At 38.6% G+C, this 120,857-nt stretch overlaps 6 protein-coding genes across 16 annotated transcripts in view; 2 read left to right on the top strand and 4 right to left on the bottom strand.

Annotated features, from left to right (window-relative positions):
- Positions 1–9,351, top strand: part of drd2a (dopamine receptor D2a) — a 17,053-nt gene extending 7,702 nt beyond the window's left edge. Inside the window, exons 4-8 of the mRNA XM_083548758.1 lie at positions 2,815–2,951; positions 3,063–3,259; positions 4,485–4,565; positions 6,226–6,565; positions 8,280–9,351. Of these exons, the coding sequence (XP_083404884.1) occupies positions 2,815–2,951; positions 3,063–3,259; positions 4,485–4,565; positions 6,226–6,565; positions 8,280–8,467 (943 nt within the window). The 3' untranslated portion in view covers positions 8,468–9,351. The remainder of the gene's footprint in view (positions 1–2,814; positions 2,952–3,062; positions 3,260–4,484; positions 4,566–6,225; positions 6,566–8,279) is intronic.
- A 9,644-nt stretch (positions 9,352–18,995) lies between these two features.
- Positions 18,996–25,365, bottom strand: ankk1 (ankyrin repeat and kinase domain containing 1). Its single transcript, XM_083548553.1, has 8 exons — positions 25,070–25,365; positions 24,535–24,814; positions 23,221–23,357; positions 23,064–23,113; positions 22,812–22,967; positions 21,943–22,064; positions 21,701–21,734; positions 18,996–21,605 (listed from the first exon to the last, which is right to left on the bottom strand). The coding sequence occupies exons 1-8, from the start codon at positions 25,267–25,269 to the stop codon at positions 20,341–20,343; spliced, it is 2,244 nt and encodes a 747-aa protein (XP_083404679.1). The 5' UTR covers positions 25,270–25,365; the 3' UTR covers positions 18,996–20,340.
- Positions 25,366–52,352: 26,987 nt separating this feature from the next.
- On the bottom strand, positions 52,353–73,188 carry ttc12 (tetratricopeptide repeat domain 12). Of its 2 annotated transcripts, XM_083547697.1 has the most exons (21): positions 73,039–73,188; positions 71,529–71,691; positions 71,332–71,363; positions 71,082–71,159; positions 70,787–70,908; positions 70,583–70,642; positions 68,935–69,006; positions 68,788–68,848; positions 66,711–66,899; positions 65,706–65,775; positions 65,235–65,323; positions 64,493–64,661; positions 63,433–63,525; positions 62,359–62,422; positions 62,140–62,274; positions 61,862–61,954; positions 61,638–61,706; positions 60,220–60,321; positions 59,150–59,249; positions 58,714–58,939; positions 52,353–53,223 (listed from the first exon to the last, which is right to left on the bottom strand). In XM_083547697.1, exons 1-21 carry the CDS (start codon positions 73,094–73,096, stop codon positions 53,148–53,150), a joined length of 2,121 nt encoding a protein of 706 aa, XP_083403823.1. In that variant the 5' UTR covers positions 73,097–73,188; the 3' UTR covers positions 52,353–53,147. The 2 variants fall into 2 exon arrangements, with proteins under 2 accessions (XP_083403823.1, XP_083403824.1); XM_083547698.1 differs by lacking the exon at positions 71,082–71,159.
- Positions 73,189–80,165: 6,977 nt separating this feature from the next.
- Positions 80,166–114,527, bottom strand: LOC310730398 (uncharacterized protein). Of its 9 annotated transcripts, none has more exons than XM_083549355.1 (30): positions 114,395–114,527; positions 109,344–109,567; positions 106,069–106,230; positions 103,211–103,396; positions 102,462–102,579; positions 102,271–102,384; positions 102,029–102,194; positions 101,790–101,952; positions 101,521–101,709; positions 101,248–101,422; positions 99,555–99,694; positions 99,035–99,342; positions 94,644–94,801; positions 92,325–92,552; positions 91,857–92,192; positions 90,921–91,295; positions 90,106–90,276; positions 87,857–88,014; positions 87,629–87,769; positions 87,389–87,536; positions 87,044–87,162; positions 84,614–84,739; positions 84,235–84,424; positions 84,078–84,152; positions 83,797–83,958; positions 82,251–82,396; positions 81,972–82,073; positions 81,030–81,176; positions 80,776–80,928; positions 80,166–80,632 (listed from the first exon to the last, which is right to left on the bottom strand). In XM_083549355.1, the coding sequence occupies exons 1-30, from the start codon at positions 114,414–114,416 to the stop codon at positions 80,480–80,482; spliced, it is 5,055 nt and encodes a 1,684-aa protein (XP_083405481.1). In that variant the 5' UTR covers positions 114,417–114,527; the 3' UTR covers positions 80,166–80,479. The 9 variants fall into 9 exon arrangements, with proteins under 9 accessions (XP_083405481.1, XP_083405480.1, XP_083405477.1 ...); XM_083549354.1 differs by lacking the exon at positions 114,395–114,527 and adding an exon at positions 109,757–110,191 and having other exon boundaries at positions 103,211–103,378; XM_083549351.1 differs by lacking the exon at positions 114,395–114,527 and adding an exon at positions 109,757–110,190.
- Positions 114,528–114,647: 120 nt separating this feature from the next.
- On the top strand, positions 114,648–116,194 carry LOC310730436 (uncharacterized protein). The gene is made up of 3 exons (XM_083549464.1): positions 114,648–114,849; positions 114,947–115,052; positions 115,142–116,194. Exons 1-3 carry the CDS (start codon positions 114,804–114,806, stop codon positions 115,926–115,928), a joined length of 939 nt encoding a protein of 312 aa, XP_083405590.1. The 5' UTR covers positions 114,648–114,803; the 3' UTR covers positions 115,929–116,194.
- A 452-nt stretch (positions 116,195–116,646) lies between these two features.
- Positions 116,647–120,273, bottom strand: LOC310730299 (zona pellucida-like domain-containing protein 1). Of its 2 annotated transcripts, none has more exons than XM_083549173.1 (11): positions 120,171–120,273; positions 119,822–119,941; positions 119,512–119,738; positions 119,234–119,424; positions 119,013–119,085; positions 118,835–118,932; positions 118,646–118,729; positions 118,392–118,563; positions 118,208–118,304; positions 118,091–118,117; positions 116,647–116,990 (listed from the first exon to the last, which is right to left on the bottom strand). In XM_083549173.1, the coding sequence occupies exons 1-11, from the start codon at positions 120,196–120,198 to the stop codon at positions 116,863–116,865; spliced, it is 1,245 nt and encodes a 414-aa protein (XP_083405299.1). In that variant the 5' UTR covers positions 120,199–120,273; the 3' UTR covers positions 116,647–116,862. The 2 variants fall into 2 exon arrangements, with proteins under 2 accessions (XP_083405299.1, XP_083405298.1); XM_083549172.1 differs by having other exon boundaries at positions 116,647–116,993; positions 120,171–120,265.
- Positions 120,274–120,857: the final 584 nt, after the last annotated feature.

The following is a 120,857-nucleotide window of genomic DNA, read 5'->3' as shown; positions in this document are numbered from 1 at the left end:
CAAGGACTAAAGGAGTTCAATATTTTATAGACACTGTTTGTCAAATGGTTTGTGGACACCGTTTTATCACACCAATATCTGCTTTCTGAACATCACATTTTAGATTTTGATCTGCATTTGCTGTTATTATAACCTTCTCTCTTCTGGGCTAAATTTTGGTGAGTGCTTATAGTGATTTGCTCAGTCAGCATCAAGAGCATTAATGAGGTCAGACACTGATGTCAGGTAAGGAGGCCCTGGGGTGCAGACAGCTATCCAATTCATTCAAAAGGTGTTCATTTGGGTTGAGTTCAGGGCTCTGTGCAGGACACTTATGTTCTTTCACTCCAACCTTGGCAGACCTTGACTTAATAGACCTCTTTTTTTGCACAGGGAAATTGTCAAGCTCGAAAAAAGTTCTGGTCTCTTAGTTCCAGTGAAGGGAAATTGTAATACTGAAGCATACCACAATTTTCTATAGACTTGTGTTCTCACTACTTCCAGCCACATACTTTTGGCCATATGGAGCATTTTGGTTCTAATAATGTTTAAGGGTTTACTGTGGTTTCTTTTTCGCCAAGTAGCTAGATAAGCAATTAAAATGTTTTGTTTTTAATTATAACTATCTGCATAATTTCTCTTCAATAGACAGCAAGGTTTTTTTTAAGGTTGTTTTTTTGTTGTTGTTTTATTTGTTTGGTTTGTTCAGTTAATTCCATTGCCAAAACATGAACACAACAAATCGCATTTAAATAAAGAATCCAAAAACTCTCTGGGATTTATTAAATTGTTGGTCCTAATTGGGATTTTAAATGATTATTAAACACGGTGCTGAGACGGTAAACCTTTTGAGATTAGTTTAAATTGCTTCAACGCAAAAATAATTTTTCAATTAATTTACCGTTAATTCCAAACAAATTCTTAATTAGCAATTTTATATTTTGGTTGTGTAAAATCTTCGGACTTGCAATGTGTCTAAGAAGACAGAATCAAATTAATGTTATTGATTGGCTGATCAACTGCTGCTTAATTATATGCATGATCTCGATGAATCCATCATTTAATTAAAACACTTAGTTAAATAAGATGCAGCATTGTCTCTACATAAGTTTTGCTTTGGTGCTGTGATCAAATCATTTGATTAGATTTCTATTTTTAAAAAAGCGGCATTTTATTTATTAACCCATTCCAAGGAAACAGCATGAACTGGCTCTAATTTGGCACACAGCTTGACTGTGCACACGAGAGAGCAAGAGATTGAGCAGAGACCCTTCCTATTAATGCTTAAATGTTAATTATTATATGAGATGGGTTGCTACCCACTGACTTTAAATTGTAATGAGCTGTTTTGCATAAGTAGTTAGCTTGTTCAAGATCACGATGACATCTGCCAGAGCTGCTAATATTAGCACACTTAAATTTCCTGCACACTTTGTGGCATTTTGCATATGACCATGACCAAGCATCATCAGCAAAGATGGTGTTCTGCTGGAATGCAGTCTTACCACTTATAAAATGTTACCACAGAGGGTAATTATGTGTTGAACATGATAGTTGCATAATATTTTTGACCACATGTCATGTCCTTGTTTAAATACTATACTTATATTTAAAAAAGAAAAACCTTTAATATGGTCACATTAAATGGCATAACAGGGCCAATAGATAAACTTGATAAAAAAAAATAATAATCTAATTAATTCCATGTTGCCAATAATACAGTTTGTGCCGCACTTTCAGTTGACTCTTTTAATAACTTGCCTTCCTCTGAACAGTTAATAAGTGTGCAGCTCATTCTTTATCAGAAGAAAAGAAAAAGCAGGTCGAAAAGTTGCTGTAAAGTTTTGTTCTTGTGAAAGAGCCATGATTTCATGCTTTAATATCTATGCAGTATCAAATAAGAGAAGCCCTATAAAATTCACAAACCACTTCAATTTCTGCCACCCATTCCATTTGTCTATTTTTGACTTTTTTATATGTAATTTGGGCGTACATTTTTTTAAAACATGGCAACCCCTTTAATAGGAAATAAGAAACTTCTTGTTAAGTGGTGCAATTGTTTCTAGTATGTTCTGCTGTATGTGTTGGGGTTTATTCTAAGGTCTCTAGTTCCACCTTTAAAAAGCATGCCATTCGGTGCATTAACTAATATAAATTGCTTTTATGTACAAATAAGTGTGATTGAGTGTGCATGGTGCTCCAAATGCATGGATTTCAGGATAGGATACACTGCAACCCTGACCAGGATAAAAATCTAACTAAAGAAGACTGAATAAATAAATGATGGAATGAGCCTCAGTGACAGAGTAAGAGTGTGATATGTTGCAGAAGCTGTTTACAGTTCAGCTGATGACAGGAAAGACTTTGACTGCAATCAAGACTGAAAGTTTTTTTTTTTTTACAATAATTTATTCTGTTGCTTATTGGCACTACAAACCCCAAACAGCAGAACCATGATAAACACTTTGGCTTTACTATCTCTTATTGCTGAATGATAATGTCAGGGATTTTATACACTATATATGTATTATCCTGCATTCTTTCACAACCTATAACACCAGTAGTTAGAAATAACACTGACTGCAATATTTATATTATTAAAACGGCATCCAAAGAGTTTCAGCTCAGTGGGAAACACATTGTGAGCTTTTGTAATGTGTACTTTTTAACTGGGTTAGTATTTTGTATTATAACTAGGTTGTGACTATGAAATCTCCAGTGAAGGAACATTTCAAGAGAATGATTCGCTCATATACAGTGATGCAAAATTTAATTTTGGGAAATGTAAAGCTTTGTGGGAGCGTTGCGTTTGACCAAACTATTCCTCCTTCCCAGGTATACAGCAGTTGCGATGCCAATGTTGTATAATACACGCTACAGCTCCAAGAGGAGAGTCACCGTCATGATCTCAGTGGTGTGGATCCTGTCCTTTGCCATTTCATGCCCCCTGCTGTTTGGACTCAATAACACAGGTAATTTTATGCTGCGAGAGCTGCTCTAGTTTTATGCCCTTTTAAAAGGAAGAAAAAAAAAGTTTTCTAACACATTTTTACTGAATTTCAATTCTGCTTAAAAATTTGCAGAGAGCCACGGTGATGCCCTGTGCGTAATCGCGAACCCTGCCTTTGTAGTCTACTCTTCTGTTGTGTCCTTCTACGTACCCTTCATCATCACCCTGCTTGTGTACGTGCAGATCTACGTAGTGCTGCGTAGACGGAGGAAACGCGTCTGCACAAAGCGAACATACCCAAGCAGCAACATGGACACGGGCACTTTAAAGGTAACGTCAGAGCAGAAATTAATTTACCATATTTTTCAGTGGCACTTCTGTATATACTGGAATCTGTGTACTATATATATGTGTATAAATCCATTGATCATCCATAACATTAAAGCCCCCTGTCTAATCTTGTATAGCCCCCTCTTGTTCCACTAAAAATCAGTTGAGGTATTGAGTCACTGATACAAAACACTGAAGGTATGCTGTGCTATTTTGCATCAAAATGTTACAGTAGCAGCTGATTCCATAAGCCCTGTAATAAGCCAGAACTTCTCACAGAGGCTTGATCGGATTGAGATTTTTCAAATCTGGAGGTCATAGCTTTAGCTCTTGGTCATGGCATTTTTCATGGTTTTATCCTGCTCAAAGAGGCCAGTGCCATTTAGAAATACCTTTTTCTTAAAGGAGTTTTTCCATTTTTAGGTAGGTGCTGTAACATCCATATAAATGTGAGGACCAAATGTTTCCCAGCAGATATTTTTGCCCATGTCACTCAGATCCATAAGCTTGCATAATTTTCCTGCTTTCAGGACCTCAACTTTGAAAACCGACTGCCTGATATATACTACCCTTGAAAAGGTGCCATTGTAATGAAATAATCAATGTTTTTTAATTTCACCTGTCAGTTGTTTTAATGTTATGGCTGGCCAGTGTATCTACCACTGAAAGCAGCTTAGCCATAACAATGCCTTTTAGACCATTTGCTCCACTTAGCCTATAGGGACATGAAAACAAGTCAATACAAGCAATACTGAAAATGAAAGCTGACCTGTACATTTCTATTAGCTGGACATACACTTAACCTGTAGTTTATCTTTAACGTAGCAGCTTTCACTGGAATGCTTTTATGGAGAATATTCCTCCCTTGAAATCATTTTTTTTTTTTTTGCTTTTACTTTCTCATGTTTAATTATAATTTTTTTATTTTAATTGATTCATGAATAAAGTTTTTCTATGATATCAAACCAGTTTTAATTTTAGTCTTATACTGTTAATGCCTCTGCCATCATATAAAAATATCTTTTGACATAATGCTTCAACAGAGTAATAGTTGTTTACTGGAGAGGTCAGCACTCTATTTTAAGGTTATTTTACTGTGTTTTTATTTTTTTATTTATCTCTGTTATGATTATCCTTTTCAGAGTAGAGCGTATGACATTGTCCACAATTTGAACCCATCAATCAGTGTCTTCTGACTGAATGCTCTTCTGTGCTCTTGTTTCAGAAATGCACTCACCCCGATGATGTGAAGCTGTGCACTGTCGCTCTGAAGTCCAATGGGAATTTCCCAGTTAATAACAAAAATGTGATGTATTAGATTTTACTTCTATAAAAGAAAAGCATGCCTTTAGGGTATTTTTTTTTTTATCACCAAATCATCAGTCCATTCAATCTTTGTCTTAGTGCTCTGACTAGCTTTTTGAAGATGATTCTCTCATGTTGTTTTGGGTGATCTATGCATATTTTGTGGTTTTGTATAAAAGTAGAAAGGGGTTGATTTATTCTTTTGAAAACTACATCTGAAATTATTTTATACAGCCGACTCCTGAATTACAGGAACTCACTGATCATGAAAATTATATATAATAAAAGGTCAAAATTCCCTCATTTTCCAGAATATTTGTGACTCAGAACTTTTGGCTTTTTTTTTTTTTTTTTTGGCATGTCTACATTAAGTAAATTGCAAGACCACCTGGTAGAGCTATAAAAACGTATATTGTTCTATGTCTATTGCTCTGTGTCCTCTTTGTGCTGAACGGTGTGCTAATGGTGAAAAAAGTCCTGGTATGCCAACCTTTTTTTTTTTGTGCATTTTTGTGTTTGTGTTGCTGATGTTGATGCTCTGCAGTAAATACTACTATAATAAAACTACTAACAATACACAAATTACAGTATCAAAACTTTAATACTGTCATTTGTGTCTTGTTAATAATAAATAAAAAAAAAATAATAATACTAGTTAAAGTCCATATATGTTTGCAGCTGACCTCTCCCTTTCGTCCGGTTTGTCTGTGTCTCATGTTTGTCTGCGGCATCTTTTGGTTTGATGCTTCCATTAAGAAAATATAATAATAATAATAAATAAATTGTACATGCAACCATGCATTACATTTAATTTGTATCTGTTTTATCTGTCACTTTGTTTACACAAATCATATGTAAACTCTAGGGAAAGCCATTAAAATCACACAATTACACAATTTGGCTACTCCCACAAGACTAGGGTTTGTGTTGGACAGTAGTGAGTTATGGCTCTCTTTAAAGACTGGTTTATGCTTTATTGTTAAACATGGTGATTGTATCTAGGCTCTATTCTCTTCATGATCACATCAGCTGTCATGCTTTAAAAATGACACTTGGCTACAGTATACTGTAACTAAACTCATTGATGTTTGCTCTTGCTTAATACAGTTGATTATAACAACACAAAATATATATTTTATAATTTTTCTTTCTTTTCTGTGATCTCTGATCACAACATTATTTACAGTGGCATTCTCTTCTTATGGTCTTTATAGTTAACTGCAATTTGGAAGCTGATGCTTTGAAGCTTGCGATCCTCAGAGAAGAGTCCATTAATAATAGATTTAAAGAGGCACCTCATTTAAAGAGACAGACAGCAAGCAGTTTGTAACAAGCTGGCTTCTTACCCACTTTTAAATAATATACTGTACATCTAGCTTTCTGCTACTGGGGATAATATGTAGCAGATTTACTTTATTCATGGACTCCCCACAGTGATTAAAGTACTACACCGCTAGATCGAGTGCTTCTGTGTTATTATTCGTTTCAGATCTAGAGTACCCTTCAGAATATCAATTGATCATGTATGATCTGACTATATACTATGGCAAATAATTTCATTTCATTACTGAGTTGAATTCTGCATTTTGCCTATAAATAAAGCGAAAGTCAACACTTTGTTAGAGCATGTCACCAACGCCAATCTTATTTTTCTACCACAGATTTTTCTAAAGGAGGTGGCCAACAATGAAAATGAAAGCCAAATGGGGATAATCACAAACCCTAATCCTCCAAACCAGAGAACACTTGAGCAGGCAGGTGAGAGTCAGCATGGGCTTCTGCTTGGTACAAACCACACTGAAATAGACACAGCACCCTCCGCTCCTGAGCTCAAGCCAGCAAGGAACGGAAAGTCCTATGATGCCTCCAAATTGGCTAAAGCATTCGAGACTCAGGTGTCTCCCAGTGGCAAAATGCAGACGTCTGTGAAGTCCATCAGCAAGCGCAAAATCTCTCAGCAGAAAGAGAAGAAAGCCACTCAGATGTTGGCTATTGTGCTCGGTAAGCAAATATTTTATCTGCATAGCTAATGTAAAGAATCGAACAACCTGCAGGAGAAAGTAGGAAATAATTTGCAGTCATGTTTTGAACGATGTTTTTGTTATTTTAGTTGTTTCTCATAGGATAATGGAGATAAAATTGAATTTAATGGTTTTATAAAAATGCACTTTTTTATGTCGTCTCCCTTTTTAACAAGTAAATAGTGATTGGACAAAGCCACCTCTACACTGTCCAGAAGAAGTTTCCAAATGAGATCGGTTCACACACACAAGATCAGAAGCGCACAGACCTCGTGTTTGGGAATGTGCCAATAATTATGAAAAAATTAAATTAAATCACATCAATCAGTTAAAATCGTCAATATCATAATCCTACATTACATTTTCATTTTTAATACTTGTGCGAAATTGTTTTCCACTCAATGGCAGGCTGAAATCTGGAATGCATAGACATCACCCAATGTTTATTACTTGGTGAAGCTTTTCCAGGCTTTTATAGCAGCAGTTTCTGTGTGTGTTCTTGGGGCATTTTTCTTTCGGTTTTGGTTTTATCAGGTGAAATGTATGTTCAGTTGTCTTTATGGTCCATGCCTTACATAGGCTCTTTCTTGGCAGTCTTTAATCTGGTCTTCCTGTTATAAGGCTTTTCATATTGTGGTAAAGAAGTATTTATTCTGGTAAACTCTTCTTTTGATTGTTGACTTTGGCACATATACACTACAGCAGCGGTCCCCAACCATTTTTGTGCCACGGACCGGTTTAATGTCAGACAATATTTTACGGACCGGCCTTTAAGGTGTGGCGGATAAATGCAACAAAATAAAATCATACGACCGGCATAAAAACCGGTACTAAATATAATAATAAACATGGATCCACTGTGTTGTTTTTTTGTTAATTTTGCTAGCTTGGGGGTTTAATTTTAGCGGTAATGTATTGTGTGTTACCAGCTGGAGCAGCCCCTTTAAGAAGGTAGCTTAAGACATGTGACCGAGGCAAGCATCTTGACATGCATCTAGAGTGAGTCATAGGCAAATGTGGCAGAGAGAATCCGGTAAATATCCAAAATAAAACATCAGTCAAAACGAAAATAATGTAAGTTATGTACTCTTTTTGTGCGGCCCGGTACCAATTAACCCACGGACCGGTGCCGGTCTGCGGCCCAGGGGTTGGGGACCACTGCACTAGAGGATGTTCTTGATCTGGCTAAACTGATGTCAAGGATTCTTCTTACTTTTCTTAGAGTAAGAATTCATTTTATCTACCACAGATGTTTTCTATGGTTTCTTTGAGCCTTTTGTTGTTTCTGAGATCAGGATGTAGCAATACTTGATTTTATAATGTTTGTTTGCTGAATTATTACTTGCTTCACTGACAGCTTATTGGACACACACAACAAAACTAAATGCTACAACTTGAGATTTTTTTTTTTTATCTGCTTAATTCAAAATAAAATCATGCAAGAAAAATCATGCAGCTTACCATAGAATAGTTTAGCAATCATTTTTCCCCAAATGAGATTTTGCAATTCAATATACTGTGACACACAGTTCAAAACACCTTAAATAACTTGGTCGGTGTCAGAATGTTTTCTGTGTATAGATGTTTCTGAAAGTTTTTACAGAAAAATGTAGAAATCGCATCACATTGAAGGCTTGTAATCTGATAAGTTCTAAATGAAGTGACTTCATTTGTTTCTCCTCCTGTTTTTTTAGGTGTATTTATTATATGCTGGCTGCCGTTTTTCATCACACACATAGTGAACACTTACTGTAACGTCCCAGCAGAACTCTACACAGCTTTCACCTGGCTTGGCTACGTCAACAGCGCCGTGAACCCCATCATTTACACCACCTTCAATATCGAATTCCGCAAGGCTTTCATTAAGATCCTGCACTGCTGAGACTCTGACTTGTCCCTAAGCAATGAAAAACACCTCTCGTCCACATATAGCTGATTCCTAAAGACTGTTTTCAGGTTGGAACTCGAAATTAAGGAGATTACCGGGAATGACGCGAATGTACATATGAAGCTAAGTATGTATTAATTAAAACAAAGAACTTTCCCAGTGTCATCTCATGCAACAAAAAGACATTCCTGGACAATTGTGACCGAAGTGTATAAGCTTTAATATAATGACAGTATTAGTTTTGTTTACTAATTAAAAAATATGAATTCAACATCATTTAGATTATAAAATTGCAGTCGCCATAGTGGTAGTAACAGCGGTGTAATATTTAAAACATTTTAATCATGCAAGTGTTGATGCTCAGCACACAACAAACAACATACATGTAACACGCACAAGAACAAATATTCATTATGATGTATACTGAGCTATCACTATCGAGATGCATTCAATCATAGCAACGCGATGATTGACGATGTGGACTTAAGGGTCAAACTGATCCCATGAGAAAATTTGACACAGTACAATTTGGTTGGAGTTCAGTTTCATATGAACGAAAAATTAGAAAAACTACACATTTTATTATAAAGGTACTACAAATTGTAGCTGTTTGTCTAAATTTGGTGCACCACTCGGAGCCAATGAAATGACTGTGCAATTATGATGCAAGCGATTGTTTTAATTAACTACTGTAATTGGCTGTTCACGCTTTTTTTAAAACTTCCATTCAGTGTGAGACGCCTGCTTCGAGCATGTTATGTTTACATGTTGTACTATGGCAAAAGCAGATACACTTATCGTTTTCAACAAATGACCAATTATTCAAATGTATAAATCTAATAAATGAATATGGTTAAAAAATAACCTTATAAGACCTATTTATTACACTTATTTATTTATAATTTAGTGATAAATTTGAAATAAAAGGATTTTAGTTTTACTGAGGACCTTAAGATTTAAGACTGTAAATGAAGTGGAAATGATATACTGCAAAATTCTATGCCACAAACAAAATAAAAAAAAAATAAAAAAATTTGAATTGAGTTGTATAATAACATCTGGTGATGATACCAACACTGTTTATCAGGTAATGTGTAACGTATCTTGTTGAATGTGATCTTTTTTTGTCCTTGTAGCTTTACATGAAACAATATTTTCTACTCTGTGAGACTGATGCCTGGGGCACTCTCTAAATAATATGCCATGAAGCAGCTTGATGTGCATGTGTGCACTTCGGATACCACAGTGTCATTAGCCTCATGGCAACCATCTGTGGAGTGAGACGGCAAGGGACCTGAGGCACTGCGCCCTGCTTACAACACTAGCACACACCAGCCGAGAGCTTTAAACTGTGTGAAGGATAAAAGGTCCAACATTCGCACTGCAGCTTAAACAGAGTTCCACACACATTATACACTCACAAGCCACTTTATTAGGTACACACTGTAGTCTTGGTCATTCAACCAAAATTGCCTCTGATTCAACCTGAATCAGAGGCAAACAATTGAATCAAAAGTCTTTGGAGGCTGTAGAATGTTGAAAAATTTACTTTCACTTAAACTAGGAGACCCAAACCTGTTCCAACATGACAGTTCCCCTGTTCACAAAGCCAGCACCAAGAAGATATGGTTTACATGGGTTGGAGTGGAAGATGTTGAGTGGTCTACTATAATGCTCTGACCTCATCCCTATTGAGCACCTTTGGGATGAATTGGATCACTGACTGCACCCCAGGCCTCCTCATCCTACATCATAGTTACTAACACCTTTGTGGTTAAATGAGCACAATTCTCCACAAAAACATTGCAAAATCTAGTGGAAAATCTTCCCAGAAGAGTGGTGGTATGTTATATTATAACAGCAACTGGGACCTAAATGTGGAATGGATTGTTAAAATGGCACATATTAAATATTTTGGTCAGGTGTCCACAAACATTTGTCCATATTGTGTAAGCCAGAGTAAGTTGATATTCACATTAACATTCAAATAACGAAAACATTAACATTTACGGCATTTAGCAGATGCTTTTATCCAGAGGGATGTACAAAAGTGCTTTCATTAATTAGTAAATCAACAGTCTAAAACTGTTGAGAGGAATAATAGCACTATTTTCTTTTTATAAACAAAACAAACATGGGAAAAAAGTGCTAGTCTCAGTGTTTTCTTGAAGAGTCTTTACCCATCATTTAAAGATAGTAAATAAAAGTGACTCAGCTGTTCGGACATCTAGGGGAAGTCCATTCCACCACTTCTGTGCCAGGTGGGACCAGTGCTAGATAATCAAGGCAGCGTGGTGCAGAGCGAGGAGTAATAAGAGATTTGAGGTAAAAGGGTGCTGGACTATTTTTGACTTTGTAGGCAATCATCAGTGATTTGAATCTGATGCATGCAGCTACTAGAAGCCAGTGGAGGGAGCACAGGAGTAGGGTGGTGTGAGAGAACTTAGGCAGGTTACGCAGCTGCATTTTGGATCATGTGCGGTGGACGAACAGTGATCCTACTGACTTTGTGGCAAGGTTGTACGAGACACCCTGGTAAATATTTCAGGAACTGGTTATCTAGTATTTTCTAAAATAAATGACAGTCTTTAAAGTAAAAAGATTGCCTGGTCTAGTTTTGGAAAGTGTATACCCATCGAAGATTCCTGGGACCCAATGCAGTCTTCTGCTGTTGTAGCCCATTTATACCAAGCATGATCATTACCCACAAACAAGAATTTTGCCACTTTTCCAGATATATGGACAAACGTATTGGAACAATATACAGTTCTTTCCAAAAACTGTTCCCAAAAAGCTGGAAGCAAACAATTGTATAGGATGTCTTTGAAGGTGGCAGCATTATATGTTTTCCTTAACTTGAACTAGGAGACCAAAACTTGTTCCAGGATGACAGTGTTGCTGTGCACAAATCCAAGAAGAATATGAATATGGTTTTCCTGTGTTTGAGTGGAAGATTTTAAGTGGCTTTCTGTGGAGCTCTGACCTCATCACTATTGAAGTAGGAAAGTAGGAAAGTGGACTGCACCCCAGGCCTCCTCACCTTACATCAGTACCTGACTTTACTAACATCCTTGCGGCTGAATTAGCACTCCACAACCACACTCCAAAATCTAGTGGAACATCCTCCCAGAACAGTGGAAAATATTATATATGATTACATGTCATGGCAGCAGAATTGCTGATTGAATTTTTCCTGCTTAACATTTAATTCTGTATTACAAAGTCTTAAGCACAGGCGAGTCTAACTTGATTTACTACAAAATCATTGGCAAGTGGTTTATTAAAATAGTGTTGAGGCCAAGTGTAACTGCTGGAAAAATGGGGAAAGAGTGAGCCATGATTGATAAAAAGGACAGGTTTGAATTTACTGCTTTGGCCTGCAGACACTGCAAAGCGCTCTCTTCACCGTGAAAGCAAATTAAAGTTTGGATGTAATGAAATATTTCACCTCTCCTTATACACCTTTTAAAAGCTTTAGACTTTCCTGAAGGAATCTGAAGGAGGCCAGCCAGGCAGAAAATTACACTGATCCAGGCACACACTGGGTAACAGAGGGGAAAGGATCAAATGCGTTCGTATGACAATATTGTTGGTGTTGTGCCAAAAGCAATGCTGAAAGTGATGCTGAATCCCTTTATAATATCAAAACACTGGTTGCTGCTGAGCCAGGAAATTTAGGCATGTATAGTGGCAAGTGCAGAGGCCTAAAGTCATGTCGAATTGTTGACAGATTAACAGTTATTTGTCCTTTCACATAATGTATTTAAAAAAAAATGATAATAAAAAGCAGTTGATGTTATATCACATGCACTTACTGTACTATCCACTTTAATATGGACACCTGTACATCTATGCATTATTACATTTATCTGTTCAGTGTGGCAGGCTACATCTACACTAATCCGGATACATTTTAAATACATTTTTAATGTTAAAGGCTCTGCATCCACACCTACATTTTAATCGTTTTTCAAAGGTTGTTTATACATAGATAAAAATCTAAAAACATCTCTGTACAAAACGTAGGACGCTTCCATCTTTGTAATTCATCTAAATTTCAATTTATTTACTTTTAGCCTCTTTGAAACATCGCAACAATGACTAAAAATGCATCGTTGCACTCGAATGCTTGCTTGAATTATGAAAATGGCCTTTTTAAATGTATTCACTTTGTTAAGATTTTTTAAAAAGCTATGTTTCCGTTGAATAAAAATGCTGTCTTAGTGTGGACAGAACGCCAAAACAAAGAGAAAAATATTAATTTTCTAACAAAAACTTATTAGTGTGGACATGGCCTGTGTGGCACAATGCATAGAATCATGCAAAACAGGTCAAGAGCCTCAGTAGATGGTGAGTTCTCCACACTCTCAGATGTAAATATTTGGTGTTCTGCAAGGACCTGTCTTAGGCCCACTTCTGTTCTCTTGATATATTTGCCTCTGTGTGAAAATTATACATAAACATGGTATTAGCTTTAATTGCTATGCTGCCGATACACAGTTGTATGTTTTAGCAAAACCAGATGAGAGAGAGCTTAACAATGTTGTAGAGTGTGTAAAGGACATTAGACAGTGGATGCTTGTTAATTTGCTTCTGCTTAACATGTAAACTTTCCGATTATGTAGCATCTCTGGATGGTCTTTCCGTCTCAGTGTATACAGCAGTAAAAGACCTTGGTTTGATTATTGGCTCTAGTCTTTCCTTTGAGGCTCATGTCTATACCATTACCAGGATCACCTTCTTTTACCTCAGAAATATTGCAAAAATTTGAACTATGATGTCATTATTGGATGCAGAAAAACTAGTTCATGCTTTTGTTACATCTAGATTAGACAACTGTAATGCTTTACTTTCTCACTGTTTTAGTAAGTGCATAAATAAGCTTCAGTTAGTCCAGAATGCAGCAGCAAGTCCTTACCAGATACAAAAAAATTACCACATCACCCTTGTTTAATTAGTCTACACTGGCTCCCTTTTAAATCTTGCATTTATAACAAACCACTACTAATGACGTATAAAGCACTTAACAGTCTCGCGCCGCAGTATCTGAGTGAAATTCTGTAAAATTATGATCCCCCACATTAACTTGGATCAAAAGGTGAAGGCTATTTTTTGGTACCTCAAATAATGAAGACTACAGCAGGGGGCAGAGCTTTCTTTTTTTTTTTTAAAAAGACCCACAGTTATAGAACAACTTTCCAATTAGTGTTTGGGGTTGAAAAAAAAATTATTTAGTCAAGCTTTTGATCAGTAGGTTTAGGTTAGTAAGGAGCAGATTCGGAGGGCTCATGGATATAGAGTGGTAGGTGAACTAGGATATTTGTATGCTGTCATCCCCTCACTCTCACATGTTTTTGGTTATGCTGCTATAGCGAGTCTTGCCGGAGTCCCCAACTGCACTGTGTCAATAACTTATAACTTATACAACAATAAAGATACTTAATAACCCATATCTCTCTCCTTGTCACCCCTACTCTCTTTCTCTTTCTCTCTTTCTCTCTTTCTCTCTCTCTCTCTCTCTCTCTCTCTCTCTCTTGCGGTCTATTAACAACCCCAAATCAGAAAAAGTTGGGACAGTATGGAAAACGCAAATAAAAAAAGAAAGTAGTGATTTGTAAATTTACTTTGACTTGTATTTCATTGCAGACAATATGAACACAAAATATTTCATGTTTTGTTTGGTCAACTTCTTGTCATTTGTAAATATACATCCTTTCCTGTCATTCAGACCTGCAACACATTCCTAAAAAAGTTGGGACAGTAAAAATTTTACCACTTTTAATGTTGCCATTCTTTTTCACAACACTTAAAAGATGTTTATGGACTGAAGCCACCAAGTGATTAAATGTTTTAGGTTTTATGTTTGTCCCATTCTTTCTGCAAACAAGTCTTAAGGTGGGCAATAGTACGCTTCAAAATGCGCCACACATTCTCTATTGGAGACAGGTCGGGACTGCAGGGAGACCAGTCAAGTACCTGTACCCTATTCCTCCGCAGCCAGGACTTTGTAATGTGTGCAGAATGTGGTTTTGCATTGTCTTGTAGAAATATGCATGGACGTCCCTGGAAAAGATGTCTTCTTGAAGGCAACATATTGTGCTCCAAAATCTTCATGTACTTTTCAGCATTGATGGTGCCATCACAGAAGTGCAAGTTACATTTGCCAAGGGCACTGACACAACCCCATACCATGACAGACCATGGGTTTTGGACTTGTTGCTGGTAACAGTCTGGATGATCCTTTTCTTCTTTGGTCTGGAGCACACAGCGTCCATTCCTCCCAAAAAATACCTGAAATACTGATTCATCTGACCATAGTACACGTTTCCACTGTGTGAAGGTCCATCCCATCACACAGATGCCTCCGAGCAAAGAGAAGTCGACGGCGCTTCTGGACACTGTTAACATAGGGCTTCCTTTTGGCACAGTACAGTTTTAACTGGCATTTGTGGTACTTGACAAAGGTTTGCTAAAGTGAAATGAAATCACAGAGCTACTGGATGCTTCTCTACCTTCCGCTTGAGGATGCCCCACAGGTGCTCAATTGGGTTCAGGTCTGAAAACACACTTGAACACTCCATCACCTTCACCTTCACCTTCCTCAGCAAGGCAGTAGTCATCTTGGCAATATGTTTGGGGTTGTTATTATGTTCGAAAACTGCCATTCGGCCTAGTTTTTAAAAGGAGGGCATTATGTTCTGCTTCAGAATGTCACAGTACATGTTGGAATCCATGTTTCCCTCAATGAACCACAGCCCCTTAGAACCAGCAGCACTCATGCAGACCCTGATCATGAGCCAAACAAGTTTATCTTGGTCTCATTAGACCACAGGACATGGTTTGACTTGTTGCAGTGTGTGCCGTATGGTCTGAGCACTGGCAAGCAGACATTCCGCTTCTGCAACCTCTAAAGCAATGCTGCAGCACTCATGCGTCTGTTTTTTAAAGTCAGCTTCTGCTCCTGATACACAGTACAAGGATGCAAGTTCTTTGTCCGACCCTTGCGAGACCTGTTCCGAGTGGCACCCGTCTTGGAAAACCTCTGTATTACCCTGGCCATTGTACTGTAGCTTAGTTTCAGGGTGGTACCGATCTTCTAATATCCAAGGCCATCTTTGTGAAGAGCAGTGATTAAAATTTTCTTTGCCATGAGGTGCCAAGTTAAATATTCAGTGGTCAGTATGATAGAATTTTACTAATTTTTAATGGCTCTAATACAAGATATACAAATTTGAATAGCCCTGTCAAGGAGACAAAAACATTCTGACTGAAACTCTATTGAATATCTTTGGGATCAATTGGAATGATAACTGCATGCCGGGTCACCTCACCCTACAGCCATACCTGACTTTACTAATACCCTGAAGATGTTTCCAAACTTTTGTTTATGCATATGCTGCAATGAATTACACATACACTTAATTAAATCAGTGCATCATCAGACACCAACTGGTAAAATGCCTATGTTGGTCCCATTATACACTTAGATTTCTGTTCTTGGCTTGACAGAAGAAGAACCCATCTACCTGTCAGGCATTCTGAAAATTTTTTTCTGGGATGTACAGAGTGGTTATTTGATTTACTAAAGCCTTCCTGTCAGCCTAAATCAGAACTTGTTCTCTTCTAAACCTCTTTTACCTATAAGGAATTTCTGCTCACAGTCCTGCTGCTAATAGGATGCTTTTTCTTTTGGTTACAAGTTTAACAGCCCTGTACAATTTCACTCAGTTTGGCCAATGGTCAACTTTAGATTCCTGTTTTGGATGACAGGTGTAGAATCTTTTTTTAGAACCTTAGTTCAGTTTTTTGCTGTTGTAGCCCATCCACCTTAAAGGTCAATGTTTTGTTCATGTTTAGATTCTTTTCTGCACATTACGGCTGTAAAGAGTGATTATCTGAGTTACTACAGACCCTCTGCACACAGGGTGAGACAAAACGGAGACTGCAAACCTAAAAACTGAGACTGCTGTGTGAAATAAATAATCCCAGAAGTTTCTAAAATGCTCAAAAAACAATTCCATGGTTGAAGTCAAAGAAGCTCTTGACCCGTATCTGCAAGATTCTATGCATTGTGCCGCTGCCACATAATTAGTTGTTTATATAACTGCAAATTACTGCATGAATGGACAAAGTATGTATCAACAATAGAATTCCTGATACAGGACAAGCATGCTGCTTCCTGTTAAGGAAAGATTGAGGAGTGGAAATAGAGGCTTGTAAAGGAAGCTCTCATTGTGCTGTCCTATAATCACATGCTCAGTGAGACGAGGCTCACCCAAGATATAGACAATTACACTGAACCAGCTGAGCCTGGGGCAGGTGCTGTGTTTGTTTTTCTAATGTGTTAATAAAGGCACTCCCGACAGACCGTGCCTGACACTTCACTCAGCCCAAGCGGCACATCACTTATTCATTTAGCAATGCCCGTACTGTCACAAATTACAACCAGAAGCAATACATTTAGTCGGCTGGAAAATCATCTGAGGTGATAGCTGTGATTCATGCCTGTCTATAATTCCTGAATAAGTATTGATTCATTGGGTGCTTTTGTATTATGATGGAAAAGATTTTTCCACTTAGTTGGATTGGAAAAAAAAAAACAGACACCTAAAGCTTATTCATGGCACATCCAGCATCATTTTACATTGCTCTCAGGTCTGGAATCATAAATAACTAGAATGTCTCGAAACACTGGAGTTCATTTGAACTTCTCTTGGAGCAAAAATGTGGCGTGCTGTTTGAAGAAGGGAAGATTTGTGAGGTTAATATCCTCTGGCGAGAGATCAATGGGAAGTGCAAGATGAAATGTTTTTTTTTTTTTTAAACCATTTCACTCTTTTCCTTCACCAATATGCAGAATCTCCATGTAAGTGATATTTTAGAATGTATTATCTTTCTTTTTTTTTTTTATAAAAAAAAAAAAATAAAGACCTTAAACGCCTATAACAGGTTTTCCAATTTCATAGAATAAAATAGGGGACTGATTGAAATAGGTATGCCTAAATATGAAAGCATTCAATTAACACGCACACACACACACACACACACACACACACACACACACACACACACACACACACACACACACACACAATTGGGTGTTCATCCTTCACATTCCTACAATAAACCATTAAATATAATTAATTTTCTAAAAAAAAAAAATCAGAAGCATCTCAATGTGCAGGCACATGGTTACTGCCTAAAAACCATTATATAAACTAACGTTTGTGGACACCAAACTATAAGATTTGTATGTTTTTGAACATCCAATTCCATATTTAGTCCCCATTTGTTGTTATAATAATTTCCACTACTCTGGGAAGATGTTCCTGAAAAGAGGAAGACCAAGGAGGAGGTTTATGGATGTGGTGAGGGAAGACATGCAGGTAGTTGGTTTGAAAGAGGCAGATGTAGAGGACAGGGGGGTATTGAGAGAGAAGCTGAAAGAAGTGGACGACTCTGGGAGAATATTCCACTAGATTTTAGAATGCGCTTGTAAAGATGTGTACTCACTCCAAGTGTGTTATATATATAACCTATAGTGTGCCACTCAACATTTTCCACAGAAATATGTAAATCACATCTTTATTGGGCTGGCTTTGAGCACAGGAGCATTGTCAATTGGGTCTCCTAGTTCAAATAAAATAAAGATTTTTACTCACATTTACAGCATTTGACAGACATCTTTATCCAAAGCAACTTACATTTATCTCGTTCATGAGATAAACTGAGCAGCTGTGGGGTTAAGAACCCTGCTAAAGGGCTCAGGAGTGGCATCTTGTTGGGACTGGAATTTAAACTCAAGACCTTCGTTTCCAAAGTATAAAAACTTAACCACTAAGTTACCACCTCCCCTAATACTAATGAATCCTATACAGTTAGGTGCCTTCAACTTTTTGGTAAGAGTTTGGGGGGGAACCACAAAAGCCTTAAAAAGTTAAGTGCCCCAATAGTTTTGTCCATATAGTGCATTAGTGATATTTTAGTATTAATGAAATGGTATAATTGACAGCCTAAACTAATTTTGTGGAACTATGAACAAAAAGTGCAAACCATTAGCTCTACACAAACAAAATAAAAAAATAAAAAAAAAATAAAGCACAAACGAGCACAAGGCACTGAAATGGAGTTTTAGATGGTGCTGTGATTTAATAGGGCATCTAGTTAGCATTTGACAAGCATAATAAAACAAGCCTCTTGCTAAAGCCAACAGTCTGGACCCAATCAATATCTCTGGTTCTCCTTTGGGGGAAAATTTGTCAGTGAGCATCAGGAAGCTAAGGATTTGTTGTTTATTATTATTAAAGATTGTAAAGCCAGTTTCAGTCTGAAAACTCAAGAAATTAAGGAAATACACCGTCACAATATAGTTATTCTAAATAATTGTAATATACTGTGTATCTGTATGTAGGAAAATATCAAGATGACACTTATTATATTATAATGTGTGTATTGTGTAATACAGCTGATTCATTAGCTCTTCTCTTTTGATACACCCAGAACGTGTAATAACGTGCAAATGTTTGCTGTAAAGGCTTGTTTTAATGACAAAATCTTACACTGTCTTTTCGTTACAGAGAAATAAATAAAACATCAAAAGTGAATTCATTTACACTCCTATTTAGATGTTTTTCTCGGCCATCATGTTATTATGTCACTTCCATTATGTTGCACTTATATAACAGCGGTCTTGTCACCTGACACTCGGTTGCCTTCGAGAACAGTAAAACCAGCTCCTTCATTCGTTTGACCTCAAACAGGTTTCTATGGAGTGCATAGCAACGTTTTGAAGTTTCTCAGAGACAGACGGCATTGTGTCAAGGTCATATAACTGTGTAACATTGCATTCTAAATGTTAGGGTTTTAAATTCCAAAGCAATGGCCTTCGGTTTATCTTCAGAATTAAGAAAAGTACATTTTAATGAAATGCCCTTTTTATTGTTTGTATCATTAGCGTGTGCTACTCCTAATCACTTAGTCTTTAAAATGTCACCGTGACTGATTGCATTGCTAGTTTTGCTAAAGTATTTTGAATGTGATGTGTTATACTTTAAACCTTCATCTTATAACCTTCCCCATGTTTCTTGCTTTGGTTCTCATATTGGCATCTCTTTTCTCTTTAAAGTAAAGTGCAGGCTGTATATCATGCATGATAGATGCTTGCTCTTTCATTAAATGATTATTATTGCTCACGGAGGCTTTTTGGCTTAAAAAAAACTAAACTTGTATGTAAAAATGATTCAGCAAGATTGCTGTGAAACTATGAGTCATTGTGGATCTGCTGCATGTTTCAACAAGTCCCTAGACTTGTTATTAGGCATGGTTTGCTTCATTTTTACTTGAATGGAATTTGAATGGATAGATTTGTCATTAGTTCAGGTTCGCATATTCAAGCAGTGCTTTCTTAAGATTATGAGAGAAAAAAAATACAATGCTGACATTTGAAGGCGTACTGTAGCCAGAGTAGAAGTAGAAGAGAGAAGAATGCAGTCGGAGCAGTTGTGAAATTTATGCTATGCACATACTTTTAAAGCAATGGAATGTTAAGAATGAACTTTATCCAAAGGTAGAGATAATCTAGGTGTTCGAAGTAAATGATTCCCTGACATAGTAGTTCATGCAATTGTGACAAAAAAGTGCTCTGAACTTATATTGAACTATTAACAATTACAGGTTAGAGGAAGGCCTTTTCATTGCATTAAAAAAATGCCCCTGAGTCCAATCAATAGGAATATTTTTAACAGGAAAATCATATGCAGAGCGACGCAATCAATAGTCAAGATCAATGCAGCCCTTCTTTCTCTTTGCTTGTTGATAGTTGTTGTTAGGCGTGGAGCTAAATGTCTGTCCTAGTCATAGATGTTGCCTCACCAAGTCTTTCTGTGCTTTAGTAACTGCACCATCTCCTCGTTGTTGCCTTTCTGAGCCAAATCTAATACCGTATACCCTTTGGAGTTGGCTATGTCCTTATGCGCATTATTCATTAGCAGGGCTTTAACAATCGGAACACTGCTTGACTGCACAGCCAGATGCAGCGGCGTGTCCTTGCTGCCGTTTTGCACGTTGACGTTGGCGTGCCCAGCAATGAGCAAGAGCACATTAGCAAAGCCGCTATTGTGGCACGCCAAGTGCAGAGGTGTCCAACCTCCATCCTCAGAGATGTTTGGGTTGGCGCCGGCATTGATCAGCACCGAGACAACTTCATCATGTCGGTGGTGGCATGCGAGGTGTAGCGGCGTCCAACCTCTTTCACCTTGTGCGTCCACAGAGCCACCATTCTCCTCCAGGACCAACAGAGTCTCTGAGTGTCCCTTGAGCGCAGCCAGGTGCATGGGTGTCCATTTCTGTGATGTCATGACATTCGCTTCCTCACCATGACTCAGCAGGAGCCTGCAGATGCCTGTGCAGCCTCGGAGGGCTGCAAAATGCAGAGCGGTGTAACTCTGTTTGTTTTTGCACTTTACATCTGCTTTGTTGGTTACTAGTAACCGTGCTACTCGAAACTGGCCATGGTCGGCTGCGAGGTGCAGAGCGGTGGCTTGAGTGTAATCCGTCTTGTTTGGATCGGCTCCTTTTACAAGTAAGATCTTAGTTATGTTCAGATGACCGTACTCGCAGGCCATGTGGAGCGCCGTCCTTCCGGATCGTTCTTCTTGTTCGTCTACATTGCTCAAGCGTGAGAGAAGATGGCGCACGACATTCTCATGACCATTTTGAGCTGCGAGGTGAAGAGGTGTCCATCCATCTTTGTCTTTCACGTAGGCACTCGCTTTGGCATCTAGTAAGAGACGCACTGCCCGGTCGTCTCCATTCTGGGACGCAAAATGTAGTGGCGTCCACAGGTCCTCTTCAGGGAGGTTGACGTCACCACCACATTCAACAAGCAGGCCACAGATCTCATGAAACTTTTTCAGCAATGCTACAACAAGCGGCGTGTATCCATTAGCATTTTGGCAGTTCACAGATGCCCCGTGATTTAACACCAGCCTCACAGATTCAGCATTGCCGCTGGCGACGGCATGGTGAAGGAGCGAGTTGTCATTTTTGAAGACTGTTGAGATGTGCTCCTTCTTTAGGACGTTCTTAAAGGTTTCAAAGTCTTTGCATTTCAAGTAAAACACAACGTCATTCTCTGTTTGCAAGGTGGATACAAAACATTGTTTTAATCTATGGAGAATATTCAAAATACAGAAAATGTTATATTTGGAAAAAAAAAAAAACAACAACCTGGATGTTGTCCATCGGGTGTATCGCTTGAGTCCTGGAAAAGCAAAGGTGCAAAGTAAATTTTTCTTCATGATACAAGGGGAAAAACAAGTTTGAAAAATACACCTATTAGGTAATTCTGTATTAGGTCTAGGCTGACAGCCACAAGGGAAGGAGCTTGTGTGAAGGTGGCAGTGATTTAAATTTAAGCTGAGATTTCATTTTTCTGCTGACAGAGTGCTTCATGGTCAAACATCACTTACTCCTCTATTCAAGGATGGCAGAGGCTTTTCAAATTTACATGACCTTTTCTTCATCTCCCCGCCTGGAATACTGTCTGGGAGTTTCAGGGCCTCGCTTAGAGCTTCAGTCATGCACACTGTCTCTGAAGGAAAAAAAACAGATATCATCCTTTTGGGTTGCACAGCGCAAACAGCTTAAAAGCACACTGCAAATCATATTGCTTTACTCCAAGTGTTTTATTTGGCTTAGGTGAATGTTCCTGAAGGTCAAGGCCAAAAAGTATTTTACTGGTGTCCTCGCTCATAGAGCATGGTTGCCTCCATGGAGAGCAATCAAATAGTCTAACACACACCTAGCCATGGATTGTCCAAGTAAGCTACTGTAATGTGCATGTTTGATTACGTTTATCTCATTATAATTTACATTTTAAGCCCATTCTTGGCCAAAAACTCTGACCGCAGGATCTAGAATGCTGACCCTGACATACATTCAGAGACTACACATTTGCTAAGGCCACAGCTTAAACCATCTTTGTAGCTCAGTTGTGAAGGCATTGTACTTCTGAATGGATGGTTGAGTTCAAATCCCTACCAAGCTGCCACTGCTGGACCCTTGAGCAAGACTCTAAATCATCAATTACTCAGTTGCATAAATGACACTATTGTAAGTTGCTCTGGATAATGGTGTATGCTGTAACTAGGAGGTGGTAGCTAAGTGGTTATGGCATTGGTCTTTGAACCTAAGGGCCCAGAGTTCAAATCCCAGACACACTTGTTGCTCTAGTAACAGTGTCCGCCAAATGTTATAAATGAAAATTGCATGTGTTATACATAGGCAATTTTTTTAATATATGTAAAAGGATGGGATTATATATGAAAAAAAAGTTTACCAGAAAAAGAAAGCCGTTCACTCAAATCCTGGCACCAACATTGTTGCATTATGCTGATCATCTCTTCACACTCAGGAGGCTTGTCATCTGGGACCTTCTCCGCATTGGGCCTTTTGCCAGATGTCACCCTGATCAATATTTCAGTCATATTCATTCCTGCATCACACAGCAAAAAAAAAAAAGTGGGATCTGTGGCACAAAAAAGATTAATACTCAAATGCTTTAAGATCTGAAAATAGGATTCAAATGTACCACAGTACGGCCTCTTCTGCGTCAGAATCTCCCACATCATGATGGCGAAGCTGTTTTTAAGGCATAGCAGATTGAGTGCTTAATCAGGCAAAGCAAAGGCACACACATTGTCTGAGTTAATGTGATTAGAAAATCTGCCTGGTTTTGGGATTCTTACCTGTAAACATCATATTTGGAAGTAGGAGCTTCAGGGTTCTGGCTGAAGGTCTCTGGTGGGACGTAGCTAATGTTTCCTCTTGCAACCAAATGCTCAACGAATGAGTCGTCGAATTGAATTATCCCAAAATCTGAAATCTACAAACAAATTAGAATTAACAAACATTAATTTCGGGAAAGTTTTTGCTGCTGAAGTCTGATCTAGTCTCACTCTTCTAGTGAATTGGATTTAATAGAATTCTGTGAAATTTATAAATATCAAATGAAATATATGCTAGGAAAAATAAATCAAACAGTTAACTCATCAATGACTGGGAGATGTTATGCCACCTTCAAGTGAATATTCCTTTCTAGAGATTGTAGACAATTGCATTTCATTTCATTAATAAACAACAATTCTCACTATAACAACCATGTGCATTCTAGCAGCTACTATAAGCAGAGTTTTCCCCTCATTAGTTTCTTTTTTTATATATTAAATTTAACTTGGTGTGCTACCACTGCAAGCTCCTTTGTCCTCAAGACAAACTGTAAGTTTATGCTTAACCTCTGACTGTTACAAGAAACTGGCACTGAAGATTCCTTACAAAGGTATAAATAAACTTGTTCAGACACACTTAATCACCATATCGATAATTACTCATTTTTAAGCTGTTCTTGCTTAGAAGTCCATGTGTACATTATTACTGGATGAAAGGCTAAATGACTGGTGCAAAACAGAGCATGGTTGTGTCCATTGAAAGCGTTACAATAATGGAACACACATAGCCATGGATTATTCTACTTATACCATGGTCATTTACAAGAATTGTTGAAATATGATAGTTTTAATAAATAAATATATATATTTATTAGAGTGAGTAAGAAAGAGAAAGATGCCATTTTTGTTTGGTACATTTCTCAATCTAACCATAACGTTTTTGATTTGTCTTATTAATCTTGTGTTTAGGTCTATTTATCACTATCGCCCAATTCACCATGTAGGTTAAATTAAACGCATTAAATTACAGTAATGATCTATTTGGATTAGTAAGTAAATTAGGAAATGTTCCCAATATCTGCTTCACTATGTACGTATGTGACTGGGATTGTATGTTAATATTGATATAGGCTGACCAGAACTAGCGGTTTGAACACACACCTCTGAACCAATCAGAATTGAGCTTCCAGACAATGTATAATATAGCATAGATCATTACAATGTTAATATAAACCTTGCAGGTGGCACTTCTATGTAAGCCGAACTGTTACAGAAAGCATATACAACATTTTGTAATTTAAGGTTTCACCAACACTACTGATTACGATTATGTACCTTAACATGAAGATGAGCATCTAGAAGAATGTTGGATAACTTTAAGTTCAGATGGAGTAGAGGTGGCTTCATGGTGTGCAGAAAGTTCATGCCAATGGCAATCTCATGGATCATCTGAAACTTCTTTGGCCATGTAAGTGTATGAGTTGTTAGAAGATTATCCAGGGATCCTCTACTCATGTACTCCATCACCACTGCGGAATAGTCCTTGTACAGCCCATAAATACTCATCAAGTATTTAAATTGGATGCTCCCTAATTTGAAGGCCTGCAAAACATTCCTAGGAGAAAAGGATCATATGATATTATGTGATCCATATACAAGCAGGAGTGGAGACTTGTAAATCTGGAAACAAAATTTCAAATCACGATGTGAAGACATAACGTAAAGATAAACAGACCTCCAGATATCTGTAAAGCAGTGTTGTGTCAATGACAGGCATTAAATCAGCCATAAACATTGAACTGAACTGAGTTTAACTTAATGCAAATCATTTGAAGTTTTCAGTGTAATTTTACCAACCAGATAGCCATACCTGTAATCGCTGGCAGTGATGAAAGTCTTAATGGCACATTTTTCCCGCCACAGCTTGAGCTTGACTTTGTACACATGACCGAACTTCCCTTCAGACACTTTCTCCCAATCTACTTCAAATTCCTCTTTCTTGAAATATGTAAACCTTTCCTGCGTGCTGCATTCGAGATGCCCATTTTTCCTTGAAGTAGGTTCTGCCATTTTCAAAAGTTTTCCAAAATCCAAAATCTGTTAACCCGAAACTATGTCTTCACTTCAGTAATAACAATGACACTAACTAGAAACTAGTCCGGGAATGAGGAGGAGTTTAGGGTGCTGTACATTTGCATAAGAATGTCACTTATCCTGTTTTCAAGTTGTACAGGAAAGTCTGCGTTGATTTCCGTCTTCTATCAACTTTGTGAAGACCCAAAAATGTGTTTTAAAAAGAATGACATTCTTTAAGTAAGCATCCAGAAAATAATATACATAGCTCTATGTCCATATCTCTAACCCACTATCACCCATATGCCCATAATTGTAAGTGAATCATACATGGAATGTACTGAAAGCCATTTTTTTGTTAATGCATAAGGTTTAGTTTTAGAAACTCACTTCCAAATTCCTGATTTCTGCTCAAAAAATACAGCATATAAACAAAAGTTAAGCATCCCATTGTATAAGATGTCTTTGGATGCAGTAGCATTTGATTTTTTACTTGCACTTCAAAACCCAAACCTGTGTTAAAGTAAAAGATCTTGAGTGGCCTGCAATAGAGCTCTGAACACTTTTGGGATTAATTGGAACACTGAACCCCAGGGCTCCTCACCCTACATCAGTACCTGACTTTACTAACATCCTTATGGCTGAATAAGCACAAATCCCCACAAGCACACTCCAAAATCTAGTGGAACATCATCCATCACTAGGAGAATGGAGGTTAAATAGAACAGCATATGGACATTACAGGGTGTTCAGTTCAATTGCTTTTTTTTTTTACTTTGTGTAGAACAATTCATGTTTTATTAATATTATTATTATTATTATTATTATTATTATTATTATTATTATTATTATTATTACTAGTAGTAGTAGTAGTAGTAGTAGTACAACCGGAATTCTGATAATGTTGAGACGTTTTTTAAATTTGAATAAAATAAAAACTAAAAGATTTTCCAAAATAACATGAGCCAATATTTTATTTACAATCTAACATAGAAAACATAAATGTTTAAACTGAGTCTGGGCATTGAGGTTATGAGTTTCTGGAGATTTGCTGTTGGAATTTGGCCCTATTCTTGCCTAATATAAGTTTCCAGCTGCTGAAGAGTTCTTTGGCATATTTCTCGTTAAATGATGCGCCAAATGTTCTCTATTGGTGAAAGATCTGGACTGCAGGCAGGCCAATTCAGCACACGGACTCTTCTACAATGAAGCCATGCTGTTGTAATAGCTGTAGTATGGGGTTTTGCATTGTCCTGCTGAAATACACAAGGCTTTCCCTGAAATAGAATAGAAGAATATTGGCTCATGTGATTAAAAAAAAGTCTTTTAGTTTTCATTTTATTCAAATTTTAAAAACGTCCCAACATTTCCGGAATTCGGGTTGTAGTAATATTATGATTATGTAAGATATTCTTACATAATCTGCGTCATCTGCATTAAATTTTTTGACCTGAATAATACTGAATCATTTTAGTTTATACAGTTTAAATGTTGGAAAATTTCTGTGGTATCAAAGCAATAAAGCCCTTCACTTTACTTCAATCCAGATCACACCAAGTCAAGTCAAGTCAAGTTTATTTGTATAGCGCTTTTCACAACAGACATTGTTTTAAAGCAGCTTTACAGAAAACAACAGTGAAGGTGAATGGTGTGCGTTTGTCCCTGATGAGCAGCCGTGGCGACAGTGGCAAGGAAAAACTCCCTTAAATGATATGAGGAAGAAACCTTGAGAGGAACCAGACTCAAAGGGGAACCCATCCTCATATGGGTGACACCACTCTATCAATTATAATTTTCTTATAGCAGAATGGCCTGTCACATTTCCCTCCTTGAATATAAAGGTTTATTGATTTATTTTGGATTATCTTATTATTATCACAAAGGAAATATAAATAACTTTTCCATTTGCACCTAATGATTTCATTTAAATGTGGCATGGATTTCTGTAGCACTCGTTCTTGTTATTCCTCAGCTGTAAATCTTGTTTTGTTTTGTTTTTTTCCAAGCGAATGACAAGCATCGGTCTTTCCTGCGTTCCTGCCGTTCTGGATCTGTCTCTGTGCTGTTCGCATTTCCAGACGGCTAAACTTTTTACACTTTCAATTACAGGAATCTATTAAATGGTTTATAAATAATCATCTCTGCCACAATTCTCCCCTTTTTGTCATTTGAATCTGCCTTGCCTCCGGCTTGCAACCATTACACTGCTGATTTATACACAGAGGTTTCCTAAAGGCACTGCTTACTTGTTACAGTTTAATTGGTGTACCTCATGTTTTGATCCAGAACAATGTAACTGGAGAAATGAATAATGAGAAACCTTGTGTATCAAATTAAATACAGCCAAACCAAATGATGTATACATGTGTGTAAGTGTGTGTGTGTGTGTGTGTGTGTGTGTGTGTGTGTGTGTGTGTGTGTGTGTGTGTGTGTGTGTGTGTGTGCATGTGCATGTGTGCGTGTGTGTATGCCTGGTAGGAAATAAGAGGTATTACCGAGAAACATCTGACATCTCAATTCACATTCCACACATGCTGCACTAATAAAATGCCAGTGTGATGGTTGCAAATCAACTACAGTCTATATTGTAAGAGAATCTAACCTTTTCATATCTCAATTAAAATTATTATAGAAACAAAGGAGCTAATATTAAATTAACATTTTAATGCCTGCCAATTAAAAGTACATGCATTTTGCAACAATCCTGCCAAAGTTTACTCAGATCTAAAACGTGCCTCAATTCTCACATTGCTGTAGTTTAACTGAAGTTTACCATCGATCTGGTAAATCTGTTAAAACAATGAGATAGAAAAGGTTTCTCTGGCCTAAACATTTTCCCAATTTTTTTTCCTGTGAGTTAAGCAGGCTAGTCATGAACAGGCTCGTGAACCGGTTAAAGAAGTCTACTGACAGATGTCTTGCCAATTTTGTGTTTTTACTATTGTTGTTTGTTTGCTGATTGGATTGTCGCCTGAGCTAATCTATTTAAAACCTGCCAGAATGACCAGCCACAGTGTGATCAATGCACATCTAGGAATAAATGCTTTTGGCAGGGCTTTGGATGCCTTTCAGCTCACAGCAAATTTGGCGTCCCTGTCAATGCCGAGAGTCACATGCGGCCAGTGTTGTGACCTTTATACGTGACTGCTGATAATCATCCAAAAAGCACACAGAGAAAAGAATAACCTGATGCTACACCCAAATTCATGACTCACTGCCATCTCATCTGTTACATTTCTTTCTAGGAAGAAAGCAAGCCACATAATTACTATTATTGTATTAAAAAAGCTGACTTGCTGTGTCTACAAAAGATCCATCTGCTTCTTTCATAAGAGAGCCACAAGAAATGCGAGGTTTGCCACATTTGCAGCATGGGTTGCTGATAATAGAAAGAAAAAAAAGAAATAAAATAATAATAAAAAAGAGAAAAAAGAGACTACATAGTCAGATTATTTGTATTATAAAAAAACAGTAAAGAAAAATACAGTCCTAAGATGACTTTTTTTTTTTATTTATTCCTAAATTTTCTCACCATCAGAAAAAATTCCAAGGGGAAACAATTTTATGTCTGTCAGTTGTTGACCACATTAGTGACCAACATCCCACCATTATCAAATTCAATTTAATTAAATTCTATTTTACTTGTATAGCACTTTTTTAACAATTGAGATTTTACTAAAGCAGCTTTACAGAAATAAATAGATTTCAAATATACATTTTAGCTTCATCAATTAGTCTCTATAAAAGTTGACTGTGGCAAAAAAAGATCGTATGAGGAAGAACCAGTGAGCGGAACCAGCAAGAGGGTGACATCAACTATGAACAATGTAAACGCTTTGGGAAAGGCGCCCGGAAAATGCTCTGAAATAATGTGTGTAATCAGTCAAAAATTGGACGCTGGCTGTCACCGGCGGGGTGACGTCACGACAAGGAAGTATAAAACACACATGGAGTGAGGCGAGCCCCAGCTTCTGTTTGTTCACAGAGCGCTCTGTGTGTATGTGTTGAATTGTCTGTCAATTGTTCATCAGAAAAAAAATTAAATAAACAAATTTAAAATATTCCCGGAAGAGGAGCACGATGTCGGGTCTCGAGAGAGCCGGCTGCATGTCAATGCCATTGCTCCGCTCCTGTGCAGCACTCCCCGAGGAGAGCGCTCGCGCTCCTTGTGTTTATGGTTCCGCTCTCACTAAAGCGGAGCGGCACGACAGTTCCTGGGGCATTTTCGGGGGTTGTGACCTGCGCCGTTGCCAAGCTACATAATTTAGCCGGCTCATGAGCAGAAAGATCCTTCGTCCAGTAAGCTGGACAAATGCTCTCTGACACCGATATGCAACGTCCATGTCGGGTCTCCTGTTCTTTCTTGACCTGCACATTGAGGTGTCATTGTTATGGGCGAAGCCCCTTAAGCCGCTTTTTGGAAGCTGCATTCACACGTCATGGGGCAGAAAGTACACAGGTATGGGAAATGCAACGGGTTGAAGAGACGCTTGTGAGCTATCTCTCTCCCGGGATCGTCTCATCCATCAAGACCCCAACATTACCTACGAAAAACCTGCGTAATACATTGGCGCTTGTAGGTAAGGCAAACGACCTCGGCAGGTCAAGTTGCTGCATCCCTGCACACCATGGCTGTCATGCAGGTGTATCTGGACGGTGGACCTGGCCCTCGGAGCCACTAAAGAGACTGCTAGGGCCATTGGCCAGTCCATGTCTACCCTTGTCTCGGCAAAGAGGCACCTCTGTTATCTTCAATAGGAGGGCTATGTCGAAAAAGTCAAGACATAGGACTTTCTGGGGAGCCGGCAGTGAAGGGGTGTGTTGCACCGCAGTATCCGGTGCCCACCATGCCCCGGCCCCTTAAGGGACCTGGTCTGTTAACCGTGCCACTGAATGTGCTTCAGGGTACGGCCGGCTCCAGCAGGCACTTTTCTTAGTCTCATAGTGGTTCAGGAGAACTCGCCGCCTGGAAAGCTCTGCCAGACGTGTCTCAGTGGGTCCGCGCACTGTAGAGCGAGGCTACCCAATTCATTTTGAGTCTCATCCGCCCTGTTTTGACAGGGTTTATCCCACTCTGGTGGGAACCGAGCAGGCTTTGGTCATGGAATAAGAAGTAAACACTCTCGTGAAGAAGGAGGCCATTGAGGTGGTCCTTCCTTCAGAGTGACAGTCCGGATTCCACAGCCGGTACTTCATATTTCCCAGAAAGGACGTAGGGTTGCCTCCTATTTTGGATCTACGTCAGCTGAACCGCTCACTCGTAAGACTTAGGTTCAGGATGCTGACCCTCAAACAGTCATGTCTCAAATCAGATCTAAGACTTTCATGTGTCCATCCCTCCTTCTCACAGGAAGTTCAGGTTCTTCCATTTGGCCTTGCCTCTAACCCTTGTGAAGGTCAAGTCAAGAGTCTTGATTAACTTTTGACTTGACCTTCAGAAAATGTGTCTATGCGGCTCTGGTCTCCCTGAGACTCGAATATTAGCTCGATCAGAGCAGTTAGCTGTCCGGCATTGAGATGTCGTTTTCACTCACATGAAGGTTTTGGGGTTTCAGCTGAATGGCGATGCCTTAGATGTTTGGAGAGATCCCGGGTTTCTGTCTCACGGCCCTGTTTTGGAAGTTCATAGTTGTTACATAACGCTTACGACAGATGCATCCCTCATGGGGTGGGAAGCAGTCATGAGTGGTCGCTCCGCCCAACGTCTATGGGAAGGGCCCCATCTACTCATCAATTGCCTGGAAATGCTGGCCGTGCTTCTAGCGTTGAAGCATTTTCTCACGGACATCAGAGATCACTACGTGCTGATCCGAATGGACAACACCTCAGTGGTTTCTTACATCAACCATCAAGGAGGTCTGTGCTTGCACCCCCTGTACAGGCTGGCGCACCAGATCCTCCTGTGGGCCCAGGGGAAGCTACTCTTAGTGAGAGCAGCTTACATCCCCGGTCGGTTGATTGAAGCAGCAGACACCCTGTTGAGGGAGGGGTTGAGACCCGGGGAATGGCGGCTCCATCCTCTCATGGTGGAGCAGTTTCTTGAGAGATTTGATTTCGTGTCTCAAGAGACGTCGCACTGTCCCCTCTGGTTCTCCCTTACTCTTCCAGCCCCATTGGGGGTGGACGCCATGGCTCATGGCTCAAGCAACTTCAACCCATCTAAAGCAAATTTTCATAGTGCTGGCTTTGTGCACAGGGGCATTTTCAAACTGAAACAGTTTTAGGTCTCCTAGTTCCACTAAAAGGAAAATGTAATGCTACTGTACCAATGACATTTTATTCAGTTGTGTGCCTCCAACTTTATGATAAAAGCTTGTTAATCAACCACAAATGTCTGGAAAAAAAAGTCAGGTGTCCCAATACTATTGTATCTCAATCACAAGTAAAGTAGCATTTTAATTCTGGTCATTATACAGAGACAGTTCATTGTGACATTTTTATTAGATGGTATCTAATTACAAACTGACCAATTTCGTTTCATTGAGGCACATAGCTATCAACAGTATAGCATAAAAATTTAAGTGGTATTTACTTTGTAAAAAAATCCAACATAGCTGGCCATCATTAGGTAGACTGACTGGTTATAGTCAAAAAGTTATAGGCACAAAAATGCGATTCTGATGAGTTCTCCAGGACCGATACATTATTATAGTAATAGCGTATAGTCAGTGATGGGAGTTCTTATTTTAAACACATTGAGTCTAAAAGCCTTTTAAAATCCCTTTTAATTGCTATATGGCTCAGAGAAATGGATCACTCACACACATTATTTTTCACATTAGATGGAGCAGAAAAAGGTCAACCTGATGAAAACTGTGAAGAGAAAAAGCTGACATTGAACATGGCGGAGTAATGATGGGTAGAAATTGTTGGCCAAGAATTATTGAGAGCGTGCTTAGGAGTGCTGAATGATCTCCAGGCTCTCTCTGGAAAAGCGAGGTAGCTAAGACTCACCCTCGCACACTCCAGAGCAGTTCCCCACACACACTCGGATCAAGGTGTAAGCAGGCAGTGGCATCGTTAATCATCTGGAAGAGAGTGATGGTAAAGCGGGCTCTTTTTGACAGCGCCACGGGAAGTAGGAGGATGGAGGCCTTATGGATCTACAGGTAACCTGGCAAATAGAATTGAGGATACGCAGTGGGAGAGAAAGCAAAAAACTTCAGATATACAGTGGAGTCAGAAAGTTTTCAGATAGTTTCCTTTTTTCCCTAATTTATTAACACATAATTAACACCTCAAGGGTATAGGACACGTTTGTCATTACAGTTATGAATCTAATTCACGGACTTGCTCCCTATCCAATCTGACATAGCTTGAGAGAATCTCCAGAGAAGATCCTCAAACTCAGTGTGCCATGATCATAGCATCATAATTTTCAGAAGCAGACAGATGGATCCTAGTGCAGGATTTCATATATTGTTAACATAGTTACAAAAGGCAAACAATAAGACTAGGCAATTGTCCGAAAAATGAGGCAGACAACAAGCCAGACATACAGCAATTAGTCACAAACTAGTTATAGAGACTCTTTATAGACCCGGTGATGGGGCGAGACTGCAAAATATAGTGCATTCAGAAAGTCACAATACAATCGTTCAAATTGATTTTTATCTCAGTAATCTACACTCAGCACCCCATAATGAAAGCGAAGACAGAATTCCAGAATTGTAACCATTTTTTAACTATTGAAAAAACAGAAATATCACATGTACATAAGTATTCTGATGCTTTACTCAATACTTAGTTGAAGCACTTTTGGCAGCAATTACAGCTTTGAGTCTTTTTGGGTATGACGCAACAAGCTTGCACCCCTGGATTGGGGATTTTTGCCATTCTTCATAGGCTATCTCCTCAAGCTTGGTTAGGTTGGATGGCGACCATCGGTGAAGCCACTTTCAGGTCTCTCTAGAAATGTTCAGTAGGGTTCTGACTGGGCCACTCTAAGTCATTCACAGAGTTGTACCTAAGACACTCCTGTATTGTCTTGGCTGTAGGCTTAGGGTTGTTGTCAAGTAATCAGGTGAACCTTCCACCCAGACTGAGCTCCTGAGTGCTGTGCAACAGGTTTTCATTAAGGATATCTCTGTACTTTACTTCATTCAGCTTTCCCTCAACCCTTAGGAGTGCTGAATGATCTCCAGGCTCTCTCTGGAAAAGCGAGGTAGCTAAGACTCACCCTCGCACACTCCAGAGCAGTTCCCCACACACACTCGGATCAAGGTGTAAGCAGGCAGTGGCATCGTTAATCATCTGGAAGAGAGTGATGGTAAAGCGGGCTCTTTTTGACAGCGCCACGGGAAGTAGGAGGATGGAGGCCTTATGGATCTACAGGTAACCTGGCAAATAGAATTGAGGATACGCAGTGGGAGAGAAAGCAAAAAACTTCAGATATACAGTGGAGTCAGAAAGTTTTCAGATAGTTTCCTTTTTTCCCTAATTTATTAACACATAATTAACACCTCAAGGGTATAGGACACGTTTGTCATTACAGTTATGAATCTAATTCACGGACTTGCTCCCTATCCAATCTGACATAGCTTGCGAGAATCTCCAGAGAAGATCCTCAAACTCAGTGTGCCATGATCATAGCATCATAATTTTCAGAAGCAGACAGATGGATCCTAGTGCAGGATTTCATATATTGTTAACATAGTTACAAAAGGCAAACAATAAGACTAGGCAATTGTCCGAAAAATGAGGCAGACAACAAGCCAGACATACAGCAATTAGTCACAAACTAGTTATAGAGACTCTTTATAGACCCGGTGATGGGGCGAGACTGCAAAATATAGTGCATTCAGAAAGTCACAATACAATCGTTCAAATTGATTTTTATCTCAGTAATCTACACTCAGCACCCCATAATGAAAGCGAAGACAGAATTCCAGAATTGTAACCATTTTTTAACTATTGAAAAAACAGAAATATCACATGTACATAAGTATTCTGATGCTTTACTCAATACTTAGTTGAAGCACTTTTGGCAGCAATTACAGCTTTGAGTCTTTTTGGGTATGACGCAACAAGCTTGCACCCCTGGATTGGGGATTTTTGCCATTCTTCATAGGCTATCTCCTCAAGCTTGGTTAGGTTGGATGGCGACCATCGGTGAAGCCACTTTCAGGTCTCTCTAGAAATGTTCAGTAGGGTTCTGACTGGGCCACTCTAAGTCATTCACAGAGTTGTACCTAAGACACTCCTGTATTGTCTTGGCTGTAGGCTTAGGGTTGTTGTCAAGTTATCAGGTGAACCTTCCACCCAGACTGAGCTCCTGAGTGCTGTGCAACAGGTTTTCATTAAGGATATCTCTGTACTTTACTTCATTCAGCTTTCCCTCAACCCTGACCAGTTGCCAAGTCCCCTCACAACATTATGCTATCACGACGGGTGGGAAGTAACGAAGTACAAATACTTACTGTACTTAAGTAGATTTTTCTGGTATCAGTACTTTACTCCACTATTTATTTTTCAGACAACTTTTTACTTTTACTCATTACATTTTTACCCAAATATCTGTCATTTTTACTGCTTACATTATTAAAACGGACTTGTTACTTTAGTTTTGATCCATTGATTTGGTGAAATATTATTTTTTTATTTTCACTGCGTGCCGATTTCAGCCGAACAACCAATTTCCTGTCATTGCGCGTTCAATCCACTGGTGTATAAAGTACGGACTCTCACTCACCACAGAAGGCAGTAAGAAGTTTGTGGTTAATGTGAATAAGACAGAGGGAGTCAGTGATGTAAACATGACTGAGAACAGACACACTCATGATCATCATCATCTTTTCTCTGCTTGTGTTCTATATGTGGATCTTCAGCCTGGACACATTCATTGGGTAACAACATTTTTTATTAGTTTTGTATTAATATATATATATATATATATATATATATATATATATATATATATATATATATATATATATATATATATATATATATATATATATATATATATATATATATATATATATAGCCAATGTAGGGACGATAAGATTGGGGTTATATGATCGTATTTTCTTGACCTAGTAAGAACTCTTGCTGCCGCATTCTGAACTAACTGAAGCTTGTTTATTAATGATGCAGGACATCCACCTAGTAATGCATTACAGTAGTCTATTCTAGAGGTCATAAAGGCATGGACGAGCTTCTCTGCATCAGATATAGATAACATATTTCTTAGCTTAGAAATATTTCTAAGGTGAAAGAAGGCTGTTTTTGTAACTTGATTGATGTGATTTTTGAAAGATAAGTTGCTGTCTAAAATAACTCCCAGGTCTTTTACCGTTGAACTAGTAGTTACAGAACAACCGTCTAAATGCAGGCTGAGATGCTGGAGCTTCTGTGTACTATTTTTTGGGCCGATGAGCAAAATCTTAGTTTTATCAGAATTTAATAGCAAAAAGTTATGGGTCATCCAATCTCTTATTTCTTCAACACACTCAGTTATGCAAGCTAATTGAGCTGTATCGCCTGGTTTGGATGAAATATATAGCTGTGTATCATCAGCATAACAATGGAAGCTAATTCCATGCCTTCTAATAATATTTCCTAACGGAAGCATGTATATTGTGAAAAGCAGGGGTCCTAGAACTGACCCTTGTGGCACGCCATAATTTACTAGCATTATCCTGGATAGCTCTCCATTTAAATCTACGAAATGGTAACGATTGGACAGGTAGGATTTAAACCAGCTTAATGCCTGTCCCTGAATACCGATGTAATTCTGTAAGCGATCGAGGAGAAGATCATGATCTATAGTGTTGAACGCAGCACTAAGATCTAGTAAAACTAATAGGGAGATGTAGCCTTGGTCTGAAGCTAAAAACAGGTCATTAGTGATTTTAACTAGAGCAGTTTCTGTGCTATGATGGGGCCTAAAACCTGACTGAAACTCTTCAAAGATATTGTTCTCCTGCAAGTGGTTACATAACTGGGCAGCGACAATCTTTTCTAAAATCTTAGACATAAATGGGAGATTTGAAATTGGTCTTTAATTCGATAGCGTGTTTGGATCCAGATTAGGTTTTTTAATGAGGGGCTTAATAACTGCTAACTTGAGGGATTTAGGGACATGACCTAACGATAGTGAGGAGTTAATAATATTGAGAAGAGGTTTACCAGCTGTATATAACACTTTCTTCAGTAGTTTAGTGGGAATTGGATCTAACTGACATGTTGTTGATTTAGCTTTCATAATAGCATCATACAGCTCTTCCTGTCCTATACATGTAAAACAGTGTAGTTGTGGGGTTGTAGGTACGATTGTGTCGGGAAATGCTGTCAGAGGTTGAACTGCCACAATTGTTTTTCTAATGTTATCTATTTTTTCAGTGAAGAAATTCATAAAGTCTTCACTACTAAACTGTGATAGAACACATTTTTCAGATCCCTGATTTGTTGTTAATTTAGCGACTGTACTGAAAAGGAACCTGGGATTGTTTTTGTTATTTTCTATGAGTTTGCTCAGGTGTTCAGCTCTAGCAGCTTTTAGCGCTTGTTTTTTTCTCTCCAGATTAAGTGCTGTTCTCTTTAGGGCATGCGTATGACTATTATACCAAGGTGCAGGTGCTTGTTCTCGAACCTTTTTTAACCGGATGGGGGCAACAGTGTCTAAAGTGCTAGTGAGGATAAGGTCTATGTTGTTCGCCATCTCATCAAGATGATCAGCAGTTATGGGTTTAATGTGAAACTGAGATAAATCAGGCAGGTTATTTATGAATCTGTCCTTAGTGGTTGGAACAAAAGTCCTACCAAGTCGATACCGTGGTGAAACACGGTTAATCTGCTCTACCGGTAGTGTGTACAGTATGAGATAATGGTCTGTGATGTCATCACTCTGGGGTAAAATATCTGGGGGTCTGTACACGGTGACCAGAGCGAGTTTTCTATGTATGTCTGAAAGTGCAATTTTAAGAACGAGCACTTCAAATGATTAAAACTGAATCCTAATCTCTGACTAACATTAAGAGAGGCACTATAAATGGTTCCTACACCCCCCCCATGACCAGTCTGACGGGGCTCATGCTTATAAACATATCCTGACGGTGTAGACTCGTTTAGACCCATATAATCACCTGGTTTAATCCAGGTCTCAGTGAGACAGAGTTCATCGAGATTATTATCTGTGATCATCTCATTTACAATCAGTGCTTTGGGTGCAAGTGATCTAATGTTTAAAAGACCGAACTTTAGAACTTTGTTGTGTTTGTTTATCTGGCATTTTTCAGTTTTAACTGCAATAGGATTATTTCTGGATCTTGTGTATGTAATTCTTGGTTTTACTACACGAGGAATAGATACGGTTTCTATAAACTGGGCTGTGTGTGAACTTGTAACTATTTGGTCTGTTGTATGCGTGTTCTGATAGTTGAAGATTTCTTGATGTCTTACCAGTCAGATGGTGTGAAGCATCCTAGAGATGTTATCTGATAGCACTGCTGCTCCAACTCTGCTGGGGTGCAGGCCATCAGGGCGGAAGACCCTAGGACGCTCCCAGAAACAGTTCCAGTTATTGACAAAGAGAAGTTTATGTTCTCGACACCATGACTGTAACCATTCATTTAGAGCTAAAAGTCTACTAAACTTCTCAGCCCCTCGCTGGTAAGTGGGAAGAGGTCCTGACACAATGATCCTCGTTGTGGGTGATGTGCTGCGTACCGTCTCCACCAGGATCCTGAAGTCCCTCTTTAAGATCTCTGTTTGCCGCAGCCTGGTGTCGTTTGCTCCGGCATGGAGAACAACCGCTCCGAAGTTCTCGTTCAGGATCGCGGGTACCTGCGCAGCGACATCCAGAACACGAGCACCAGGAAAACAGCGAGTGTGCACCTTACCTTTAGCTCGGGTAGCGCGGACATGCCGGACGATGGAATCTCCGAGAATAACAGTGTCGCGTTCCGTCTCGCGGAGGGGGACGAAGCGGTTCTCAAGCGAGGCCGGTGGTGGAGGTGGAGACGTCCTCGATCGGGGCTTGGCTTGTCTCTTGGACCGCATCCAGGGTCCATGTTGCACCGGTGCCGGAGTTGTAGGTGCGCTGGGCCTGGGCAGAGAAGCACACGGAGTTGATGTGCTGGGAGCGTTAGGTTCAACCAGGGAGTTTACCTGGGATGAGTGCGCGTCCGCCCGGGATGTTTCCAGCGCCGCTTTCCACTCTCGCAGCCGGTCATGCTTTGCATGAAGCTCGCAAATCTGTTTCTCCAATGCCTCCATCTCCAATGCCACCGTTTGCAACTCGAACGAGTCCTCACCTGTGCTCGAATGCAGACAAACAACCGGCATAGTGCTTATAATCACGAACAGATTTATTATACAGAGATGTGAGTGAGAGAAAATAAATATAAACAACACTAGTGATAGTCGAGTTAACTAACTACAGGCACAAGTCAGGAAGACAAAAACAATTAAGGATTATTAAAAGAGGAAAAACGGATAGATAGATAGATAGATAGATAGATAGATAGATAGATAGATAGATAGATAGATAGATAGATAGATAGATAGATAGATAGATAGATAGATAGATAGATAGATAGATAGATAGATAGATAGCAAAGTTTGTTTGAAAAACGCAGAGAGAGATACAAACACGTAACTCGTGCCAAACAAGTCAAACACAGGAAGCTACGTCACAGGACCTGTGTCTGTGTCTCTTTGTCTTTGTCTCTGTCTTTCCTGCTTATTTACATGTCTAACAAAGTTTTGAGTATTGAAGTAATGCCATTAGTGATCTATGATGAAAGACTTCCCTGGTTTGATTCTTACCTCTACTTTCATATTGAACATTATAAGAAAATTTTTAAAAACAGAACAATGGAAGATCATTAAAATTGGTTGCTGGCAAATCATGGTATATCAGTGGTGCAAGTGTTGGAGATGTGGTTCTTGTACCTGAGTCACTTCTCATAGACTTCGAGTTGCTGAGAGAATGTACAGGAAAGAGAAGTTTTGACCCTCTACCATCATGATCTAAGAGAAAACACTGGTCTCCTAACTATAGAAAAGCCAAGAGTCCAATAAGCAAAGGCTTGTTTGCCTCTCCTGTGTTGGTGTAATGGTCAGTGAAGTGGTTGCTGCTATCTGAGTCACCCAGTTTAATTCCTACCCCTTAGATTTCCTTTAAATTGTTTACGTTTTTAAAAAGAACCAAAAAAAGGTCCTAAAAATCAGGTTATTGCAGAGAATCCTGTGGCTCAATTGGAAGAGCTTTACCTCTGGGTTGAGAGGTTGCCGGTTCAAACCCTGGCCAGGGCTCAAAGTTAAGAGTGCGGAAGGTTCCGGTGGCTGTAGTAAGGAAGGTGTCAGAAATAGCTGCGTGGAAGGTTGGATGTGGTTTCGGAGGGTGTATCCAGAAGCAGGGGGGCAATATCCAGGCATCTGCCCCCCCTGGTGTCTGCGTAGCTAAAAACAGGCGTTTATGAAGCAAAAACGTTCAAAAAAGTATCGACTTAGGTTTTTGGCAGAATATTTCCCTATATATGCAAAACTATCACCCTCACTTTTTCTGAGGCTGTGAAGCAGCCAGTATTCACAGCCTTTGTTTAGGGTCAACTACCTCATTGCTCACCAGACACTACTTTCCACACAGCTTACCCAGTGTGGGGACAAGCCAGATTCGAACCAGCAACCTCTGAGTTCAGAGGCAAGGGTTTTATCACAAAGCCATCAAGTCCCACAACCCACCTTTTTTTTTGGGGGGGTTTATCGTTTGTTTCAGGCTTCAAAGCAAGAAATTCAGACCAGCCAGAAACACAGAAAGCAGGACTCGAACCCTGAACCCCACCAACAGCGAAATACCAGTCTCAACCCACTGAACCATCGGGAAGGACCGGCTGCGGAGATTGTTTAGAGCAGGTCTATATTTTCTTTCAAACCATCAACACAAGAATATAATGCTAAAGACAGACATAGGAAGCAAACCCATGACGTGACTAGCAGGATTCGAACCCTGATTTACACCATTAGCAAGGCACCAGGATTAACCCACTGAACTATCAGGAAGGACAAGCTGGGATGCTTGTTTAGAGCAGGTCTATCTTTCTTTTTAATCCATCAAAACAAGAATATGAAGATGTAGGAATCAGGAATTTAACCTACCTCATGACTAGCAGACAGGAAGCCAGGTTTGAACCCTGACCACCAACATTAGCAAAGTACCAGCGTTAACTCACTGAGCCATCAGAAAAAAACAGGATGGGAAGCTTGATTAGAGCAGGTCTATCATTCTTTTTAAATCATCAGCACAAGAATTTAACGGTAAAGAAAGATGTAGGAAGCGAATACAGATGTAAGTAGCACAAGTTGAACTCATTGTAAATAACAGGAAGAAAGCAGGATTCGAACCATGAGCCCCACCACCAGCCAGATACCAACCTTAACCCATTGAACCATTGGTAAGGACAGGCTGGAAAGCTTATTTAGAGCAGGTCTATCTTTCTTTTCAACTTATTAAAAACAAAAATATATCGCTAAAGAAAGATGTAGGAAGTGAATCCTGATTGTGACTGGCAGACAGAAAGCAGGATTCGAACCATGAACCCCACCAAAAGCAAGAAACCTGATTTAACCCACTGAACCATCAGGGAAGACAGGCCAGGAAGGTTGTTTAGAGCAGGTCTATCTACCTTTAAACCATCAACACAAGAATATAAAGCTAAAGAAAGATTTAGGAAGCAGGAACATAACCTACATTGCAACTAGCAGGCAGAAAGCAGGATTCAAACCCTGATCCTCACCATCAGCGAGGCACCAGCCTTAACCCACTGAACCATGGAAGAGATCAAACTGGGAAGCATGTTTAGCTGAGGCACAAGCCTTAAACCACTAAGGGGCCGCTGCTGAAAAGCGTGTGCTTTTTGGAGGGTTCATACTTTGTTTCATGCCAGCGCAGTAAGAAAGAAAGCATGTAGGACTGGCTTTGAAACCTTATCACCAGCGTGGACTATATTAAGGACCATGTTCAGGCACAAGCCTTAACCCACTGAGCTACCACAGAAGTGGCTTTTTTTTTGGTGGAGTTATCTTTCATTAAAGACCAGGAAATCAATCCAACACAGAAAGGACAGAATTGAAATGTTTTCAGAGTGGACAAGGTCCAGAAGTTTTATTTACCAACACAGCAACCAGGAATCAAACTCTCAAACTCATACTTGTGGGGACACTGACATTAACCCACTAGGCTATCACATCCATCCATCCATCCATCCATCTATCTATCTATCTATCTATCTATCTATCTATCTATCTATCTATCTATCTATCTATCTATCTATCTATCTATCTATCTATCTATCTATTTATCTATCTATCTATCTATCTATCTATCTATCTATCTATCTATCTATCTATCTATCTATCTATCTATCTATCTAATGATGTGAGGTCCAGTTAACAGCTAAAACAGGTAGAAGTAATAACTACTTTTTACTTAAGTACATGTCAGAGCCAAAACTTCTTTACTTTCACTTAAGTAAAAAAAGTTTAATTAGTACTTTAACTTTTACCCGAGTATTTTAAAACATGAGTATCTGTACTTCTACTTAAGTAAAGGATGTGTGTACTTTTGCCACCTCTGTATCACGATCATGCTTCACTTTTGGGATGGTTTTGGACAAGTGATGAGCAGTGTTATGTTCCTCCAGACATAACATTTCGATTTGAGGTCAAACAGTTCAATCTTGGTTTCATCACAGGTTTTTTTAAAAGAAAAAAAAATTACAGACATTACTAGAACTCTCACATTAGAAATAGTTTTCACATTGTCATTATGGGGTAATGAGTGTAGATTTATGAGTAAAAAAAAAATGATAAATTTAAATAATTGTAGTATCAGGCTGCAACATAACAAAATTAAAAAAAATAAATAAAAAAAAACCTTAAGAGGGTCAGAATACTTCTGAATGCACTGTATGTCTGCCAGTCTGGGTTTGTGTGTCGATGTAAGTTAATATGCACAGGGATAGGACATTGACAAAGAGGTCCTGGGCTCAAAAGTATGGTTCTTGTCTGTAACTACAGGATTTATAGACACAGATGTATAAGAAGTATCAAAGAAGTCTTTGATCATCATCACTGCACCCCGCAACATTGTATACCCGCCACAAATGGACATTCGGTGTAACCCAGATGAGGATGGGTTCCCTCTTGAGTCTGGTTCCTCTCAAGGTTTCTTCCTTATGCCATCTCGGGGAGTTTTTCCTTGCCACAGTCGCCAGTCGCCACCGGCTTGCTCATCAGGGACAAACTTACTCATAAAGAACATATTCATTTTTAATCACTGCATTATCTGTGTAAAGCTGCTTTGAGACAATGTTCATTGTTAAAAGCGCTATACAAATAAAAATGAATTGAATTGAATTGAAGTATAAGATGTATAAGAAGTATATCTCTAATAACCAGAAATTTAGTGCAAAAGGAAGACATGTGGTACTGGGCAAGACAACAAGGCACAGACATGAGCAGTTTACTTGTGTGGTTTGCAGAAGAAATAATAGAATAAAGAAATGCGTACATAAATAAAATGAAATGCAGTATATCAGATAAGATGTCTGACTGTAAAACTTTACAGCTTCCAACAGTCCAATTCCTTGATAGGTAAACATTACTGTGTGAATGCTGTTCTCTTGTCATAAGTCTCCATCAGATTGGACTCTTTCCCCATAAGCAGGAGTCTGATTTACACTTTGTATTACAAAAACAATGAGATATGAACACCATATTCTAGGACTATTAAATAAATTAGGATACATTTGATAACAAGGGGATAAAACCTTTCTCAAAGTCATGGTTTACAAAACAGACAGCAGCTGGTTTAATCTGCTAGTTGGTGAGAAATATACAGGGCTTAATCTCCAGGCTCACTTGGGTGTTATGTGTTATCTGAGGACAACACGCAGGTCAACAAGGACAGGGACGAGATCTGCTGGCTTGATATGTCTCTCTGGGCCATGTGCATTTCCACAGTGTTTGTTTCTAAGCTGCTGAGGACACTAGTACAGGAAAAACTCCTTCACACAGGCTCCTTTATATTTTCCAGTTTGTCTATATGGACTTCGCTCTTCATTTCACCAATTTTGTTTGTGCAGTGATTTTTGTGTTGATTCGAATGCAGGATGAAGTCATTATCTTCATAGATAGATAGCACCTGGATGATAGTCGGAGCAAATCAAAGTGATAAAAAAATAAAAAACACTCTAAACCCACAATAATTCAAATGTTCCATTGTATATTTGTTTGAAGAATAAAAAATTCTTATTAAAAATACTGTGCTAAAATCACTAACATGCTCTATGGAATTTTTTAAACAGAGCCAAACAAATATTATTTCTTGCTCTCAGTCCCCAAAAACAACTTATACAAAGCATGCTCACATAAAACATAAGAGATAAATTTTTGGAACAGATAGAAATTTGTCTTTGACAGTACACTGTCATGCATAGACCAGGCGTCCAAAACCGGGAGTAAACTTGAAAGTCTTTATTTATTCCAAACATACAAACACAGACTTAACTTGAGTTCTTCACGTGAAGCGAAGCCAGGAGCATGGAAGCACAGGGAAAGAGGAGTGCTAGGATGTCCGGGTGATCTATGGTAGTAACTAGTAGATCTGACCGTGGGAGAGGGGGAATTGGGACCTTATGAAGGGGATAGGTAAATAGGGAAAAGGAGTAAGTGATTAGAGCAGGGAGAGGCTGAGTGAGAGTGTGAGCCATGGAGGGAGGCGTTGCTGGTGGTTCTCTGACATATACATGTACATTAGTGGTGTAATGGTACACAACATTCACAGTTTGGTGACTGGACATAAGTGGATAACAACAAGTTGCTCTGCTTTTGAGAATCAGATTTCCTGCTATTCTGCTATTTAATAATAATTCATTTAAGTAAAATAAATAATTATAATCTTATTAATACTTGTAATTATTTAATAATGAATCTAATATAAACAATCACAAATTATAATAACAAATTATAATAACAATTACTTTACGAATGCAGTAGCATTTAATTTATTCTTTAATCAAAGTAGGAGACCTAAACTTATTAATGTGCAGTACTTAATGTGCCTGTGGACAGAGTGAGTTCTATTGCAAAAAGCTTTGCAAGGTTTGGAGTGAAAGTTCTTTTGTGACCTACTATAGAGTTCTGAACTTAACCGTACTGAACCCCTTTGGGATAAATTTGCACCCAGGACTCCTCACCGTACATCAGTACCTGAACTTTACTAACACCTCTGTTGAAGGTAGAATGAGATCAAAAAGCACAGACTTTTATGGTCAACTGTCAACAAATGTCTGTCCATATTGTGCATTTTCTTGTCTTCTTATTTCAACTTACTTACCTTTACTTACCTCTAATAACAACAGTGGTGGACCATGCATTTGGTACCTGGGCCTTTAGTAGGGACTTTCCCCAAATGAATCCACCTCTTAATACCACCATCACGTCGCAATTATAAAAAAATCAATACAATACAAACACGCAATATAACAACGCATGGCAATGAAGAGAGAGGGGTTTCACATATGGAGGGTGAATACCATTTTAATAAAACAAGAAACCCAGTAAAGACTCCAAACCTCTACACTACCACCGCAAATGTGCCACTGACATCATCTGGAGCAGTTCCAAAACAATATTTGTGTAATAACATGACAAAAACATTAAAATGTAAATAAAATACAATCTACTCACCCTCACCAGAGATGCAGATTAATAATTTGCACCACTCCTCAGAGGCTGTAAGCCAATGGTACTGTTCATATTGACTGGTCTGGTAGTGGTGAACAAACCCTTTCCTGGGCTGAGACAAGCTAGCTAGCTTCAGGGTTGGCCGACCTCTCCTCACAATGTCTAGCTTTTCTTTAAATGGATTTTTAAATATATCCGCCACTAAAATAAATTTCTCTTCCTCCGTAGGCATAAAAATGTCTAACTCAGATATATTTATGTGTGCAGCGTGCTACACATGTGTTTGCCAGTCGAACTTGGCTGTAACTGTTTCCCTGACCAACCAATCAGAGGATGGAAAAATGCTGACACAATTCTGGGCCAGCTAGCTGGACCTGTGAGGCAAATATGAAATCTGATTGGTTAAAGTAACAGAGCTTTTTCTTAAGGAGACAATGTTAAAAAGGGCCAACAGAACAGACTTTGAAGGCCCTGGGCAGATTAGATTGACATGGCAGCACATAGAGGCTGAAATCTGATTGGACAAGAAAAATCTAACATCTTTACATGTACTGGAAGCAGTGCAGCCAAGAGAAACGCTACAAAATGAAGAGAATAAACTGTTGGGAATAAATTAATAAAATTTTATGAAACAAATATTATAATTTAGGTTGTAAATGTAGGTCAGCGCTTTTGATAGTGTTTAGGCCAGCAGAGAAGGCTTTGCTGGCCCTGACTGCCTGCCACTGAATAACAATAATGTATAATGTGGGAAGTGATACTGTAGCTTAGTGGTTAAGGCTCTGGGTTGTGTCTCAAAAGGTCATGGGCTCAAGCTCCAGTATTACCAAGCTGCCAATTTGGGCCCTTGAGTAAGGCCCTTAATTCTCTTTACTCCAGGGTTGGTGTATAATGGCTGACCCCAGCTTTTCAACATTACTAGGGCATTTAAAGTAAGAATTTCATTTGTAGCAGCAGTTTATAAAAACACAACAGACAATAACTACTGAACATCAAAAGTGATCATTTAAGTTTAATATAGAGCTTTAATACAGAGCATTATGTTTCCTTTGAAACATTTAAAAACTGGATACCTGAAAAATTGGCATGAAATACTCTTTCTTCACCGTCTCTGATCCTCAGTGCTGCTGCTAAGGTTTTCTGGTGTCTGAAGTATAGATTTTCATCAGTGTAATCGTATGATGACTTAATTTTGAATTGCTGAAAATCCTTTGCACTTTGTATTGACTTTTAATTGGCTGAAAGTTCTCCATCTGATTATTTTAAAAAAAGAACTACAATTAAAGTTTAGTATTATTTTAGTTTCCACCGCTGAGAATAATGAAGTTTTATAAGTGAAAGCAAAATGTCATATTTCTGAAGAAAGAAAAGCTGGTCTTAATTGTCCTATAGATCAATTCCAGGTTAGATTCTAACTCAATGGACAAGGACAAGGACGACAATTGTAGCACAAAAAAAAAAATTATGAAATGGTTTAATGGAAACTGTGGCTGGTGCTCTTATCTCTGAACCTGCTGTCCCAGTTTAGATCTATGTGGACAAGGATGTTGTGATTCTTCATATTATTTTGTTTGCTAAATCTGTTGCAGTTACTGGATTTTGTGTTGTGTAATATGGTGATAGTGGGCTGTTTGAAGCAGCAGCTATGATGGATGACAACATAGCATTGAGTTAACTTATCTAATTAATTGTCTGTCTGACTGCAGCAGTAGAAGGAGGGGCTAATTTAAAAACCATTAATATAAGCTGACGAAACAGATGTGTTAGTTTGGCCTTCAGTAGTTTGTAGGAGTCCAACTTTCAGAGGACACTTATAGAACTGTCTGATCCTGCTGCTCTCCTGGTAAACCTGAGGAGTAGGTGGATTCTGAGCTTATTCCTGTAGCTGGACAGGTTTCTGTGATTCTGATTAGCTGCTCTGTGTGATGAAAGGCACAATCGTCTCTATTTTTATCCATAGGATGAAAACCTGTTAAGCCTTGCACTTTTTTTCTTCCAACAAAGACACAGTTCTAGGAGTAGGTGTCATCAGTCCTAAGGCCAAAATCAATGAGTGTTCTTTAAAAGTCACAGGCAGATGAAAATGGTGCATGGCCAATTGAGCTTGATAGGAAAGATTCAGGATGCAGTCAGGCTTCCTGGAAGAACTGTGAGTGACAGCTTGACCTTCAAACACCTTCAAGTTTTACATTATGTCAGAATGGGATGGATGGAGGGCTTGTGTACTATATTCAGTGGAATAAGGGATATCTGACAAAACTATGTGAGATTTTGCAAGGTGTAATCAGCAAACCAGGGGTCAATCTCATTAAATCCTTCCACCATGCATGGTTGCATCACTTCTTCCAAGCAGACAGAGACATAACTCTCCTAGCACTGTTATCTGTTGGGCATAATCTGTCAAGGGTCTCCTTCCTACAATGATATGATGTTCTATCTTCACTGAAAGCTTAAGAGCAGTGATCAAGCCTACGGAAAGAATTGCTGTCAGTTGATAAAATGTTTTCAGGGCATAAAAGGAGACTGTTTTCAGACTGAGTGGAATTTCTGACTTTGATTATAACTGAGAGTGTCTCAGTCAAGTAATATACTAGGTGTCTTTGAAACTGAAATCCTTCTCCATCTTTTGCTAGTGAGGAATTCCTGATGAGTGAGGCGACTGAGAAAGCAAGTGGACAGCTGCTCCGACTTGTCTATCACCACTTGATGGGTTAAGAATAATCAGTTCACTTATACTTTCATCTCTTGCAGATTCATCACGACAGGTCCAAATTCCATAGTGCATTTGCAAATAATCTGTTAGGTGCCTCTAGCCTGTATTTGCTCCCCTGTGCCAAAGAAATTATATTAGGCTTATGTGGGCAGTCTTTGGGGAGGGAAATGTGAAGAAAACAGAACTTTTTATTCATAGAATTATACACACGTTTGTTAGAATTGTGTGATCTTAGGGCATTTTTTGTTTTGTTTAGTTTTTTTTATCGTTTGATAAACTGCTTCTTGGTTGGATGATCCACAACCTTAATAGGGTGTTAACCTTACTGATAGTACAACCTCGATGTCAAAAACGTTGGGACACTGTGTAAAACTAAATGCAATGGTTTGCAAATCTCATAAATCCATATTTTATTCCCAGTAGAACATAGAAAATAAAGCAACTGTTTAAACTATGATTGTACTTAAAATTGTACTTTAAATGTAAAATTTTAAGGAAGAAATAAGGTAATTTTGACGTTTTAAAAAAGTAAAAAAAAAAATGGGTCAAGAAATGTCTGGAAAAAATTAATTGTTATAAAAATTAAACGAAATATTTTTTAAACTAATAAGTAAGTTGATTGGGTATAAATAGTGTATCTTAGAGAGGCAGAGTCTTTCAGATGGCTAAAGCTTTACCTATCTGGGAAAGATTTTCCCCTTCAGGAACTCGAGCTGCGTCAACAAAGCTTTGGGAACGCCACTGTGTGACCACGCGATAAACCATGTGTGTATTCTGTCCAATGGAACGGCGCAACGTCACTGGCGGGGTGATATCATGACCAGGAAGCTATAAATGCATATGCAGTAGAGATAGCTTATGTTGTTCAGGAAGTATGTGTGTCTGTGTTTTCCTTCAAACAGGTAAGTCTGGTAAGAAGATAAAACCAAAAAAATTTAAAGAAAACAATCATTTAGACTGTGTGTCTCCCCTTGCCCCCACTTTATCACGGGGGATACGTACAGTTTGTGTGTATCTTGTTTGGGAGCGGACCATGCTCGATCTCAGTCAGGTGAGGTCCAGAGACAGAGCACTCCCCCCGCTAGGGTCTCTAGAAGGTGCTCCAAGTCAAAGACCAGGGAAGTGATGAATCTGACCAATCAAGACCTATGTGGGGTCCTGCAGTGGGGTGGGGTGGGGGGTACGCCTCGTTACATGGTGCCCACCTCTCTTCAGTGCCCTCTGGAGACCATCTTGTTAATTCTGACACTCTTTGTGTTTTAGAGTACAGTGGCCTACCAGGGAGCCTCTAGAACCGCTCCGCTTCAGGGCTATCTCTTCTAGACACGCCGGAGGCTAGAGGATACAAGATTCAGTTTGGGTCTCTGCCACCTCGGATCAATCGGGTGTTTCCCACTCTGGTGGGCCCCGAGCAGGCTCTGGTGATGTAACAAGAAGAAAACACTCTCTTAAGGAAGGAGGCCATCAAGGTGGTCCCTCTCTTTGACAGAGAGTATGGGTTCTACAGCCGGTATTTTATATTTCCAAAGAAGGATGGGGGGCTGTGTCCTATTTTAGATCTGCAACAGCTGAACACATGAAGCTCACATTCAAGGTCCAAGGACTGGTTCGTCATGATAGATCTGAGGGATGTGTGCGTCCACATACCCATTCTTCCTCCACACAGGAAGTTACTGAGGTTTGCTTTCAGGGGTGAAGCTTACCAATACCGGGTTCTTCCATTTGGCCTTGCACTCTCACCCCACTCACAAAGTGCGTAGATGCTGCTCTGGCCCATTTGAGACTCCAGGGCATCCGCATACTAAATTATATTGACAATTGGTTGATATTAGCACAATCGGAGCACTTAGCGATCAGGCATCAAGATGGCGTTCTCACCCACTAAAGGAGTTGAGGTTAAGACTAAATGCCAAAAAAGTGTGCTTTTTCCAGTACAGAGAATCACTTTTTCGAGGTGTAGTGTGGGATTCAACCACAATGCGTAAGAGAAGGCTGGTCACTCACTGTAAAAAAGTTTCAAAGACTGCTGGTTTGATGGCATCTGCATCCAATCCAATGTGGTGCTGCTTGAATTGCTGTCACAGGGCCCCTTGTTGAGAGATCCTTGTTGTCACGTAATGCTAAAAACGGATGCCTCCTTCACGGGCTGGGGGGCAGACATGAGTGGCCGCTCCATGCTAGGTCGCTGAAAAGAGCCCCATCTCTTGTAGCACATCAACTGCCTGGAGATGCTGGCTGTGCTTCTAGCATTAAAGCATTTCCTTTCAGACCTGAGCGGCCATAATATGCTGGTCCATACAGATAACACATCAGTGGTCTCTTACATCAACCCCCGGTTGAATCTGGTCCTCCTTTACAAGCTGGCACAAAAGATACTCGTGTGGTCCCAAAGGAAGCTGCTCTCACTGAGGGCAGCATACATCCTGCTCTCACTGAGGGCAGCATACATACCAGGGCACCTAAATTCAGGGAGCAGAAGCCCTTTAGAGGCAAGGGCCAAGGCTTGGGGAATAGAGGTTCGACCCAGGAGCGGTAGAGAGGATATGGAGAAAGGTTTACAGAGCACAAGTGGACCTGTTTGTGACTAGAGAAACTTTACACTGTCCCCTCTGGTTTTCCCCTACTCACCCAGCTCCTCTCGAACTGGACGCCATGGTGCAGGCATGACCGAGGCTGCGCCTGTACGCTTCCCCCCATTGCACTGCTTACGGGAGTTCTGGAGAGCGCTTCCTTCAATCTTCGAAGCTTGCAGCCATCTCCACCACATGTGCATTTATAGCTTTCTGGTCATGACAATTTCTATTGGAAAGGCTCCATTAATGCTGAACGGTATATACAGGTTTTAGAACAAATGTTTTTATCCAGAAAATGTCTTTTTCACGGAAGGCCTCTCATATTTGAGCAAGACCTGCGGTTGCAGTCTAGATGTAAGAGGACAAAGGACACCCAGAACTGTTGAGCAGATAGAATCCAGTATCAGACACATATGGGACAACATTCCTCTCCCAAAACTAAAGCAACTGGCCTCCTCAGTTCCCTGATGCATACGGACAGAAGACATGATGCTACACAGTGGTAAACATGGCCGTGTCCCAACTTTTTGGAGTCCCAACTTTTTTGACATTTGATATGGTTTTATTGTAAATAGAATATAGATTTATAAGATTCACAAATCATTGCATTCTGTTTTTCTTTATGTTATACACAGTTGCACATTTCTGCTCAAGCTGACTAATTTCTAATTCTTTTCAAGGCTCTCTAGCAACCAGTTCAAGTTTAGAAGCATAACCCTTGATGCGTAGCTTAGCTCGGTTTGAAAAAATTTTTCGAAAACATTTTCATTGAATCACCCTTTTGTTCAAAGGTCTTTCACATCATTGAAAATAGGCTCGGTGGCTTTCAGAGGATAAGAAGTTCCTAGCAACTTCGAAGTTCCATTTTGTTTGTACTGTTTTGTCTTGCTATTCTTCTAACCTCTTTAATGTTATGAAATATTGTTGAACAATAGCCTGAGACCACATGAAACAGCAATCTTTATTGGTTAGATGGGCAGCAGCTGCAATGATACCATTAATAACATGTGCTGATTCAGTATGCAATGGGAATCCCAAGCAAACTGCAGAGCTGATGTGTTATGCTTACTCCGAGAAAATCAACTGAAGCCAGGAGCCCATCTTCTCTTGTGCTAATTACAGCTTTAGCAATACCGTTCATTGAGTTTATAGTGGTTGCGTAGGGCTATTCGTGTGGCTTATGGAACAAATCTGTCCCTGAGGAAGCGATTATAGCCACATCCAGATGAGGAAGGTTCTCAGAGGAGTCTTTTGAACTGTTGTGATCAGGTTGTTTTGGTCTTGTGGCAGCAGAGCAGCTTGCTGGGACAGTTGCAAATCTTTACCTTTAGTTTATTTAAAAGCAAAAATCACAAATACAGCATGAAAATGTAGAAACATGCAATTTTAATGTAATTTATTTCTGAGAAAGTGTACCTGATAAATAAACTAATATTTATTTGTGTTAAAAATATTTTTTTAAAATAAACATTTATTTAGTTAAATTTATGTTTATTAATTTATGTTACAGTTGCATTTCTGTTCTCTATATTACTTCATCTATTTTGTAAAAGACGGTTCATCGTGTTAAAATTTCTCCAAGCAGAAAAATTACCACTGAGCATTTAGTATAAAACTTTACAATTACCTTAGCTCTTCAGCTCCCAATTTCACAGAGGTTTTTTTTTTTAGTTTTACTGCAGGCTTTACTACAAACAATCATGCATCTTATTTTCATAAATCAGCTTTAATTTAGTGTAGAATGCAGGAAACAGGACCACACACGAATTTGGATTAAAACCTGTATAGTTAAATGTTCAAATGAAAAATACTAATGTTCGATTTGTAAACAAAGTTCTGACTTGATTTATCATTTAATTTTTATTTGAAAAAGTAATGATTAAAGGAGCCTGCGTTACATCAGACGATTTTTTTTGTTTTGTTGTTAGGATAAATATGGAATCAAAAGTACGGTGCAGGAATTATTTATATTCTTAAAAATTTTTTAGATATATCTTAATAAAATCCATTATTTTAGCTCTTGTTTCTTAATTTTGGCAACAAAGAGGAAACAATGCAATGAAACTGAACTGTAAGTAAAAAAAAAAGGTGAAAACGAAAAATCTTAATAAAGAAGAAGTTTATTACAGCATGGATGTGACAAAATACATTAAGCACTTTGGGATTATCGGTGTTGAGAAGAACACAGGACAATTCCTGGTCAGACATTTTATACTTTTTCTCCTGCCTGTAATGTAAATTGGATTTTGCTTTAAATGCAAATTAAACATAAGGATTTTGTGATGTCTTTGCGTTATCGCCCAACAGCCGGGTGATAGTGTTGTTTAAATGGTTTGATGGTTAATTAAAGTTATTCACCCGATTTTTTACAGATATTAAATAAATAACCCTTATGATATTTGAGCCATTTTTGGGAATGAGGTCATTCGGACATACACTGATCAAGCATTGCATTATGGTCACCAACCAGGCATAACATTGTAGCCACTGATCAGTCATAACATTATAACCACCTGCCTAATATTGTGTTTGTTCACCACTGTTCCTTCCTTGGACCACTTTTGATAGATATTGACTACTATAGAACAAAAACACGACACAAGAGCTGCAGTTTTGGAGATGCTCTGACCCAGTCATCTAGCCCTTACAATTTGGCCCTTGGCTCTAATCTTTATTCTTGCCCATTTTTCCCGCTTCATACACATCAACTTTTTTGTATATCTCACCCATTAACAGGTGCCATGATGAAGAGATAATCAGTGTTATTCACTCACCTGTCAGTGGTCATAAAGTTATGCCTGAACAGACATTTAAAGTGATTTGGGATGGAAAATAAAACCTGGATTGTTTTTTTATGGTGTTAAATCAGGAGTATTGTTGTGTCCACGGTACTAATTCTACGTCCATGTGAATGTCTGCATAGAAGAGTAAAGGATCTCCAAACCATTCAACTCCCTGAGCTTTAGCAGGTGCCTAAAGAAAAAGACCACAGAGTCAGATTATGTGAATGTGGTTGCACATCATTTTAGCTTCCAAAGACAGCCAACTCTGCAAATATCATTTTTATATGGTGATTGTTTGTCGAACAAATTGTTAACCCAGCCATTAGGGGGGCACAAGCCAGTGCACTCTTAGTGCCGGTCCCAAGCCCGGGTAAATGGGGAGGGTTGCGTTAGGAAGGGCATCCAGCGTAAAACATGTGCCAAATCAAATATGCGGATCACAAATGAGAATTTCATACCGGATCGGTCGAGGCCCGGGTTAACAACGACCGCCACAGGTATCGTTAGCCGACAGGGTACCGGTGGAAATTGGGCTACTGTTGGCCGAAGGAGGAGAAGGAGAGGAGGAAGACGTCTACAGAGACGGCAGGAAAAGGAGCAGTGTAGGAGAGTAGAGGTTCGGGTTGGTACTTTAAATGTTGGTACTATGACTGGTAAAGGGAGAGAGGTAGCTGATATGATGGAGAGGAGAAAGGTAGATATGCTGTGTGTTCAGGAGACCAAGTGGAAAGGGAGTAAGGCCAGGAATATTGGAGGTGGGTTTAAACTGTTTTATCATGGTGTGGATGGAAAGAGAAATGGTGTAGGGGTGATTCTGAAGGAAGAGTACAGTAAGAGTGTAGTGGAGGTGAAGAGAGTTTCTGATAGGGTGATGATCGTGAAGGTGGAGGTTGAAGGGATGATGATAAATGTCATCAGTGCCTATGCTCCACAAGTTGGCTGTGAGATGGAGGAGAAGGAAAGATTCTGGAGTGAATTAGATAAAGTGGTAGATGGTGTACCTAGGAAAGAACGATTGGTGATTGGGGCAGACTTTAATGGGCATGTAGGTGAAGGGAACAGAGGTGATGAGGAGGTGATGGGTAGGTATGGTTTTAAGGAGAGGAATGTGGAAGGGCAGATGGTGGTAGATTTTGCTAAAAGGATGGAAATGGCAGTGGTGAACACGTATTTTAAGAAGAAGGAGGATCATAGGGTGACGTATAAGAGTGGAGGAAGGTGCACACAGGTGGATTATGTTCTGTGTAGGAGATGCAACCTGAAGGAGATTGGAGACTGTAAGGTGTTGGCGGGGGACAGTGTAGCTAGACAGCATGGGATGGTGATCTGTAGGATGGTTTTGGAGGCGAAGAAGAAGAGGAGGAAAGTAAGGATTGAAAGAAGAATAAGATGGTGGAAACTGAAGGAGGAAGAGTGTAGTGTGAGGTTCAGGAAAGAGGTCAGATAGGGGCTTGGTGGTGGTGAAGAGGTGCCGGATGATTGGGCAACTACTGCAGGAGTGATGAGAGAGGCAGCTAGAAAAGTACTTGGTGTGACATCTGGAAAATAGAAAGCAAGACAAGGAGACGTGGTGGTGGAATGAGGAAGTGCAGGAGAGCATTAGGGGAAAGAGGTTGGCAAAACAGAAGTGGGATCGACAGAGTGATGAGAAAAGTAGGCAGGAGTACAAGGAGATGCGGCAGCAGGTAAAAAGGGATGTGGCGAAAGCCAAGGAAAGGGCATATGAGGAGCTGTATAAGAGGTTGGACACTAAGGAAGGAGAAAAGGATTTATACCGATTGGCCAGGCAGAGGGACCGAGCTGGGAAGGATGTACTGCAAGTTAGAGCAATAAAGGATGGAGAGGGAAATGTGTTGACTAATGAGGAGAGTGTGTTGAGAAGATGGAGGGAGTATTTTGAGCAGCTGATGAATGAGGAAAATCAGAGAGAGAGAAGGTTGGAGGATGTGGAGTTGGAGTTGGTGAAGCAGGATGTAGATAGGATTAGTAAGGAGGAAGTGAGAGCAGCGATTAGGAGGATGAAGAATGGAAAGTCGGTTGGACCAGATGACATACCGGTAGAAGCGTGGAGATGTTTAGGAGAGATGGCAGTGGAGTTTTTAACCAGATTGTTTAACAGGATTCTGGAAGGGGAGAGGATGCCTGAGGAATGGAGAAGGAGTGTGCTGGTACCGATCTTTAAACATAAGGGAGATGTGCAGGCCTGCAGTAACTACAGGGGAATTAAGTTGATCAGTCACACCATGAAATTATGGGAAAGAGTAGTGGAAGCCAGGCTGAGAGAAGAGGTGACCATCTGTGAGCAACAGTATGGTTTCATGCCGAGAAAGAGCACCACAGATGCCTTATTTGCTTTGAGGATGTTGATGGAGAAGTATAGAGAAGGACAGAAGGAGCTGCATTGTGTATTTGTGGATTTAGAGAAAGCGTACGACAGGGTGCCGAGAGAGGAGTTGTGGTATTGTATGAGGAAGTCAGGTGTGTCAGAGAAGTATGTGAGGGTGGTGCAGGACATGTATGAGGACAGTGTGACGGCAGTGAAGTGTGCAGTAGGTACGACAGACTGGTTCAGGGTGAAGGTTGGACTGCATCAAGGATCGGCCCTGAGCCCTTTCCTGTTTGCAGTGGTGATGGACAGGTTGACGGACGAGGTCAGACAGGAGTCTCCCTGGACTATGATGTTTGCAGATGATATTGTGATTTGTGGTGAAAGTAGAGAGCAGGTTGAGAAGAGCCTGGAGAGGTGGAGATATGCGCTTGAGAGAAGGGGAATGAAAGTCAGTAGGAGTAAGACAGAGTACATGTGTGTGAATGAGAGGGAGGGCAGTGGAGTGATGCGGTTGCAGGGAGAAGAGGTGGAGAAGGTGGAGGAGTTCAGGTACCTGGGGTCAACAGTGCAAAGTAATGGAGAGTGTGTTAGAGAAGTAAAGAAAAGAGTGCAGGCAGGGTGGAGTGGGTGGAGAAGAGTGACAGGAGTGATTTGTGATAGTAGGGTATCTCCAAGAATGAAAGGGAAAGTTTATAGGACTGTGGTGAGACCTGCGATGTTGTATGGATTAGAGACAGTGGCATTGGGTAAAAGACAGGAGGTGGAGCTGGAGGTAGCAGAGCTGAAGATGTTAAGGTTTTCGTTGGAAGTGACGAGGATGGACAAGATTAGAAATGAGTTTATTAGAGGGACAGCACATGTAGGATGTTTTGGTGACAAGGTGAGGGAGGCGAGATTGAGATGGTTTGGACATGCGCAGAGAAGGGACATGAATTATATTGGTAGAAAAATGCTGAAGATGGAGCCACCAGGTAGGAGGAAAAGAGGAAGGCCAAGGAGGAGGTTCATGGATGTGGTGAGGGAAGACATGCAGGTAGTTGGTGTGAAAGAGGCAGATGTAGAGGACAGGGTGGTATGGAGACGGATGATCCGCTGTGGCGACCCCTAATGGGAGCAGCCGAAAGAAGAAGAAGAAGTTTGTCGAACAAATTGTTCTTGCCCATTATCCTAAACAGACTCTTCTCTTAGCCAGACACTTTTCATCCACTGAGAGCCTGAACCCATATTACATTATAGTCTAGGAGACCAAGATTATACTCATAACATGACCTACATGGAGCTATGCCTTCTGCCCTGATGCTTTCTTTGTGTGAAAGAAGCAGCATTAATTAGAACCAGTTGCAGCACGGTCTTGAAAAGTCTGAAAACTGAAAACTTTAAATATTTAAACAGATCCCACTCCCGCCGAGCCACCCCATTAACTGTTATAAATGCAACGGCTGCAACAGAAATTTTACAGTGAATTAGAGCATGAAGCAGATAAGTGCACTTCCAAATGCCTCCTCACGAACAACTAATCTTGATCCCACGTCAGATTCAATAAATGTAAAATCTTTACTAAATATAGCCCTCGCATTTCAGACCCCATTTCACAGTTAATCATATGTTTTTACTCATGATTATGTGGGTACTATGTAAAAACCTGGGAAGCTGCATGAACCATGTCAGGTACAGCAGTTTTTGAAATACTCAAATCAGCCTGTTTGGAACAAACAACCATGCTATGGTCAGCATTACTAAGTTTTTCTGGGGATTATTATAAATATTAATGGTGACTTTTGCCCTTTATCTGCATAATACAGACATTTGTCTGGCTATTTGTATAAATAAGAAGTGTTGGCATCATGAGATACCCATGTTCCTATTTAAGTGAGTGTACACTGATCAGCCACGTCTGAATCACATGTGCAATCAGTCCAATGGAAAGCACAGTGGAACTGGCATTAGCTTCTGAAAAGGAAAAAAGTGCTGCAGGGATGCAGGCAGTGTGGCATGGAGACACATCATCTCATTCCCTCTGGGAACCCTGGTTACATATGTAACCTGGAGACGTTTCCCTTCAGGAACTCAGACTTTTGAGTATGTTTGTCCTCTCTTGGCACCCTGTTGTATGCTTTCTCTAAAACCACAAACACACAATGCGACTCCTTCTGATCTTCTCTATTCTTCTCTATCAACATCCTCAAAGCAAATTTTGCATCCTCGGCATGAAACCATACTGTTGCTCACAGATGGTCACCTCTTCTCTCAGTTTGGCTTCCACTACTTTTTCCCATAACTTCATGGTTTGACTGATCAACTTTATTCCCCTGTAGTTACTGCAGGTCTGCACATCTCCCTTATGTTTAAATACCGGTACCAGCACACTCCTTCTCCATTCCTCAGGCATCCTCTCACCTTCCATAATCTTGTTAAACAATCTGGTTAAAAATTCCACTGCCATCTCTACTAAACATTTTCATGCTTTTTCTACACTTTATCCTCTTAATCGCTGCTCTCACTTCCTCCTTACTAATCCTATCCTCACCATAACCACACTATCCAATTTGTTTTCTTTGTTAATTTGTTTTCTGATTTGTTAATGTGTTTTGCACTTCTCGGCCACCGTATTTTCTCCTTCCTATCTAGTCTATAATTGACTGCAAAGGCCCTGATAGAATGAGACTTCTAGGAGTCAACTGAAGTCTATTTAGAGCTTTTCTAATAACATTTTGAAAAAACTTGTGAGGCTTGAACTTATTCCACTTATATGAAATGCACACTTCACTGTCTTTCCCCACAACACTGCTGGGGACTTAATATAAGACAACAAAGTATAACTTATAATGAACTAATCTCATTTTATTATTAAAGTTTGTAATAATTTGACTTGCTGTAACAGAGTTCAGAGACACTAAGGAAATGCTACCTAATTTGGAGATAATGCTAATGGTCTCTGGGATTCCAAACTCTAAATCCTACCAAATGGTAATCATTGTTTTGCATATATATTCCCTGGAAAAGAAATAATTCTTTGGGCGTCAGATCTTCCAAAAAAAAAAAAAAAAAAAAAAGCTCATTTTGAAATGTAAATTAGGAAAATAGCTGAGGGAGGCTAAAGTTATGAGAAAAGAAGGGAATCCAAATAGTTTTACCACTTGAGTCCTTCTTGTGCATTATTAATAACTGTGAACTCTACAGATAATGAGGGCAAAAGTTGCAATTACTTACTAGAATTGTATTCCCTTTGCATTTTATTGATCAACCACAATAACGTAGGACTGCTAAGCAACAGCCAGGTGGGCAATAGGTGGGGCACAAACACAGCATTAGAATAATGATCAGGGTGATGGAAAGGGCACTTTTGTATACCTGGGCTCAGCTCTGCACAGTTTCCCCAAAGTGATGGCGGCGTTCTGCTGCACGTCAGCTCTTTTAGATTTGCCAGCCACTTGGCGCAGTAGAAGCATCACGCAATCTGTGCCCAAGAGACTGGCTGCGGCTCCCTGTACCGTCAAACAGTGTCCCAGACACAGTGCTGTATTCCCTACCACCAACTCATCACTCCTGCCCAGGAGCTTCCTCATGGTCACAAGTCCTGAATAAACAATTGTGTATAATGCACATAAAGTTACACATAGTTCACTGAACTTACTTTCCTATACTTTGCGAACATACTGTTCTTTCTTAAATCCCGGCCTAACCATTATTTTACAATTTATATACCTTTATATCTTTCTTCTTTTATTTAAGCTCATTTTCGTTTGATAGTACCCCAACTCAATAACCACTGACTCTTAATACTTACTCTTGTCAAGCTTCACCAGCTCTTCACGGGCCTGCTGGCTAGAGGCTGTGCACACTGCCATAGCTTTAACTGAGTATCTTGAGCTTGTTTGCCCTTCACCCTGTGAGAATGAAAACAAAAGCACTTTAATCTTTTCAGCAAATTTCACCATATTACACATTCATGGTGGTATTCCATCGTGACACGAAACATGAATTGTTTAATGCTGCACATAAAAATCGACTGCTGAACAAAGTTTACAGTTTTTGTTGATAGTAAAGCTGTTTGCTAGATTGTCATTATTTTGTAACAATGTTACTATTGATTGTCATTATTTGATGAAATTACAGCTGTAAATATTTAATTTTAAACACATATTATGCAAAATGACAACCACAATTATAAAAAAAAAAGTGTTAAAACACCAATAGTCACAAAGTAGACAAGTACATGGGGGAAGTACCCCGTCAGTCCCGTTGTTGGTCATAAATGTCTTGTGATTAAAATGCATCTTGTGCCTTAAGAATAGGATGCCACTACAGTCTTCATCATAAAATTCCATTCCACTATTGCATTTAGATTACGATGGCAACATTGTTGTCAGTTTTGCCTAAGGATTAAACTTTAAACAGATTAAACAGTGCCTTGAGATTAGACTGAGATTTATGACTTTAGCCCAGTAAATTATGCAGGTCAGCCTAAGTGCCCTAGTGCTGCACTATACACAGCTCTGGTCTTACTGTACATGCATGTGACAAAAACCATCCTGAAATGTGGAAGTGACTAACAATAGATGTTATTTGCCATTTTCATACATAAAGGATGGAAAACAAATCATATGACTCAAGTAGATGAGTCAAGGGAGCTTTAAAACCAAAATGTTAGCTATAATACAGTGTGTAATTAGCAGGAATTAAATGAGTTTTTGTCTTTTAGACATATAACACAATACAGTGTACAATGTCAAGATTTTATGTAAGATTAGTTATACGATAGTCAAAATGTGCAAAAGTATGTACACAGTGATTTAAGCTGATTATTCAATCTTTGACAGATTCTTTGGTAATAGTAACATTCCAAATTGGCGATACCTTAAGAATCTTCAGCAGTTTCTTTACTACTCCTTGCTGCACGACCTCCTGAATGGCATCCTCTGATTTTGGGAGAACTACGCTTAGCAATCCTACTGCTCTCTAAAACCAGTGAAAAGAAAGGCAAACGTCATTTCTGAGTAACAGCCCCATTACTCTCAGTTACACAGTGGTGGACAGTAACGAAGAAAATTTACTTAAGTAGCTTTATTGTGTGTCTTTATTGAAGTATTTCCATTTGGAGAAACTTTAACTTTACTACATTTCAAAGTCAAATCTTACTTTTTACTCAACTACATTTGCGAAATCCGTCGTTCCTTTTTATTTATGAGTAGATAAATGTTTTACTTGTCACGCAGTAAGCCACCAAACAGGGTTCAAGCACATGCTCTGTTTTAAACTTGTTTCGAGTGCCGCTTGATCTCAAATCCTGTTATATTATTTGTTTCTAAAATAAATTATTAAACATTAAGGTTTTGGGCCCATTATAATTTTATTAGATATCAATAAGTTTGACTAATTTATAAAAATTCTAGTAATAGATTGGTGTGCTAAGAATATCATTAGAGTCTTTTTACATAAACCTAGCATAAAATAGTAAAAGAAACATTATAGCCATAATAAATCATAGTGCTTTGGATACTTAGTAAGTACATTTAAGGCAAATACTTTTGTACTTTTACTCAAGTAAAAAGTTAAAGGGAGCATTTTTACTTTTAATGGAGTAATATTTTACCTAATGTATCTCTACTTTTACTCAAGTACATGCTTTATGTACTTTGTCCACCACTGCAGTTGCAGTATTAGTCAGTTAGGGAGTTTCACACAAGCCTAGCTTCAGGGCAAGGGGACAACAAGAAGCTCATCACACACTGAAAGTTTGCTACTGCAGGTAAACAATCCACTGCATTATTAAACATATGGGCAAGCCTGGGCTGCTGTTTCACCTTAATTGTACATTGTGGAACAGTTCACGGGATACGATCTTCCAAGAAAGCAAAGCCAGGGAGAATGTATGTGAAGATTTATTTACATACATATCCATCATATGCAGAGAAACTTGTCCCTGAGTTTATGCCTAGAGTGGCTACAGGGATCATTATGAATGCTTCATTGCATGCTGAATAATTTGCCTTGAGGTTATCATCATAACCAAAAACTTCAGTATATTAAGAAAAGATATTAATGATCATATGTAGCCGCTGCCCAATGAGGATTGTATATGAAATAATGAGAGTAATGAAGTGCAGAAATGCACAGTGGGAGGTAATATAGAAGATTAATGGCAAAGAAAAAGAAAACCCTGAAAACAAGGCAGACATGATGCCACTGTGACACAAATTCATATTAAAGACTGAGCAGTTGATTGAGAGCTAGAGAGGCTGCTAAGCCTGAGGGAGACAAATACATATCCTCACCGTGATGATTCCTCCATCAGGATCACTAAGCAGAGCTAAACATCTTGTACAGCCCACAATGGCATCCTCCTGCATGTGAAACAAATACCAACTTTTAATGCACTTTTTTTTTTACTCGATTACAGCAAAGTGAAAAAAGAGAGAGATGCAAAACAGTTCATTCTGGGCTCCTTATATCCTTTAAATATATACGATTGCATTGATGCAAAGATTTAGCCACTTACTTGAATAGCTGGAGTTTGATTAGAAGCCATGTTGATCATCAAGCCCAGTAAGGGATAGAGAATATTTCTGTATTCACAGCTGGCACACCGGCCCTGAAGGAAAAAAACATAATTTCATCTTGACATTGCTAAAAAATTAACTGTGTGTCCTGTGAAGATGTGCTAACTTCAAAACGCAACCACAACTCAAAATCCAAATTCAAGCTGAGAAAACAATGCATTATTCAGTTATGTTCAAGGATAAACTTAACATCATCGTATAAGGTGATTGGCTTTACCATGGCTGAGAAGGAGCTCTTCCAAAATTCTTCACGGCATACCAGCTTGTTAATAACGACTTCATCAGAAGACATGGCCCCAATCATAGAAATAAAACGAGGAAGCAGGATGTGGCTGGGTCCTGTAATATTTGCCTATAGATGGAATCAAACTTTATTAGACAATTAAAGCAAAGACTGATGACTAAGCAAATCAGAACGACCTCTGAGTTTCATTACCAGCAAATGCTCAAAAGCAGGAGCGAAAACCGTTGTAAAGATCTCTCTAGACTGGATGCGAAACCTGCAAACAAAAATGCACAAAAAATATTTACGCTGTAGTTCTGATAACTCAACGGCATCTACAGTAGGCGTCATGCAAATTGAGTCTTGGGTTTGGAGTGTATTTTCTCACTGAGTTCACTCATCCAAACAGAGCCTGTAAATCTTGAATCACTGATGAGGGTGGCTTGCTAGTGCAGGTCCTGTTGCTGATATAAGAGCGAATCTTTTTAGTCTTTGCGGCAATTACTATATCAAGGATATTTACTCGCTTTTGCTTGTAAAGTGACTCACAAATTATTTTAATTAACTGATGTATTGGGTGTGTGCCACATGTAATGAAGAATGCAGTAATTTCTGGTGGTCACTGCCATTTATCATGCTCTCAACCAACAATCTAGTGGTTAAATGTGTATGTTGGGCTATGTTCAGGCCAGTCTGGATTGCAGCACTGAAAGGAAATTTATTGCACCATGTCATGTACCGAATCCAATGCTTAAAATTTCTAGAGGCGGGGGGGGTCCTTATCTAAGGGCTCACAGAGACACTCAATCATTTGCCCTTGACAGCTTTGCACCACATGACCTAAAGCTCTGGATTCAGCCATGAGTATGGAATTTGCCTGTGACAACTAATCATGGCAAAAGAAGGCGAAAACCGCAAGTGTGATCAATCCTTTATGCTTATTAGAGGTCAAATGGATTGTATGGAACAAGTTTTGAGGAGAGATGAGGGGTGAATTACTAAGCTGGGTTGGATTGCCATTGTTTAATGGTTCATGGTTCATACATGTTTCATTTGGGATTTCTACAACGCAGAGGTTAATAATTTGAATGTATTTGAATAGGCCTTGGTTGAACATGATTCTCTATGATGCATTGCTATGTAATGGATTCCCATGTGGGTCGTGTGAAGGATTGCATGAAGAAGCTGCTTCTCTCTTTATGACGTTGATAGATTCTAGTCAGGTGCACAGAGGGCAAATAGCCTAACGGTAGGTGCAAATATATATTTATATATATAATGCCTTACTTATTTTCTCCAGCCAAGTTCTCCAGAATAGCAAGGGCAGTGGATCCTGATTTGTCCTCTTTGCATATGCAGTCAATCAAGATCTCTACCATTCTACAGGTAAAAGCCAAAAAAGAAAACAGACTTAATAAGTGACTCAATCAATCAAGTTTATTTAAGTATAAAAATTTATATAGTGAGAAGCATAGTGCATATTTTTTAGTCAAGAAAACTGCAATAGATTTTTTATATTATAGTATTATATTATTATATATAAAATATTTATATATATTTCCCACACCACCCCCACTGTAAAAAAAAAAAAAAAAAAGTACATTTTACTCTAAGCAAATTTTAAATGATCAACTTTTTCTTTTACTCAATACATTTTTTGACCGGTAATTTTACTAGTACTTAAGTAAAGTTTCACTGAAGTAACAATACTTTTACTTGAGTAGAATCATTTAGTACTCTTTCCACATCTCTCATAATCTTATAATAAAAAAAGTCAATATGACTATACTGAAGATATTATGTAATAATTAGGTATTATGTAAAAATGTGCAGTTATTTAATAAATATTACATTCCACAACATTTTACATGAAAAAAAATGATTAAATGGATGATATTCATTAACAAATGAAAAATGAGTATTGACAAATTGCTGTGGTATAAAAGGAATACGAAATTTTCTTTCTTAGTTTCAAACCACTAATGTGAATAGACGAGTTTTGGGATGTTTGTATTTGCCACATGAATGTATACTTTTCCAGCTGTAGGTTCTACCATAGTGTTATGGTACAGTAGTACCTTTTAGGAATTATAACAGCCGTGATGATATTTATCATAAATGCACAACTGCAAATGGTATATTGATTTCATACAAACAATAACGTAATATCCAGTATTTGACTTTACCAACACAATATGGCCAAATGCTTTTTTTATTTTTGCTCCAAATAGCAGGAAAAAATGACCAAAGAAAACACACTTACTTTTAAGTAACAGTGAATGAACCAATTTTCTCATAAGATTATGGTTTAACTACTGCAATAATGAAACTTAAATTACTTTTTTACCTGAGCAGATTAAGGTTTTCAATTACCAAGTGTCTCCCATGCTGGGTCTGACAGTACATGCAGACTAGCATTAAACATTCCTGCTGGACTGTTAATGAAGTGGAGGTTAACAACTGGACAATCTGTTTTCTTGTGCTGAGACATTGCAGTAACAGCTGCTGGTTTTCCTCTGTAAGTGACAGCATGGCAAGACAAGAGTCAGTATTCTGAGAATATTTATTTATCACCAGAACGGATATGTTGTAGCACAACAATTCTGACATGACAAGTAGTCTTTTAAAACTAGGTTCTTTTCACTGGCATCATATATGAACCCGCCTCTGCAGTCTCCTTGAAATTAAAGAGCCAAGGCTGCTAATCAATCACCATATGACTGAGCGTGTGTATGGTTACACAGCTGTAACTCAGCATCTCTGTATGGCCCAAACACCACACTTATCGAAAAAATAGCTATATGTATGCTTTACAGTCAAGAGCATACTCATGGTGCTGCAATGCTGGCGTTTTACAAACTTGGACTATAGTGTCTGCCAAATGAACAAACACGAGTGTAAATAATAAATAATAATAAATTTAATAAATTAAAAAATTCAAATACATACATATACACACACACACACACACACACACACACACACACACACACACACACATATACAGTATATATATATATATATATATATATATATATATATATATATATATATATATATATATATATATATATATACACACTATTTACCATTTCCACTGCAAACCATTTTCCATAATCTGAGGACAGAAACACATAACTCCTCTCTGTGAGGCTCTTTAGAAGTCTGTGCAAGACAGCTGGAAAAAAACAGAGATTTATAAAAAGGGGGGATTATAATGCACTTATCCATGCTTAACATTTGCTGCAAATCTTGTCGCATCACAAACAAATCCTAAGCACACTTTAATAAAAAAAAAAACCAGATTGCAGAGTTTTATGCATATTCAAAGTAGTTCATTCCTAGTCAGTCATTTCTAAATAAGTCTACAACAAACCAGTTGATGAAGGGAGCTGTTTAAAACGTATGGCTGTAATTAATTAAAGACCGATTTGCACAGTTTGCAGTGAAAACATATGCTGCATCAAAAGAGCGAAGGCCTTGAGGAATTAGAACGGAAACTTTTCTTAATGAACAGGCTGTCGGAAGCCTTTACTCAAAAAAACAAAAAACAATCTTACGTCTTTATATTGTTGTTGTCAGCGATAACTCTGAAGCCATTGTTTAATCGGAATAACGTCTGACCAATACCTATGAGGAAACAAAAAAAAAATGCTGTAGTTATAATCAAAACAAATGCAGTGAAAGCCACGTATCGATGTAGAACTACACTGGCCAACCTCAGAAACAAAATCCCTTTCTTAGTCAAGGGCAAAGGATACAAAGACAGAGAGAGAAATAAACAAAAACTCATTAGAAGTCAGGGACAGTTCTCTTATCTGGCCAAAAGCAGTATACACTTCTGCGGAAAGGAATTAGCTCACAAAGGCCCTGTTCAGGTATCTTCCCTGTCCAGAGAGCTGGCTGGGATCTGTTCATTTTAGAAAGCTTTCACGGCTGCGTGGTTTGTAGGAATGACTTCAGGACATGGCCTTCATTCTGCTTTTAGTGACAAGCAACCAAGAAAATAGTTTTGAAACACCTTTCTAGCTGTAAAGACTTACGCACTTTATTTCATTTAGGCGCTTTTTTTTTTTACTAATATATTAAAACTCTTTGTTATGTGAACAAAGCAACTTTCTAGTTTGTAATATGGAATTACTTCTTTAGAAGTCTCAATACTGAGATCAAATCAGAGCTGCCGAGCAGCGTAAAGTAATTCGTGCTGCTCAGATGCAGACATACTGATGGGTGAAGAACAGAAAGAAAATACCTGGCCATGTTCTTAAAGGGAAAAGAGGCTGCCATTGTCAACAACGACATGGATAAATCTTTTTACAAAGTGTTAATAAAGCGCATTGGAAATCAATAAAACATGCACAAACCAGTGACTTTCTCCTTATTGACCACAAAGCCAAAAAAATATATCATCTTGGATGCTTAGGGAAATGCCTAATCAGGCACAAGTACACAACTAAACACAACTGACGATGGACCAGCAAAACCGGAAGCAAATACTTTGTGAGTTGGGGAAACTAAAGAGGAATAAACTAAAGAGGAGAAAATTCAGAATTATTTGCACTCACTGTCACTAACAGCTTGTGTGAGAAGCTCCAGTCCACCACAGTAATAAAGGTTGTGCATATTGGGTCTTTCCAGCTTTGTCAGCAAGTCAGGAATTGCCACAGCCTCTTCTTTTCCATCGTTGAACTCCCTGAGTGCTGTTTCTTCCTGAAGGACCTTCTTCTCTTCCAAATCCACTTGTGTCAGATAATCTATAATGGCAGTAGAGATAAGAAGGTACTGTCATTTATATTGCGAGCTTGTATTTAAGATACATCATTAGCTGTCTAAATAGATCTGATTTCTTTATACAGGAATTTCTACTGAAATTCTTTTCATTCGAAAAATGTTCAATCTATTAGAACAGTTGTTGAATAAATTGTTACAGTCAGCAAACAATTACACTTCAACAAAAAGGCTCTGTGGATCAGACTGTTGTACAGACAGAATGTAGGAACAATTACAATAATTACTTTTCGTGTGTTTGCTATTTGTTTTGGTGGTTTTTGAATCTAAATGACAAAAGAAAGGCTGGGGTACAGTGGAAGGCTGAAATTATACTAGTCAAAAATGCAGACAAATAGTGAGACCAAGCAGTCAACACAAATTACTTGTTTGAGTATTAATCATAAAAAGTATCTATGCTAAGCTTCCAGTGTTTTCCTAGTGGGTTTTTTGTACCAAATAACAGTAAAAGATCATGTTTCTGCATTGCTACATCTCTGTCCTTTAGTTTAAGTTTAGCATTTTATATCTAATCCAAAAAAGAAAAAAGAAAATGCTGCACATAGCCCAAAAATACATGGCATGTTTAGTTTTTTTCTTGCAGTTAGGTCAACTCAGGGTCGAAAATTCGATCATTACTGCATTGTGTGCTATGATGACCAAGAACACATCACTAAGACAGCCATGGGGTGGTTAATTAGCTGGAAATCATGTTGATTAACTGCTGCATATGTGAAAGCAACTTAGGTGTTCATACTGGAGTTTTCAGCTAAAAAGAAATACACTATATGGATCAAAGTTTGTGGACACCTGACTGTAAATTTGTATGTCTAATTTTAACACCCCATTCCACATTTAGTCCCCATTTGCTGTTAGAATAACCTCCAATTTATGAAATGATATTTCACAAGTTATTGGAGTGTGCTTGTGGAGATTTGTGCTCATTCAGTGAGGTGAGGTAAAGTGAGGTGAGGTGAGGTGAATAGGCCTGCCGTGCAGCAAGCGTTCCAAATCATCCCAAAGGTGTTCAGTTTACATTCATACATACATTCATACTATATTCATATTATATATATATATATATAATTTTATTTGAGCATGTTATCTTCACGTTTTTATCTATGCACAATCTTTGCACAGTATATTGTTTATTACTATCTATCATATATTATTACATACTGCACCTTCTGCACATTATTCACCCTCACCCCTGTGTGTGTGTGTGTGTGTGTCTGTGTGTGTGTGTGTGTGTGTGTGTGTGTGTGTGTGTGTGTGTATATATGTCCATATAATGTATATAAAATTCTTGCACTACACAAAGTGATTAGCTCTGCAGTATTTATAAATATTACAAAATTGTCGATATGAAATTTCTTTCAATTTTAGTACAAAATTGGGTTTATACAATTCATATGCAAAAACATCTGACTCTGCAATACCATAAGGCTAGAACCATGCTATTTTTTTTTTTGGCAAATATGTGGCTCCATATTAAACTGTCAACAATTGATGCGCTCGAATTATATTAAACATCTTTTAAGTTGAATATTTTTTTATTTATTTTTTTAATATTCTAACAAGAATGCGTAAATACAATATGCGAAGCACATGAGCATTAGTGAAGCTGTTACAGATGCATTTCCATGCAATTAGTTCCTAGCAAAGCAAAAGAAATTAAATAGCAGGGGCACAAGCAGGTAGAGGAAGAATGACAGGAGAGAGAGAGAGAGAGAGAGAGAGAGAGAGAGAGAGAGAGAGAGAGAGAGAGAGAGAGCCCCTCACTGGCTAAAGTAAAAAAAAAAAAAGGAGACAGAAGTAACTTAAATGTCACCATATATTACATATACACCTCTTGATATTATGTCTAAGTCTTACCTTTCACAAGGGGTTCATGCTCTGGTGCGGTATCCAATATCTTCTCATAACAGAGCCTGGACTAATGAAATATGGACATAATATAGAGGAAGATTGTCAGTGCCAGTGCCATTAGAGTGGGAATTCAAAGTAGACAGCTGATTGTACCTCAGCAAAATGTCTTAGTCCTAGATGTGCTCTTCCCATGTGGACAAATGCCTTAATACACTTCTCATTGCACTGTTTGAAATCAGAAGAAACATCAATTAGATTTCACTTGACACCTGTTTATCATGAAAATTCGATTGACACTTGGTAAAATTTGCCAAAATACCTTTCAAAAGATGTCATAATAAGAGTTATGAACTGACAGAAAGTCTTAAGAGAGCCTTAAAACATATCATAATATATAAAACAATTATAATATGTGCAAAAGTTTGCATGTCCCATTTGTTTAGAATATTTTTTTATCTAAAAACACATTTGAGAATCATCTTTAACATTATACATCAGTATTATTTACATCTGGTGTAGTAGAAATCAAGCTCAGCCATGATCCTATCAGACTTCAGCAGAGTTAGTGTATATCAGTATATGTTTAGAAGATAAATAGGTTAGTCTGTAGCCTATCCCCAGTATACCTTGGTTGGGAAAAAACAGAAAACCTACAGGAAATGTAAAAAAATTCTATGCATGCACTTCTATACATCCACTTGAATCCTGGAGCTGTGACGTTCTAACCACTGAACTATGTACCATCGAATATCAAACCTGTACTAACGTATGGTATTCTCTATACCCCTATTGTAACCTATAGTTATAAACTGTTATAAAATCTTGAATGAGTCACAGTAGCCATATTGTTCTCCATTAGCTGTATTATCCTGGACTAGGCTGAAGCCTAGCCTGGGTAAAGAGGCTTTTTTACTTGTCACATGTACATTGCAGCACAATGAAATTCTTTCTCTGCATATCCCAGTGATGTTAGGAAACCGGGGTCAGAGCGCAGACCCAGTAATGATACAGTGCCCCTGGAACACAGAGGTTTAAGGGCCTTGCTCAAGGGCCCAGGAGTGACAGCTTAGCGGTACTGGGGCTTAAAATCCAACCAACCTTCTGATCAGTAACCCAGAGCGTTAACCAATGAGCTATCACTTCCTATGGTAAGTGGAAATCTCAGGATTTAACTGACTTTGAAAAAAGACACTGTTCTAGGTGGATCTTAAATTGTGCAGAGAGACTCTTTCTATACAGAAGTCCTAAAAGGACATGCATTATAATATATTTTTCTTTCTTGTTTTCTCGTGATCATGACTTCACGAGAAAATTAAGTCGGATCACGAGAAAACAACTTGTCGAGATCACAAGAAAATTAATTAGAGATCACAAGAAAACAAGACAACAAGACAACAGCCCGTGTTAAACCCAAACAACAAAGTTCAATATACTGCCAAGAGTCCCCAAGGGGCCACCAAGTTCTCTGTAGAACCCTGCAACAGAGCTTTTCCTCAGAAAGGCTTCTGGTTTATTTCAAATTCACTCATTATTGTGAATATTAAAAGCTTTTTTCAAATAATAAACATGTACCTTCATTTAAGAGTTGGTACGTTCAGAAAGATGTTAGCTCACGAGAACAAAAGCGGAGCTTCAACCCAGTTTTCTTCATCTGTGCAACTCTTTGGTTTATTAAACACTGCTTTTGAGTGGCCTGTCGCAGTCCCCAGCCAGGACAGGATAAAAACAAGGAGTAGCTTAGCTGACACTATAATGAATGAGAGGGCACGTCTGGCACACCTTTACTTACAGTTTCACTTACCTTTAGGGCCCACTCACAGTCACTTATAGCCTCCTTATACTTCTTCAGCTTGATAAAGGCCTGCAGAATATGGATTCAGGAGAAGACTAACCTTAGTAACAATACCATCATTGGGCATTTAATTGTTTATATATATATATATATATATATATATATATCTGTTCAAATGAAATGATGCTTAATGAATAGAAAGGCACTGAGGACCTGGGCTCTGTTTGTGTAAAGTGCTGGCATGTCACGAAGCTTCTCTAGACCTTCTGTGTACATCTTGACAGCCAGTTTATAGTCTCCCAGGGCAAACGCTTGGTTTCCTTTCTCCTTTAGGGCTGTGGATTAAATGGAGTGAAAAAAGGTGGTGACAGTGTATAGAAATGCAGATGTATTGCATTGGAACTATTTTAGAAAAAGCTGTCTGTCTCTCTCTCTCTCTCTCTCTCTCTCTCTCTCTCTCTCTCACACACACACACACACACACACACACACACACACACACACACACCGTTTGCTTCCTTCTCTTTTACTTGTCTCCTCTTTCTTCTCTCCTCTGCATCCTTTTCTAAAGCTTTCCTGAAATTTTCTGAAAGAAGGCAGATACTGTATTACAAAATTACCAATCAAGTCAAAGAATATTTTTGAACAGTATGTTGTACATTTCAAGTTCTAGTTTTATAGCAAAAAAATATTTGTTTATGCACAATACCAGGAAAGCATTTAAAACAGATTTAAAATCCATTGTGCAGTAAACCTACCTGGACTCTCACTGGCTACACAAGTTGCATTCTGCGAAGTAAAAGGACCAAAGATAACAACTTTAAGACTCTTTATTAATAAATAAAAAATTATCTGACATCTTGGACGAACATAGCTGCAAGCATTATACAGCAGTGTATGAAGCTTGCAGACATCAGTGGGTACAAATAAAGAATAAATCTGTTGTTGGTTACTAACTGGTCTGCTCCCACATGAGGGACTGGTATTAATCACAGTCCTGTTGATGTGACTTTTACTCGTTTTCTGTTCCTCCAGTGACTCAACCAGGCAGTCTGCTTTTTCCACAGCTTTCTTCTGAGTGGCCACATCAGCAGAGTTCATCTCTTTCACCAGCTCACCTGTACCCAGACAAAGCGCCCACAAATCAGCACTTAGAACTATTTAAGAACACCCCTTTTAACAGAAAGAAGTGATATGAGTGACTTTAGCGCCTATGTGCCGAGCATAAAGGTTAGAATAGACAGAGGCGTACCTCTGAATACCTGAAAATCTAATCAAAACTTAAGTAAATGTATAGATAAATTACTGCAAACGTACTGCAATACAAGTTGAAACATTGCAATATGACTTCCAGTTTTTGATTTGAACAGTACTTGAGAATTTTACTCTTATTAAACATAGACTCAAAGATGCACTAGTCCTTAACACCAAGACACGTTAGTGAAAAGCCAAAAACTTTGATATGTGAGGTTTAAATTTTCCTACAATGCAAATCAAATTGTATACCTAAACACTGCATTAACCAAAGATCAACACAAAAGCCTTTTCAACATACCATAATGAAAAAGATCTAACACAAAAAAAATTGTAAAATACAAAGTAGTAAAGCAATCTTTCAAATAAGTAACTTTAATTACCAAATAAAACGTCAGTATCATGTTACAAAGTAGAGAAACCATTAGTATTCAATGGACAAATAAAATTAAAGTAAATTATTTAAAATGAAGTAATACCAAATATTCAGCACTGTTTGTGATTTGATGCCCCTCTCAGATTCAAAAAGGGGCCATTAATCCATTTTAACCAAAACTGGTTTTCAAAGTTTATCTATTTTTGGACTAAGAAAAAAAAAATAATTGTTTCTAACCGATAGTGGATTTTACCAATACTGATAGCTAGGTTGGATTAGGCTGGACGTAACCGATTAATCAAACGATGTAAAATAGTACTGAAATTCATTAGAAACAAACAAACAAATTAATTAATTAATAAATGTGACGTCAGACATTCGCCTCTAGAGGGCGCTCTCGCAATGACAGCAGATCGGAAGCTGGAAAAACTATCGGTATGGATTTTTTTGCCGATAGACGATAGTTCAAACAATCAACTATAGGTCCTGCTTAATGGCGTCTTCAGCAAAGGTGTAAAATGTTATTGGTAACAGTCAATGTCAATTAAAATATAGTGAAGTAAAAAATACACATTGAATCATAAATATAGTTGAGTAGAGAGTAACGGTTGCTTATATCTTTGATACGCAGTAAAACTAGAAGTAGCCAAAAAACTTACTTAAGTATAGTAACGAATTACATTTACTCAAATACTTTACACCACTTATGCCAGCTTCCTTGCATAGGAAAATATTTAGACACTCCTGTGGATCTGAGTCTCTCATATGATTTAAACTCGGCGGAAATGAATGCATTCATGCAAAATAAACAACCAAACAAACAAATAGCACGCACTTATCTGCTCCACGTTCGTCAAGAACCTTTCCAAATCCTCACTTTCACACGACGCCATATTTCTCTTCAACTTTCAGCCGACAACCATCAAACTGCGCGTCTTCGCCGCAGAATCGTAACCATGACAACTTCGGAAAACACGTGGTATGTGTCGTCATTGTTATGCGACAGAAACATGCACGCCTCCAGTGCAGGAGTACAGAAATTGTGTAACAGAATCGATGCAGCTTGCTGTCTTATTGTTCTGTACAGTAGTGTGCAATTCTACATTATTTTTTTTTATGGAAAATAAAGGGAATGATTTTTTGCTATTTGTTTTATTGAAAGTATGTGTACGATGAATAACTGCTTAAAGGATTATTGGTGCTCCCCTGCCCACTTTTCAAGAACTGTACACAACCATGGTGAGAAGAGGGCTCAGAAAATCACCCTGGATCTTTCACATCCAAGCCACCCAATTTTACTTTTTCTTTTGGCCTCTGTCTTTTGCTACACAGCACCAAACACCAGCACAGCCAAATACAAAAAAGGTTGCCTGTCTCAGGCAATCTACTTCATGAAGTTAAATGCTCTACCATTTGTGCAATGAAAAATATACTACTTTTCTTCTTCTTCTTCTTTCGGCTGCTCCTATTCACACACTTTCACACCAACTACCTGCATGCCTTCCCTCACCACATCCATGAACCTCCTCCTTGGCCTTCCGCTTTTCCTCCTACCTGGTGGCTCCATCCTCAGCATTCTTCTACCAATATAATTCATGTCTCTCCTCTGCACATGTCCAAACCATCTCAATCTCGCCTCCCTCACCTTGTCTCCAAAACATCCTACATGCGCTGTCCCTCTAATAAACTAATTTCTTATCTTGTCCATCCTCGTCACTCCCAACAAAAACCTCAACATCTTCAGTTCTGCTACCTCCAGCTCCACCTCCTGTCTTTTACACCTCCACCTCCTGTCTTTACTACTTATTTGAAACTACCCTAAATCTTATTATATTCTATTCTTTTCTGTTTTATTATGTTAGTTCTTACTCTCTGGTGATTTCTAATATGCATTATTGGGTAGTCTGTGCATAATCTTGACAAGTATATACAGTCCAAGCATACAAAATTATTTTATTAACTAAAGAAATAAGCTATATTAAAGTAATTATACACTGGCTTTTAGCGAATAGTAGATTTAGCAAAATATGCAAGTTAATGAGAACAAGTCTATCACATGCATTAACAGAAAGCATATGACAGCCAAAACAATTTATTTTTTTATGTCAGTCTTGAAGACCATCACTTTACACTGCAAACCGAAGCTGTGGATGACTGCAGACGTGCGTGCTTTGCTAAGGACCCAAGACTTAACCTAAAGAGAAGGTGACAAGGTGACCCTAAGAACAGCAATGGCCAAATTGTCTCAGCCAATCAGAGAGTCAAAGCTCACACATGGCCAGAGAATGTACAGCTACAGTTACTCCAGGACAGCATAGACACATAGGCTTTTTAGCATGGTATACAAGCCATTCTCAATTACAGGACATCACCTGGCTGTGACACTGATGCCTCTCCACCAGATTCATTAAACAGCTTCTATGCTTGCTTTAAAGAGTGTAATACATACTACATTTAAAAAGGTCTTAATATGTACAATTCCACAATAGTACCTAGGCAGATCTAAATTTTATTACGAAAAAAATTTTATGAACCAATTTCACCAATGAATTACAGTAAATTAAATTCAATAAATGACAAAAATCTAAAACGTTAAACTAAAATCTAACTTAAATAAAAAATTAGACATTGTTCTGATTATATGATAATTAGTATATATTGTGGCATAACATTTTCTATTACAATGAAAACCTTTCTTAACATATGAATGTAGCCTATTAATAATGCTGGCATTGATAAACACAGCGTAATTTGTTTTTCGAGGCTAAATAAAGTCTGCCTCATACAACAGCAGCTTGCTGTGCAAATAAATTGTGGTTTATACTTAATTTAACTAATAATTAATAATCAAATCATTTAATTTAATTTAATCATTTGCAGTGTTGTGTTGGACACATAGCTGGACACACCCGTTTATAATCATGGACCTAAAGATTAGGAGTTAAATGATTTCAGAAGGATTACAAGAGAAAAAGATGAGTAAAATTGAAAATGAAACGACTGAACATGTGCTGACTGACAAAATAGACAAATAAAAATGGTCAGTAAATTTAAAAAAGTGGTAGAACTAATCTGAGACATTTTCCTCTTTTTTAAATCTCACTCTATAATAATTTTCTACTTAGTTATTTACTTGGTGTGCATAAGAATGTAGGATTAGATTCTTATTCTCATCAGAATTTGCTCCGGGGAATACAATGGATTCGGTAACATTAGCGGGAGGAATGGATTACAGCACTATGTGGTAAGATAAACAGATGTATTACAAGGTGATTAAAGTCATGCAACTGATAATGCTCTGTCACCCTTTGTTTTTAATCATAGGTGTTGAAGGTGTAGATAAATATGGAAATAAATTTACTTTAACAATCACCTATTAGAATTAACAATATACAAAAAGTTAATGGACCAAGCCCAAACTGGCAAATGATTCAGCTTTTAATGGTTTTAACAACAAAATAGAGGTGAGGAAATGAGCATAAAACAAATGCACTATGAAAAGTTCCCATTTGCTTTTGCATGTCTGGGGTATGAAACTGTGAGTTTACCTTTCATAGTCTTCCTGTATACAAAGGTTAAATCATTAAATAGATTTAAATGTTTTATGTAAAAATAATCTTCTCTAAAATAATCTTCTCTATAACATCCAAAGGATTCGACCATTTCTGTCCACACAGGCTGCCCAGGTGCTAGTTCAGTCTCTTGTCATTTCAAGACTTGTCTACTGCAACTCTCTGCTGGCAGGTCTTCCCCTGAACGCTATTTGTCCACTGCAAATGATCCAAAATGCAACTGCACGACTTGTGTTCAATCTGCCCAAGTTCTCCCACACCACCCCACTGCTGCGCTCCCTTCACTGGCTTCCAGTAGCTGCACGTTTCAAATTCAAAACACTGATGCTTGCCTACAAGGCCAAAAATTTACCAGCACCATTTTACCTCAGTGACCTCATCACATCTCACACTGCACCACGCTGTCTGAGAACCTCCAGCACTGCTCGACTGGTACCTCCTTCTCTCAGAATGAGAGGTAAGTACACTTCAAGGCTCTTCTCTGTTCTGGCACCGAGGTGATGGAATGAACTTCACCTAGATGTCCGTACAGCAGAGTCCCTGACTATGTTCAATCGACGATTAAAGACCTACCTCTTCCTGAAATACTTAAATTAGCACTTTCCAAGTTTGTAGAATTCAAAGGTTATATTTATATTAAGTTTGTAATCTTGCGTACCAGTGTAGATTTATTCATTACTAGAGACTCAAAGCACTTTTGTACGTCGCTCTGGATAAGGGCGTCTGCTAAATGCCGCAAATGTAAATGTAAATGTAAAAATTCAAGATATGTCTCAGGCTATAAAGTTTGTTAACCGCTCAAAAACAAATAAATGATTGAACACATAACACTGAATGAAACAACATTGATCCGTCTTTCTGGAAAAAGCTGTCTGCAAGTCTCAAACCGACAAGAAATCAAAATAATCAAAAAAGTTTCATTTTCTGGCACTTTTATTGCCCAAAAGCATAGATTAATTCATATATCCTCACCAGCACCTCTGATTAATAAAGGAATCTGGGTGAGTTGATGTTAATAATTTTGAGTTCCAGTGTTTTAAAATACATCTTAAACAGAATGCACTATTTGTGCATTACAATATTCGCTAATTAGTCAGGGGTCTGAATACATTTGAAAAGTACTGTACTTCGCAGTTAATGTGTAAATCTGAATCATAATGCATGTGTGTATATAAAGAGGCTTTTTTTTTGCCAAATGTACATAACAGCACAATTAATTTATTTCTTTGCACATGCCAACAAGGTAAGGATGCTGGGGTCAGAGCACAGGTATGATACAGCACAGAGGATTAAGGGCCTTGTGCAAAGACCTAAGAGTGGCAGCTTGGCAATGCTGGAACTTAAACCCCAACTTTCCCTAAAAGTGGACTCGTCCGGGATTTGAACCCGGGACCTCTCGCACCCGAAGCGAGAATCATACCCCTAGACCAACGAGCCACACAAAAGTATTTTTTCTTGAAAATGGAGTTGTTAGCTTACTGTGAATAAATTCCATAGAATGTAGTGAAAGCAAACTTGACAATTTCTTTAAAATATCACAGCTCATCACCTGGCCAATACCATCCCCACAGTAAAGCATGGTGGTGGCAGAATCATGTTTTGGGGATGTTTCTCAGCAGCAGGAACTGGGAGACTATTCAGGATTGAGGGAAAGATAAATGCAGCAATGTACAGAGACATACTTAATAAAAAAGAAACCTGCTCAAGAGCGCTCTGGACCTCAGACTGGGGAAATGGTTCATCTTAGAAACAGGACAACGACACTAAACACACAGCCAAGATAACAAAGGAGTGGCTATGGGACGACTCTGTGAATGTCCTTGAGTGGCCCAGCCAGAGCCCAGAATTGAATCTGATTAAACATCTCTAGAGAGATTTAAAAATGGCTGTGCACTGACGCTTCCTACACAACCTGATGGAGCTTGAGAGGTTCTGCAAAGTATGGGATAAACTGCCCAAAAATAGGTGTGCCAAGCTTGTAGCATCAAACTCAAAAAGACTTGAGGCTGTTATTGGTGCCAAAGGTGCTTCAACAAAGTATTGAGCAAATACTTCGAATGAGTGAATACTTAATAAATTTTCATTTGCAATTTGCATAAAGATTTCAATCAATCTTCTTTCATAATTTCATTAAGCAGTACTGTTTATATCATTTTTTAAATAAAGAGTTCCATCCATTTTGGATTAAGGCTGTAACATAAACTGTGGAAAAGATGAAGCATTGTGAATACCTTCCAGATGCACTGTAAATTGAGTAGAGTATGATGTAAAATAAGTAAAAAAAAAAAAGTTACGTAAAAAAAGACTATCATTTACAAATAACATTTAGTAAGTTTGTATATTAATTAAAATCTACAAAAAAACATATATAGAAGTTATCCCAATATCCCAGTAAAGTGCATAATGAGGTAATTTATCACAGAAGGTTTTATAGCAATGCAGAACAAAATGTTACTATAAATCATAAACATACAAAACATGTTGTGAGGACTAGACCTCACAAAAGTTTGCAACTTTTTTGGGTATTTTAGGGGGAAAATATTTTTTGAGAAAAGGCATGTCTGGGAATGTTTGTAAATCATCGGATCTTTGTTTTCTGTAGCTCTGATTACAGAGACCTAGTTGAATGCAGTACAGTGATGAATGATGAAGAGATTTAGTAAAAATACATTATGCTGTAATCATAATACCTTTGGGGAAAACTGACTGACTTGTACAAACTTTTCTTACTGCCAGATAATGACCACCAAAACACAATGCAAAAATCATTAAGACTTCCTTGGACTGGCAGTCCGATGGGATTTACAGTATTAAATCAGCCACCCCAGACCTCTGACATCAACCAATCAGGAAAAAAGTAAAATTTTCTGCAGCTTTATAAGTACCTCAGAAAGTTTGTAAGGAATTTTGTACAGCACATCACATCAATGGTCTATTTGAAATTTAGTTTGAAATTATTAACAATACATGAGTATCATTATATAAAAAAATTCTCGAACGATTATAATAAGTGCAAATATGTAGAGTTTGTATATTAGGAGTAGCTTAATAATAGACCTGTGTTTCATTTCCCAGTTATAATCACTGCAAGGTCTGATTCATGCTCCTCTGCATCAGGGGGTCCCAACGACCGGGCCACGGACCGATATCTGTTCGCGGATCATTTAATACCGTGCCAAACAGAAAGTATAAAACCTTTTTAATGTTTATTTTATTTAGATTTTATGGACTTTTGCAGTCTACAGAGTGTTTAATTTGAAAAAAAAGACCACTTCTGCCTGTTCCTATTTCGATGCACCGTTTTGTTTTAGTTGCAGTTGCATTTATATAATGACATTATATAAAAATATGCAACTTTTTACGTGCAACAACATACAGACTACCAGAGACCACAACAAATTTTCCAGGGGGGGGGTCCATGGAAATTTTTTGTGGGCCTTTGTTGTCCGTATATTGTTGCACACAATTACTGTGCATGTGTATTATTACATGTATTATACGATTTAATAATTAATTTAATTACATTTATTTATAAAATATTGAAAATGTAAAAATAATAATACAATTTAATAGAAAAAAAAATACTTTTCTTCTGTGAAATTGGTTTGTAATGCAAAAAAGTTGGGGATTACTGCTCTACATTATTTACATTTACATTTTGTGGCATTTAGCAGACACCCATGTCCAGAGTGACATACAAAAGTGCTTTGAGTCTCTAGCAATGAATAAATCTGGTACTCTTTATTACAAACTTGAAATAAATCAGCCTACAACTTTTTTCTAAACAAAGCAAACTTGGAAAGTGTTAGTTTCAGTGTTTCAGAAAGAGGTAGGTCTTCAACCATCGCTTGAAGATAGCCAGGGATTCTGCTGTTTGGACATCTAGGGGAAGTTTATTTACCACAGATGGACTTCAATCAAGTTGTAGAAACATCTCAAGGATGATCAGTGGAAACAGGATGCACATGAGCTCAGTTTCGAATGCCATGGCAAAGGCTGTGAATACTTATGTGTATGTGATTTTTTTTATTTTTTTTATTTGTAATACATTTGCAATACCAACTTCTTTCACGTTATCACTATAGGGTATTGTTTGTAAAATTTCCAGAAAAATAATCAATTGAATCTATTTTTAAATAAGGCTGTGACATAAAATGTGAAGCGCTGTGAACACTTTAAATGTGGATGCACTGTACTTTAAAACCAAACACAGTGTCAGTTACAACCAGATGTATGTAGGAAGGTTTCTAAAAAACATAATAAATCAAGAATACTAAGTCTGCCCTCAGAAAACGTTGTGTCACCAACAAGTCTTCTCAAAGCTGCTAATGTAATGACCTCAAGGCAAATGGGCCTTGCTTTATGAAATATTGAAAGCATACATAACAAATTTTTTATACCCAAGATTTTTTTAATGCTCACCATATTTGTTATTTACATTAATAATACAGTGCTGACTACATGACCTTGTCATTAATTCGTTCTTCATCCACCACACACACATTTTTTTTTTCTTTTTTGTGTGTTTGTTTCAAGTTTTTTCCTCTGCTTTTTTCTGCAGTTACACAAATATTCTCTATGCGAGGCAAAGACAGCATCTATGTCGCCATCTATCTTTGCAGCACACAGTAGTTTGGATTAAATAGTTGATCTTGTCACATTCAGGGCTCGTACTTAAAAAAAAAAAAAAATGATTTCGACACTTCACTCTGGCACAATGTCCTGGCCTTCTGCTCCATGTTTAATTGGCAGCTCACTGTCACTTGGGCTGACCTCCAGCTTCATATCTCTCAGCAGGCTTTCTACATTCCTGAGCACTGAACTTTCTCTGTGCTTCTCCAGCAACCTGGCCACCTCCTGTCAAAATATACACTATATTAATAATTCTGTAAAATTTAGCGACCCGCTTCCAGACTCCCAGTCTCAAGTGAATGCCCCAGCTTTCAGCATGGTGCCGTGCGTTTAGACAATGAAGCGCTGGTTATAATGAGTTGGCTTACATTCAGGTTCTCTGACACAGTTCCTGGGTCAGGTTGATGTACACTCTTGAGCAGAAGGCTATTAAGCGCTGAGTTAGTGCCTTGGTTTTTTTCTTCATCCAAATCAGGCTCCAATCTGGCATGGAACAACTCACTTAGACACACTTGTAGGACCTGGAGCAGCATAAAAAAAAGAAAAAGCAGATGGGAAAAAAAACGCAATTGACATCCTGAAATGCTATAAAATGCCATGAGAGCATGATCCTGGCTAGTACCTTAAAGAAGGCTCTTTGGAAAGAAACATTTGTATCAACACTCAGTTGACCAGTGGCTATGTGAGCAGCACAGTGTAGAAGCAGCAGAGAGAATCCTCCTACGGATTGTAGTCTTTGCTGGCGCACATACAGAGTGTTCTCAGTCTCCTACAAACACAGTACCAATCAGACATCTTGGAATGCCTAGACATTTTCCTGACTGACCATTTTACCTAATCTTTCGACATATATCAACACAGTTAGAAACAGCAGTGGTGCTGCAGATTCAGCACATTCCTATTGATCTCAGAATGAACACCAGTTTCCTTGAGCAGACAAAACTCATGTCCTTTGTATGGCCATATTCGTTGACTTTTAGGAAAAAAGGAGACACAGCCACAGACACATTAAAGATTAATCTATTTGCATAGACCATTAAAGGTTTTGCTAGACCTCAAATTTTTATTATTTCAAGCTTCTGTTTGACAATGATTATATATACATAACAAATAGGAAAATGTTTCAAATTTTTCTCTCTCTCTCTCTCTCTCTCTCTCTCTCTCTCTCTCTCTCTCTATATATATATATATATATATATATATATATATATATATATATATATATATATATATATATATATATATATATATTATTATTATTATTATTTATTTTTTTATTTATTTATTTTTTTTTAAGTTGATATTTTCCTGGTAAATTTAGGACTTAAATATTTTATAAACTATTCCGTTATCAATGTAGATAATATTGTAAAGCTAAAACTTTTGCACTATGAATAAATATATCGAAAGTATTCATCCTTGAACTGTCAATCTGAGACTAAATGATGCCAAGCTACTGCTATTTAAAATTGTTTTAAAATTGCAAAGCATCAAATATACACAAAACAGGCAGTTTTCATCTTGTCTTCTTCAAGACATATGTAAAATATTACCACATACTTACTTTGGCTACAAATACCTGGTAATAAAAAGAATTACGGAAGGCATTGCAGCAGTAATTGTTCGCAGGAAGGCTTGAGGCGAGTTGTAATTCCACTGCTGGTGCCTGAAAAGTACAACCCCAAGCATAACTAATCGGAGTTACTTTCCAATACATCAAGCATTTCATTATGTCCTTGTTCAGTGGGTATAAAATATTACTCACAATAAATCAAAATGAAGAAGTGTGTAAATGTATGTGTGTGTAAGAGAAAAAAAAAAGAAGAAATAGAGAGATTCGAACCACTTTGTGTGTATAAAGCAGTTGGAGAAGGAGCTGGCCGTGTTGGTAGATCAGAAACTCCCGGGGATTAAGAGTGTCAGCTGCGACTTTGACAAGCTCTCCCTCACAATCCCACTGCGTATCCAAGAAATCGATGAAGGGGCACCCTGAGAACACAGCACAAAGAGGCCATGGTCCAAGGTTTCTTTCTCACTTAAAAAAAAACCTACATTTGACATCAAATGACAGCAAATATGATCTATTATGTAATGTTTCTGTAACACTTAACTACATTAACAGTACATAAATAAGCAGGTACTAATTTGTAAACTTTATTATTAACTTATGGTGAGTTAAAAGCATGCACTAATCAAGAACTAACCTTTCCTACACCAAGAGCCACATTAATTCATTTGGGCACAACGGCTACCTTAATTGCATGTTAGTACATATTTGTTTAATAATATATTAATTAACACTTTAGGTTAAGCTAAGTGATAATTGCTTTAGTTTACATTTACATATTAGTACATGCTTATTTATGTACTGGTTTTGTAAAGTGTTGCCAATGTTTCTTTTAGCAAGTGGCCTAAATGGGTCAGCGAGTGACCTAGGTGCCTGCCCCTGAGCAGGCCTGCCATCTTTGCTTGGTCTCTGAGCCTTTGTTCAACATCTTGAATAGGTTGAAAGAATGGAGTGAGTTCCAGAAAATTAGCCCAGTCCTCACTTGGATGATATAGTAAAGCACATGGCAAAAATAATAATTACAAAAGGCTTTAACATAGACCAGCTGTTCAGTCATCTTGAGCCCTAATTATTATCCGAGGTTGGGTCCTACTACCCCCTAGTGCTGCATATATGCAATGACCTTTTATAGGTTCGGGTTATGATGTTTGTAAACCTACGCCATATTGCCAAATGTTTGCGGACACCTGGTCATAACTATGGTATGTGCTTTTTGAGCATCACATTCCACATTTAGTCCCGATTTGCTTTAATAATTCACTTCACTTTTTTGGGAAGATGTTTCACTACACTACTTCGGAGCGTGCTTGTGGAGATTTGAGGACATCCAGACACGAGGGTATTAGTAAAGTCATGTTGGGTGAGGAGGACTGGGGTGCAGTCAGTGTTTCAATTCATCTCAAAGATGTTCAGTAAGGTTAAGGTCAGATCTCTATAGCAGGAGATCTTTCACTCTAACCCATGCAAAATATATCTTCATGGGGTTTACATTGTGCACAGGTGCATTGTCATTCTGGAAGAGGTTTGGATCTCCTAGTTCAAGTAACTGGAAAATTTCATGCAACTGCATCCAAAGACACCATAAACTGTGTGCTTTCAGCTTTGCGATAACAGTTTGGGAAAGAACCACATGTCGCTGGGAATGTCAGGTGTCCTAATACTTTTGTCCTTATAGTGTATCTTTCGTTTCCAAGCTGTCATGTGCATTGGAAATGTTGTCTTTTTAAGATTTTGGGCATCTGATTGGGCAAAATTTAAGAAGGTTAGTGAACTACTGTCACTCATGATGGCAAAAGAGGTGCTGGTCAGAATATTACCTTACCCTGGATTTGAGCAGAGCTGACATCCTGTTCTGTGTGTGTAGGGGATGAACTGGAGAATACAGGCTTTGAGGCATTCAGCTCGCTCGCAGACAATGCCTTTTCTTGAACTTTCAGGGACTGAGCCGAAACTGCTGCACAGCAAGACTGATTGGCATCTGTGCCTCAGAAATTACATTAAATATCACAATGAGCAGTCGGAATACAACTCCATACAGCGTGACCGTCAGTAAAAAGTGTTCTGACCAGTTGAATTGACTCAGTCATGCTTTTTAATTAATACCTTTAGCTACAGGGACCGACACAGTCCAGGCTCTGGAGCTTGTATCCCTGTCCAATGCCTGCTTCATTGGCAGGTCTGCAAAAGAAAGTGTGTAGACAACTAAAGGAAGCAGGACATGCTAATTTCAACAAAATGAATGAGGGTATTGTTGTTGTACCAGTGCTCTGTTGGCTCTGGGCACCAAAAACGAGACTAGAAAGTTTGCCCTCCTCCAGCAGCTGAATGAGGCGCTCCAACCGAGGGAGGATTTTGTGCTGAGTCAGAACCATTGCTTTCAGAGGGTTTTTCCTGCCTCTGGGCTGCACCATACCATAATCCTTATACGAGAACGAGCCTGACAATATGGCCTATTGAGATGGGAGTAAAACAGGCTTATAGGATTTTAGTGTGTAACACAGCGCTATTCGTCAGCTCCAGTTTATCCATATAATATGTGGATGTGTGAAATCCTTTTAAAGTGCATTTTTCCTCGCCCGAGCTCTATATAAGTCCATACGCATGCTGTGTTTAACATGCTGGCTTTAGGTGTGCATTACCTCAGCAGTATCAGCACGGAGCTGGCTGAGATCGCAGGCCAAGCGTGCTGAAGAAAGAGCAACGTCCAGCTCGGTGTGTCTCTGCTTTAATTGCTCCCACAGCTCCTTCTGCCTTGTCTTCTCCTCCTATAACAGCAGAACATCATTCCACCAAGTTGTGTTGTGTTTGGTATTTTAGGGGGATTCCTTCAGAACTATTGTAGTATTCCCAGTAACCTCACTATTGGCCCAATAGTTTTCACATGAGATGAGCACATTTCTAATGACGTTAACAACAAATCATTGGTCAGGAAATGAGTAAGAAATAAATCAATACATTAACATTATCCTAACATATGATAGATGTTCACCTCAAGAATTTAAGTCTTGTGGGTAAACCTATGGACAGCATTTTATAGAAAAAAAAGTCGCTGTTGTTTCATTCAATGTTAATGAGCTCCAACCCAAACTTGATGAGGAGTTGAAAAGTTTTGAGAACACAAACATGTTAAATTTTATATCAAGCATTTTGACAAGCATCTTGATTTGCTTACAAGACTATACACATGGATTTCTATAAATCACACATGAACTTATATTATGTTTATATAAAAGAGACCCCAGAAACCCCCCAAAATCAGGAACCCCCAAAAAAACAGTTGCTGTAGCAGAAGTAAACAAGCACATGGGAGCACAGAAACTCTCAGGGGTGCATTTGTTTATTGCTCATTTTATGAACAATTTTGTTGTTAAGACCATTAAAATCTTAATACTTGGCTATTTTGGGCCATTTTAATTTGACCAGGAATATAGGTCACAATCACCTCATTTCCACCACTACTTATTTTTGCATTCATATTTTTCATATTCATATAGTTCATTCTGAAACATCAGAGAAGTAAACACTGATGCATGACTTAGCTGAAGGTTATCTGACCTCCTATATTCATATGCTCACACTAGTTCACAGTATCTACAGAGCCGGCATGTGGCCTATTTATATGTGTCTGCATTTAGCAGTGGTGGGTCCTAAGATGCAGCATTACTAATTTAATTCATTCATGAACTCATGAATCCATAATTTGCTCTGAATTGCTGAATTGCTTTCCCAACATTTTAGGAAAGTACAAGATGGCAAGTTCGTATAAACAGACCGTGATAGAGTTGGATGATGGATCAGAGCTCAAATTGCCTAAAAATGGAAACTCTTTCACGTGCACTTATGGAGCCTTGACCTAGACATGCACAACTACTGTAGATGCAGATCGTTCAATGCTTGAACCTTGCATGTGGACATCAGACACTGCTGCATATCCCTTTAGAAAAAGCTGTCATTTTCTGCATTGTTGCAGCAGGAATGAAAAGCTCACTAGGTTTGCCAAGAACTCATTTATGATGGCATAAAGAGGAATCATCAGCAGACATGGGACAAACAAATAAGCTGTTACCACAAGGCAGTGAAATGAAGTGTAGAATTCAGAGCAGCTTTGTACAGCTGCCTCACATACACACAGACCCTGACATACTCTCAGAAGCTGCTTTTCATTCTCTAGAAGTGAACGATGAGCCTGCTGACAATCTGCCATCTGAGCATCCTGATGATCAGGAGTGCAGATCAGCAGAAGCAAATGCTCTGCAGGCAGATATTAATGCTGCACTACTGAATCTAAAGCTGGATCTTCCACAGATGATTAAATGCCTAACCCATATCTTGGTATACTCGCTCAGGCGAGTGACTGGGCTATCTCATAAAGTATCGACTTTATTAAAGCGCCCTAATGCACATTCAAAAGTGCATTGATGCTGCAACAAGAGATAACACCAAGCATAAGAGCTGCAGTAGCAGATACACTACTAGAAACTCTAAGGTTGAGTACACAGACACTAAAGGTATGTCAGATATAAAAGAGCTGACACTGTTAGCGCTTGACAGTGCGGTGGATGTGCTGTTGAATTCTTGATTCTGTTTATATTATTGCTCATTCTAATCTCTTACTGTTACTATTGTAAGTGATTTAACAGAAGACTTTTCCAAAGCCACTTTCCAGGTTCTTGTTAACCTGAAAAGTATACTAAAATCAAAAGACAAGAAAAATGAGGCAACCATTATTTATACAGTAGTTGTTATTAGTGAGAACAGTAAATAAATGGAGCAGCTTCCTCACATATGCCTTATCTATGTACCAAGTTGATAGTATTACTACTATAATATGTAACAATGGGAATAAACTTTTTATTTTGTACTCTTTTGAGACACCCACAGACATTATCAATGTGAGAACAGATTACTGCCTTGAAAAAAAATGCCAAAATCTCTCTCAGATGCAGAATGTCTCTGAATTGCATATAAAATAATCATCCTGGCCCTATTGTTTAGGAGTTAGTGCATAGTGCATAGTGTATTAATATTTATGTACATAAAAGCACAAGAGATTGAACATTGAAACTGACCAGAGGCATGGACCGATCTTGCTCCAACTGCTGCCTTGCCATAAACACACTCACTCTATTCAACACTGCAGTCACTTCAGCGTTCCAATGGCTATGCTGTTTCCACTCTTCATCGTCACCTATGTAAACACACACACACACACACATACACACACACACACACACACACACACACACACACACACACACACACACACATACGCACACACACACACACACACACACACACACACACACACACACACACACACACACACACACACACACACACACACCTAATCTGTGGGATCCATTCATGTTTGTACACCCCCTATTAACCAAGCCTTCAACAAGTGTACATGTCACCTCCAGTAAAAGTGAGTAGGATGTGTCTAGGCAGCAGGAGTGAAAGCTCCGAGTTTACAGCATTCCTTCTCTGAGCCTCTTTATAGACTGCCTCCTGAAGCTCCGCTGCTGCCTCCTTTAATTGCTTCTCTGTGTCCGTCCACACAAGCTAACACACACCAACATGCACACGCACGATTAAGGCCTTTCCACTCACATTTGGAGCCATCTCTTGTCTATCAAGCCCGCTGTGAACCTCACATGATATGACTCTTCCTGTAGGGCCGTGTAAAGGCAGTCCCACAGAGCGCTGTCGAAATCCGCTACTAGCTGCTCCTCTTTAACTCTCTGCTGTCTCCAGAACTGGGCCCTCATGCTGCACTCCTTCTGCACGACCTCTGCCTGCACCAAACACACATATACTGTATGCACACTTTCAACACCCACAGGCTTTTAGAGATATTCAGATGTTTAACCATATTTGCTCACCAGTACATTATCCGGATTATCTCTTATGGTCAGACACTGGGACACAGTCACTGGGACTACAGTCCTCTTCCACACGTCTAGCCGAGCGCCTACCACCGGAGCCACAACCCCAGTCACAGGGTCTACAGTCTGTACACCAAAGCAGATAGGAACCAGGCCTGGACGCATTTGTGTTCATGATGAGAATGCAGGTCACATCATTCTATCTATAGACCTGAATGAGACACAGCACTCTGACATAAGCAGGCTTCATGGATGAAAAAACTTCAAAGGTGAATTCTAAGCCATTTGTCAACAATTTTCTCTCGTATTTAGTCCAATGTCCAATTCCCACCCATCAGGCATCACATGAAGCCAGCTGACCACATCATTTTGAACTGCTAATGCAATATAGGAAAGAATATCTGCCAACTTCTGCATGCATGAACTTGCTGTTGAATGTCAGATTTGGAAACATGTTCATGTGCAAATTCACTTTTACTGCAAACCATTGAAACAAAAGAATGATACAGGCAATTACTCTAGAAAAGATATTTTGTCTTTGCAACATTTCATCTGAGATAAATGGCTAACTGTTATTAGTGATGCTATTTAGCTAATTACATATTTAAAAAGCTTATCTTGCTTCATAGATTAGATTAGATTTTACTTTATTGTCATTGTGCAGAGTACAGGGCTAATGAAATGCAGTTAGCATCTAACCAAAAGTGCAAAGAGCAAATATAAATAAATAAATCTAATATATATATATATATATATATATATATATATATATATATATATATATATATATATATATATATATATATATATGTACATACGGTATATATATATGGCCTTAAGAAGAGAAATGTAGAAGGGCGGATGGTGAACACTTATTTTAAGAAGAAGGAGGATCAAAGGGTGACGTATAAGAGTGGAGGAAGGTGCACACAGGTGGACTATGTTCTATGCAGGAGATGCAACCAGAAGGAAATTGGAGACTGTAAGGTGTTGGCAGGGGACAGTGTAGCTAGACAGCATCGGATGGTGATCTGTAGGGTGATTTTGGAGGTGAAGAAAAAGAGGGGGAGATTGAGGACTAAAAGAAGAATAAGATGGTGGAAACTGAAGGAGGAAGACTGTAGTGTGAGATTCAGAGAAGAGGTTAGACAGGGGCTCAGTGGTGGTGAAGAGGTGCTGGATCATTGGGCAACTACTGCAGAAGTGATAAAGGAAACAGCTACAAAGGTACTTGGTGTGACATCTGGAAATAGAAAGAAAGACAAAGAGATGTGGTGGTGGAATGAGGAAGTGCAGGAGAGCATAAGGAGAAAGAGGTTGGCAAAACAGAAGTGGGATCGACAGAGTGATGAGAAACGTAGGCAGGAGTACAAGGAGATGCAGCAGCAGGTATAGATGGATGTGGCGAAAGCCAAGGAAAAGGCATATGAGAAGCTGTATTAGAAGTTGGACAGTAAGGAAGGGATTTATACCAATTGGCCAGGCAGAGGGACCGAGCTGGGAAGGATGTGCTGCAAGTTAGAGCAATAAAGGACGGAGATGGAAATGTGTTGACTAATGAGGAGAGTGTGTTGAGAAGATGGAAGGAGTATTTTGATCAGCTGATGAACAAGGAAAATGAGAGAAAGAGGAGGTTGGATCGTGTGGAGATGGCGAAGCAGGAAGTGGATAGGATTAGTAAGGAGGAAGTGAGAGCAGCTATTAAGAGAATAATGAGTGGAAAGTCGGTTGGACCAGATGATATAAGAGATGTTTAGTAAAGGTGGCAGTGGAGATTTTAACCAGGTTGTTTAATAAGATGGAAGATTGGAAGGTGAGAGGATGCCTGAGGAATGGAGAAGGAGTGTGCTGGTACCGATCTTTAAGGACAAGGGAGATGTGCTGAAGTGCCGTAACTGCAGGGGAATAAAGTTGATCAGTCACATCATGAGGTTATGGGAAAGAGTAGTGGAAGCCAGGCTGAGAGAAGAGGTGACCATCTGTGAGCAACAGTATGGTTTCATGCCGAGAAAGAGCACCACAGATGCCTTATTTGCTTTGAGAATGTTGATGGAGAAGTATAGAAAAGGTCAGAAGGAGTTGCATTGTGTGTTTGTGGATTTAGAGAAAGCATACGACCGGGTGCTGAGAGAGGAGTTGTGGTTTTGTATGAGGACGTCAGGTGTGTCAGAGAAGTATGTGAGAGTGGTGCAAGAAGAAGAAAACGACAGGGTTGTACTATGAGAAATGTGTAAACTATGGCTGACCCTTGCCATCTGCATCTTCCATTGTTCCAGCAAGAGGCACCATACACCCTGACATCCAATCCAGCTCTTCTCCGAGAACAGGAACTGATAAGCCTGAACCACCAGGGTCTGGATATTCCATTCCTGGTAGAGCCGGCAGGGATAAGTCACCGGTGGGGGGACTGATCTTACCTACGAGAGTCATTGATAACGCTGGTTAGAGGAAAACAAATTAAGTCAGTAACAGAATGTAAATCTTACCTGCTAGGAAAAAAATTTAAATTAGCAAAAATGCAACCAACATTAGCATGTTATATATAAAATCGCAAGCTTTACCAGTTGCTGCTTGCTGATTAGCAATTCAATTAATTTTATTTTGTATAGAGCTTTCAGCAATGATCATTGTCCCAAAGCAGCTTTACAGAGATAAAGCAGTAATACACAAATATATATGTTTGTTCCTTATAATTGTACGTTTATATTATTGATTTATAATGTTAAATAGCATGAAAAAACTCTGGAAATGGATAAGACCTAACTAGTGAGTGTCAGGCTTGTGAAATGCCTAGATCTAGAGCTCATAAGGGAACACAGTGGCTAGCTAGATCAAATTTCTGTCTATTTGAATAAACGTTAGGTGATTATTTTTATAACTGTCAGAATAGCAAAATAAAGATTAATACTGAAGTTTTAAATAACTAAGCTAAACATTAACTTTGTCTTGCAGTATATTTAGAGTAAGTAATTGTCCTTTGCTACCATTAGGCTTAAAATTGAATTAATGTGCATATTTTAGGTGCTTTTCCACATCTTAGCACATGAGTGCACACACTCACCTAGACAGCCCCCATCTTCAGCCACCCACCAGGCCCACTCCTGTTGAGCCTCCAGACAGCTTATTATCTGAAGCATGCAGTGCTGACTGTTCCTCCATGCTTGTTCCAATTCTGATGCAGCTATCTTCACTCTGCTAATCTCATTGTGAAGCTCCATACTCCCAGATTTACATTCATCACAGTAGGTCCGTATCAGCTCCACCACCCGCACCCGTGCACCAAGAGTTTGGCTATCTACTAGAGCCTGGAAACCCCCTGCATGTGGTACCACTTTTCCGCCCCGGATGCTCCCTCCACCAACACGCACCAGCCTGCCACTCAGGGGCTCAATGAAGGATTCACCCAGGAGAAGACCTCCTACTGGAAGCACTGTACCTGCAAAACAGATTTAAATGTCAGGTACCCCATCAACCTGAAACACAAACATCCAAATATGTAATGAACTGCACTTTTTAAAAGGATGCTAGTCTTTTACAGCCTTGGGGCATTATCAAAATGCTTATTCATCTTATATTATGTAAAATCTTATGTTATGTGAAAAAAAATTTTTTATAGTAGAGAGATGTTTTTTATAATGCAGTGATCTGGAAAAACTGTTTATTGTCTTTGGATTAGAATAATAAGGTAATGACTTTGTGGTAATCATGGTTATTAGATTTATAGGTCCAAGCATCAAAGTCAACTAAGACATGTGTTATGTCTGTTACAAAACTTTAAAATGTTCATAAAATAGATTGATACTTATGGGGTCGGTGGAATTTATTTTACAGTTAAAGATATTCCTGAATATAAAATGTTGTCCTTGAAACTACTGCAATTATTACTGTTCTCTTGCAGGCAGTTGTTTCTCAAGAAAAATGTTACCTGATACTTATAATTGCAATTGTAATTTATTCTTTAAAGAAATTATAAGGAACTATTCACACATGGACTGACCTGTTTGTGAGTCCAAGCTAACACCTGTGGTGAGCACCACATTGCCTGTACGAGGATCCAACATTGGGCAACCGATCTGAATTGGCCGCCAGAGTCGTGTCACAGGGCACTTATGAACACCACCGACCGGGTACATCATTCCTGTTTGGGGGTGAATGGTGACTGCCAGGATTGGGACAAGTATGCCAGTTTCATAGTCACCCATGGATCCCCCAAACACAAGCTTCTGGCCTGTCTGGAGGCTTCTCAATTTGGATGGTCCTAGCAGCTCTGAATGATGAGTTAAAGGGTAGGGAATAAAGGGAAACACTGGAGACTCCCATTTTCCAACCGGACCTGTAACAAATGATCCAATCAATGGCTTGCCCTGAAAACTGCTGTACTATATAAAATGCAATCATCAAGACTTAATTGTAGTATGCTAAATATTGAATAAATATAAGCAAGATAGCAGAAGCCTTAACTCACCCACATAAGCATCGGCTGTGTAGACAAGGGTGGAGCTGGAGGGGTCAAAGCCTACATTCCCAGCCACAGGGAGTACCCGGCCAGTCTGAGGATGCAGGAAAAAATCAGACGGCACAGGCATGCTGTGGCCACTAGCTAGGAGCATGTGAGCATTCGGGACTGGATGGATGAGGCCTGTGCAGGGGTCCACGCGGACTGTATCGCAAGCCCGGACAGATCCATCAGGTGCTGTATTGGTTGAATTTTATACCAGATGTTACTATTTACCATACAATAATTTTTAGTCAAAACTTTAGATGATTTTCTACATGCACAGTACTGAGGTTTTTCTCATACATTTAACTACTACTAGGTGAAGTAGTTCATTTGCCAGATCCTACACAAATCATGGCAAGTATGTAGGACTGCAGTCTGGAGAATAAATGACAGACTCTAAGCAGAGATTAAATGCTTCGGACAATCATAGAGGGTTAAGGGTATGCAATTGGGGTATTGGTGAACTGAAAGTATAGCTCTGGTATAGCTCTTGATTGTTAGTCACAAATGCCATCAACCAATCTGTCTTACAAAACTTGAAGCCTCATTTTATGAGGTTAACATTGATGCATCTGCCAGATGTATGCAGGCAGTGCAGCTGTGGCTGCAGTGAAAGGAGACGTGTTGAATTGTGTTCATTGGGTTTCTTTCTTTAGTAATGGCATTCATTCTCACTGCATGATATACCTGTAAAATATTGATGGATATCAATTAACACAATGTAGGGACAGGAAAAGTACATACATTGCAGAAATGATTGTGCTCAAGCCTGTCGAATCTCAACGTCATCAGTGATTGACTGAAAAACTAATCTGATCTTTAGATAATAAAATAACAGCTTGTTGAAATTTGTGACTGATCAATGCAACATATGATTGATAGACATGGGCAGTTACTTAAATGGCTAATGGAAAAAAAGAAAAAGACTCCACACACTTTATAATGTTAGAGCTATAGCTGCATACAGTTCTTTTAAGACGTTTTCATCCCCTTGTGATTATTTCCCATTTTTCTCTAATGTAGCAGCTTATGAAACATAGCGAAAGTCATTTTTTCCTGCTCCTTTTAAAGTTAAAAAGAAATAAAGTATTTAGATCCCTATATGAAAATGAGAAATAAATTAAAAAAAATCTTTCAATGCTATGTGTTCACCCTCTCATTCTATTTTCTGGAAAGTACTGATTTGACCTTCTATGACCTTTGTACATTTGTGTTGTTTTCTTTCATTCCTTAGTGCCCATTATCTCCAACACTGAATTAAGAATGTCAGTGAGCAACATTTTTCAGTTTATGCCACAGATTTTCAATTGGGCTTTGATTTGCCATTTGCAAAAGTTTATTTTCAAGTTTTTTCCTATGTAGATTTTACCCTGTGCTTTGTCCCATTGTTCTTTTGAAATGTGTCATTTTGCCCTACATGCAGATGTGGGGCTGAATGGAACAAGTTCTGCTGAACAATGTGCTTCATTCATTTTGATTGTGATGGCAACAAGCTTTCCACTTCTGCATAGCGTTACCAAAACTTTGGTTTAAGAACAAATGGCTCGAACCACAATAATTTTTCCCCTAGAAGCACTTTTTTTCTAAAATGGCCATTGAATTCTTCTGGCCACTTTCCCATAGATGCCAAAATCATTAAAGAGCTGATATAGTTGAGGTTTCCATGGATTTTCCTGTTTCAACAAGCTCTATAAATTAAGCTGGACCACTGGACACTTCTATGAAGAATTCTGTGAGACTATTGCCTTCCTTGCCTCAGCACTCAGTTTGACCTGAGCATTTTTATGTCTGATTTGTGCCCTATTTTTTTTCCACTTTGTTATAATGGACTCTGCAGTTGTCCTAGAAAGGTTCAAAGCTTAGCTGATCTTTTTATAACCTTGTCTAACTTATTTCCTCCTAACAACTTACTGTGAAATCTTCTCAGCAGACTCTTTGTCATCATGACAGCAGGACTGATCTAATCTGGCCTTTTAGCTGTAAGAATGGCTAAATTCAGAGGCCAGATATATATATAATTTGTTTATTTATTGTACAACCGTGTATTTGAATTGCAGGTGAATTTTAAATTGACAGATATATGCTGTTTGTCATACTGGTGTGTGCGTTAGATTTAAAATAAACACAGGTGTATGCTCGTGAAGCAATACAGCAAAAAGAGCATATAAAACTAACTCTTTTAGGTCAATAATCTGGGGGGTGAGGAGGCATGTAATCATAGCTTCCTATGTAGGGCATGGACCTTGGACATATCCTGTGTGTTGGAAAAGTGCAATAACTCACCAATAATGTCATCCCTGGTGAGAACCGATCCAGAAGTGGGACACAATAGGCGTGCTCCAGTCGCCTGTTTGAGCACGACCCAGCAACCCTGCCTTTGAGCCTCCTCCGAGACCAGCTCAGTCATCTCCTCAGCCAGCACATTCACTCGGTCCATAACACTGCAAAGCACAATATGAGTATTAATTCAATCGCAATGGCAGGAAACACAGATTAAAAATAATGAAAAGAAGAATTCTATATGATTAATTCAATAATTCTTGACTTTGGGATTATAAAGCTTTTCTTTTGAAAAAAAAAAAATATGTTGATTTAATAAATGTCTAGTTTATGTCTAGACATTAATGTCTTATAATAGCGTCTTGATTTGTGCATGCTTTGAAATAAAACAATTTGGATAAGATATCCATTAAACAAAAACAAAAAATGAAATAAAGGCAAAAACAGAATCTTTTAGATAGGGTCATGGTGTGTACAGGATAATGCTTTTGATGAAATCCCATTTCTTCTTCCTATTTAGGCTGCTCCCATTACAGGTCGCCACAGCGGATCATCCATCTCCATACTCCTCTGTCCTTTACATCTGCCTCTTTCAAACCAACTACCTGCATGTCTTCCCTCACCACATCCATAAACCTGCTTTTGGGCCTTCTTCTTTTCCTTCCTCCTGGTGGCTCCATCCTCAGCATTCTCCTACCGATATACCCCATGTCCCTCCCCTGCACATGTCCAAACCATCTCAATCATGCCTCCCTTACTTTGTCTCCAAAACGTCCTTCATGCACTGTCCCTCTAATAAACTCGTTTCTAATCCTGTCCATTGTTGTCACTCCCAACGAAAACCTCTTCTCCCTGCAACCACACCACTCCACTGCCCCCCCTCTCATTCACACACATGTACTCTGTCTTACTCCTACTGACTTTCATTCCCCTTCTCTGCAGCGTGCACCTCCAGCTCTCCAGGCTCTTCTCAAAATTCTTCTGTTTCCCCCTTTCTTTCCTAATAGTCATGCCAAAGTGAACCCAACAGATCAATATCAAGGTTGGTATGGAATGGAAAAATCCATCACACTCAATTTTAAAGGGAGCAAAGGTGCTTTAATACAACTTTAGTCCCTGTTTTACAGGCAATCTTCAGTCTATTAAAACATTTAAGAAAAAGGGATTAATTCCTCTTCATGCTTTAAAGAGAAGACGCTTATTCAGACCTTTGGCAGCCCAGGAGAAAAGAGTGTACTCGTGTCTGTGCGCACTTAAGTTCAAAGTTCCTTCTTATAGCCAAGCAAAAAAGCAAAAGCTATACTTCCCACTGATAATGAAAAGCGATATAATCAAGCATGCATGACCCATCATTTTCTGAAATGAAATGACTTTTTGTAGTTCACTGTTCAGGATATTTAATTCTGCTTAACACACGGTTCATTGGATTGCCAATGAACATTTATCAGCACTGTTACAGCTATCTCAACAAACTGTATCTGAAAGAGAGATGGTGGGTTTTTAATACTGCAATAGACAGGCCATACAAAGATTCCATTTGTTAAAAAAAAAATCTGCCAAAAGATATCTAAAGGAATTTCTTTGAATGATACTACATATTGCAGTATTGTAAGTGTAATGCAAGTGCAATGTCAATTGAGTCAATTGAACTAAACTCAAGACAGAGAAATGCCATTCCCCCTTTATTTTGCTCTTGTGTGGTCTTAAGAAGAAAACCTAAAATCCAGTACTTGATTAATTCAAGAATTCATGACTTTCAGGTAAAAGGCTATTTTTATATAAAAAAGTAAACAATTAAATGGATAAATGGCCTTTTTATTGCTACTGTATAAATGGCAAAATATATATTTAGAAAATACATTTTTATTGATTTATTATTGAGGTATTTATAATAAATGAGGGTTACTGATGGTCAAAACTTATATTGCATGATGTAAAATGTAAATGGGAAGTCATAGCTCCAGTGGTTAAAGCGCTGGGTTATTAATCGGAAGGTCAGGGGTTCAAACCCCGGTATCGCTACGCTGCCACTCTTGGGCCCTTGAGCAAGGCCCTTAACCCTCTGTGCTCCACGGGCGCCGTATCATGGCTGACCCTGGGCTCTAACACCAGCTTCTAAACAAGCTGGCATATGTGAAATTTCACTGTGCTGTAATGTATATGTGACAAATAAAGGCCATTCTATTCTTCTATATATAATACTTTTATATTTTTATATAAAACTTTTTGGACATAAAATATAAACTGAATGCAAAAAATATAAGTAGGCATCTGTTAGATGTAGTTGTGTTGTGTAAGTGATCAAATTTATGATTTATCGAGAAATCTTCTGAAATCGAAATTCAGAAAATATGGCATTCAGTTTTTTCAAGTGCATGTTAATGGTTACGCTTTAGTTAAAGTGCAGTTTAGTTTAAGGTTTGTACTAAAAAAAATAAGAATAGATCTATCATACCCTAAATATAATCATGATTTACATAAAACCTGTAATGTAAAGATAAATTAGTTTAATAATAAAATACCCACTTGAGAGTATGAGCCAATAACTAAGAGGATCAATTGAAGCTAAATTAAATTTTTTTTATCTGCTTTAAGTGCTTTTGAACAAACATTTCAAACTCTTATGCATGTTTTTATTCAAGAAAACTTCAAGCCATCCATTTGCACACTTTGATGGATTGCTTTGTTAAATACATCGATAATTGCTTGATAGATTGTTTCACAATTCACAGCAAGACATCATTCAACCAGCTGACTAAACTAACTGGCAGGCTAATAAAAACCTATTTTATCACCTCCATGTGGCCAATCAGCCTGCTCAGGCCTGATAGCTAAAAGACAAATTAAAATGAAAACATAAGTGGCTTGTGTTGGTAATATTTCAAGAACGTTTACAATCTGGGAAAGCCAGGAATCCAGATAGCACAGAAAAACTTTCTTATACTATAAGTGCTTCTATGTTTGTGTTTTTATTTTTTTATATATATATATATATATATATATATATATATATATATATATATATATATATATATATATATATATATATATATATATATATATATATAAAACATCTCAATAATGTAACCAATAATATATATAGGTATATATATATATATACCTATATATATATATATATATATATATATATATATATATATATATATATATATATATATATATATAAAACATCTCAATAATGTAACCTTCAAATCAATCAGCTTCAAATCAAACTTAAATAGATTAAAAACACTTATTGAAAAGTCTTATTAAAAAACACAACCCTGTTGTTACTTATTATTGTTATAAATTAAATAAAACTTGGGAAAAATCTGATTAATTAAAGAAATACCGCTGAAATACAATGGAGGCACGTTATATAAAAGAAGGACTGGTTAGGCTCTGAATATGGAAACAGTAATCTGATGCACTACAAAGACTCAGCTGGCATTGGGCACATACTGCATTTACGAAACTAATCTATAAGAGTAGTATAAGAGTTGTTTGACCAATCAACATGAAAGCTGGTGTATAAGTTGTTTACACATTAGTGCACAAAAAGCTGAGACACTTAAAACAATACCATATCTCTCACAAATCTTTATTTCAGGTTACGTCAAATCATTTCTTTTAACTCGCTTATTTTGTACGAACTCTACTTTTTTGTCATTTTTCTCCAGATTCTGGCCTTTTCAGGTGGTAAGACTTTATAATATTTGAATGGTAAATCTATGTGGTCTAGTGGTTAGGATGCGGCGCTCTCACCGCTGCAGCCCGGGTTCGTGCCCTGGTCAGGAAACCAACCCCAGCCATTTGGGTTGCCCAGGCCTTAGTGCCCTTCCCAAGCCCGGATAAATGGGGAGGGTTGCGTTAGGAAGGGCATCCAGCAAAAAACATGTGCCAAATCAAAACATGTGGATGATCCGCTGTGGTGACCCCTAATGGGAGAAGCCGGAAGAAAGTTTTGAAATCTATGAGTCAAAATGGCTTCCAAGTGTAAGAAATTCTATTTATTTTGCTGTTTTGTCCTCATTTTGCTGTTTCAGATCTTTTTACATTTGCATTTAAGGGATTTGGCAGGCATTCTTATAAAGAGTGATTTATAACTATCTCTTTTGTATAAATAAGGAGTTCAGTGTTACGGGTCTGGTTGAAGGTACCAACAATGGCCGATTTGAATGTAATTATTTTTTTGGTTTGTAAGTGTCAATGAAATAAAAACAAGGTGAGCCTTGCATTTACAGATGATTAACATACTGTATAGATGAATGTATGATCTTTACCAGCATTACTAAAGCCTTGGTTTGGTTTAGCCTGTGTAAATATATATACACCATGCACTGTATTAAATACTGTGAGAATATTGTCAACGCATGTGCATGCAAAAAACATACCATTGTTGTATGTGTTTGTTCCAGAGAGAAGCCTGGTTGTCAGAAAACATCTTCATCAACCAAAAGCATTCTCTGAGTAGTGCTGAGAAAGCCTTGTGCATGGATTGCTGGGACTGTGACTCATTCCGCAAGGTCTGAAGTTGGCTGTCCAGCAGTTGGGAAACCTGAGTGCCCAGAGCTTTTCTGCGTGCTATCTCTTGCTCCACTTGCTTCTGCAAGCACTCCAGCTTGCTTCCAACCACCACTGCCCCCCAGCCAGGTTGAAGCCCCTGCACCTTTTCCAGCACCCCTTGATAAAGCTGCTTCACCTAAAGACATAGATATTTTTCCTTATTTATTGTGCAGCTTTCTCCAGGGATTAAGTAATTGAGTAGGTGATTAGCCCACTCCACCCACCCACTTTAGTCAACACCAAAAAGAGAGAATGTTTTTATGATCTAATTGTTAATTTAAAATGTGTTCATTTTAGGTTAGTTTAGGATCAAGTCCATGTAAACTGAGGAAAATATTGAAAATGTACCTCTTCCTTGAGCTGCCCAAGCCGGGTTGTGACAGACACACTGTGCTTCAGCAAGATGTCATAGAATGTACCGGAACTGAAAGCTTCCAGGTTTACCTGCTCCTCGTAGTCCCAGAACTCATCTGAAGTTTCAGCCATAGCTGTAATATGAGCAGTATATACTGACTATTCAAACATTATTACATTATAACATTATGACAGGTGAAGTGAATAACACCGATTATCTCTTCATCATGGAACCTGTTAGTGGGAAGCATATAATAGACACAAGTGAACATTTTGTTATTGTTTGGCCAAATGTATGGATTTGATTGAGTATGACAAAAGCCAAATTGTGATGGCTAGACATCTGGGTCAGAGCATCTCCAAATCTGCAGCTTATGTGGGCTGTTCCCTGTCTGCAGTGGTCAGTATCTATCAAAAGTGGTCCAAAGAAGGAACAGTTGTAAACCAGAGACAGGGTCATGGCCAGCCAAGGCTCATTGATGCACATGGGGAGGATAGGCTGGCCTGTGTGGTCCGATCCAACAGACCAGCTACTGTAGCTAAAATTGCTGAAGAAGTTAATGTGAATAATGTTTGATGAGTCAAAACTGTTTGGGAGCAAAAGGGGAACCAACACAATATTAGGCAGGTGGTTATAATGTTATGCCTGATCAGTGGCAATAAAGTTATGCGTGATCAGTGTAAAAGCAGTGACATCCATAGATCGAACCTCACTATGCAGCTAATACAATCTTCCAGAACAATATTTTACAAATCCTGCCATACTTAAGTCCTCATCTCTTTACAGCAGTGGTTCCCAACATTTTTTGCGCCATGGACCGGTTTAATGTCATACAATATTTTGACGGACCGGCCTTTAAGGTGTGGCGGATAAATACAACAAAATAGAATGATACGACCGGCATAAAAACTGGTATTTTCTAAATATAAAAATAAACGTGAATCCACTGTGTTCTTTTTTGTTCCTTTTGCTAGCTTGGGGGTTTCAATTTAGCGGTAATGTATTATGTGTTAGCGGCTGGAGCAGCCCCTTTAGGAAGGTAGCGTAAGACATGTGGCCAAGGCAAGGATCTTGACATGCATCAAGAGTGAGTCATAGACAGATGTGGCGAAGAGAATCCGGTAATTTTCCAAAATAAAACATAGTTCAGAATCAGATAATAAATAAAACGGAAATGATGATATATATGTATTCTTTCTGTGTGTCCCGGTGAATGGGAACCACTGCTTTACAGCATATGTGGTTTAGGTATTTAATTAAACATTGTGCAGTGAACTCAATTAAATGTAGAATGAAAGGGTCACTCAAACAGCCAGATTAGGTATCAGTGTTATGGGATATGATCATTCCCTAGTTAGAAACTTTCTAATTTTTGTATTAACACCTTGATAAAGGTAAAGAATGATAATGATGTTGAATGCAAAAACCAGCTGTTTACATTGTGATTTATTTGTAAATACTGCAAGAGTGATTGCCAATTCTGTGTGCTACTTCTTACATCACACAGCATACTGTATGTTGTTTTGCAAGGGCACATGAGACGCAATAGTTCAAATTACTGCCAGTTTTCACCATAGACTGTTGTGCAATATGGCACCATGGACAACTTCCAGCCTTTTTTCAATGATAGTTTGATAGTTTGAAACAGTTGTACAAAAGGAATGCTTACATGCAGTAAACTTTTACCTCTGAGTACTGGGTCCTCAGTCATTCCTAGCTGTAGGCTTCGGTGTGTCTTTTTCAGTGCTATGACCCTGGAACCTTTCGATGAATAGTCATCCATGTTGTACTTGAGCTGTAGCTCCCTATACCTGGCCTGAGAATGCTGCTTCTCTGGCCAACCGTACTCCCTGAACAAGATCTGTGTGAAAAAAATGCAAAGTCAACATTTCCTAAACATTTTTACTCAGTAACCCATGGTTATAATATTGGCACTTATATTATTAGCACAAGACTGACCAGTACTACAAGACACATGCAGAGCACAACTGTAGCTCCAGCCAAGAGTCCTCCAATCACCCACCAATCAGGTCTCAGCAGGAGCTGGCGTTGAAGGGCTATCCCCATTCGAATCATGTGATGTGGATCAGCAGGAAAAAACGGTCCGATGTCATAGCAATCTCCTCCAGCAGGCAAAACCTTTACATACTACAGAAAGACTTTTACATTGGCATCTTAGCAAATAAAAAAATTCTGGATGCATGTAATGATTCAAATGGGGACAATACCATATGCTTGTGTTGATTGCTACTCAGCTTAAGAACATACACACCAGGCTCACTGAAGCTAACAGAAAAGAGGAAGTTTGTTGATCGTGCCATAGCTAGCTCCTGCTTTAATATTCTAAACACTCCCCAGTCGAAAGCAGCATTTGTGTTGAACAAGTTATCTCTGTAAACAACAAGACATACATTTTAGTTCAAGTCACGGAGGGAGTAATTGTCTAAAGAAAAGCTTTCTTACTCACATGTCATACTGTGGATAGTGGTGCCTGGTCACAGAGAATAAAATAATATCCTCCAGATGCAAGCATGCTATTGGGTTCATCACTTGAGTAGCGTCCCTATTCCTGGCTTTTCTTGGAGCGGAACCCATTGACCAAAATGATTCTGTATCCATGTATGTATGGTTTCCTTGTAAGAGAATTGAGTTTGAAACTACCTGTCATAGTCAGTATACAAGGCAGTCTACCTTTTAGTATCACCTTACCCATGCTCTGTCTGTTGAAGATCTCAGCTAAGCTGTTGGTCACTTGACCAACTTCCAAGACCAGCATCCGTACGTCTGCTGGGATAGTGTTGACGAACCCGTAGAAACCACTTTCTGTAGCAAGGCAATTTAGCATTACAGAACTGGTTGCAAATTCTTTAAACACCCTGCCTTTGGCTGTGGTTACTCACCTCTTGTCTGTATTGTGTACACAGGCCTGGAGAACCCGTGATGTCGCTCACACCTCAGCCTTCCTCTGGACTCCCAATGTTTGAGGACAGATAAAAGTGCACTTCCTGATGCACTTACCTAAGTCACTCAAAGATATAGAGATCAAAGTTAAACTGTTGGCTTGTTTGCTTAAACAAGATCAACATGGCCCATAGGGCCATACACCACACAATGTCAAAGATACTGTTTGACACTGAACTGTTGGTAAAACTTGTTTTTTTAGAAGATCTTTGAAAACTTGTCAGACATATATATTTCTGGACACAAAAAAGTAATGCAAGCAGGATGATTTTACATTCACAAATTTTACAGAAAAGAACTCAAGATAGCAAGCCAAACCAAGACCATAGTTATAAAACTTAAAAAATTGTAAACACCATTTCATAGTTGAAGTATTAAAAAAGAGTGTAGTAACAGCCTTAGTTATTGCATGGTCAGAGACTTTTTTATATTTTGGGAAATAAATCGAACAGAAATATTTAATAATTACCATGAGCAAGGATTAGAACAAAATGTCCCGGGCACAACTCTATTTAAGAATTCTGAACCTAAAATGTAGATAAAACACCATGCTGACAATGCTTTATGTATTCGTTTGTCCATAGACATAGGGATCACACAGTATTTAAACCCCTATTTAAGGGGGATTGAGCCCTCTAAGAAATAAAACTAAAAAGTAGAATCATTGGGTTAGGATAGCATGTTGTACCTGTCTGTCTGTCTCAGTGTAAAGAAGCTGAAGTGCAGCAGAACTGCATAGCAACTGCAACACAGGTGTTCTTTGATCTCCACACCATCCTGAGCACTCACTTCTTCCTGAATCACTCAGACTTTTGCAGGCACACAGACCCAAAGAGGCATCATAGCCTTCATACAGCTGTGGAGATGCACACACCTGGGGAAGTGTAGATAAAGAAGGTGACAAAGCAGTGCACTAGACTTATATCACATAATTGTTTCGGCTCACATTCATTGTCAACTCATTGCAGGTTATGTCAAACTTCCTAGTGTATATGTGACAAGATTCATGGAAAAAAGTGTAATGTTTTCCTAATGGTTCATTGACTCTCAGGTCAGGTATGTTCAGAACAGAAGTTTGTAGGTGGTAGAAAAAAATCAATAGGAACACATTTCCACCTTATTCTCAAGCAATGATGATCTTACTAAAAGTATAGGCCTTTCTATTAATATATGTTACTCTGTATTTAGTTTTCTTCTGAAGCCATTGCTTTCTTTGCTTCAGTAGTAATTGAAAATTCTGTAATAAATATTAGTAAAGGTTGGCAAACAAATATTTAAATCAACAGAATAATATACAGTACAGCCATGCTGTGAATTATCATTCATTCAATCCAGTTCGGTTTTAGTATAAGATCAAGCACTTCTTATGTGGTAACGTCTCTAGGTTACATTTGTAACCCTGGTTCCCCAAGGGACCAAGATGCTGCATCAACAATGCTTTGGGAATGCCTCTGCATGACCACACTTTGAACCACGTGTGTAATCTGCCCAATGGAAGGGCATGACGTCACCGGTGGGGTGATGTAGCGACCAGGAAGCTATATAAGCATATGCGGTGGACACAGCGCTAGCTTTGGGGAGGGAAGGAAGCTCTCACAGGGATGCAGGAAGTGTAGCACCGAGACACAGAGTCTCATTCCCTTGTGGAACCAGAGTTAAATATGTAAACTAGAGACATTCCCCTTCATGAACTCAAGCTGCATCAACAACTCTTTGGGAACGAGAGTACAATACCACCAGACTGACAAATCCCTGCCTAGTGTGGATGGGCACAGCTGGGTCAAAAGACTGAGGGGCCGGGAGTGGCATTAACATCAGAAAAGATATCAGTGGCAGAAAAGCAGTCTTGACTGCAAGAAACCTCAAGGGCACCTTGTGCAAGGGGTCAAAGGGAGGCTCGGACAGGGCCTCCAGAACCACGTCCAGATCCCACAAAAGCACTCCAGGTCGTACCAGAGGCTGAGGCCTCTGGGTACCATGGAGGAAACATGTCACTAACAGGTTTTTCCCGTGATCGCTCAGCAAGACATGCCGCAATAGCAGATACATATACTTGTAGAGTGGAGGGAGACAACTATTTGGCGAACTGTTCTTGAAGGAATTCTAGCACTGGACCAAAAGAGCAGTTAACTGAATCTAACTGATGTTTCTGACACCATATAGTGAACAGGTGGCATTTCGTGGTATACCAGCCCCTCTGGACTAGAGACTGGTCTCTACCACCTCCGCTGAGAGACCAGACGCTAAAGGCTGTGCCCCCTCAGGGACCTCCACAACTCCAGTCAGGGGTGAAATAAAGTGCCCCCTGCCTGAGAGAGAAGATGCCATCTGAGAGGAATCTCCCAGGGAGGGGGCACTCTATTTCACCCCCAGCCGGAGTTGTGAGAGTCTGAGAGGAATCTCCTAGGGAGGTTGTTTGAGAAGGGCAGTCTTGGCCAGTTCAAGAGGAGCTGGTTAAGTACGGGAAAACCAGAGGGGACAGTGCGTGGTCTCTCAAGTCACAAACAGGTCCACGGAGCCTTGGCCCTTGCCTCAAACCATCTGCTCCCTGGTTTAGGTGCCCTGAGATGTATACTGCCCTCACAGAGAGAAGTTTCCCTTGGGCCCACAGGAAGATCCCTTGACATGTGGAAGGTTCCTTCCACATGTCTAAGGCCTGTAAGGCTCGCCGCGTGACCTTGATCAAACCCTCTGGTTCCGAGCCTCCCCAAAGGCATCCAGGAGAAAAGCTCTGTCACTAAGATCAGAGATTGTCAACAACCAGCGACAGCCACCAGGGCTGCCTAAGATTGGCCAATAGCCCTAGTGGTCTCCTTAGGGACCCAAAGAGACAGGTCTGTGGCACGACCCAACTATAGGATGTCGTCTTTCTTAAGCTATACTCTCTCGTCCAGCTCCTTAAGCAGGTCAGCACGGTATGCCTGCAAGACTGCAGTATACGATTTGCCCACCAAAGCTGAGGAGGTCTGAAGGGGTTTGGTAGGCATCACCAGGGCCTTAAGGTATGATGCAGCGCCGGGAAGAGACCAAGCATGCTCCGCCCCCCAAACAAGGGACTCACAGACAGTGTGTATTCTCCCCGTGATAAAGCGGAGGCAAGGAGAAACGTAAAGACTGAAGGATTTTTCTTATTTTACCATCTTACCTTCTTTGGCTATCCCAAAGCGTTGTTGATGCAGCTCAAGTTCCTGAAGGGAAACAGTATTTTCACAGCCTGGTGCAAAATATGAAGGGAAATAAATAAATATTCCCATAACAATTGAGCAATGGAAGAAGATCGAATTCACCTGGTTGAACAAAAATATAGTAGTAGTGTAGTGAATATGTAGTGAATGTTATGGTTACGGCCATGGAGGAAACACATGATGTTGTGTTACAATACCATCACAGCCATTTATATTTGTTAATAAAGTATGTGAAATAATAACTGTGGTTTGAGTTATAGGATAATCTCCTATGAACCAATTCATAACATATGGCAACAGTTTTCAAGGGGTTGTTGGTGATAAGATGATGTGGCTGTACAAAGTTGCTTCTTTTACCAACCTCATAAGAACAAAAGTCTTTCCACTGCCTGTGATCCAGACACTTGCCATATTGGTTCCGTGCTTGTCCATGTTTGCAGATCTCATATATCTTTAGCTCACAGGCATCCCCTCTTTGTGTAGAGTGGTACCCCAAAGCACAGTGGCACTGCCCATCACTGGCCTGCATAAAGAAAACATAGATCATATAATGAAAACCTCATCCCATTGTTTGTCTGACAGCAAATTCTTCATGAGCTTGTTTTTCTGGTGGTTGAGAAAGGTTGAGAAGAGAAAGGTGTAACCTAACCACTTCTAGGATGAAACATGAGCAGCTGTTTTAGATAAAGTCTGCAGATTATATTACTGGATACTGTTGATCTGTTACATTTATACAGTAGTTCACAAACGTGGGTACACCACTCACATTTTAGCAACCATTTTAGTATATCTTTTTAATGCAAAATACTATTGAACTGAAACTTGGATATATTTTAGAGAAGTCAATGTGCAGCTTGTATAGCAGTACAGATTTACTGTCTTCTAAAAATAACTTAACATACAGCCATTATTGTCTAGATGACTGGTAACAAAAGTGAGTACACTTAAAGTGATTACAGTTGTCATTTAACCACAGTTGTATGTCATTTAACCAAAAGCCACATGTCTTATTCATCATGTTCATGTTTTTGTCTGCTTGACAGGACCATACAAATTTGTGTATCTTGTATTAGAGCATTTAAAATGTCATGCTTTGAGTACAATATTCTCATACTGACCGTATGCCAAACACTACAACGAGTGGTTTGCATGGCCGTGATCTCAGAAGGAAGGTTCTTCTAAAGCTGGCTCAAAAGAAAGCCTGCAAACAGTTTGATGAAATAAAACCTGTCCAAGAGCATGAATTACTGGAACCATGTACTGTGGTCTGATGAGAATAAGATTAGCTCAGATGGTGTCCAGCATGTGTGGTGAGGCCCTGATGAGAAGTACCAGGGAAATTGTGTCTTGCCAGCATGGTGGTGGTAGCATCATGGTCTGGGGCTGCATGAGTTCTGCTGGTCCTGGGGAGCTGCAGTTCATTGAGGGAAACATGGATTCCAACATGTACTGTGACATTCTGAAACAGAACATGATGCCTTCCCTACATATAAGCAACCCCAAACACGCGACCAAAATGACAACTGCCTTGCTGTGGAAGCTGAAAGTGAAAGTGATTGAGTGGCTAAGTATATCTCCAGACCTGAACCCTATAAATCACCTGTGGGGTATCTTCAAGCGGAAGGTGGCGAAGCATCCAGCATCCAGCAGCTTATGATGTCATTATGGAGAAGTCAAAGAGGATCCCAGCAACAACCTGTGCAGCACTGGTGAATTCCATGCCCAGGAGGATTAAGGCAGTGCTAAATAGCAATGGTCCTCACACAGAATATTTACACTTTGGACACAGTTTTTACATGTTTAATTAGGGTGTACTCCCTTTTGTTGCCAGTCAATAATGGCTGTATGCTGTTGAGTTATTTTTAGAGGACAGTAAATGTATAGAGCCTTACAAACTGCATATATATATATATATATATATATATATATATATATATATATATATATATATATATATATATATATATATATATATATGCAGTTATATATACATATATATATATAATAAATATACAGTTAGGAAAATAAGTATTTCAACACCCTGCTATTTTGCAAGTTCTCCCAATTAGAAATCATGGAGTGGTCTGAAATTGTCATCGTAGGTGCATGTCCACTGTGAGAGACATAATCTAAAAAAAAATCACAATGTATGAGTTTTTAACTATTTATTTGTATGATACAGCTGCAAATAAGTATTTAAACACCTGAGAATGTCAATGTTAATATTTGCTACAGTAGCCTTTGTTTGCAATTACAGAGGTCAAACGTTTCCTGTAGATTTTCACCAGGTTTGCAAACACTGCAGGAGGGATTTTGGCCCACTCCTCCACACAGATCTTCTCTAGATCAGTCAGGTTTCTGGCCTGTCGCTGAGAAACACGGAGTTTGAGCTCCCTCCAAAGATTCTCTATTGGGTTTAGGTCCGGAGACTGGCTAGGCCACGCCAAAACCTTGATATGCCTTTTACAGAGCCACTTCTTGGTTATCCTGGCTGTGTGCTTCGGGTCATTGTCATGTCGGAAAACCCAGCCTCGACCCATCTTCAATGCTCTAACTGAGGAAAGGAGGTTGTTCCCCAAAATCTCGCGATACATGGCCCCGGTCATCCTCTCCTTAATGCACTGCAGTCGCCCTGTCCCATGTGCAGAAAAACACCCCCAAAGCATGATGCTACCACCCCCATGCTTCACAGTAGGGATGGTGTTCTTGGGATGGTACTCATCATTCTTCTTTCTCCAAACACGCTTAGTGGAATTATGACCCAAAAGTTCTATTTTGGTCTCATCTGACCACATGACTTTCTCCTATGACTCCTCTGGATAATCCAAATGGTCATTGGCAAACTTAAGACGTGCCTGGACATGTGCTGGTTTAAGCAGGAGAACCTTCCGTGCCATGCATGATTTTAAACCATGACGTCTTAGTGTATTACCAACAGTAACCTTGGAAACGGTGGTCCCAGCTCTTTTCAGGTCATTGACCATCTCCTCCCGTATAGTTCTGGGCTGATTTTTCACCTTCCTTAGGATCATTGAGACCCCATGAGGTAAGATCTTGCATGGAGCCCCAGTTCGAGGGAGATTGACAATCATGTTTAGCTTCTTCCATTTTCTAATGATTGCTTCAACAGTGGACCTTTTTTCACCAAGCTGCTTGGCAATTTCCCCGTAGCCCTTTCCAGCCTTGTGGAGGTGTACAATTTTGTCTCTAGTGTCTTTGGACAGCTCTTTGGTCTTGGCCATGTTAGTAGTTGGATTCTTACTGATTGTATGGGGTGGACAGGTGTCTTTATGCAGCTAATGACCTAAAATAGGTGCATCTAATTTAGGATAATAAATGTATTGGAGGTGGACATTTTAAAGGCAGACTAACAGGTCTTTGAGGGTCAGAATTCTAGCTGATAGACAGGTGTTCAAATATTTATTTGCAGCTGTATCATACAAATAAATAGTTTAAAAATCATACATTGTGATTTCTGGATTTTTTTTTTTTAGATTATGTCTCTCACAGTGGACATGCACCTACGATGACAATTTCAGACCCCTCCATGATTTCTAAGTGGGAGAACTTGCAAAATAGCAGGGTGTTCAAATACTTATTTGTCTCACTGTATATGGCTATAATCTATGTGCTCACCTGGAAGACTTGGCCCTCTCCTAGACATACACATTTATCCTGCCCTGGTAGAGGCTGTTGTGCGTGGGAGCCACAGGGCAGACAGGCAGGCAGACCCTCTGTAGGAGCATAATGATGTGAAGGGCAGCTGATACAGTCGTTGATATCTCTAGCCCAAAAACTTGGTGTAAACATTCCTCTGGGGCATGGCACTGCAGTTCCAGTGCCTTCAGGACAGTAGTGCCCTTTATGCAAGACACAAAAAACATCTACATTTACAATTTTCATTACTACCCTTAAGGGTAGTATTGGTATCCTTTAAAGATGTTCAGATAGACAGTGCAAGCAAAGAAGAAAAGGTACAAAATACTTTCTGTCTCTAAAGGTATTTCTATATTTCCCTGCCTCAAGGCAAAGAACACTATGCACCTTACCTGGCTGACAAGGAGGCTGGCGCTGATGTATTTGTGTTGCATTCAGCCCAAAAACAATTCTCATTGTTGGGCTGGACAACCACCAGAGAAGGACTGGCCAGTAACAGTTCCTAGTTTCGTACATCATCTTGCAATGTTGAGTACTGTGGTCTGAGATGGTTCTCAGGGAAATAGGAAGCACTTTCTCTCCCAAGCTGAATGATTCATGAGGAGTTAGGTGTCACACATGCCAGTGGGCAAAGAAAACGGATACCCAAAGCAACCAGGTCATATTACAGGCTTTTTAAAGCCGATTACTGATTTGAGCTGTGCTTTACCTGTCTCTCAACACCTGTTTGTGTTCATAAAATGTGCAACATTTTATAATGAATATTTAGAAAATGAAGAAAATGCATATTAATAAATAGTAAATTGCCTAGTAAGTCTTTTGTTTTTTATGAATGAATCATCAACTTATGAATTGTAAAATATCTTAATAAATAAATATTTCTATCTAATATATTATATATATATATATATATATATATATATATATATATATATATATATATATATATATATATATATATATATATATATATATATATATGTGTGTGTGTGTGTGTGTGTGTGTGTGTGTGTGTGTGTTCACAACTAAGAGAAACGACTGACCAGAATTCTGTTTACTTTTCCCAAAACAAGTCAATAATGTCCGTTTATTCGCAAAGTTCCTGAGGTTTCTGGGTCAAAGTTAATTCCCCAGGAAGCAACAATATCCACTAATACACAACAAAAATTAACCTGAATATGTCAATTTAAAACATTTGCCCTATACTGTACATATAATCCAGTTGTCAAAAGGATAGGTAAATAGATATGATCAAAAAGTAGTATATATTAACATGTGCACTGTTAATCCTATTCCAATTGTATTAATTCAGTAGTAATCAAGTTGGACGCACATGATATTATGTAATCTTTTAATCTTCTACCAAATAATAGCTTTTTGGCAAATATGCGAATACACCTACATACACCTAGACAGGACTAACCTTTCACCTATTTATAATACTTCATTCATTGTGAGAACTATGTCTAACTGACCTTGTGAGATGTAACTATCAGCCTGGAATGATACTATGATCATAAAAATATAGAATATAATTAATTACATTATTAAACAAAATAGGCAAGCTAAAGGTACAAAATAAGCAATAAAATAAAGTGGCAAAATGTTTACCTTTCAATGGTCTTAACAACAAATAAGCAAGAAACGACAAATGATCTCTCCCTGTTTTATCAGCGCTGATTTTATTTATGAGCTAGTTATCAGTCCCTTAATGGGCTGCATGGGGTGTGTTTCATATAGCAAACAAATGATAAATAATCATTAATAAAGAAAAAAGTTTTTGGACAAATTTTGTACACCCAGATTTTTTTGTATCCTGAATTTAATATCAAACATTTTAATTATTATAATGATTTTACCATTGACTATAGATTATAGAAGTGAATGTCCCTGTTTAAATTTTGTCCCCAAACTGTTCGCTACAGCAAATCAACAAATTTTGACAAAGGAGCTCTCAGGAGTGCATTTGTGTAATAACTTTTTTGCATTGTTTATTGTTGCCACTTTGTAGCTTCTAGATTTAGTCCTGAGCTTTTACAGTCTATACAAACATTTTGTCACTGTCCATTTGGGTTTGTTTGGACAGCCTCATACATGAATTGCCCGCTGTGAATTGGTACGTTGCACAAATCTATGTGTGCATTGTGTCCTACGGTGGACTGGTCTTCCATCCAGGATGTACTTAAACCTTGTGGGCAAAAAGGTAGGGTTGGGAATGAATAAAATTTGTCAGAAAAAATCATACTACATTGCACAAATGCAAAAACAACTCCTTAGCAAGTGAAAATATCTTGAATTCAGTAACATTTATTTAGTCTTGGTTATTATAAAATTGCAATAAACCAGATCTAAGCTCATTACATGTATTTTCAGACATTACTTATTTGAAACTTATTATAATCGGAAATAATATTCAAAAGTCTCTTCCAACAGAACAATACTATTTTAAGTTTTAAATGAGAATGAACAGCTTAAGAGAGTTTTAATTATCTTATATTGGTTTATTGCCATCTTCTATAAAAGGAAATACTACGAGTTTAATATATTTAAAAACTGTTTACCTGCTACAGTGTGAATATTTTGTAGTTGTACTGTTCTTTGCATCTAGCATCAAACCTTCAACCAATCTTTTATACCTTTCACTTGCACTTTTTACATGTGGATAGACTGTGCTTTGAAAATTGATTTAACGTTGATAATCAGACCATAGTTCATTAGGAAAGTAAAGTTGTAAAGGTACAATACATGTACTTTTTTAGGACACACAACAGAAGGTCTTTTGTACTCTTGTTTAAAGATCACAAACTCAAGGTCCGACATTGGCAGAGCCAAACTGGCCTTGCCCTAGAAGGGAGGGATCACATCCTCCCTTTTTTTGTTCAGGCACAGCAACACTGGCCAATCACAAGTGGCTTAAGGATGTGCAATAGGATGGATAGTGTGTTCCCTCAGGTTTCTTGTGCTGTCTTGTTACACAAAATGAGCTAAAGCTTGAAAAAAGATATGCTAGACTGACTTCCCAGGTCTCAGGAAGAATCAGGTGTTAACCTTACAGAGGAATGTGCTGAATGGTGATGATTTCTGCCTTGCAGCAGTTTTCCTCTGTTCATTCATTTGTGCTACATTTGTGTATATACTGTGTGTGTGTGTGTGTGTGTGTGTGTGTGTGTGTGTGTGTGTGTGTGTGTGTGTGTGTGTGTGTGTGTGTGTTCGTGTGTGTTTTCCAGATCTGCTTGAACTTTCTGCAGACTTTTTGACGTAATAAATCTCTATTTTCCTCTTGCAAATGATATGAGCTTTTACTTTATATTTATATTTACTCAACTGTGTGCTACTGAACTGTACAACCTGAATTCAACACACACTCATTATTCATCTCAATCCATTCCACCACCCAAATTATATTCATATTTAATCATATTATACTGTTTGCATGATGTTTTGCACCTCTCGACTGCTGATCTTGTTGTTTTCGCACAACATTGTGTATATGTTTACCAGTACACCCTTGATTTTAGTCCTCTTTTGCACATTACTGTTTAGTCATATTATACAGTAGGTTTACTGCTCGGCAAACTATTTTTTGTGTTTGGTGTATCTGTCCCACACTCTCTTGTTTTGTCTGTCTGTGCTGTTTTTTGTCTACACTGTTTGCACTCGGTTGCACACGATGCACCGAGGACACTTACTTTAGTCCTTAACTCTGTGTTCTGTTATGTAGCTCTATGTTGTGTGATGTAACACCAAGGTCCTGAAGGAACGTTGTCTCATTTCACTGTGTACTGCGTCAGATATATATGTTAGAAATGACAAAACTTTTTGACTTGACTTGACTTTCAAAGGAGTTTTGAAGAGGCTTATGCTTACTTGCCTTGTTGGTAATTTGTGTTATTAATAGGATACAAAACTCAAATATATTTTCACAGGCAATTTAACTTTGCTTTAAACAATAATAAGAAATAGTATTAATGTATTAAATTGTTGCTAGTTGAAATTTCCCGTACTGCATAAAAGCTCTATACAAACCCCCCCGACTGACATTTCGGTTTAATTAAGTTAATCCTATTTGCATCGGGGGTAATACATCCATTCATCATCGGTATAATAATACTGATTTGATAGTTTATGTGATATAATTGTTTGTTTACAGTGTGTTCAGCATTCTATTAAATCTTTTTTTTTTATTTCCTATATTACATTTATTTATGACATTTATTCATTCATTTCTATATGTCCTGATGATGTGCATTGTGTGTGTGTACCATGACCATAATCATTCATTTTCTTTTATCTTCTTGATAAAAAAAAATAATAATCAATAAAGAAAATCAATATTGCATAATATTTGAAGTGACACTGTTGGAGTGAATAAGTACAAGGTTGAATAAGAGAGTCATCAGTTTTTATGTCTAAAATGATTGTGTTTTTTATTCGTTAGGTATTTTCTAGAAAGTCCAACTTTATTTGTGTACCATTTAATGTACCGTGTGCACTCTTTGTTGCGTGAATGGACTTGTTGCTTTAAGGACTTCAAGGCCAAACAGGGACAGAATAAAAACATTAAACATGTTCAAATTGTTTGCCAAAAGAAAATAATCGATGACCAGACCGAGACCAGTTCCACCCACTCTTACTGGAATTGTGTTCTTTAGTAAATACAGATTTATTTAATAATTGTCGATGTTTTGTCAGTGTAACCTTCTATGGGCTGCACCTGTAAAGATGGAAGCTTGTTTGTTTGGCTGTCAAAACTTCCATCTACTTTGACCCCCTACTTTTATTTTGGTAGATACTTTCCAGAGGACAAATAAAAAAACAGCACCTTTCTAAGCAGGATACAAACAAATCAAGCATTTGTTATCTACATATCAAATACTGCAGTCATGCGACATTCTTTTGCCTTATTAAGAGTTCTGCTAATATTTTGTCAATTTATCTCCTGCCAGGTATTTTGGTTTATGGGCAATCTTGACATCAATATTTAGTTAAATCATCACTATGTAAACCATAAAAAGTAGCATTGACCTCACCTGACACCTGACTGTGCGTCATTCCTGACCTTGCTCATGACGAGATGAAAGATTATTTTGAAGAAGATTTATCCAGAACATTTCAGCTTTGAGACAGCCAATCAAAGGGACCCCTGCCACAGCTCGCAGAACTCTGCTATCATACTGACCCTCCACGTGGTATCTGTTGACACAGGCAGAGTGCAGGAAGGTCTCTGATAAGAGATTGCTTTAAAAGACGGAATTGCGAAGTGTACTTTACAGACCCTTACTATAAGGGAAGAACCGGACACAATCGCATTCACGATATCCTGACTTGAGCTGTTACGTCTCGAAGATTCTGATCATCAATAATTCACTTTGTCTCTCCTTTATTACAAAGTGAATACAAACTTTTTTCTTTAAAGAAAAAAAAAAAGAAAAAAAAAACATGCTTCTATACATGATAGTTGCTGTAACACTTGGGGCTTGTATAGGTTTGTATCTTTTATAATCTATAATGTACCGTTTTATTAATTCAATATATTACTCTAACGATCAAACTCATCCTTTTGCACTTTGTCTACCATGTAGCATTTCCTGTTTATCAAGATCCTGGCATTCGTGAAGGATTTTGGAGTATTCAGGATGAAAACACAAACCTGGCCATTGATAAAAAAGGTGCTGCCAAGCAATATGAGTGAGTTCTTTGCTAATATATTTCAGATTTTTTTATATCATGGTAAATAGAAGGCTGGGTCTAAAAACAACAAATCAATTTTGTTGCAGTGGAATGTGGAAGAGTCACGTGGTAAGCAGTGACCTTTATTCCCTGGACTCACTGAACCCCATGGCAGCAGAGCTCAGGCACAAACTTAGCCAGGAGTCAGTCCGTCTACGGGCTCGCTTGAGACAGGAACTTCTGGATCTTCGTCAAAGGTTTTCTCCTTACCCCAACCACCCCCAGGCCACCCCGACTAACGTCCAGGAGCTCCTGTCCCCCTTTACCAAGAACCTCGAGATGGCTCTCGAATCCAACACTCATCAACTCTGCAGTGATCTCATGATGAACATCCAAGAGGTTCAATCCGAAGGACCTTTGCTCTACCAAGACAAAATTGAGAAAATCAGTCAAGCTATGGATGCGAGTCATAAAAGAAGGACCTCTGCTTTTGAGGACTTTAAAACAAAGGCATTTGAGGCAGTTGAGGAGGACAAAGACAGCAGTAGGAAGGACCTTTGGGAGGAAGTCACAGCCAGGCTGGGCCAAGAGATCCTCTCATTCAGTTTGGAAGTACAGGGCAAAATGGCAGCACTGAAAGTCTCATTAGTAACACTCCTCATCTCAACAGCACCCCCAGGAGCTGAAATGGTTTCCAAAGTGGACCAGTTCTGTGAAGGTTCTTCAAGACAGAGCCATAAATTTATTGCTGATATAGTGCAGCAAATATCCATGTTTGAGGAAAAGCAGAGTAAAGGTGAGCCATTAAGTCATGTAAACATAGACTCTGTACAAGATGACTTCTCCACCAGACTAAACGCATTACTCCAGGACATTGTCCACACTATCAACTAGAGACACACCTTTCCCTCTCCATCCTTATTATGATTGACCTCTTTTATGTAAATAGTAGTGAGACTGTACAGTGTGAATTATTGTCTTTTTTTGTAGAAGACAACTTTTTATACAGAAAAGGAGAAATTGCATTTAGTTTTTCAAATAAACACCAATGGACCTTTTTTTAGATGCAGGTTTATTTAGCTTTGTGTAATCAATATCTAAAATGTTCTATTTTTCAAATAAATGCACATACATTGAACGATTAAAGAGTATATATCATCCATTGTTCATTGTGTTCTTGAATAAAAAAAACAACAACATTTGCATAATATGAAATCAATTCATTTTAGGATAAAAATCATGTACAATTGTATTTAAACCCATAATAGACATACAAGTAAATAAAATTATTTAAATATAGATTCATATCTGACTATATCTCCAAGTGCAATAATAAAACCTTTTTTTAATATATATCATTATCTAAATATCTTAAACTTCCCGTGGGCTCACCACCTGCAGGAGGGACCGTAAGGGACGGTGCTGTGAGGATTGGGCAGCAGTCGAAGGCGGGGGCCTGCTTAGACTGCTGCCCTCACGACCCGAATTACGGATAAGCGGGAGAAAATGAATGAATGAAATATCTTAAAGATATCTAAAGCACAAAATGGTGTATTTACAAACAAGAATTATTTGAAAATGTTTTAAAAAAAGAAAAACATCTTAAGCACAAGATAAAAAATATCGTTAAAGATCTTGGAGTTCCTTCATGCATTTATAAAAATATTTAATTGTGTGGATTTTTTAACATACACGAGCACATTTTGTGCTTCATTAAAGTGCTATGATATACTAAGCTTATCATGTGAATCGGATTTGACTGATTATGCGCAGAGCAGATGACCGGCTGTTGGCACCTTCATTTGAAAACGTAAAGTACGTCACCATCCTACCAAACCTTCTTCAGCACAAACCATCCAGCGAGAACGAGCAGCAGTGCACCAGCAGAGGCAAATATCGCCCCGACCACCATCCCAGCCATGTTATTCTGACTTTTATTGGACTGTCCGTTGTCTCCTGCTGAATGAAAAAGTCAAGTCAAATTGATTTAAATAGCACATTATGAACCAAATTTATTTAAATTATGAACCATTTATAAATTAAGAACATGAAGGGGGTTAATAAATAATTAAAAGTATTTGCATTAAAGTAAAAAGGGGTGTGTGAAACATTTGTAGGTTTTAAAAAACATTCAAACTGTCCAGAGAAAGGCAGATAAATGTTATTGTTAAGGAAAATGTATATTAGATTGTATCCATATCTATCAATCTATCAATCTATCTATCTATCTATCTTTCTATCTATCTATCTATCTATCTATCTATCTATCTATCTATCTATCTATCTATCTATCTATCTATCAATCTATCTATCTATCTATCTATCTATCTATGTTTAAAAGTATTTTCCATGTAAGATCTCTCAATGTGCTCTCTGTCTAATGATATGGAAGGTAAAAGAAATACTGGCAGTCACACTTGTAGGATGACCAGAAAGAAGCAGAAGCATCAGTTACAGAGAGAACAATGAACTGCACCACAATCAAGTCTGTTCCTACACGTCACACAAACCTAATTTTCTAAAAAGAAAGTACTGTGATATGTGTCTAAAATGTCCACATGAAAAATTAGACAAATTAGACTCTTTTTGAATAATATTCTTTGTGTAAATTGAAACAAAAATACAATTATTTTGAAATACATCCGCTCATCATGATATTTGATCCCAAGAACACCATACCCACAGTGAAGCAGGGTGATGGGAGTATCATGATATAGAAGCTGCTTTTCTGGGTATTAGAAACATTAATGAATTGAACACATATTAGGGGATAAATTAATCTAATATTCCGAAAAGTTTTTTTACTTTTATAAATGCCTACATTTTTTGGTTTGTATTTGTAAGTACAGTGTCGAAAGGCATGCATTGTGTTATGTGTGTACATTTAAAGTGGATAAATGCATTGGTACTGGGACTGATATATGGGAAAAAAATATTTATTTATTTCCCTACTTGTTGTAATAGCAAAGTTTTATAGCGTTGGAACACCACATAATAAAAGAATATTAGATCAATATATGAGAGCAAATTCTCAGTATAAACCTAAAACATCTTACCATATGCAGAAGCAGTTGGCTCTGCAGCTGAAAAATCAAAATGGACATTCTTAGCTATTATTATAAACTAAATAAATATTCTTTGCCGAAATATAATTGTGGAGCTTGCAAACTTACTTAGGGCAGCTGTATAAAGTGGCCCCATTGACACTGTAGTCGTGGTGGCTTGTCCAGGCACCGCTTCTACAGCTCGCTTTTTTCTGCCGTTGCAAGCCTGTATAAGTACACAATCTAATGTAACTTGCACACCGCATCTATATGATCTAAAATGTTAATTAACCAAGGTAAACTATACGCTTACATTGATAATGTTCAGGCATTTATCAGGCTCACAGAGTCTCAAAATGCAATGAATGAAGATGCTGGACTTGTCTTGGTTGCGATGCTCCACGAAACGAAACGCCTCGAAGGAGAACCTGCCGATTTTGGAGACTCCGTTGCTCAGGATAGATGTCCGGGAGTCAGAGTTACATCTATGGAGGAACAGGCAGGATGTAATAAGCAGTAAATCGATTAACTCAATCACGAGTTACAGACAGAAGCTGTATTTCTCACACAGTGAAAAAGTCAAATTGCTCGCTGTTGTTGGTGGTGTAAGGTGATGGAGTTGCAAAGCAGTGGTCCATGAGAAGATTAAAGCTATGAGAAATAAAACACAAATAAAAAAATGAATAATTTTCTCCAAAATAAATGAACAAATCTGTAAAGTTTTTATAGTTTACACTTATAGCGAGGTGCTCTTACTTCCCAGAAAGATTAACTGCTTTAGCCTCTACGTAGACCTTTGTGCGCAGTTGTAGCCCACTAGGTGGAACCACCAATTGGTAGGAAAATGTAGTATCCTAAGAAAAGATTGGATTATCGTGTCAAAATTTCAAACATATTTTAAAGACTTTAAAATGAAACTTGTAAGATGTTTCACATTGTATACGCTCATGCTGAGAGTATCAATAAAGCTTCCATTTTTGTCATTCGTGGCCACTGAGACCGATGACCTGGAAATAAAAAAGAATGGCATTTTCAGTCACGTCGCTCATTTTTAGATTGAGGGCAAGTGTGTAATATCTTTTGTTTACTGTACTTTTGTCCTTTACGGAGACTAGTGAAACAAGCAACAAGAAAATAATTGGGTTTGAGACTTACGCCACTATCTCGGTGTTGTTAATGAGGTATTCCAGAGGGTAACGGCAAGTGAAATGATAAAAGAGGTCAGTGGAGTAGCTGACAACCCCTGATGAGGAGGTTGGGGTATCAATGTAGCTGGTGATGATGACTGACTGGATGGTGGAGAACTGGCTGAAAGGTCCAGAGGCACTGGGAACCTCGTTTACAATCTGAGCACCAGGAAACACAAAGAATCCCAGACCATTTTATTATTTAATTTGTAAAATAAAATACAATTTTAAATGTACACTGCTTACCTGAAGTGACTGCCGACACAAGTTGCCCTGACTGTCATTGACAGCTAATTGGTACCGGATGACAGGAGGGTCCACACTTGTGTCTATAGTACCTTTGCACTGGGTATTATTGTGCATGCCATTCAGGGCCAGGCCCATGGGGTCAAAGCCAGCCCACTGTGCTGTGCAAAGGTTAACCTCCAGGTTGATAGAGTTCACCCCACAGTGCACCCTTAAGTCATCATTATCTAAGTTTACAGACAGACAATTACTTTCTGGTAACATGCAAGACATGACAAATAATATCAGAATTTATAAGTTACAGACTCACTTGGCACCCTCTCATAAATAGAGGTGCAGTTAAAGAGGGAAAGTACTGGTTGCAGGACCAGGGTCAGCACTGTGACGCACAGCAAGCAAAGCATCCTTACTGATGATCCTGAAGAAATGACTATGTAAAAAAATGATGCAATTTTATTGTCAAGTATTTGCAAATAAACACAGTTTCTTCTAAATCATAGAATACAAAGTTCTCCCAATATACAGTTACTTAGCATGAAAATGTTACAATGTTGCAATGTTGAAAAAAATCAATTATTAGTATTAAGGATGTTTGACTAAATAAATAAATTGATTATGGCATTCCAATAAATTCAGTTCAAAAAGGCAGTATACCATACCTTGTTTAGTCCTGAGAAAACTATGCATGAAGCAACCCTTTATATAGTATCAAAAGTCTAGATAAGTATGAACAGGGGGGTGTATAATTCTAAAGAAATCCCCCAATACACACACACACAAACAAACACACATATCACCCCACCCACCAATGCTGTATACCATACAGTATGGCTCATGTTTTCTTCACAACTAAACTACAAGGAGGGTGGGTAATGTTCCTGCCTTTTAGCTACAGGGTCTCTGGATTGATCCTGAGCTCAGTTTTCCATCCTGTGTCCACCTGGGTTTCCTCCAGGTTATCCGCTTTCCGCTCACCTCCCAAAAACATGACGGTAGGTGTATTGGGTAGGTGTGAATGTGTGTACATAGTGTCCTGGGACATTTAGGGTGTACTTATGCCTCATATTCAGTATTCCTGACATAAAGTACAGAGCTACAGAAATTCTAAGATAAAGTGACTATTAGCAAAGAAATAATGCTCCAAGAACCTACTGTAAATTGCTAGCAATCAAAGAACTATAGTACTCTGCGGTTTTGACATAGAGCAAACTGTCTTAGTAATTTATAAGTAATATGAATGGCATTAGTTTGGTTCTGTGACATCTTATTGATTTTAAATGACCAATTGTAATTAATATGTATGTATTTCATAATTAATTCTTTTTGATTTTGCTTCTTGGACCACA

Source organism: Silurus aristotelis, assembly GCF_946808225.1.
Source record: "Silurus aristotelis genome assembly, chromosome: 8".
Classification (NCBI taxonomy): Eukaryota; Metazoa; Chordata; class Actinopteri; order Siluriformes; family Siluridae; genus Silurus; species Silurus aristotelis.
This window is presented reverse-complemented; position numbering and strand designations above follow the sequence as displayed.

Bases quoted from the DNA above. Each gene is read 5' to 3' on its own strand.
- LOC310730299 (XM_083549172.1), bottom strand. From the start codon at position 120,198: ATGCATAGTTTTCTCAGGACTAAACAAG. The intron at 118,305-118,391 runs GTAAGCGTATAG...GTACTTATACAG, and splicing joins AATGCCTGAACATTATCAAT to GCTTGCAACGGCAGAAAAAA. The intron at 118,118-118,207 runs GTAAGTTTGCAA...TTGATTTTTCAG, and splicing joins ACTTTATACAGCTGCCCTAA to CTGCAGAGCCAACTGCTTCT.
- LOC310730436 (XM_083549464.1), top strand. From the start codon at position 114,804: ATGCTTCTATACATGATAGTTGCTGTAACACTTGGGGCTTGTATAG. The intron at 114,850-114,946 runs GTTTGTATCTTT...TCTACCATGTAG, and splicing joins AACACTTGGGGCTTGTATAG to CATTTCCTGTTTATCAAGAT. The intron at 115,053-115,141 runs GTGAGTTCTTTG...ATTTTGTTGCAG, and splicing joins GGTGCTGCCAAGCAATATGA to TGGAATGTGGAAGAGTCACG.
- ankk1 (XM_083548553.1), bottom strand. From the start codon at position 25,269: ATGGCAGAACCTACTTCAAGGAAAAATGGGCATCTCGAATGCAGCACG. The intron at 23,114-23,220 runs GTAAGAATCCCA...CCTTAAAAACAG, and splicing joins TCCAAATATGATGTTTACAG to CTTCGCCATCATGATGTGGG. The intron at 22,968-23,063 runs GTACATTTGAAT...TGTGTGATGCAG, and splicing joins GCAGAAGAGGCCGTACTGTG to GAATGAATATGACTGAAATA.
- ttc12 (XM_083547697.1), bottom strand. From the start codon at position 73,096: ATGGCGTCGTGTGAAAGTGAGGATTTGGAAAGGTTCTTGACGAACGTG. The intron at 65,776-66,710 runs GTGAGTGCAAAT...GTTTCCTCATAG, and splicing joins CACACAAGCTGTTAGTGACA to GTATTGGTCAGACGTTATTC. The intron at 65,324-65,705 runs GTAAGATTGTTT...GTTTTTTTCCAG, and splicing joins GACAACAACAATATAAAGAC to CTGTCTTGCACAGACTTCTA.
- LOC310730398 (XM_083549351.1), bottom strand. From the start codon at position 109,883: ATGATGTACGAAACTAGGAACTGTTACTGGCCAGTCCTTCTCTGGTGG. The intron at 92,193-92,324 runs GTGAGTTAAGGC...CATTTGTTACAG, and splicing joins CACAGCCGATGCTTATGTGG to GTCCGGTTGGAAAATGGGAG. The intron at 82,074-82,250 runs GTTCGAATCTCT...TGTACTTTTCAG, and splicing joins TGCTTTATACACACAAAGTG to GCACCAGCAGTGGAATTACA.